General features: G+C 42.1%; 2 protein-coding genes across 4 annotated transcripts; one reads left to right on the forward strand and one right to left on the reverse strand.

Moving 5' to 3' along the window:
• Window positions 1–16,222: 16,222 nt before the first annotated feature.
• LOC306770348 (uncharacterized protein) lies at window positions 16,223–19,636 on the forward strand. 2 transcript variants are annotated; one of them, XM_079259207.1, is made up of 4 exons: window positions 16,223–16,452; window positions 16,576–16,737; window positions 17,729–17,832; window positions 18,456–19,636. In XM_079259207.1, exons 1-4 carry the CDS (start codon window positions 16,373–16,375, stop codon window positions 18,566–18,568), a joined length of 459 nt encoding a protein of 152 aa, XP_079115333.1. In that variant the 5' UTR covers window positions 16,223–16,372; the 3' UTR covers window positions 18,569–19,636. The 2 variants fall into 2 exon arrangements, with proteins under 2 accessions (XP_079115333.1, XP_079115334.1); XM_079259208.1 differs by having other exon boundaries at window positions 16,579–16,737.
• Window positions 19,637–30,125: 10,489 nt separating this feature from the next.
• Window positions 30,126–70,334, reverse strand: atp1a3a (ATPase Na+/K+ transporting subunit alpha 3a). 2 transcript variants are annotated; one of them, XM_079258319.1, is made up of 25 exons: window positions 70,301–70,334; window positions 63,741–63,899; window positions 63,353–63,520; window positions 45,607–45,720; window positions 44,155–44,214; window positions 43,798–44,001; window positions 42,569–42,682; window positions 42,001–42,135; window positions 41,731–41,848; window positions 40,755–40,843; window positions 40,320–40,499; window positions 38,121–38,319; window positions 36,382–36,626; window positions 36,106–36,298; window positions 35,856–36,031; window positions 35,385–35,521; window positions 35,140–35,290; window positions 34,878–35,046; window positions 34,634–34,788; window positions 34,088–34,211; window positions 33,010–33,155; window positions 32,795–32,925; window positions 32,446–32,547; window positions 31,553–31,644; window positions 30,126–31,450 (listed from the first exon to the last, which is right to left on the reverse strand). In XM_079258319.1, the coding sequence occupies exons 3-25, from the start codon at window positions 63,356–63,358 to the stop codon at window positions 31,422–31,424; spliced, it is 3,069 nt and encodes a 1,022-aa protein (XP_079114445.1). In that variant the 5' UTR covers window positions 63,359–63,520; window positions 63,741–63,899; window positions 70,301–70,334; the 3' UTR covers window positions 30,126–31,421. The 2 variants fall into 2 exon arrangements, with proteins under 2 accessions (XP_079114445.1, XP_079114446.1); XM_079258320.1 differs by lacking the exon at window positions 70,301–70,334 and adding an exon at window positions 64,086–64,175.
• Between the last annotated feature and the right edge of the window lie 37,166 nt (window positions 70,335–107,500).

Genomic DNA, 107,500 nt, shown 5'->3' on the forward strand with positions numbered 1-107,500 from the left:
CCTCAGTTTCATTGCCTGTACTGTGAAGGCGCTGCTGCTTTGACCTCTGACCTCGGCGCAGCTAATGGCCGTCAGTGCCGGTCAAGCAGAAATTTCAACCTCACATCCATTTCATGTTGCAATAACGCAGCCACCAAGCCTCCAGAGGGCCGAGCAGCTTGATTAAAAATCAGAAAAAGCGACGAATCAAAACCTCTTTTAAAGAAAAAATCCGGTTAAAACATCTTTTCTACTGAACTGTTTAAGCAGTAAAATTTCCACCCAGCTGCTAAAAGAGACTTATTTCAATTTTAAGCATAAAAACCTGAAATGTTCTTGCAGGATTTCAGGTTCCTTTGTGTCTTTTGATCACCCAGCCCGACCGTGGCCTTTTCATATTTCATGTTCTTGTCGGGTGGAACCTCATTCTGTGTCAAGGGTGCTGGTTCACTTTACATTATTCTCCTCTATTCTTCACTCTCTTTCTAGTTTTTTTCTTCGGGGAAGCAAAGGGAGATTATTTTGGGGGGTAATTCCATTGAAAGGGCTCTGAAATAACTTGACTTGGCATGTGCCTATACAAGGCTCCACAAAGGACCACGGGAATACTATTCAGTAATGGGCTAAAGCAGGAGAAGAATCAGGACAAAAAGCTTGTGTGTTTGAGTGTGTGTGCAGCTGAAACCAAGGCAGAAAAGAGAGAAGCAAATCACCTGTGAGAAAATAAGACAGCTACCGGGGAGAAAAAGGGCGAACGAGGAGAAAGAGAGGAGTGAAAAATCATCAGGTGGAGAAGAAACGCGCTTCATTTTCATTCACATTCAGGCAAAAATCTGCTTTATTCACAGAGTTTGGTTTTAGTTTTTGGCTGGCTGCTCCGTTGAAAACAAGTCTTCGCGTTCCCAGCAGGACCGAAGGGAAAAAAAAGAGTTGAGAAAACGAAGCAGGTCGCAGGAGAAGCGAGGAGAACGTGCAGGAAAGGAGGAGAAAATAGGAGTAGAGAGGAAAACCGAGCGGTCTGGTGATGAGAGCCGCAGAGGAGCGGAGGCAGGTTACCGCATTACAGCCGGAGGGTGGAGGGGGCAGGAGAGGGTGTGGTGGGGGCCTCCCACACACTCCGGATTAGGAAACATATGCAGTGAAGGAGCGAGGGATTAGACTGGGAACCAGAGCTGAAGGAGGGAAAAGAATGCTGTTGCAGGAGGGGTGCGTGGAGGAGGGACGGAAACACACAAGTACTCAGCCAGGCGGATTTCCACCCTGCTTTTATCCCCCCCCCCCCCCCCCCCCCCACCCCTGCTACTCACCTCCACCTCTGAAGCTCTGAGATGATTGGGATGATTGGTGTGCAGGGTGGCGGAGGGAGACGCAGGAGGAGACGCAGGAGGAGACGCAGCTTCGAGACGCTTTCTGCTGCAAATACGAGACAAACAGAGAAACTTGTGACTGATGCATGGAAAACGTCTTGAGAAGCTTCATGACTGGGAAACAAAGCGAGACACTGGAGCATCCTTTCAGGAGGAAAGGGAGGCGATCCGCTACCACGGCAACGGTTAAAGTGATGTTTTTTTCAGGTGTATCAACAGGAAGTTGTGTGAAGTACAAGAAGCAGGAGCAGCACGCGGTTACCAGACGTATGAGTGTTGTAAACAATAAAAAGAAAATAAAAAAAGTGTGTTTGGAGTGTGTCGACTGTGTTCATCGCCTCATTTTTATGTTTTTCTGCACATTGCAAATCTGAATTTCCCCGTAAACGTTAAAGATGCAGGAAAACACGAACGTTTGTGACTCATTTGTGTTAATTGTGAATAAAGATTTTGTATCTTAAATTACAGACTAAACAATTAAAGTCATAATTATTACGCAAAGTTGCTTAAAAATAATAATTTTGTGACAACAAACTCTTCCAGCGGAGTGTAACTGGTCAGATTCACATCTTATGGCGTTTTCTGGACGTAAAACATTTTCTAAACTGACTGCTGGTCTTTATTTCCAACTATTAACCTGTTCCAGCTGCACCAGCTGTGGACAGGACAGAAAATATTATTCCAATATTGTATTAAATAAAATAAAATAAAATAAAATAAAATAAAATAAAATATATTCCCGCGACTGAAATGGATTAAGAAAATGAATGAATGAATAAAACATTTATTTTCTGCAGTACTGGAACCTTTTTACCATAAAAACAGAAGAATTGTTCTACAAGTGAATAAAATAAAAGGCAAATAATGAAATAAATTAATGAATTAATAAACATATTGATTCATACAAATGTGACTTTTACATTTAAAGGGGTTAAAATACGTCTCAGGTTGTTTCTGCCCGTGATGCTTGTAACGTGTGTCGTTACGGCGTCGTTACGCCACCATTACGCCGCCGTCGTTACGGCTCCACGTGTTGCATCATAAGCGAACGCTCGCATCTAAATATGTCTGTCTCCTTTTAAAGCAGGATGCTTGACACGCCAGCATCTTATTGCATCATTTAATCACAACCAACGTGTAAATACGCGACAAAGAAAATTCCTGACGGAGTTTACGACGTTCGCTCAGACGAACTTTTCTGGAAACGTGTTTTTCAGACAGAAAACGACTTCAACACCTTCAGCACGACTCTGGAAAAAGAATAATCCGCCCTGAACTTTGAGTTTAACGTCTTCCAGATTTAATCTTATTATTTTGTAATGTTGTACCACACACACACACACACACACACACACACACACACACACACACACACACACACACACACACACACACACACACACACACACACACACACACACACAGTATAGATGATTGTGACATTTTTATCTGAATGAAAATGAAAGAATTTAATGTAAAACTGATATGAAAACAAACTTCAGATCATTAAGAGAGAAGAAAAACAGGAATCTGTTCCGGTTTAAATGTAAAAATCTATTTTCTTGTGTGTGACGGATGTAAACGGGAGAATCTGGGGTGTGTGTGGGGGTGTGTGTGGACCAGACTACTCCGTGATCGTCATGTTGGTTTTTTATGTTTTCCTGAATTATGTGTGAAACATTGTCGTGTTTGTGTTTTACGTTACATCTCCAGCACTTTTCTGTAAATAAACTAACATTCTGATACATTTGGAGAATTCTGCAGAAATAATTTAGTGTTTTTCCTCCTCAAACAGACCCAGAGATGAAGCAGAAAACGCACAAATCAGACGTTTGGACAGGCGACACGTCTCAGTTAAAACATCACGAAAACCTGACGACTAAAAATTCACCTAAACTCAATTTTCCTTCATGAATTTTCCTCCAACAGGATTCGATTAGGAGAGAAATCTGATCGTACGGCTGAATTAAAAAGTTAAATCATCAACGAGACGCTTTGACCTGAAATCTGTTTATTCTCTGCACGTCTAGAAAAATGTTTTCTGCTTCTTTACGGTTTAAAAGCAGCTTCGGAGGCGGATGTGGAGCGTTAAGTTTGACGCCGTTCATAACTGCAGCTTCTCACGACGTGTGTGTGTGTGTGTGTGTGTGTAACAAGCCAAGGTCAGGTGATAATTTGCGAGCAGCCAGATGAAGCGATGGAAGGACGGCGGGTCGAGCTGCACGTTGCAGTTTTAACCGTTTCCGGTCTGAAAGACGAACTTCAGGTGTTTTAAACGCTGGAAAAAAAAAAACATTTTCCGGTTCCACGTCAGATTTTCCTCCTTATTGGCCACATTTCTTCCTCACTAAACATCCTCCCTTTCCCTGCTTTCACACACACACACACACACACACTCCTGATCCGAGAGGTCGACCTTTGGTGGATGAGGTCAGCCGTCTGGGATGAAGTTGACCTTTTGACCTGTGGGGCTGGATCGGTCACTCGCCCTCCTAACCGGCTGGACAATAAGCAGCCTGTAAACATCAACCACCTCAGTGTGTGTGTGTGTGTGTGTGTGTGTGTGTGTGTGTGTGCATCCATACTGAGGGACTGGATTTACCTCCTCAGTGTCGCGGCGACGGGGTTGTGCTCCTCGTCACTGTCGCTGAATAACAAAACATTATTGATCAGGTTTGGGGAGGACGAGGGTGAGGGAGGGGGAGGGCAGAGTGTCACCCATCACCCAGTCCGGATCCTTTGGTCCGTCCTGAAAACGCTGATCGCTTCCTGTCGGGTTAATATCTCATTACCCGCTATTATCTTCACACCAGTCACCACGGCAACAGCCATCAGTACAAGGAGCTGGCGATGCCCCCGCATCCCGCGGATCAGACAAGCGGCGACCAGATTATTGGAAATCAATGCGGGGGGAGTTACTGTCTCCCTGACCTGCCGAGCTTCACTTCCACTATTTACTGAGGAGCGAGATGTCGATGGTTGGGAGGTTTACACAGATGTCAATACACGCCGTGATGACAGTCGATAGCACGCCGCCAGTGTGATGATGGTGGTTAAGCGTCCTGAGCGGCGCAGATCAAACAGGAGGAGGGAGAGGAGGAGGTCTGGACAGGGAGAGGAGGAGGTCTGGACAGGGAGAGGAGGAGGTCTGGACAGGGAGAGGAGGAGGTCTGGACAGGGAGGGGAGGAGGTCTGGACAGGGAGAGGAGGAGGACAGGACAGGGAGAGGAGGACAGGGAGAGGAGGAGGACAGGGAGAGGAGAGGAGGAGGACAGGGAGAGGAGAGGAGGACAGGGGGACAGGGAGAGGAGGAGGACAGGGAGAGGAGAGGAGGACAGGGGGACAGGGAGAGGAGGAGGACAGGGAGAGGAGGAGGACAGGGAGAGGAGAGGAGGACAGGGGGACAGGGAGAGGAGGAGGACAGGGAGAGGAGAGGAGGACAGGGGGACAGGGAGAGGAGGAGGACAGGGAGAGGAGAGGAGGACAGGGAGAGGAGGAGGACAGGGAGAGGAGGACAGGGAGAGGAGAGGAGGAGGACAGGGAGAGGAGGAGGACAGGGAGAGGAGGAGGACAGGGAGAGGAGAGGAGGACAGGGAGAGGAGAGGAGGAGGACAGGGAGAGGAGGAGGACAGGGAGAGGAGGACAGGGAGAGGAGGAGGACAGGGAGAGGAGGACAGGGAGAGGAGGAGGACAGGACAGGGAGAGGAGGACAGGGAGAGGAGGAGGACAGGGAGAGGAGAGGAGGACAGGGAGAGGAGAGGAGGAGGAGAGGAGAGGAGGACAGGGGGACAGGGAGAGGAGGAGGACAGGGAGAGGAGGAGGACAGGGAGAGGAGGAGGACAGGGAGAGGAGGAGGAGGACAGGACAGGGAGAGGAGGACAGGGAGAGGAGGAGGACAGGGAGAGGAGGGGGACAGGGAGAGGAGGAGGACAGAGAGAGGAGGAGGAGGATGACTGGACAGGGAGAGGAGGAGGAGGACAGGACAGGGAGAGGAGGACAAGGAGAGGAGGGGGACAGGGAGAGGAGGACTGGACAGGGAGAGGAGGAGGACAGGGAGAGGAGGACTGGACAGGGAGAGGAGGAGGACAGGGAGAGGAGGAGGACAGGGAGAGGAGGAGGACAGGGAGAGGAGGAGGAGGACAGGGAGAGGAGGACAGGGAGAGGAGGAGGACAGGGAGAGGAGGAGGTCTGGACAGGGAGGGGAGGAGGACTGGACAGGGAGAGGAGGAGGACAGGGAGAGGAGGAGGACAGGGAGAGGAGGAGGACAGGGAGAGGAGGAGGAGGACAGGGAGAGGAGGACAGGGAGAGGAGGAGGACAGGGAGAGGAGGAGGTCTGGACAGGGAGAGGAGGAGGTCTGGACAGGGAGAGGAGGAGGTCTGGACAGGGAGGGGAGGAGGACTGGACAGGGAGAGGAGGAGGACAGGGAGAGGAGGAGGTCTGGACAAGGAGAGGAGGAGGTCTGGACAGGGAGAGGAGGAGGTCTGGACAGGGAGAGGAGGAGGTCTGGACAGGGAGGGGAGGAGGTCTGGACAGGGAGAGGAGGAGGACTGGACAGGGAGAGGAGAGGAGGAGGACTGGACAGGGAGAGGAGGAGGACAGGGAGAGGAGGAGGTCTGGACAAGGAGAGGAGGAGGTCTGGACAGGGAGAGGAGGAGGTCTGGACAGGGAGGGGAGGAGGTCTGGACAGGGAGAGGAGGAGGTCTGGACAGGGAGGGGAGGAGGTCTGGACAGGGAGAGGAGGAGGTCTGGACAGGGAGAGGAGGAGGTCTGGACAGGGAGGGGAGGAGGTCTGGACAGGGAGAGGAGGAGGTCTGGACAGGGAGAGGAGGAGGTCTGGACAGGGAGGGGAGGAGGTCTGGACAGGGAGAGGAGGAGGTCTGGACAGGGAGGGGAGGAGGTCTGGACAGGGAGAGGAGGAGGACAGGGAGAGGAGGAGGACAGGACAGGGAGAGGAGGAGGACAGGACAGGGAGAGGAGGACAGGGAGAGGAGGAGGACAGGACAGGGAGAGGAGGACAGGGAGAGGAGGACAGGGAGAGGAGAGGAGGAGGACAGGGAGAGGAGAGGAGGACAGGGGGACAGGGAGAGGAGGAGGACAGGGAGAGGAGAGGAGGACAGGGGGACAGGGAGAGGAGGAGGACAGGGAGAGGAGGAGGACAGGGAGAGGAGAGGAGGAGGACAGGGAGAGGAGAGGAGGACAGGGGGACAGGGAGAGGAGGAGGACAGGGAGAGGAGAGGAGGACAGGGGGACAGGGAGAGGAGGAGGACAGGGAGAGGAGAGGAGGACAGGGGGACAGGGAGAGGAGGAGGACAGGGAGAGGAGAGGAGGACAGGGAGAGGAGAGGAGGAGGACAGGGAGAGGAGAGGAGGACAGGGAGAGGAGGAGGACAGGGAGAGGAGGACAGGGAGAGGAGGACAGGGAGAGGAGAGGAGGAGGACAGGGAGAGGAGGAGGACAGGGAGAGGAGAGGAGGACAGGGAGAGGAGGAGGACAGGGAGAGGAGGAGGACAGGGAGAGGAGGAGGACAGGGAGAGGAGGACAGGGAGAGGAGGAGGACAGGACAGGGAGAGGAGGACAGGGAGAGGAGGAGGACAGGGAGAGGAGAGGAGGACAGGGAGAGGAGAGGAGGACAGGGAGAGGAGGAGGAGAGGAGAGGAGGACAGGGAGAGGAGGAGGACAGGGAGAGGAGAGGAGGACAGGGAGAGGAGGAGGAGAGGAGAGGAGGACAGGGGGACAGGGAGAGGAGGAGGACAGGGAGAGGAGGAGGACAGGGAGAGGAGGAGGACAGGGAGAGGAGGACAGGGAGAGGAGGAGGACAGGGAGAGGAGGAGGACAGGGAGAGGAGGAGGAGGACAGGACAGGGAGAGGAGGACAGGGAGAGGAGGAGGACAGGGAGAGGAGGGGGACAGGGAGAGGAGGAGGACAGGGAGAGGAGGAGGACAGAGAGAGGAGGAGGAGGATGACTGGACAGGGAGAGGAGGAGGAGGACAGGACAGGGAGAGGAGGACAGGGAGAGGAGGGGGACAGGGAGAGGAGGACTGGACAGGGAGAGGAGGAGGACAGGGAGAGGAGGAGGACAGGGAGAGGAGGAGGAGGACAGGGAGAGGAGGAGGACAGGGAGAGGAGGACAGGGAGAGGAGGACAGGGAGAGGAGGAGGACAGGGAGAGGAGGAGGACAGGGAGAGGAGGAGGACAGGGAGAGGAGAGGAGGACAGGGAGAGGAGGAGGAGGACAGGGAGAGGAGGAGGACAGGGAGAGGAGGAGGACAGGGAGAGGAGGAGGACAGGGAGAGGAGGACAGGGAGAGGAGGAGGACAGGGAGAGGAGGGGGACAGGGAGAGGAGGGGGACAGGGAGAGGAGGAGGACAGGGAGAGGAGGACAGGGAGAGGAGGAGGAGGACAGGGAGAGGAGGAGGACAGGGAGAGGAGGACAGGGAGAGGAGGACAGGGAGAGGAGGAGGACAGGGAGAGGAGGGGGACAGGGAGAGGAGGGGGACAGGGAGAGGAGGAGGACAGGGAGAGGAGGACAGGGAGAGGAGGAGGACAGGGAGAGGAGGAGGAGGATGACTGGACAGGGAGAGGAGGAGGAGGACAGGGAGAGGAGGAGGACAGGGAGAGGAGGAGGACAGGGAGAGGAGGAGGAGGACAGGGAGAGGAGGAGGACAGGGAGAGGAGGAGGAGGACAGGGAGAGGAGGAGGACAGGGAGAGGAGGGGGACAGGGAGAGGAGGAGGACAGGGAGAGGAGGAGGACAGGGAGAGGAGAGGAGGACAGGGAGAGGAGGAGGACAGGGAGAGGAGGAGGAGGACAGGGAGAGGAGGAGGACAGGGAGAGGAGGAGGTCTGGACAGGGAGAGGAGGAGGACAGGGAGAGGAGGAGGACAAGGAGAGGAGGAGGACAGGGAGAGGAGGAGGAGGACAGGGAGAGGAGGAGGAGGACAGGGAGAGGAGGAGGACAGGGAGAGGAGGAGGAGGACAGGGAGAGGAGGAGGAGGACAGGGAGAGGAGGAGGACAGGGAGAGGAGGAGGAGGACAGGGAGAGGAGGAGGAGGACAGGGAGAGGAGGAGGACAGGGAGAGGAGGAGGACAGGGAGAAGAGGAGGACAGGGAGAGGAGGACAGGGAGAGGAGGAGGACAGGGAGAGGAGGGGGACAGGGAGAGGAGGGGGACAGGGAGAGGAGGAGGAGGACAGGGAGAGGAGGAGGAGGACAGGGAGAGGAGGAGGACAGGGAGAGGAGGAGGAGGACAGGGAGAGGAGGAGGACAGGGAGAGGAGGAGGAGGACAGGGAGAGGAGGAGGACAGGGAGAGGAGGAGGAGGACAGGGAGAGGAGGAGGACAGGGAGAGGAGGAGGAGGACAGGGAGAGGAGGACAGGGAGAGGAGGAGGACAGGGAGAGGAGGACAGGGAGAGGAGGAGGAGGACAGGGAGAGGAGGACAGGGAGAGGAGGAGGACAGGGAGAGGAGGACAGGGAGGGGAGGAGGACAGGGAGAGGAGGACAGGGAGAGGAGGAGGAGGACAGGGAGAGGAGGAGGACAGGGAGAGGAGGAGGACAGGGAGCGGTACTTCCTGTCTCATGTAAAGTAGAAAACATTAACAGACTGATGCTATCGCTTACTTTGAAATGAAGTCCTGCAGACGTGCGCGTGTCACGGGGAACCGTGGGGGGTAGAGTGGGCCTCCACGCGAGGGGCTTCTCTTTCTTATCAGTGTCTGAGCAGTCCTGATCCTTATTTTCCACGCCGCGACGAGGAAATATTATTGAACAGCCTGCAGTTAAAGCTGAGCTGACACACTGCCACGGGATTTCAACTTGTGCACAATGTTGGTGAAATTCCCCTTCCTGCTTTCAGGCTTTCATTTGCAGGTTTCCGTCATTTAAAAGGGACTATTTTGTGTGGAAGCATTGTAATAAATCAGAAGTTTGGTTCCTCACCAACACAAGAGCAGTTTGTTTGTCCAAACTGTGGATAAAAAGTAAAAATGAAACTGTGTTTCTGCGGAATGTGAGCAGCTTGGAGCTGATTTGCGTTATGAGGCTGTTTTCACGCAACATGACCGAATAACCTCCGTGTTTGTGACGTGAGAACGGTAAAAACTACATTTCTGGTTAGCTCTTAAAACAAGCAGGTGGGTGGTTATAAACTAGTTACCTGGATAGAAGTTAAAGCTCACCTTTCATGTCGCTTAGCAACGACTCTGCCATGGAACTATGCGGCCTAGCGCGGATGGATACCTTCTTGTTAATTAAGTGAAGCTCCATTAAAGACTTGGAGGGTTTCTGGAGGAGAAGCGGGTCTTCTGGACCATTTCAGGCCCCGCACGTCGCCTGAAGACCCGGGCCTGGCTCCCCACGCAGCTGACGGGGTGAGTTAGTGGTCGGCTGACCTTTAACCCCGAGGTCACCGCGGATCTGCTTCCGCGACAGACGCGTCCTGCAAAATGAGGAAAAGTCTGGAAAAAAAAGGAGAAAGCTGCAGTAAAATCTGCGTTTTTCTGTCTTTAAGCTGCAAATCAGGACACGATGAGAGAAAAGCATGTTTGTTTCCTTTAATCTGTGTTAAAAGAAGCATTTAGATTTCAGTAATGCATTTTTAACAAGATTTAGCCAATTATTCGTGTAATAAAATACTAAATAGTTCTCATAATTTGTGGATTAAAATTCTATAATTGTTGCATCAGCTGTTGGGAAAACCACGTGACAATCCAAATATAATTATTAATAAATTCTTAATTTGAATAAAAAAATCAAAACATTAAAAATTGGTAAAAAAAAAAAAAAAAAAATTATTTAAAATGTTTTATTTATTTAAAATTTTATTAAACAATTTATTTATTTTTAACCCAAATGATATTTTAAGGGCTGTGGGCCTATTGCATATTCTATTTATTATATGTGTATGTAATATGTAAAAATGATCCTGGAAATGAGTTATTATAATGAAAATATTTCTAACATGTAAAATGTCCTGTTTATTATTTTCCTTTGTTGTGAGATTATTTATTCACGTTATTAATTTCGTTTTGTTTACATTTTTTTAAATAAAAACGTATTTGATGTTTTAAACATTTTTGTGGCAGATAAATAAACTCTTTTAGATAAATTATGAACAACAAAACAAAACCAATACATCAATATAAATACATTAATAAACAAACTGAGATCTGTGCTCTCATTCAGCATTTTAATCACAATTTGAAACATTAAATATTTTTTCTCTCCTCGTTGCTGATTTGCATATAAAAAAATTAAATTTGCATTTGTGGCATAAAATAGAGCTTTTTGTTTTTGTTTATATTTGACAAAAAGAAACGATGTTTGCGCGTGAAAAACGGAAAATTTTTATATTTAAATCCGCGTTTTTCTGCTAATTTAAATATTCAAAGATTTTTATCTTGCAAGCTAAACACGCTGGATGTTTTATTTTTCTCTTATTTATCAGGTTATCAGGAGGAGAAAAAGTCGCATTAAATGCATTTTTTTATTTTACTGAATTAATAAAGACATTTTAAAAAAATCCCCTGATTTTACAGGAGTTTAAAGTTTATTTATTTAATCATATTTTTTATTGGACTTGATGCTTAATTTGACATTTTTATTTCAATAAACACGTGAATGTTTGGCGCTTCCAGCTGTGCAGAAACAGCTGGTGGAAATGCAGATGTTGCAGGTGAGCTGAGCGCGTGACACACAGGTTTGCTCAGAGGTGATCAACCTGAACAGATTATTGATCAGGAATCAGAAGGATCAGGGGATCCTGGAGCGCCGGGTCAGATCCCTTTGACCTGCGCACGCGCGCGTAGTGCGGGGATTTGCGTTGATGTGCGCGTGCAGGAGGAGCCTAGAAGATGAAGGAAGAATCTGCAGCTGATCAGGAGGAAAACGCAGCTCAGGTTGGCTTTTTGTGTTTCACTGAAGGAGGCCTTCACGTCCTCCTCTGTGTGTGTGTGTGTGTGTGTGTGTGTGTGTGTTTTCTCCCGCAGCACACACACACACACACACACACACACACCTCCTCTTTTTAATTGATTTGCCGTAATTAACTCGGTGAGCTCATCGATCCCTCTCCGCCTCCAGATCAGCCACCTCATTATTTCCACTTTAACCAGTATAATCCCAGTAAACACCCAGCACGTTCAATAACGATCAGGCAGCCAACAGTCCCGCTTGCAGGCCTGCTGGAAGAGGAGGAGCTGCACTTTAAATGTCTCCCTCCAGCACGCGCCGTTTGACCACATTAAACCCAGTTCAGCCAATCAAGAGGCGCGCGCGTGCACGTCAAGACACTTTGGCTGGAGGCTGCAGCATCTTCCTGTCAGCTTCATCAGAGGGGAGGAGGTGGAGGTCAAAGTAGCCTGCAGGCAGCAGTTCAGCACGACTCCTGCAGCCTTCCTGCACCTCCCTGAGCTGGAGGAGGAGGAGGAGGAGGAGGAGGAGGAGGACCATCATCTCCACTGTCCTCATGTGTTGGATAGATTGTAAAAACTTTAACCTGTTTTTCTCCATGATTGATGATCAAATTCACCAAATAAATCTGCTAAATGAGCCATCGGAGCCCTTCTGGCCCCCTGGACCCCCCCAGCACCACTGGATCATTTCATGCACTGTAAAAGTAGAAATTTACATCATTTTCCATCATTCTGGATGCCTTTTAGTTTGTTTTTTATTAATTTGATGATTAATTTGCACTTTTTCATGTAAAAATCAGCAGATGAGACGTTTAAACAAGTTAAATCAGTTTTAATAAGTTTAAATAAGAGAACATGAAACTTCATGACATGGTGGAAAAACTGAGTTTTTGTGTGTATTTTCATTTTTAGCACAATTATTTAATGATATATTTGTGCATTTTTCAATCTATTTATTTCATCTATCCATCAGAAATCAAGGTGTTTTGACATTTGAAGCTCAACTCATGGAAAGGTCATGGTGGTGTGGGGTCTCTGAGGCTTTGGTCAGCTTGTCTTAGTCTAAATAATCATACATGAAGCGTTTTATAAATAAATAAAAATACTGTAGATTTCAGTTTTCATCAGCTGTTTTAAAGTATTTATGATGCAGATTATTTTCTTCAGCTTTATAATAAAAAAAGAAACATTTTAGCATCAATCAACAGTTTTATGTGTAAATTTAGTCAGAATGGAGTCATTTGGAAACGACAGCTGAAGAGGAGACGATGAAGAGGAGGACGAGGCCACAGCCAGGATGGGAGGAAGACGTCGGAGGGGAGGGGAGGAAGGAGGGAGGAGGGCTGTTGGTCGCAGGGGGTTAAAAAGGAGGCGTTTAAAGCTTGTGAATTAAACGCTGTGAGGCCCCCGTGTCCTCGGCACGTGCACCGGGCCTGGAGAATAAAAGGAGCTGCGGCCCATCTGGCTTTTCAGAGGTGGGGGGAGGGGGGTTTGGGGGGGAGGAACAGCTCTGGGCTGCTCAATGGACGAACCACAGCGTTGCTGCAGCTACATGTTCAGGACATTTGATTCCAGCTGGGGGTCAAAATAGAGACTTCTATTGTAGCGAGCTGAAAGCGTCGTGTCAGAGCGACCAGGTGAAGCAGGAATTAGAAGAAGAAAAGGTTTCTACTTGTGTTGGAGGGGAAAACAGGAGGAAAGCATTCAGACCTCTGAAGGTGACAAATCAGGTTTGTGTATTCAGCAGCGCCAATAAAACACACCTTTAATCTATATGTGTCCTTCAGAGAGGTCCTTTCTCCAACTTCACATCCTGTACCTCCCCTGCACTCAGCATCTTAGCTGTTTCCATGGTGATGGAGTTGGGACTGCAACCTGAAAGGAGGTGGGGTGTTATGGGGGATGAAGTGTGTATGTGTGTCTTTGTGAGTGTGGACAGCAGCAGCAGGTGATGAGGCTCAGCTTATGGCAGCCAGTGAGCTTCAGCATCTGGGAAACTGATTTCTCTCCCAGCTAATAAAAGTTATATTAAGGTCATAGAAGAAGAAAAACACAGAGACATCATTAAAGGAGAAAACAGGCTCCAGCTGCAAGAAGAAGAAGAAGAAGAAGAAGAAAGACCTGAGTAGCAAGAAGTCAGAGCAAACACCGACTTTATCACAAACACATTTATTCTGTCTGCTGATAAATAAGAAAATGTCTAAAAGCAACACTTCATATGATTTTATCTCGTTTTCTGCTTCAAGTTTCTGAGTTTTTATTTATCTTTAAGTCTATTTAAATGAGATATGATGCCTTCATGAAGGCAGCATACAAGAAGAATGACATGCAACAAAGAGCCACAGCTGGAGGTGCACGTGACTGGCTGCAGCTTTAACCCCCCCCCCCATCACCTGCTGGAAGGCTTTATTTCCAACTTCATTTGCCCTGCTTCTTCTTCCAACAGTCAGAAGAAAAATAACTCTTTTCAAAACAACACATTTTGATTTAAAATGTCACTAAAACTCATATAAATTCATGTTTTTGTCCAGAAACTTAAAAAACATGATAAAAATGGTTTTCTGTATCATCATACCTGTGATAAATGGTTATTTTCTCCATCATGCTAATCTTAAAAACATAAGCAACACTTTCTGTATGGAGGAAAAAAAATTACAATTAAATCACACTTTGGGTGGACTTGAGTGAAAATATGAAAAATAAATGTTCCATAGAAAGTTGGATTCAGGATGATTTTACGAACCAAACAGCCTGTTGCTGAGGAGAAATCTGCACAAACGGCTTGAAATGTGCACATCTGTGGATAAGTTACAACACGTGAGGTCACATGGTTCGCCGTCTGTCCATTTCAATGGGTTCTGGCGGGAAGCACCACAAATACGTCAATTTTCCCTCAGTATTATCCAATAATGTGTATTAATTACATTACCGTCTATATAATTTATCAAAGCTTTATTTTAAGAAGCAGCAGAGACTAAATTTATCATAGTCAACAGAAACGAGATGGTAAACACACCAGTAAATACACAGATTTACAGATTTAGTGATTTTAAATATATATATATATATATTTATATATATATATATATATACACACATACATCTGATCAATGGATCCATCCCCAATGATGGAAATATGAGGAAAAAGGAGCATGAGAAACTGGAGAAGTACCAAGGCCTGAAGGAAGACCTGGAGAAGGCCTGGAGGGTGAAAGCAGCAGTGGTGCCCATAGTGATGGGAGCACTGGGGGCCGTGTCCCCCACACTGGAGAAGTGTCTCCAACAGATACCTGGTGAGACATCAGACATCTCCGTCCAGAAGAGATCAGTCCTAGGAACAGCGAAGATACTGCGAAGGACCTTCAAGCTCCCAGGACTCTGGTGGAGAACCCGAGCTGGAGATGAGCAGCCACCCGCTCTACCCTGGGGAGATGGGAGGGGTGGGTGAGGGAGGAGGTTTATTTTTAAGTTACTGCATCACCTGTAATGTGTCTTTTATTCTACAAGGTGAAACACAGTTAATGCCACACCTTATCCTGCTACAGTGTGTCGGAGTTAGCACCTGTTTGGTCTTACCTTCACATCTATACAAGAACTGAACCCATGTTGTTGTCTCTGGCCAGGATTTACCGTCTCCAAACGCTCCAGCAGTGGAAACCAGTCAGTCTGTCTGTTCTAACTGGTTTCAGATGGGAAATGAGCTGAATGGCAGAGACGATCTCAACAAATCATTTTAAAGATGTTTTGATGATTTGAAGGTCAAGTGGCTGCAGATGCTTTAAATGCTGATTTGGGATGAATGTATAATTTATTCTAATTAATGACTTGGGATTCATTTTGAGACAAATTATTCTTATTAATCTAATCTAATGAATTATAGAGAACACATTATTATGTCACTATATAATTCATATTTCACTTTTCATTATGTAAATTGAATAAATACACGTGTAACCCTGTTGTTTGTTGTTCTAACCAGAAAACTAATGTAAAATATTAACAAAAATATTAAATTAATCTGAAATATTTCTGGTTAATAACATTAAATCAGTTCATTGTGTCTTAAACAATCAATCTAATCAATCTAACAGAAAAAAAATAAAAGATTTTCATACAGTATAATTTTATTGTACAGTCTCACAGAGATGGAGAATGTGTGCAGACTGGATGAGAAGGTAATCACAGCAACGTGGAGCTGCTGGGGGGAACTGGGAAGCTTTCTGAGGATGTGACTGGTTGTACTGGAGCAGCAACACATTTATGTGTTTCATGTTGATGCAGAAGATGGAAAAGACTGGAAAACTGCAGCAGCTGCATCAGACAGAGGAAACCTGGAGGTTCACCAGGCTCTGACATCCGCTGAAAAACAGTAAATACACATTCATGCTGTCAAATTTATTTTTTAAACTCATAACATGCAGATTTATCCAGCAGGACCAGGGTGTCTCTGCATTAATGCTGCTGTTACTGAGACTTTGTCCCTCCATGGATGTAAAACTCCAACTAAATTAACCTCATTAGTCTTAGAAAAAAAAAAAAGTTATGTATGGAGTTTATATTATAATGTCCAGTTTACAACCAGGAATTAAAACCAGACAAACTAATACCTCCATCACCAAAGGATAGATCTAAAATCCAACAAAAACCTCTACATGGGAACAACTGATAACTGCAATAAATTTATGATGAAAAACAGATTTACTGGTGATGTCTAGAGTCTGGCGGCTCTTAGATAACCAGTTAGTGGTAATATTGTGGTTAATTACACAACTAATAAACTGAAACTGGCCCAATTAAATAACAAAGTTGTTGCAGAATATTTAGCTAATGACTCACAAAGCCAAAAACTGTCCTCATTTTAACCACTTACCTGAGAAAATGCTTCCAAAACACCGAAAATGAATGATGCTCAGTATTGAAACTATCTGCAGCTGCATAACCACGTGACTTCCGCGCTGTGCTGCGGATGAAGACACGTTAGATAGTTCCTCCTCCCACTTCAGCCCAGAAACTTCCTGCAACTTGGAGAAGACGGTAAAAAATCCTGGCCTCAGTGAGGAAACCAGATCCCGCAGGTCCACTGACACACCAGGCTCTGAGGAGCTGCGAGACGAGACCACATGGGGGACGTGGAGGTCTGCATGAACACGGAGGGAGCGTTAAAAGTCCAACATGACACACCAAGGAACGTTGTTTTCAGGTTAGTGAATGCATAAAACACATTAACATGAAAACAATGGAATATTAAAAACTTAATCTGGCTAAAAACTGTCGCCTGTTTGCAGTTTTAGTTCAAATAAACATTTAAAAATCACCTTTTCAGCAGGTTCCGGTTTAGTCCCTGGTGGTCAAACGGCCGACAGCAGCGCCTAGTGGCCAGACGGCTGAACTGCAGTCGGTACTGGCCAAACTGGCAGGACGTCTCACAAGACCCAGTCCGCTTTCAGGTCCTCTTCATCCTCATCCTCATCCTCTGTGTGATCAGGTAACACATCCAATTGTTTCGATCCTCTTTATTTTCCCCAGAATCAGCATTATTCGCAGTAATGTGGCTGTAAATAAGAAAATGCATCAATTTATGACACAGATGTCCCAAAGAGCTTCTAAAAATTATTTAAAACACAAGAAGTTAAAGAAAAACAAAAACTTTGACACAAAAAGTCAATGAAAAATTAAGCAGTTACCTGTTCATGCACAATATGTACCTGCATGAGAGAAGATGGGACATTTTTAATCACCCTCTCACCGGCTCATCAGTGAGTCATCCAACACCCCCAACTGACCCCCTCTGCGCAATAAATATGTTATCGGTACAAATAAATTCTCATGACCAGTAGAATTATGGAACTTTATTATAGAACTATTTCTGCAGAGAAGTTAAAAAAAAAAAAGCAACACTGTTCACGTCTTTAGTGAAAATATGGAGCACAGATTTTACAAAATCATGCTTGAAAGGGTTAAATAATTTTAACAAATCGGGTTTTGGCCTCTACTTATTCTCATTAATGCCTCTACATGCACTCAGAAAGGAAACATTTCAAGTTTTTCACGTAAATATTTTTATTTCACCTTTGTTTAACCAGGTAAAATCAGCTGAGAACAACGATGGAACTGTAAAAACTCTCAGTATGATAACGCTGTCCGTTAATGATTAGCCCAGAAAGAACGCCACAGTTTCCTGGTTTAAACTACACTCTTTCCAAATCAATAACAAAAAAAAGGAGAAAGACCGCACACATGCGCGCACACATGCACCAAACCCCTTCAGATTGAGGAGCTGATAAATTGTGGATTTATTTTCTGTCGATATCCTCATCCATGAATCAGCTGCTTGTTTCAGACGCACTGCGAGCACATTAATCACACCAAGGCAAACTTTGCTCCGTGCACAGAGTTCCCATCACCTTCCTCAGGCTGTTCCTGCCCATGTTTATTGAGAAATTCACCAAGTGGTTTGTTTCTTCTCTTCCCATCAGGATATTTTACGAACTATCTTTAACGCAAACTGTGGGAAAGCCTGGTGCTCTTCTGCTTTACATGTTGGACCAGGGATGGACGTTCGTCTTCTTACTCGTATTCAGTGAGTGAGACTATAACTTGTGTGTCTCTCCCCCCCTTCCCCCCCCCCCCCTAAAGTGAGCAAACAGCAGCAAAATGTTAAATCAGTCACGCATGTGGTCGTCCAAGCTGCACGAGGACAGTTTGATAACCCTGCAGTGGTGATGCAGGATGCAGGAGGGGTGGTGGTGGCGAGGAGGAGGGGGGGGGGTCTGCGGTGCTGAGAGATTGGCTTTGCACGGACGCCTTGTGACTTTAAGATCCTATTTGGTCCAGTGGCTTAAAATCTGAAAAAAAGGGGGATCTAAGGAACTAAGGTGCTTGAGACCAGATAAGTGGAGCTGGATGTGAATTAGTATTCTGAGCATCAGTCCAGCGACATTATCGCTTCTTTTTAACACTGAAGCTTCCCCCTCTTATGTTGGGCAGAATTCAGCTCAGTGGGGCTGAAAAGCTGTGGCTGTGGACAAAATGTCATTACCACCAGTGTAACCTAATCAAACGCAGCACCTCTGCCTTCAACTTTTACTTCTGATGGGGGAAAAACGGCCAAAAACCCTTCAAGCGTCCTGCGTTCTCTGCACATAGAAGCCGAATGCGGCTGGAAATCAGCAAAAGTTTGAGGGTTTTCTTTGTGTCCTGCAGCTGCCGTCTTCGTTGTCAGGCTGTTGATGAAGATCGAGAAGAGGATGACTGCTTCGTCACCGCCGTGGAAGGTGGAAGTGAAAACGGTGTCTGGTCTCATCCAGCACGTGTAATGAAACCATGTTCTGCTGTGGAACCAGCGGCAGAAAGCAGAAGTGACTGGATGCTCTCAGGCTGATACAGCAGATAAATATTCAGACCAAGTCTGCTCGGATTTGTGGGATTTGGAAAAGAGGTTCTTCAGCTTTTCTGACACTACAAAAATATTTAAATAACAAGAAAAACATTCAGATTTGTTCTCTTACATGAATATATTGTCAAAATATGAACAGAACCAAGTGAACCAGAGATTTTAACCCTTTAACAGCCTGCTGTGTCGGCTGGTTGGTAGAGCAAATTTTTAAAAAAATGTAATGAATTTTGTTAAATAAAAATAAATCAATATGATTTGAGTCGATTCCATAAAGTATTATGATGCTTCGCTATGTGTTAAATCCTCGTTTGTATTTATTTCTGCACACAAAGTCCCTTTCTATGCATAATTATTCCACAAATTATCTGAAGGTCCTGAATATGACAAACATAAAAAACATGTAACTTTAATTGTTCAACTGCAGGAAAATTAACAAACATTACGACTACAGATCACGTTATTTCTAATCGATTATGCAGAATTAACAACATCTGCGTTGCGGTGCATCATAGAAACGATTAAATTCAACACCTCCGGTGGAAATATTCAAACATTCATCTAATAAAAAGCCAAGATTTGTGCTTTTGCATGAATGTTATTTTACTTTAATACAATTTATAAAACCTTTTAATTCACTATGGTGGACACCCATTATAAAGCTTTTTTTGTATAATCATAAATGACCATGGTATATTTGTAAATGAACCACTTCAGTGGACATTACTGAATCATGCAATACACTGAAGAATAAATAAATATATAAATGAGCATGAATGCATACAGTGCATCCACACAAGTTTGCCTTGGTCATAAAAATAGAAAAAAAAATGATACAGCGATATTTTTATTAAATTTTTGACATAATTTATATATGATATATTTTATAGAATACATGAAAATGAATCAAATACAAAGTAAAGTATTACGAATAAACAAAGTATTCTATGTGACCGTGGAGGTAAAATACTGTTTTATTGATGCATGCATGACAGGGTTAAAAATTTGTTTACAATATTTATATAATAAATTTGTATAATAAATAAAGCTTTAAGATTTGTGTTCTTATATTTTAAGATACGTAAATAACAAAATAAACCTGCTTTTTAAAAATCCTTTAACCACTTGTTTACACGTCTGATCAATGTTTTTTTAACGACTGTAATTAATTTCATTCCATTTTGTGGGAACAAACCAGCCAGAACCGGATTGATCACATTGCTGGGGTGTGTTCAATGTTTATCAGTTAGGATTTCAGGTTCAGATCATTTAACTCTTAACTGTTATCGCCATCATTTGTTAAATAAAACATAGATTCATGTTATTATTGTCCACATGAAAATAAAAAATGTTAATTTAATTTATTAGTTTGATAGGAAAAGTGCGTAAATGAGACGGATTACAGCTAACAAGCTACTTGGCATCCACAGACAGGCAGATAAGAAAAGAATATAAAACATAGATTATTATTGTCCAAAGGAAAGTAATAAATGAAAAAAAACTGTTTTATCAAGTTTTTTCAATTCATTTCAATTAATTTAATTTCTTAGTTTGATAGGAAAGGTACGTAATGAGATGGATTACAGCTAACAAGCTAATTAGCATCTGCAGTTATGTAGGTAAAAAAAAAAATCTTCAAAGGAAAATTAAAAAAAAACTAAAAAAAAAGTTTTTATTTAGCTTTTTTTGTCTTTAACTTAATTTATTAGTTTGGTAGGGAAAGTTGTGTAAATGTGATGGATTTTGGCTAACAAGCTAATTAGCATCTAAAGACAGGCAGGTAAAAAAAGGCCAAAAAACAAAATTATTATTGTCCAAAGGAAAATAAAAAAGTTTAATCCTGCTTATTTTTTTTTTTCTAAATTTCATTTAATTTTATTTATTTATTTATTTTTATTTATTTAGTTGTATAGGGAAGGTGTCTAATGGATTACAGCTAGCAAGCTAATTAGCATCCGCAGGCAGGCAAAGAAAGAATATAAAACATAGATTCTTATTATTTTTTAAAGGAAAATAAAAAAATGGAAAAAAGGTTTTATCTTGATTTTTTTCCCTTCATTTCATTTCTTAGTTTGATAGGAAAGGTACGTCACGAGATGGATTAGGGCTAACAAGCTAATTAGCATCTGCAGTCATGAAGTTAAAAAAAATTTATCAGATTCAAAGGAAAATAAAAATGGTAAAAAAACGTTTTTATCAAGCTTTTTTTTTCATTTAATTATTAGCTTGATGTGTGGAAAGATGACGGATTACAGCTAACAAGCTAATTAGCACCCACAGTCAATCAGGTAAAAAAGAACATAAAACATGACAATGTTTTCTTTGCTTGAATTTTGAAGGGTTAAAAAAAAAAAAAACAAAACCAGTGAAGAGATGCAAAGAAACACTTCTGCAGCCTCATTATTTAGCTACAGGATTCTTTGATGTTTGTTTCAGAGATGGAGAACTGACAGAAATTCTCCAGTTTCTGTCTCCTGTTCTTTCTCAGGTGCGGACGGCTCGTCGGTGTTGTGCGCCCGAAGTGCTGCAAAATGGAAAGTTTTCTAAATAAAGCAGGCGCAGCTGATGTTGTGCTGCTTCGTATACGGCTGCGACAAACACAGAGACGCACAGATGGAGGCGAGAGAGAGAGAGAGAGAGAGCACATACAACACCATTCATTATTAACACACCCAATATAGCTGGACTGGACACCTCACCCCCCCAACTCTTCCTATTAACACAAACACACATACATACAGCGAGAGAACGCAAGCCCTCCAGGACCCTCCCCCTGACCCTGCGACCTCGACGCCATGGCAACCCTCTGACCCATCCTGCTGTTGCTGTGGTAACAACCTTGGAGCATGTCTGACCACTACCACCACCTCCAACACACACAAACACACTCACACACACACGCACACACTCCCCCTATAGCCCTACAGCCGCCCCCTCCTCCTGCTCCACGCCGAGCCGAGGCAAACCGATCGATATTCTATCACACAGAACAGTGGAGCGAGAGAGAGGAGGCCACGGGCCAGCCAGATTACTGGGAGGAGGATGGGGAGGGAGGGGGGCAGTGGTTGACAAAAAGAGAGCCTCCGTGTGTGTGTGTGTGTGTGTGTGTGTGTGTGTGTGAGTCAGAGGAAGCTAAAAAAGGTTTTAGGGAAGGTAGGGGATGTGTGTCGGGGAGGTGTGCAAAAAGGGGTTTTAGCGTGCGGGTGTAATCGGGTAGGAGATTGAGAGATGGTGTGTGTGTGTGTGTGTGTGTGTGATTTGGAGGAAAGAGGTGGAGGTAGTGGTGGGGGGGGGGGGGGGGGGGGTGAGAGAGTAAGTAGGTAGAAGATTGAGAGGGTGTGTGTGTGTGTGTGTGTGTGGTTATGGAGGATAAGAAAGGATGTGTGTGTGTGTGTGTCATGAGTGGAGTGGAGCTGCAGCGCTATGAGGCATCTCCTCTCCTTTATATTCTAACAGATGTTTGTCCGTGGGTTCCTGCCTCTGTGTGTGTGTGTGTGTGTGTGTTTGTATGAATAGATGCTCCTATTCAAGTGGCACACACACACACACACACACACACGAGGGTGTGCAGCTCCTGTGTGCGGCTGAAACCCAAACATGCAGAGGAAAGAGGAAACAAAGAGCAACCAGCCATGGATGCAAACTGGATGTGAAGCTGTAAGCGAGCCTGAGAGCTACAGGAGGGCCGGAGAAAGACACCGAGATGGGATCTACATTTATCTTCCATTTCCAACAGAGCAGGATGTCGGGAAGACGTTTTCAGCAGAACCTTAAGTCAAAGATCATTATCAGAAGGAAAGTTCACATCACACAGGTGACCTTGTGTCCTGCTCTGGATGGTAAATGTGCTTAATAAGACATCCATCCTTCCATTATCTCCACTCCCTCCTCCTTCAGAGGCTTGCTGAGCTGACATTGGGCCATGAGGAAGTGTAGTGAGGCATTTTTAAACTCAGTGTGACACTATTGTTGCTTTTAAGGAAGTTCATTCTGCTGCACAACAACAGATTTTTCCTGGTTAAGATGCTCATTAAAAGTTTTTTCATTTAAGTAAAATCATTGCTGCGGAGGAGTCTCTGAAGAGCAACACCTGAAGTCTTGCCGGTATTTTCCACTCAGAACTGTTGCTTTCTGCAGGTTTGGGAGTTACTTTTTGTTGCAGAAGAACTTGAATCAGATAAACTGGTCAACATGCTTGCTCAACAGAGCTGTTTTATTTAAACCAAGTGCTGGACTTTGGCCCCGAAGGACCAAAGTCCAGACTCAGAGGATGCAGGAGTGGATCCTGACCAAGGCCGGATTATCCAACGGGCATTATAGGCCCACGCCCATGAAGGGCCCACGTTGGGCAAACACCAGCAGTTTGGACATAAAACAAAATGTACATAAAAGCCAGATAGTTCCACCAGTGTCCAGTGCATTTCTACTGGTACCATTGGAGATGTTAGAAATGTTTCATAGTGTATCATTCACAACTTTCACAATGTTGTGCTGGGGATGGGGGCCCCTGGAACACTCTGGGCCCAGGGGATTTTTAATCCGGCCCTGATCCTGACTACTTCCTGGATGGAGCAGTGCAGCTGTTCTGCATGCACACCTGATGAAATGAAGCTAAGGAAGGCGTAGACAGTTCAGGTTATTCAGAGACATCCGTGTCCCATCGGACACGTCGGAGAGAGGACTCTGGGTCTGCAGGTCTTCATTTGAAGGACAGATACTTCGAAGTTTCCCCCCCAGATCACTGGGAGACACTGCGGGTCAACAGGTCATGTTAACTTCTTCATTTGTCATCACTCTGTCTGTCTCAGGAGGATATGAGGCTCCAGCTGAGGGCCAGAGGAAAGGTCTGGCCTGAACTCCAGCTGTAGCTCCTAATGGACGGGAAGAAGCTTGGGCCAGCATTGGGCTCAGCTGGAGAGGCTTCCCAGCTGCACACTTAAAGAGGAAAAAGTTGTAAAGTTGCCAGTTTGAGACCATAAGTTGTTTTTTTTTTTCTCGGCAAATACTGCAAAATGTGAAAGACAGATGAGATTTTAGAGGATTAATTACTCCAGGAGAAGAAAATAAGGTCTAAGAGTGACGGACGAGCAGCAGGAGATGGCATCGGAGGCCACGAAGCTCCTGAAAGCAAACAGAAATGAACGATACAAGCTATCAAAAAGAGGTGACCTATATCCCTGGGTTACAAGGGTGTGTGTGTCAAGTGGGCAGTGGCACTCATTTGCTCTGTGAGCCTTGTAATAGTATTCATGAAACACGAACAGCAGTGCACTCAGTCAAGTGTGCATGTGTACGGACACACATATAAAGGCTCATCCATTCACATGCACGAGTGTGGCATGAACGCCGGGCGCACGCTGGCTTTCCTCTCAGCTTCTCTGAATATCCATTTCTGCAGGTGATGCTCACATTCAGAGGATCATGAATAAGTTCACACAGAAAGGATGTAATATTTTATAGAAAGTGTTGAAATGGAGGAAAACAAACAAAGTGTCCAGTTCCTTCATTCTCTGGAAATTATAAAACGCATAGAACAGAGTGGAAATTAACACGTTTTCAGTGATTTTTACATAAACTCTAGAAACTAAATGTATTTGGGCATAAAATAACTTATCAGGGTGACCGGATTCCTGCTCTTTGGTACTTGTCAGGTTCTCTTTTTTAAAAAAATATATTTACTTGCCTTTTTGCACATTTCTGACATAAACGGACTTCTGTATGAATTTCATGACTTCACAAGCCACATTAAAGGTGTAAGAAAATTAAAGGTCAATGGCAGAAGAAATCAATACATCATTTACCCATAAATTAATAAAAAACAATGCAATTTTTTTTTTAAATACAGTATTTTACCTCTACAAACATATGCAATGATTCTTTTTTTGTTTACCTTTTTTTAAAAATCTATATTTAGAATTTATCATGACTTATGATTTATTTTAATGAATTCTATAAAATATTTATAAAATAAAATCACATTATGGAAATCCATAAAGTAAAGCCCTATAATTTTCTTTTCCTATTGATCGCAAAGCCAAACTTGCGTAATTACATTATGTTCAAATATATCAGATATTTATTTATTCTCCAGTGAGTGGAAACAGATGACTAACTAATATCCACTGAAGTGGTTTATTTACAAAAATACCATCCTCATTGATAAAGATGCAAGAAAAAAGCCTGTAAATAGGTGTCCACTATATGGCCACTGTGCATGGAAGGGTTAAGAGTCATTGACCATGACTCTGTTACGTTGCTGTAGTTAAGTGAGCTCATCCACTAGCAGTCAGTGCTGAGGTCAGAGTTCATTTCTCCGTTCTGACCAAGTGGCAATCTCCAGCAGTTTAAAGTGAAGCCTAAAACTGCAGTTCCCCCTTCATCCACTAGGGGCTCCAAAACAGCAAATCCCCATAGACTCCCATGTTAAAAAGACCAACTTCACAGCAGAAATAAACATGTTTACAGCAGAAATAAACATGTTTACAGCCTGGTACAAAAATCCATTTTAGGTTTAAAAGGTCAGATTTACCTTCATGACAACTGTAGGGTGGGAGTGAATTTTTTCTATCTCCTCTGTTTAGAAGTAATTTAATCTCAAATTCAGCATAATTAGGAGCGTGTTCTTTTGATTGACAGGTACCCGACCTCCCGCTGTAAGAAGGCAGAGTATAACACAACTGTGGTTTTTAGCTGATTAACAGCATGAATTAGTTTCAGCCTGCTTATGTAAAAGCCCTGATAAGGGAAGAATTTGTTATAAAATACACGGACACCAGCTTTCCTTGGCTCCTGCATGTATTTAACTGAAGCTAGGAAGCGGTGTGCCTCGCTTTACAGCTCAACAATCAATCTCCCCCTGCTGGCGTCCCCTGGTAACTGTTTTAATTCACTTTTGTATTAATTCAGAACAAAAAAAATTTAGAAACATCTTGTAAATTAAACTTCTAATTAACAGCTGAACTTAAAATGTGGCCTGATAAAGTTATTCAATGTCCAGTTGACATGTTCAGAAAATACATTCCTTCACACTTACCTCCGTTAGCTCATTAGCGTCACGTTAGCTCCAGGTTAGTTCTTAGCTACAAACCGGTTAGACATTTGCTAGATATCAATCATCAACCCCCAGACTCACAGCCCCCCTCTCAGCTCCACCTCTTTGCCCATCTTTGCGTGACGCGCCCATGATGGCGATGGTAGGAACCGCCCAATGAGCTCTTTAGAAAACTATGGGTGACGTCATGGAGGCTCCGCCCATCTTTTATATAAAGTCTATGATTCTGACATCCATTTCAGACAACAACTGGAAATGCACCGCTAGCTATAAAGTTGTTTGCAACTGCCAGACATGTTCACAGAGGCATGTCGCTTCAAACGCTCCAGTCGTCCTCGTCGTCTTATAGTTTTTCTTCTTATTCCTCTTTTCCAGCTTGTTCCTTTCATTGCTCGTGTGTCATCTATCCCACTCAGCACTTCTCCCGTTACTGCCGGTGGTATTCCTTCGTTTGCTGAGTCAAACGACGGATCTAAAAGGAAAAAAATATCCTGCGTATTCATCTGTGTATCCGTCTTCTGCATCAAGCATGAATAGGCCTTAAAACTGCAGTACTGGCTTTGTTTGATAGGAGCTGGAGGACTGTTTGGGATAAGAAAGAACAACAGAAGAAGACAGTGAGCACCTGAGTCTGCTGGATCCACTCAGTGATAAAACTCTGTTTATGTCTGGAAGAATTTTGGCCACTGACGGCCACTGTCCATTCACAACTGTGTTTGGTGTTTAAATTAATGTCTATACCCGTCTTTACCACTAGATGTCAGTCATTCCTGCACTGTTCCTATCAAACCGCTGAGTAGTATTTAGTCTGTTATTAATCCATATCAATTTATTTATTTGATCAACCTGACAGGCCGGCCACCAGATGCTCCCACTCCCAGGTCTGGCTCCAGAGGGGGCCCAGTTGACCTGCCTCTGGGCAAGGGAACATTTCCGCCAATGGCCGCACTTAGTCTGGTCCCTCCCCCAGACACCTGTTTGCCATGGATAACCCTACCAGGGGCATAAAGCCTCCGATAACATAGCTGCTAGGTTTGTGCTCGGGACACAAACCCCTCCACCACGATAAGGTGCCGACTCAAGGAACGATTTGCAGCTGAGTGTGAAGCGGCTGGGATGAGAATCAGCACCTCCAAATCTGAGACCATGGTCCTCAGCCGGAATAGGGTGGATTGCCCTCTCCGGGTCGGGGGTCAGGTCCTGCCTCAAATGGAGGAGTTTAAATATCTCGGGGTCTTGTTCACGAGTGAGGGAAGGATGGAGCGTGAGATCGAAAGACAGAGCAGTGCGGCGTCTGCAGTAATGCGGACTCTGCGCCGGTCTGTTGTGGTGAAGAAGGAGCTGAGCCAGAAGGTGAAGCTCTCGATTTACCAGTCGATCTACGTTCCTACCCTCACCTATGGTCATGAGCTGTGGGTCGTGACCGAAAGAACCAGATCTCGTATACAGGAGGCTGAAATGAGTTTCCTCTGCAGGGTGGCCGGGCTCTCCCTTAGAGATAGGGTGAGGAGCTCGGTCATCCAGGAGGAGATCAGAGTAGAGCCGCTGCTCCTCCGCATCGAGAGGAACCAGTTGAGGTGGCTCGGGCATCTGGTCAGGATGCCTCCTGGACCTCCCTGGTGAGGTGTTCCGTGGATGTCCCTCTGGGAGGAGACCCCGTGGAAGACCCAGGACACGCTGGACATCTCTCGGCTGGCCTGGGAACGCCTCGGGATCCCCCGCAGAGTTGGCAAATGTGGCTGGGGAGAGGGAAGTCTGGGCTTCCCTGCTTAGGCTGCTGCCCCCGCGACCCGACCCCGGATAAACGGTAGAAAATGGATGGATAGATGGATGGATGGGAGAAGTCGTCCACATCAGCCTTGTACAGCAGGAAGCTTCGTAAAATATGATTAGAAAGGACTAAAAGAAGAAAGACTGAAAACTAAATAAAAGCCTTAAAGTCATGAAGTTTCAATCTGATGTTTGTGGAAAGTAACTCCAATCTACACAGACATCCTGGTATTCAGCAGGTGCTCAGGATGTTATGACTAATGAGTGTTTTTTGTCTTTACTTAGACCATCAGTGGTCTCCAATTTAATTGCAGCTGATTTGTCTTTTTAATAATCAGGATTTCTTTTTTTTATTTTATGCTTTATTTTTTTTTACCTGTTAAAAGTCTTTAAAACCTGAATTTATAGAACTATAATGTTAAAAAAAAATGTATGTTCTGATTGTTTTTATATACTTCTATCTTCATATTAAAGCAATGATTAAACTTAACCTTACTGGTAATGCCAATTAGATACGCAGTCCATCTCATGAGAGCTTAGAAACTTTTCAGTGATATTTAAGACTTTTTTTCAAAATGTAGGTGTTTCCATAAGCGGTTTTTTTTAATTTTTTTATTGTGATATTAGTTTTTGGCCAATTCTAGGTTTAGTTGACTCACTAATCACTCATCTTCAAAACTCACCTCTTCTGATTGGACAGCCAAATGTAACCCAAATCAAGGATACGGTTTTGTTTAATAAACAGTTTGCCTGTACCGGTAATTAAAGGGATAGTGTGCAACATTTTCTGTCGTTTACAGGCCAAAATGTCTGTATTTACATGTGTGTTATCATTGGTTTATGACCTCTGCTAATAATCCAACACGTTCTTGTTCGCAAAGAATTTTAGATGTTTATACATGTCAGCAGATAAGAACAAGCCATGGAAGTCTGCCACCTTGAAACTACAGCCATCAGTAAGGGACAAATCGCACCAATGTGGAGTAAAAAGGCCTTTTCCCAAACACTGATCGAGACGGTGGCGGCGAAGATCCGTGAGCGAGGCGTTACTACCTCGCCAAGCTGGAATATCTGTTCAGGTACCATTTACAAAAATGCAGGAGCCATTCAACTGTACTGCCTAACTGAGCCTAAAACTAACTTGTTAGCATTACCCGTTACCGTGGTAATGTAACAGCAGCTTCTGCTGAAACACACCAACCTGGCTGGTACAGAAGTTGATGTTCATGTTACCAGCTTGTTGTTGCAGTAAATGGAGCTCAAACCGCCTTCGCATCGGCTTTCAGTCCGGATTTACCGTGACAATGTTTCATCAGTTTTTGTCACAAATCGGCTGCCACTGTTGTAATATGTGTTCAGGCGCTAGAATACACCATTTGTAGGAATGCGATACAAGATTTCAGCGTTAGATGAAAGTAATTCTTACATAAGGTCCTTTAAAACTAAAATTTTCAGTGTAGTGAAAGTCAAACACATCGATCTCCAGGAGGAAAATAGGTTCGCTCTTTAGTTTGGAAACGGTAGCTGTTTGTTTGTTAGTTTTGACAAATGTTTTGGACTTGCGATTTGTAGTTGTTTCCATTAATCAGTGTATAACGCATAAGTGCTAAAGACTGTTGGATGGAAACATGTTTCCATTACATTTTTTTGCAAAATAAAAGCGATATTTTTAATTTGACAAACAATTGTGCTTTGTAAACGTTTCCATTCAACAGTGTTAAGCGCTCAGTTCTCGCAAAATCTCATGAGATTTTACAAGAATTGTGGTTTATGCAAAGTAGCCACGTAGCGTTATTTTGGGGTATTGTACTTGCTGTGGACAATTTGCTACGACTTTTTGAAGCTTTTCTCCCCCTTTTTTTTTTAATTATTATTAAAACTCTGAAATTTAGTGTTGTTTGTTCATTGTGCCATTTGGTCATGACCCCCCATATCACGTCCAGGGACACGTAAATGCAAAAAAAAAAAAAAAAGTGTTTCCATTACACTTATATATATATATTTTTTATATATATATATATAAATTAATTATATATATTTATATATATTTTTATATATATTTTGTATATAATTATATATATTTCTATTTTGAAAGGTCTGAAAAATCACCTCATGAGAGCTTAAAAACTTTTAAACAATATTCTAGTCTTTTTTCTAAATGTAGTTGTTTCCATTAGCAGTTTTTTTTTTTTTTATTGTGATATTTAGTTTCTGAGCCATTCTAGGTGTAGTGGAAACGCACCTAGTGAGGCACTGTTTTCCTTGAACATCAAGTTCAGTTTGCTAACTATTACACAACTTTTCTTCATGTTTTCTTCTTCATGAAACTTTTTATCACATAGTTCTAGGTAGCTTCTAGCAATAAAAAAGTCTTACCAGTTTGAAGGAAAAACTCCTGCTACTGAACAAATCTTTGAAAAAAAAAAAAGTTCTTTAGATTTTTTAATTTCAACCTGACCTAAAAATCAACAACATATTTAAACCAGAAACTTAGTTTCTACCTGGTTTATCTTTTTTTCCTCACCTGCTGCGACAGATTACCAGAGATTAAATGAGTCAAACATTTCCATCAACAGATGGCTCGACAGGAAGAGCTGATCACAGAATTTATTTCCATTTTCCGACAAGAGTCGACACAAAAACAAAGTCGAGACCAAGCTGAAAAAGAGAGATCCTTCTGTTTTATTTCATTTTCTTGTTTTTTTTCCCCGCTGCTGTTTCACACGTTAAGGTACAGTGCCTTACTCCACATTTCCACAGAGTTAAATAATGAAACTGGAGAGAAATCTCTTTTTCCTAGGACACAGAAAGATTGTTTTTTTTTCCCAACAGGGGTGAGGTTGGGTGAGGGGGGAGGTAGATGGGAAGGGGAGGGCGGAAGGGTCGGAGGAGGAAGTGGGAGGTGAAACTGGGTGGAAGTTTTACAAAGACGGAGGGGTTTGCACGGTGTTCACAAACAGACGAACAGGGACAGATCGACAGGCAGGGTGAGGAGGCGGTGGGGGAGGCGAATCGGGAGGGGAGGGGGGGTGTTAAAGAGGCGAGGAGGAGACGAAGAATAAGGAGACGGTGTGCTTTCTCATGTCCGAATGAAAACAAGCAGCTCTTAGACCCACTCTGAACTTAAAAAAACAGAAACATAAAACTTTAACACACAATTTAGTTTTTTAAAAAACACCCAGTCGTCTAGAAAACAAGACAGAAAAACACGGGGGAGGAGGGGGGAGGGAGGGAGGGAGAGGAGGTGATCTTTTTCCACCCGGCTGAGGGCATCAGTGAGTGAGCGAACGGTTCAGTTTAAAGACTGGTTCTGAGGAAGAGGAGGAGCGGCAGTAGAAGATTGGCAGTGAGTAGATAGAAGGAGAAAGAGAGGGGGGGGGAGTAAAGTCATTGTGGGCGAATGACGGGAAATGGCAGTGATCACAGAGCTGGATCTGGGCGCGACCCAGCCGCTGCAGTGGCCTCGACGGGAGCTGCCGTGTTGGAACAGTCAGGTCGGCATCTTTATTCTCGGGATGGGATTCGGATCGGCTTCCTCGCAGACGAGAGATTTGAAAACGCGACGAGCGGCTGCAGCCGACGGAATCGGCACAAACAGTGTTACTGGCAGATTAGTGCTGTAGAGACTTTGGATAGAAAAGACAAGAAAGAGGACAGAAGGATGGAGAGGACAGGGGGGTTGTTTCCAAGCCTTTCCCACCCCACCCTCTCCTCCTCTGTCATTGGTCCTCTCGACGTCGTGGCGTTTGCTTTTTTTTTTTCTGTTTATTAGGAAATGAAGACGGTGGAATGGATGGATGAGGAGGGAGGAGAAGTAAACATAGCTTTCTTGTACATTTTGAGTGATGAGAGGAGAGAGAGATGGAGGGAATAGGGGAGAAAGAGAGAGGGAGATAGAGAAGGAAGGATGAGTTCAGGGAGGGATGGGGTAAGAAGAAAATGATGCTTTGATAATTTAATAGTATGTCTCTTTTTCCACCCAGCCTGCAGAGAAAGAAGAAGAAGAAGAAGAAGAAGACCAATCAGGTTTGGATGATGTCACAGGTCAGACACGACGACATCCCGCGTGTTTTTCTGCCATCTTACCTCCAGGGTTTCGGCGGAGGATGAGTTTTCGGATCTCATCGTAAACAAAGATGAGGAAGCTGTATGGGAACGCACAGAACCACCAGCTGGGCCTGGGAGACAATAAGTGGGAGGAACGGACAGCATGAGAGGCGAAGCGACCTCCACAATGGAAATCTGGAGAAGCAGGCAAACTGTGCTGCCAATCGCTGCGGTTACATGGTGGTTTTTAATTCGGGATTGACTTAATCTCCTACGAGTTGACGTGAAAATAGTTTCGAATGAAGGTTTACATAAAAACACATCCTTAATTCCTCTTCAGAGCGTCAGGTTGGGAAGGGTTCTGATTGGACAGAGGGCGACGTATACCGGAAATAAACAAAGTTGACTCCCTGCTTCTCGTCTTTTCAGTCGTAACTTGTAAAAACTACATAATAAGTTCCAGTTTCGCCGCTATTTTTATTATAAATGTGAAGTAGCAGCTCAACACCAGCATACTGCTTCACTTTTGGTGGGAACTGAGAAGAAGAATGATAGACCAGCGAACACGGGAGGTAAAACAACGCGTGTCATCGGGACAGGACACGGTAACGAGCATGCTCAGAACGACCAGAATTAACTTGGAGTGGAATGAAGGATTACATGACAGAGGAATTAAATTAAAACGCGAATAAACCAGCCGCTTACATCGGAATTAAGTTTAATTCTGAAGAGAAATTAGCATTAGGAATGAAGTGTTTACATGGTCGTTTTTCATCAGTTTAAAGCAGAATTAACTTTTATTCTGAATTAAAGAGGAATTAAAACTCCCATGTAAACATACAGATTGATTAACGATAAAAACCATCATAGTAGCAGGTATGCATGCTCCGTATTGGCTTTGTGATTTACATGGTGCGTGTGATGGTACGTACTTGAGTGGGTACATCCGTAATGCCACATCCATTCCAGGGCAGTAAGACAGGAACGCAGCCAGAGCCGTTTCCTCAAACAATCCAAAGATCAGAATCTTGTTCCTGCGATGAGACAAAGAGAGGAGATGCCAGGTGAGAAGGGCTTCAAATGAAGGACGGGAAGCAATCCGCATTCTTAGTGACACCCAGTGGACACAGCAGCTAACTGCGACACCCAAAGCTTTTCTCTCCTTATTAGTTCCATTCCTCAGCACATCCAGGTACGGAGGTCTCACCAGAACCATGCTGAGTATCAAAGTGCTACGCAGCTCTAACCTTCTCATGTCCTTTCAGGGAGATCTGTACTCACTTCATGCCCTGCTGGAACACAGAGTTACGTCTGGTCTTGCAGATGATGACATCTGCCCACTGCACCACCACGATGCTGACGAAGAAGGCCGTGTGGCAGGTGAACTCCACAATCTTACGTTGTTCGTATGTCTGCACAAAGACATGAGGAGAATGGAGGAGGTGCTTTCTGGTGCGTGGTATTTCACTCCTCCTTTCTACGGGACTGGGACATACCCATTGCTGTCCATAGCTGTCCTCCAGGTCATTGTTGGAGCGATCGTCCCAGTTCAGCCGGATGCCGACCAGCAGGGATGGCAGGAAGCCGTTTTCAGCCATGATGACAAAGTAGGCGAAGAAGCCGCCAAGAGCCTGAATCATGCCTGGAGAACAGCGGGGAGAGTTTTATCTGGCAACTTTAATCCAAGATTTACAGTAAAAAAATCAGTTTGACTGCAGCGTACGTTGTCCTGCTCTGTGATTCTACCATACTTCAGTTACTGTGCAGAGGTGTGGGGTAACATACTGTACCACCATTAAACCATTCGCTTTGTTGCAAAAAGAGCCGTGAGGATTATCAACAAAAAGTGGATAAAGAGCACAGAAATGATTAGTTTCTGACAAGCAGACAACTTAAATTTCAGGTTCTGGTTGATTTGAAATGTGAACTTGTCACGTGGAAAGCTAAACAGAGAATTTCATCTGATGCTCTTCAAAAACTTTTCACTCTCAGTTCACAGAAACTTTCTCACAGACAGAGAGAAGATTTTCAGACTTTGTTTGATTGAACGACACAGAAGCAGAGGTGTGTGTCTGTTTATGCAGATAAGTTATGGAACTCCTTAAACAAAAACTACAATGTTGCACAAGTGTTTTCATATTAAAAAAATGTACAAGGATGTAATTATGAGACTGTATGCACAATTGTAAGTTTATTGAATCTATCTACAGATACACAAGACAGATGTTTTTTTATTTTTTCTTTATTTATTTGTTGAATTAGTGTGTGGCGACCTGGTTAGGGTGGAGCTTAATCTCATTTATTTAGGTCAACTCAACTTATTATTATTATTGGAAAGGTGCTTTATAGGGCAGATTATACAAGATTTAATCTTCTATCTGTACCTATTTGTTCATGTATAACAATGTAAAGTTAAACTGAACATGAAATGAAATGAACAAATAAATAAAAAAAAGATGTGATTGAGCTCAGGATTCTGGGAATGTGGACACATTCTGGTGAGACTAACATTACTGGGACATCTCTATGTGGTTTGTGTAGGCAGGTATGGACTGATGTGGAAAATGTGCCCACCAATCTGTCCGTAGGCGATGCTGATGAGTCTCTCGTTGACCAGTTTGTCCCGCAGTGGGTTCCTGGGCTGGCGCTTCATGATGTCGCTCTCTGCGGCTTCGTAAGCGAGCGAAATGGCTGGAACCTGAGAGATGACAAAGAACTTTTATCCTGCTCGGGTTTATCTTGTACCTTTGTGGACGCACATCTGGTCTCGCACACGGAGAGAAGATCTTCTCTCCTCGGTCACAAAGTCAGTCAGTTCCTTTCAAAGCTGCACTGAGGCGGCTCACACAGCGTCATGCAGGGGAGGCTTCACCGCAGCTGAAACATGAACTGAGGCAGAGTGAAAGGTCTGCTGCTCCTGTGCTGCCACCTAGTGTCCATTCTGCACCAGGCGCTCCATGTGGGACTGAACTGAGACTTTGCTGCGAAATGAGCTCATTTTGAACATGAAAGTTTGTTTTTGAGACCATTTTAACTTCCCAGCACCGTGTGTGTCTGTCTGACACGGACGATGCAGCGTCAGGGTGTGGAAAATAAACATGAAGCTGTGTGTCTCCTCACCATGTCCGTTCCCAGGTCGATGCAGAGGATGGTGATGGTGCCCAGAGGCAGCGGGATGTTGACCATGATGAAGAACAGGAAGGGGGTGATCTCTGGGATGTTGCTGGTCAGAGTGTAAGCGATGGATTTCTTCAGGTTGTCAAAGATCAGACGGCCTGGAAGGACGCATTTAAACATTCATAAGTCAATCTGATGTTTCACACAGTTCTTCGTCTCCTGACTCCTCCTCCTCTTCATCGCTCACCTTCTTCTACTCCAGTGACGATGGATGCAAAGTTGTCGTCAAGCAGAATCATGTCTGCAGCTTGTTTGGACACATCTGAGCCGGAGATTCCCATGGCAACGCCGATGTCAGCCTTCTTCAAGGCGGGCGAGTCGTTCACGCCGTCGCCTGTCACAGCCACAATGGCGCCCTGACAGGAAGCAGCAGACAGACTCGCATCAGAGTCTCCAAATGTCAAAACGGCATTCACACCTGCTTACTGGTGTGCCTCTAGCAGACGTACCTGTCTCTGGCAGCCTTCGACAATGATCAGCTTCTGTTGTGGAGAGGTTCGAGCGAAGACTATCTCTGTGTGGTTCCGTAAAATATCGTCCATCTGGTCCTGAGTGAGGTCTTTCAGGTCGGTGCCGTGGATCACACAGGCTTTGGCGTCCCTGAAACCGACAGACGAGACAGATTCATTTCTTTTCCTGAATCTTTCTGTGATGACCTGAAAATATTCCTCGTGGCTTCAGCAACGCGTCTGACCTCGGGTTGACCTGGCTCACAGGAATGTTCAGGCGCGCTGCGATGTCTTCCACCGTCTCGTTGCCCTCGGAGATGATCCCCACACCTTTAGCGATGGCCTTGGCTGTGATTGGGTGGTCACCGGTCACCATGATAACCTGAAGAAGACAAGCGAGGTTGGCAAAGAAAATGAGTCAATCTACACCAGGGATCCCCAATCCTGGTCCTCAGGGACCGTAGTCCTGCAGGTTTTCCAAGTGTCCCTGCTCCAACACACTGATTTGAGTCAGGTATGTTCAGCAGACGTGTGCAGCAGGAACACTTGGAACACCTGCAGCACACCGGACCAGGTTTGGGGACCCTGATCTACACTCCCAGTCAGAAGTTTGGACACACTTTCCTCTTGGTTAGGAGGAAAAATGACAGATTTTAGTCAGACATTCTGTCATTAGAAGCATTTTTGATCATATAAAAATGAGGACTTGACGTCACCTTGATGCCGGCGGAGCGGCATTTGCCCACAGCGTCAGGCACGGCGGCGCGGGGAGGGTCGATCATGGACATGAGCCCCACAAAGCAGAGGTTGTCCGTCTGGAAGTTGACATCGTCTGTGTCGAAGGCGAAGCCTTTCGGGAACTTGTCCTCTGGCAGGAACAGGTGGCAGAAACCTGCAGGAACCAGGAAGACAGACATGAATCTCTGTAGTCTTACACGGTACAGTTTCAAGTGGAATCCATCTTACCCAGTACTCGCTCTCCCAGTCCACCCAGTTCCAGGTAGGCATTCTGGAAAGCTTCCTTCATCTCGTCGTCCATGGGCTGCTCTTTGCCCTGCAACATGATGGTGGAGCAGCGGTCCAGGATCCTCTCTGGGGCTCCCTTCATCACCAGCAGGTAGCGGTTGTCATTTTCATCCTCCGTTTCGTGAACTGAGAGCTGGAAGTGAGAAAGGTAAAACATCGTTAGTGGTCACCATGGTTACCACTTCGACTCCTCCGACGTTGCGTTTTTTCTCTCACCTGGTACTTGTTGGTGGAGTTGAACGGGATCTCGGCGACCTTCTTGTTCTTGTCCCTCATGGCCTTGACGCCGCCGGACGACAGTTCGATGCACTTCAGCAGGGCAGACTCGGAGGCGTCGCCGGCGACGTCCCGCTTCAGGATGGGCAGAGATTCCTGACCTGCCTTGAACACGGCGCGGTTGCACAGCGCAGCGATCCGGGCCAGAGATACCCAGGTGGTGGAGCTCTTGTCGAAGGAGGAACCTGAAGAGGAGAAAGTCACCAGTCTGAGCGCTCCATCCTGCATCTTTGTTTTCAGCTTTTTAGACATTTTCTCTCACTTCATGTTTAACGTCACTTCCTTGGTCTCATTTTAGTCTCTGAGCCTAATTCTAACATCCACACTTAATGTTTTTACAGGTTTCTATCAAAAATCCCAGAAACAGCTGCAAATGATCCAGAAAGCTGCTGCTCGTGTCCTCACGAGGAACACACAGTCGTCTTGTTTTCATATCCCCCCATTAAAGAAAATATCAGCCCGGGAAATAAGATGAAAAATAAAATGGAAATCATGACATTATCTTCAAATTCTGCTTCAGGAGAAATATGTTTTTAAAAAGCAAACAAATATGATGAAATTATTGAAGTTACATCAGTCATAAACTAATATTTAGTTTAACAATCTATGATATTTCCGCTCCAGTCAGGTGTTTTCTGTTCCTCCCAGTCAGACTTCTGCACCTGTTGACAGGTATTTTGTTACAGATAGATAGATAGATAGATAGATAGATAGATAGATGGATAGATGGCTGGATGGATGGATGGATGGATGGATAGATGGCTGGATGGATAGATAGATGGCTGGATGGATGGATGGATAGATAGATGGCTGGCTGGATGGATGGATAGATAGATGGCTGGATGGATAGATAGATAGATAGATAGATAGATAGATGGATAGATAGATAGAAGGATAGATAGATAGAAGGATAGAAGGATAGAAGGATAGATAGATAGATAGATAGATGGATGGATAGATGGATAGATGGATAGATGGATGGATGGATGGATAGATGGATGGATAGATGGATAGATAGATAGATAGATAGATGGATAGATGGATGGATAGATGGATGGACAGATGGATAGATGGATGGATAGATGGATGGACAGATGGATAGACAGATGGATAGATGGATGGATAGATGGATAGATGGATGGATAGATGGATGGACAGATGGATAGACAGATGGATAGATGGATAGATGGATGGATAGATGGATGGATAGATACTGATATGATGGAAGAAGCTACCAGAACACCTGAAGTCTGATCCAGGTTAATCAGATGCATGCTTTCTGTTGTCTGCTTCTATTTATTCTTTTAACTTTCTTTCAATTGGTCTGAGGATAAAATCTGCATTTAACGTAGAACTTATTCAGCTTCTAATTATTTAATATTTCATCGTGTTATTTTTCTGGCAGTGGTGCCTTTTACTGCTGGAAAGCTTTTCATGTTTTCACTTTGAGATGTCTTCTGCATGAGACGAGCTATAAAAACAAACCTGTCTTTCTGAAGTTGAGGTTTAGTTTGAAACCTTGTCTTTAGGTTTGAGGTTTAATTTGATGGCTGATTAAGGCTCAAAGCACAACGAAGAAATAAATATTACAAGCATTTAGTGGTTGTACATCCTAGCAGCTGCACAACACAAGCGCTACAATCTGGAGCGAAGATGTAGGCCATGAAGGTGATTCTCACCAGACTGGTCCTCAGTGGTGTCGGCTTCGTGGATCTGATTGTCGAACCACATGTGGGCCACGGTCATCCTGTTCTGGGTCAGGGTGCCAGTCTTGTCAGAACAGATGGTGGAGGTGGAGCCCAGCGTTTCCACAGCCTCCAGGTTCTTCACCAGGCAGTTCTTCCGAGCCATGCGCTTGGCCGTCAGCGTCAGACACACCTGGAGGTGGAGCGACGGGGGGAGACGGGACAGAAAGGAGGGAAGCAGAAATTAGAGGTTTATATGGTTAGTAGCGGCACAGATGAGCGTCTGCAGGTACTGAAACATCTGCTGCTGAGCAGAAACGTTGGTGTCACGCCTGGAGACGCTCATTCCTGTCAGAACGTTTAACTTTAACGTCTTCCTGCTCGTCAAAATGCACTGAACTCCTCTCAGGAGCCAAACAGCCCAACAAGCGATGCAGAGAGAAAATGAGGCATGAACGGATGCGATGAAGCAGAGCAGCGGTGCATTATGTCATCATGCCAAGTACGGCAAGACCAAGGGGCCAAACAGAAGGCTAAGCAGAAGAGGCCGAATTCAGCTCAGAGTTAATGAGACACTGGCCTAACGACATTACATTTGCTAGCTGTTGTCATTGCAGCGAGCACCACCACTGGCCTGGAAAAGAGAGGAGAGAGAGACACACACACAGAGAGGAAGATGAAGAGAGAAACACACACATGGAGCAGCTTAGGGAGACACATTTCTGACAACACACCAGCTTCACCACATAAACACAAACTGGCAACATGGAAGATGTTCAGAGGACAAACATACTACGATGCACATCAACGTACAGCAACATCAAACCAGACGGAAAACACTCGAGCAGACAGCATCAGCCAAACACACACACACACACACACACACACAAACCTGGGTCCAACTGCAAAAATCACCATCTGATTTAATAATGATTCCCAAATTCTGTTTTTTTCCATTTTTTCCACAATAAATTCTGTGTTTTTCTGCGGGACAACGTGCGCTGGATGTTTAATATATCACACACAGGGAGGGATATTCATGTTTGGTGGTAAATAGTTGACGCTACACTGATGTAATATCATGAACGTCAGACATTTAGGTGGAATCTTGTGATGATTTAATCATTTAAAAAGATTTATTGACACAATGGCTTATAACATTGGTGTGTGCACCACAACATGAAATATTTCAGGTTTTCTGGGATTAATCGTCATGTTGTCTGATAAGTTCTCCACGTGGAGTTGAGACAACGTCTGATCTCCTTTCCTCAGACTTTCTTTCATCACACAACATGCATTTCTGTCAGTCTTTGTGCGCAGCGTAGAATCATTTCAGCTCCTTAATGACACAGTTTCTGGGCCGGAAACAGGGTCAGAGGCAGCATGGCAGACCTGCAGAAACAGCATCCCGGCTGGGAATTGAACCGACGGCAGCTGCCTGGTGGAGCCGTCTGCTCCTCCAGTAGAGCTCAGATCCATAAACGTATTTTTCTTGTTGTTGTTTTAACTTGATTTTGACGATGGGAACACTGATGTTCTGCAGCTCTGAGGGAACGTTTCTCCTCGTCTGTAGCGGCTTTTCTTTCGTTCTACAGATGCTGACGGCAGCGTTTCTTCATTTCTGGCAATACTTTGGTGTTCCAGTTGCTCTCATATCCATCGCTTCAACAAAAACAGGAAGCTGCTGCAGTAAAACTACGTTGGTTTCTCGTCTTGTTCTCTTTCCTTCATTAGGCTCAGATGTTTTAGAAAACTAGACGAGCAGGAATAGCAGATCAAACTGCACAATATTCTGCCTTTTTCATTTCTGTTTTCTGCATCAGAAACGTCAGAAATCTGTTCTTACTGTGATGAACTTTACAACAGCACGACATGCTGCTGGAATAAAGGAAAAATAAAAGTCAGGAAATCTGAGCTGGGTTGTGGCTAAGTAGTAGTGATTGTGTTAAAAATAAAGACTAGAGCAGTTTAACTGATGGTGATGATCTGGTGAAAGAGAAAATCCTTTTCTCTGGTCTTGTTTCTGAAGCTACGGTTTGACCCCAGTCTGAACACATCACAGAAAACCAAAAAGAAAAGAAAAAATGTTTTTCTCTTCTCACAGCTGAAGTAACGTACATCCATCCAGAAACACACACACACACACACACACACACACACACACACACACACACACCGCCTCTGGAAACTCACAGTGACTGTGGCCAGCAGACCCTCAGGTACATTAGCCACAATGATACCGATGAGGAAGATGACAGCCTCCAGCCAGGAGTAACCCAGGATGATGGAGAGGATGAAGAAGGTCACGCCCAGAAAGACGGCCACACCAGTGATGATGTGGATGAAGTGTTCGATCTCCTTGGCGATGGGTGTCTGAAAAACAACATGGCTTCATGTCAACAGTCACTTCTTCATTAACTTGTTTTTTCTTTTTACATGATAAAACTTAAGCTTTCTTAAAGCTCATGCAAAGTCAGTCAACCCGTTTAATGGTTTATCGTTTAAACTTCCAGAATAAACACGTCTTGAAATGAAAAAGTAGTCCAAGTAGAGGAAATTAGTGAAGGGAATGTTAAATAAATATGTTTTTGTCAGCGAGCTCCACAGTAGTGATAATAAACATGTTACCTTGCCTGTCTCCAGGCCTGAGGTGAGGGTGGCAATGCGGCCCATCACCGTGCGATCGCCGGTACACACAACAATACCGCGCGCAGTTCCTGGAGAAACACAAGGAGAAGCAAGAAGTGACTTAAACCTTAAGAGAATATACTGATTAAAAGCTGCAGACGTACACAGGGACAAAAGTCAGAAGAAATAAAAGTATTTAATGGTCATATTTGGAGTCAGAATGCAGAACCTCATGGAACCACAAGAGGGCGCCACACATCATACTTTACTCTCTCTCTGGCTGTGAAACAGGAAGGGAACATGTGCATATTTATACTCCACCTTATTTCTAGTCAGTCAACATCCCTGAAGGCCACAGATGTCACTGAAGGCTCTGTGCAGCTGTCAGATACATCCAGCCAGGAGCTTCGTCGTGTGTGTGTATATTTTATACCACTACAGAGACGTTTTGCTGCTTCCATCAGTCGTGTCTGGTTTCAGACGAATGATGAAGGTTAAACTAAAGCAAACACCTGCTAAAGCGCTAACGTGGTAAATGCAGGGGTGGAAGATTCAGGAGGCTCGATTCCACGATTCACCTGACAACATGCCTAAGTGTCTCTGGGCAAGACCCTGCATTGCCCCCTGATGTACCTATAGGGGTGTGAGTGTGTGTGTGAATGGGTCTTCTTGCTTTATGGATGGAAATGACAGGTTGTGTGATGCATTGCCTGCCTCCATTTATGAACTCACTGTGTCGTATAATGACAGTGAATAAGTCGACTCTCTGCACACACAGCTTTAGTTATGATCACTGAGCGACCTTGTTGGCGAAAACAGACAAGAAAAATACTTCACTACAATAACAAAAAAACTTGTGAAAACTGAGATTCTAACCTGTAAATGAAGGAATAAATATGTCATAAATGTTATTGTAATAGATGGGATTAATTTAACTGGTTTTAGAGGAATTCTTGGATGATGGTGGTAAACTCACCCTCCACACAGTTGGTGGAGAAAAAAGCAATGTTTCGGGTTTCCAGGGGGTTGTCATGGGTACAGTCAGGTGACCTGGTCTGCGGTTCTGATTCGCCAGTCAGCGATGAATTATCCACCTGGACAGAGGAGGAGGAAACTCTCTGATTAGTGTGTGAGATCAGCTTTAAGTGACAGAGAAGGTGAAGATGTAGGAGTGAGTAGATTATAGTCATGAGGTGTGTGTGTGTGTGTGTGTGTGTGTGTGTGTGTGTGTGTGTGATCAGCTGACCTTGCAGCCATGGGAAGAGATGATGCGAAGGTCAGCAGGAATCCTGTCTCCTCCTTTCACCTCCACCAGGTCGCCTGCCACGACCTGCTCAGCGTTGATCTGCATCTTCTCCCCCTCTCGGATCACCAAGGCTTGCTGAGGAGAGAATTCAGCAACTTAACGACAGAAAACGTCACGAAAAGTCCTGAAAGTCCCCGTTTCACCAAATGTTGGGAAAGCGTGTGATGGTGGAAGACTCATGTAACACCAAGTGATTGGAGACTGCCGCTACTTCTACGTCTTATCATCGTTCTGAGATATTGGTCCTTCCATGAACGGATGCATTGATCGTTTTATGACCTCATTCTTTGAGTAAATCAGATTAATCAGTTAGACTAAACACTGCCTGGACTCCTCACATGCAAGTATACTTATGTAGAGGATCCAAAATCATTTAGAAAATTGTAAATTGTTCCAAGTTCAGAAAAAATATTCTCTTTTTAAGTCTCCTTGATGACTCTACTCTTCTGTTAAACCTTTCGCCAAAACGTTTATGAACCCGGCGTGCCCCCCCCCAGGTGTGCGGTACCTGAGGGACCATGTTCTTGAAGGATTCCATGATTTTGGAGCTCTTGGCCTCCTGGAAATAGGAGAAGCAGCCGGTGATGATGACGACAGCCGACAGCACGATACCCAGGTACAACTGCAGAGGCAGATACAAAGGAAACATCTGTGAAACGAAGCGATTCATCCAACATGGTGTTAGATGGCAGAAAAAACTGACTGGCAGAGATGCACAATGTGAAAAAAAGCCTGAGCGACTGATTCTGATATCTGCAGAAGTAAAGAGACTATTTCAGGAAACTGCAAAGGCTGAAATCTAGAAATAAATCATGTTTAAAGGCTTTTCATCCTGCAGCTGCCATGTGACAGCTGTCAGGATCTATTTGCTCTTTACACCGTTAGCTGTACGACAACTGTGCCGGTCTGTCTGTCGTCTCATGTTTTAATGGACCAACCATTAGAAGGTCTAAGTCCTGTCTTTACACCTAATCTCCCTGTAACATCTGAAGTGCAGCTGCTTGTCAGAGCGTGACATAATATTCCTGTGTATGATCCGGTCTGACTCAACCCTCTTGGTGTTTAATGGTCTTTCCAACCATTTGCTGTTTTTGATGCTGTGTGCGTCAGAACCGTTTAGCCTCAGCTTTCGGCTCTACGTTGTGCTCTGACCCGACATTAAACACTGCTGACCCCGTGAACACCCTTCATCCTGATGCTGCCATCACCGAGCAGGACTCACAGCTCCCTGTAGTGTCCCCAAAATGGATGCTAACAGGGTGGTGTGTGTCACTGAGAAGATGGTGTGGTTGGCATGACTTGGACAAACAGCTGACACAAGCGCCATCACTGACAGCTCGTCCCTCAGGACGCAGTAAACAGCTTTGTAAAGAGATGACAGAGAGCAACGCGCTCAGTCTGACCAATGTGCAAATCCTGCTTTAGGACAGTTCATCATTTCACACAAAACTTCGAAATTATGAGCCGATTCTTCGTTTAAAAAGATCATCTCTTTAAAGTATCTATAATAACCAGCTGTTTTGCCACAAATATTGAAATTATTGACTGAGGCTGCATGTTACGGCGTTCTTCATAATGCTCGCTAATGTTCCTTCCATCCTTTCTAAAATATTAGACATGAAGCTGCAAACCCACCAGAAAGATGTAAAACAGCAGGTTATAGAGATGGAAGTTTCTGTTTCATTTTACTGCAACAAGCCTTGCATGTATAGCGCTAAACGGCTGAGAAGTGATTACATTATCTCCAGCAGGCTCATCCTCCGTGGCAGCCTGGATGGCGTAGGCCAGGAAGCAGAGGATTGCACCGATCCACAGCAGAATGGAGAAGCCACCAAACAGCTGACGGCAGAACTTGACCCACTCTGGGGTGGTAGGGGGTGGAGTCAAGGCATTGAGGCCATCCCTGGCCAGGTACTCTGCTGCCTTGGCGTTGGTCAGACCCTGGTGGGGGAGAAGCGGGTGGGGTAACAGAGCGAGGGGGGATGCAGACAGAAAAAGTAAAGCAGGGAAATGAAATAATAAATCCGATCATGTTCACATCAAGTCAGGAACAAAACACTTTGAAAAGGGATTGAATCAAACTGAACGACTTACCTGCACAATATCCGTGTTGTATTTCCGGCAAACCTCCTCAACAGACATTTTGTGCTCCGTCTACGAAGATCAAACATGGACAGGTGATTATAGCCATGTTGTTTATAATTATATCTATTTAAAATCATTATTTAGCCAGAAATATGCAGAATTTACAGATTAAGTAAAAAAGGAAAAGAAAAGCAAAGAACGATCACACTGTTTCTCAAATGGGGGTACGCGTACCCCTGGGGGTACTTCAAGGCATCCCAGGGGGTACATGAAATTTTTTAAAACGTTTATCTTTTTATGTTTTCTTTCAAACATCCTTAAATAAAATAACATACAGTTGTGCTCATATTTATTCATCCCCTTTCATTAAAGAAGGATAAAAAACAGCTGCCTGTAAAATAAGCTGAAATGGACTAAAGTAATAATAAATAAAAATGTTATGAAAATCATTACATTATTTTCTAATTCTAATGCTCTAATTTGTCCAGGAAAAATTTGTTTGTTTTTTCATTTAATTGAGTTGAAGAAAGAAGAAAAAAACAAAGTGTCTTATATTACTAAATTATATTTTTGCAAATTTTTATTTATTGTTCCTTTTTTAAGTCTCCAGTTATTTGAGTGACTGTTGTAAATTCAGCCTTTTCTTTAATGAAAGGGGATGAATGCAGATGAGCACAACTGTAAATTTATTATATAAATATTTAATATATTCCAATAAATGTAAGTGTACATATTTATAAACTGACATTACATTTAGATTTACACCATTTCGTTCCTCCCAAAATCCCAAATTCCAACGTTAACTGAACCCCACTGTCACCTTGACAACACAAACAATGAGTCCTGGTTGAAGCGTATAGTAGAGATGTGCAAAACACAATCAAAGTTTAAAAGGCCAAACACAGATGATAAAATGCTGCATTTCATGTTTTTTCTGAACCAAAAGTACTTTGCAGTGGTTAGGGGGTACTTAGCTGAGAAATATTTTACAAGGGGTACTGTGTTGCAAAAAGGTTGAGAACCGCTGCTCTAGATCCCTGGCTGTTTGTTACATAAAGTTTTGTATCTGGATAAAAGCCAGTGGTTCTGGCTTTCTGCCACATAAAAAAGCAAATCCGTCGACAAAGGGATTAAAAGACTGTGGCACGTTACCACAAATACCACGTAGTATCATTACTGTACACCAGCTGCTACTAAACAGCACAAGTCTGTACGCCGGGAGATCAGGTCACGGTTGGATGGCACCGTTTAACGCTGGAGTGTGTCCAGAGTTTCTAATCTCACTTTTTTATTACTTTATTATTTATTTCTCACTTCTCCCTCACTTCTCCGCTGTCACTTTGTTAATTCTAACAGACTCCATAACATTCTGAGTTGTAATAAAAATAAATAGACGTGTTTGACAGAGAAGTGCTGCCACTATCAGTATCTCGCAGAGGAAGTGGGTGGTAACGGACGTACTATTGGAACTTCTTTCTTCAGGTCGTCCAGATCCTTGCCTCCCTTCTTCTTGGGAGACTCCTTCTCGTCATTGTCCTGCGTGGTGGCCACGCGGTAGCTGTCCGACCGTCCATACTGCAACACACAAAGACAAGATCCACAACTTTAGTACCATCACGATCGATGCTTAACATCCGACTAACGCAGAAACCTTTAATATTTCCTACAAACAACTCCACATCCACACATTCCCATTCATCACATTAAAACCAGTAAGAAAACCTCACAGCTTCATCTGAACCCGCTGAAACAAATGTTCAAGTCGTGTGTTGTGACTGTGAGAACATGCGTAACTGATTCAGTCAAAACATCCAGATGAAGATCCGACGTCCGACTCTCAGGTGTGAGATGAAGAAATCAACAAATCCTGCTTGATTCTATTTTGGCTTGAAGCTATTTTAGCTTAATGCTATTTTGGCTTAATGCTGGTTAAGCTTGATGCTATTTTGGCTAGATGCTAATTTAGCTTGAAGCTATTTTAGCCTGATGTTATTTTAGCTTGATGCTATTTTAGCTTAAAGATATTTTAGCTTGAAGCTATTATAGCTTGATATTTTTTTTTAGCTTGAAGCTATTTTAGCTTGATGATATTTTAGCCTGATGTTATTTTAGCTTGATGCTATTTTAGCTTGATGCTATTTTAGCTTGATGCTATTTTAGCTGTATGTTATTTTAGCTTGAAACTACTTTAGCCTGATGCCATTTTAGCTTGATACTATTTTAGCCTTGTTGCTATTCTAGCTTGATGCTATTTTAACTTGAAGCTATTTTAACCTGATGCTATTTTAGTTGAAGCTATTTTAGCTTTAAGCTATTTTAGCTTGAAATTAGTTTAGACTGATGCTATTTTAACTGGATGCTATTTTAGCCTGATGCTATTTTAGTTTAAGCTATTTTAGCTTTAAGCTATTATAGCTTGAAATTATTTTAGCCCGATTACATTTTAGCCTGATGCTATTTTAGCCTGATGCTATTTTAGCCTAATGCTATTCTGGCTGCTGTTGTTGGGACTGAGGCTGAATCTGAGAGGAGAAAAGAAAGAACATGGCAGAACTGTAACTGGTATCGTGGGATATTCACAATGCCCAGTGCCCTACATTACTTTGTAGAGATGTGTGTGTGTGTGTGTGTGTGTGTGTGTGTGTGTGTGTGGAGGCAAATGAATCATAAAGCTGCTAAAATAGAAACTTATTTTCTTTTCACACTTAATAAAATGTGTTTAGTTATATAAATATGAATTAATTAAAAAGGTAAAAAGGAATCCCTTGGCACGCTTAGCAAATGCATTTGGACAACTTCTTCATCATGAGTGATAACGGAAGATTTTAGACATTAAATGACTTTGTTACAACTACAACCTCTGAAATTATCAGTGAACATGTAGCTAAACAGGTTTAACTGTATCCTGAAGTGACTGAGAGGAGTAGGTCACAGCTGGGTTGGAATAGCTTCCGACACCCCAAGAAGAGCTGAAACCTGATCTGGTTTGCAGAAAATGGCTGGAGAAGTTTTAATGCAACTGACTTGCATGAGGAACCACGTTTAAATGTCTTGTTAACCAACTGTGCACATCTTATCCTTAAGGGATTTCTGTTTTACCATGGAGGAACAAAGGATGGACTTCCCGAGGGTTTCGACACAGAACGTAAACGTTGGTGAACTGAAACAGGAAAAGTGCTGGTAGAAAGGAGGACATAAAAACGTATTCAAATGTGTGTTTTAAACAACAGTGAAATTAAATTTACATTCCCACCAAGGTCCTGAGAGACGCTACAGGAAACAGATCCTACCAAGGAGACAGCACCAAAAACATAGCAATGGTCTCATGGTCTTAACCTGTTAGCTTTAGCTTTAACTTTCCACATCTTTATTCCTTCATTTAAAAGAAGATGCAACTGGGGGCAAAAATCTGTTGTCAATAGAAGAGAATGACAAGTTATTGCAGTAAATTAGTGAAAAAAGAAGCAACACAGTGTTATTGCTACAGGCTGACTACATCAAACCATGCGTTGGAAGTTTATATACTATAAATAACTTTGATCTTCAGCAGTTTAAGCGTGTAAATCTTTATGTTTTCTAATGAATCCGTCACATACCTCCAGGTGTGATCCTTTACTGATATAACATGTCAGACTTTCAGGACCTTGCATGGTTGATTGTTAGCATTGCTACTAATTGAAGCCATCTAGTAAATTAATTCCTTGTGATACAAGTCTTGCACAAGCCCAATAAAGATGCTGATGTGGTTTAAAGTCTAAGCTTTCACCTAAATGCTGTTTACGTTTCTTCTCCTCATTTATAAAGCTCTCCATGACCAAGCTCCATTGTACATAAAATATCTTATATTTCCATATATTCCAAACAGAGCACTTGGCTCTCAGACTGCAGGTTTACTGCTGGTTCCCAGAGTCGCAAAGAGTACTATGGGAGGAAGGGCCTTTAGCTATCAGGCTCCTCTCTGATGGAACCAGCTCCCACCGTGGGTTTGGGAGGCTGATTACCTCCAGACCTTTAAGATCGAGCTGAAAACCTTCTTTTTTCACGATTCTTATAGTTAGGATATGAGCATCTCCTGAGTTGGAGTCTGCATGTACGGGACCCAACTATCTAGGTTATGCTCATTGCTCTTATAGTTATGGGTAGTCCAGCCATCCATTACTTATGTAGCAATGTGGATGTTACCTGATGCACTGAGAAGTACCTCGCTCTATTTCTCTATTAATGTATAAATATATGACAACATTGCCATCTCCATCTTATTGCTCCTATTTTCCGCAGGTCTTCCTGAATAAGTGCAGTTGTACATGTTGATCTGTCTTTCCTGTCCTCTCCACCCCAACCAGTCGAGGCAGATGGCTGCCCTCCCTGAGCCGGGTTCTGCCGGAGGTTTTCTTCCTGTTAAAAGGGAGTTTTTTCCTTCCCACTGTCGCCTCGTGCAGCTCAGGATCAGGGATTGGATCGAATTCATGACTCGATGCAATCAGCTGGTTTCCTTTATAGGCTATGTATGAATTGGCTTGAAATGATGTATATGTAAAGTGTCCTGTGACAACATTGTTGTGAAGTGGCGCTATACAAATAAAGCTGAATTGAATTGAAATTTACAGCGACATCCTTTAATCACTGTCATTCACCATAAATTTGAAGTATTTCTTCAATCATCCCCAAAGTGGAAACTAATGATGCAAGCGTTCCGATACACAAGAGGAATCGTCCTGATTGGGCTACAAGCTGCTCCTTTGCCTGACCTCTGCTGGTCTTTACACTGGTTTAATCATATGTGGGAGAATAACTTTAGTGTCACAGCTTCTACATCAGCAGCTTTAAAGTGAAACTTCTTGCTTGTATGTTGCTGTTAAAAGCTAATATGTGTGTTTTGTTTAGTGTAACAGTTTCCTGATGTATGTCTGGTTCATGTAGATAGATAATATTCTGTTGTCTTTTTGTTGTGTGTACTTATTAAGTTACATAAGTTACATATATAAAACATTTTCTCATGACATATGCACAGTAATTTTTAATTAATTCTGCTTTTAATTATTTAAATATAATTTATGATTTTGTGATTTTGTTATTTGTATTTTCTTTTATGCTTTTTTTTCTGTAATGCTTTTAATGTTTCATGTAAAGCACTTTGAACTGTCTTGTACATGAAATAAACTTGCCCTGCCTTACACTGCTTACATACACAGTATTTTTGCATGCATGTGTGTTATCCTGTGCTTTCGGCCATCTGTCAGGAGGTGCACCGCTCCCTGGACAGTTGCGTCCAGCCGACAGCCAGATTACAGCTGTTTACTACACTGACAGATTAACCCACTGAACTATAATAATCCCTCTCAGCCTCTTTTCCTCAGCCAGCACTGTAATCTCACTCCTCACTCCTTTATAAACGCCAAAAAATGAACCAATCGTGAAATAAAACATCTCTCTCTTACACTTCACCTTTCTAAGATGGGAATGTTCTCATCTGTACCTTTTCAGCATCTGCTATAAATCAATACACTAAATGTTTTTAATCTTCGTTCAAAGATGAAGAAACTAAATATGAAAACAACTTCCATTAACATCTAAATCTACCAAAATGACAAAAGGAACCTGAGCTAGCAATGAAAGTTACTGTAAAAGCAGATAAAGTTTTTAAGTGAACTCAGAGTGAGATAACTACGCAGTTTGTCTGAGTCAAATCTGCTAAACTATGAAGGCAATCAATGACACTTTCTCAGGTGTTGCTCTCACAGTTAGCTCGGTCTGATTTCCACCCGATCAAAGGAAGGATTCACACTGCACCGTTGCAACTCTGACACAAACCTCTGAACAGATCTAATCACAAGGGAGAAAGATGCAGGTGATTAAACTGACCCTTCAGAGCACCTGGAGTGTAATTATAGTGCAGAGGCATTCAAGAGAAGCCTGAGAGCCAGGCTTCATGCTGGTTTCCTGGGTGCTACCTTTGTTTACGCTGGTCCTCGTCTTATGAGTCCATATTTTCCACAGCTTGAGACTACATACTTGCTATTTTAATGTCCCAGAGGGGACGTGTCACATTAATAAACATCTAACAACCTGAATATACAGATTGAAATTAAACCGTGGGATACAAGCTGATCCACGGTTTCCTATGAATTTCTCCTCCTCTGCTGAGCGATGCACTGCATGCTCTCTGTGAAGCTAGGCGCTGTAAAACCTGAGATTTCTAGGCCTGTTTGATGCAGAGTTGGTGCATGCAGGACATCCATAGTCTGCTAGTAAACTGCATCAGTCTGGGCTGCGGTGCCCTTTGCTGCAAGTCCGAGGAAGACTGGATAAGCCGTAGTTTAATCTGCTGGAATCGCTGGTCAGCAAGTCAGGGACATTTTATTTCTGCCTCCTTGTGAGTTAGGTTAGTAAACAGATCCTCAAATCAGAGTAAACAACCTGAAAACCAAACCACAACAGTGGATTAACTTCAAAGAGGGTGTTGATAATCAAGACGCATCTTTACCAGTTTTATATTTTAGTATTTATACGCAGCAAATGTAAATTTTAATATCATCTGCCACTGATTCATCCGGTATTTAACCATGTTTCATATGCGGTATTTAGCCCGTTTTTCTGCTAAATCTGATGACGTTCTAGTTGCATTTCTGGCTCTAATTTCTGAATTGAGGGTTTGACGTGTGCTGCCTGGAGTGGAGTAGTGCTCTGATTGTGCCACAGCCGGTGAATCGTTGTACTGCACACAAAGAAATGGATTATCAGACAGATCAGTGGGCTGACCGACCTAGAAAATACTGATGGACTGCCTGTCGCACAGGCATACACGCAACGCAGTTAAGAGGGGTCTTCCATCAACGGTGCCTCCCCTCACCCTCCCACGTTGTTTACATTCTCCTCCCTCCAGGCTGCCCATCTGCTTCTGGACTCTGCTCTACTCATCTGCCCTGAGGTTTAATCAGGGAGACGCTCTGGACTAAAACCACCGCTGGGTGTGTGACGATGATGTAACTTGTGTTAAACACATAATCTGTTACATTTTTACTGAGTGAAGACATGAAACTAGTGCCAATCTCAGTTCAGCGTGTTAGAAAATAACATGCCGCTGATGAAGACAGACAGATCGACTTCCAACGGGTTGATTCGTTGTTTCCTAGCAACATCCGATCTATTAGCACGTTGTCGTAACTGAGGTTAGGAATGACTGGAGCTTGAAACATGTTGCAACAGAAAAGGATAATTATGAAGAGAAACCTCATTCTGTAGCAGACAGTTAAATTATTCTTATTCACTGGTTGTTGTCACCACCAGGAAAGTCATGTGGTATTTTAGCTGTGGCAGGAATGATCTTCTGGGTTGTTTGTTGCAGTAGAGCTGAAGAAGCCTCTCACTGAACACACTTTGTTGTAGGGCTGTGACGATACACATTTGTCCCGATTCAATTAGATTCCGATTTTTTGGGTGCCGATTCAATTTAAATTGCGATTCTCACAATTCTTTGATATTGCTGATTTTAGTAGATTAAAAACAAAATAAATGTATAAAACTTATTCTTTTGCTCATAATATTTCTTGACTTCAATTAGAAAAAAACCACACAGTAGTCAGATCATCATTCTGCTGCTTTCACGCCCCAGAAGACAAGTAAAAAGATCAATAAAAATATCAAAATTTTTGTTCTGGATTATTTTTGTTTGAAAAAAAAAAAAAGATTTTCTAACAAAAAATAAACTTTAAAATTGTGAAGCAAAAAAATCCCGATTTTCGATTTTTTGATTCGATTTTCCCACCCCTACTTTGTTGTGTAGAGCTTGTGCCATGTTGTCCTTCCAGGCCTGCATTTCCAGCCCAGTCTGTTCAGGATATCCTCCACCTCCTCTCTGTGTTTGACTTCCTGGTCCTCCAAAAATCAACAATGACCTCAAATTAACATTCGATTCCCAGTCAGTCCTCATCCATCATCCCACGAAGAAGTGTCAGAGGATGTGTTACATCATACTGCTCTCACTCTCCCCTTCACATCTTAATAAAGATGTAAAGAATATGGAGACATAGTCACCCTACACAAGACCGGCACGCAGGAAGTGACATCACTCAGGAAATCATCGCTGCATTGACCAAAGAGGAGACTCAATTAGATTGGAGAACAGTGATCAGGAATGTGCAGCAGTCCAGATCAATATGATTTCTCCCCCCCCCCCCCCCCCCCCCCCCCCCCCCCCCCCCCCCACACACAGATGGAAAGTGGAGAGGCAAAACTGAGAGCCAGTATCAATGAAATATTGACCAACTTTAACAATTACACAACAAAGAGAACAACAAAGTGCAGCTATAATAAGATATGGCATTACAAACTGTGTTTGCTGAGGTCATTCTGCCACGGCTGCTTGGTGGTGACTACAATCCACAGATCAGAAACCATTACCCCATCATTTTCCAGACTCAGTGACATTCTCATTTGGCTTTTTTCTCCATAAAAACTGCCTTAAAAATCCACAAAACCTGCACGTAAACCATATAAACTAACATGCAGGACTAGTCCCAAAACCTGCATGTAAACCATATAAACTAACACGCAGGACCAGTCCCAAAACCTGCACGTAAGCCATGTAAACTAACATGCAGGACCAGTCCCAAAACCTGCACGTAAGCCATGTAAACTAACATGCAGGACCAGTCCCAAAACCTGCACGTAAGCCATGTAAACTAACCTGCAGGACCAGTGCCAAAACCTGCATGTAAACCATGTAAGCTAACATGCAGGACCAGTCCCAAAACCTGCATGTGAATCATGTAAAACTAACCTGCAGGACGAGTCCCAAAACCTGCATATAAACCATATGAACTAACATGCAGGACCATTCCCAAAACCTGCATGTAAACCATTTAAACTAACATGCAGGACCAGTCCCAAAACCTGCATGTAAACCATTTAAACTAACATGCAGGACCAGTCCCAAAACCTGCATGTAAACCATGTAAACTAACATGCAGGACCAGTCCCAAAACCTGCATGTAAATCATGTAAAACTAACCTGCAGGACCAGTCCCAAAACCTGCATGTAAACCATGTAAACTAACATGCAGGACCAGTCCCAAAACCTGCATGTAAATCATGTAAAACTAACCTGCAGGACCAGTCCCAAAACCTGCATGTAAACCATGTAAACTAACATGCAGGACCAGTCCCAAAACCTGCATGTAAATCATGTAAAACTAACCTGCAGGACCAGTCCCAAAACCTCCATATAAACCATATAAACTAACATGCAGGACCAGTCCCAAAACCTGCATATAAACCATATAAACTAACATGCAGGACCAGTCCCAAAACCTGCACGTAAAACATATAAACTAACCCGCAGGACCAGTCCCAAAATCTGCATGTAAACCATATAAACTAACATGCAGGACCAGTCCCAAAACCTGCATGTAAACCATGTAAACTAACCCGCAGGACCAGTCCCAAAACCTGCATATAAACTAACATGCAGGACCAGTCCCAAAACCTGCATGTAAACCATATAAACTAACATGCAGGACGAGTCCCAAAACCTGCATGTAAACCATGTAAACTAACATGCAGGACCAGTCCCAAAACCTGCATGTAAACCATATAAACTAACATGCAGGACCAGTCCCAAAACCTGCATGTAAACCATGTAAACTAACATGCAGGACCAGTCCCAAAACCTGCATGTAAACCATGTAAACTAACATGCAGGACCAGTCCCAAAACCTGCATGTAAATCATGTAAAACTAACCTGCAGGACCAGTCCCAAAACCTGCATGTAAATCATGTAAAACTAACCTGCAGGACCAGTCCCAAAACCTGCATATAAACCATATAAACTAACATGCAGGACCAGTCCCAAAACCTGCACGTAAAACATATAAACTAACCCGCAGGACCAGTCCCAAAATCTTCATGTAAACCATATAAACTAACATGCAGGACCAGTCCCAAAACCTGCATGTAAACCATGTAAACTAACCCGCAGGACCAGTCCCAAAACCTGCATATAAACTAACATGCAGGACCAGTCCCAAAACCTGCATGTAAACCATGTAAACTAACATGCAGGACCAGTCCCAAAACCTGCATATAAACCATATAAACTAACATGCAGGACCAGTCCCAAAACCTGCATGTAAACCATGTAAACTAACCCGCAGGACCAGTCCCAAAATCTGCATGTAAACCATGTAAACTAACATGCAGGACCAGTCCCAAAACCTGCATGTAAACCATATAAACTAACATGCAGGACCAGTCCCAAAACCTGCATATAAACCATATAAACTAACATGCAGGACCAGTCCCAAAACCTGCATGTAAACCATGTAAACTAACATGCAGGACCAGTCCCAAAACCTGCATGTAAACCATGTAAACTAACATGCAGGACCAGTCCCAAAACCTGCATGTAAATCATGTAAAACTAACCTGCAGGACCAGTCCCAAAACCTGCATGTAAATCATGTAAAACTAACCTGCAGGACCAGTCCCAAAACCTGCATATAAACCATATAAACTAACATGCAGGACCAGTCCCAAAACCTGCATGTAAACCATGTAAACTAACCCGCAGGACCAGTCCCAAAACCTGCATGTAAACCATGTAAACTAACATGCAGGACCAGTCCCAAAACCTGCACGTAAGGCATGTAAACTAACATGCAGGACCAGTTCCAAAACCTGCATATAAACCATATAAACTAACCCGCTGGACCAGTCCCAAAACCTGCATGTGAACCATGTAAACTAACATGCAGGACCAGTCCCAAAACCTGCACGTAAACCATGTAAACTAACATGCAGGACCAGTCCCAAAACCTGCACGTAAGGCATGTAAACTAACATGCAGGACCAGTCCCAAAACCTGCATGTAAACCATATAAACTAACATGCAGGACCAGTCCCAAAACCTGCATGTAAACCATGTAAACTAACATGCAGGACGAGTCCCAAAACCTGCATGTAAACCATATAAACTAACACGCAGGACCAGTCCCAAACCCTGCATGTAAACCATATAAACTAACCCGCTGGACCAGTCCCAAAACCTGCATGTAAACCATATAAACTAACATGCAGGACCAGTCCCAAAACCTGCACGTAAACCATATAAACTAACATGCAGGACCAGTCCCAAAACCTGCATATAAACCATATAAACTAACATGCAGGACCAGTCCCAAAACCTGCATGTAAACCATATAAACTAACATGCAGGACCAGTCCCAAAACCTGCACGTAAACCATATAAACTAACATGCAGGACAAGTCCCAAAACCTGCATATAAACCATATAAACTAACATGCAGGACCAGTCCCAAAACCTGCATGTAAACCATATAAACTAACATGCAGGACCAGTCCCAAAACCTGCACGTAAACCATATAAACTAACATGCAGGACCAGTCCCAAAACCTGCATATAAACCATATAAACTAACCCGCAGGACCAGTCCCAAAACCTGCACGTAAACCATGTAAACTAACATGCAGGACCAGTCCCAAAACCTGCACGTAAGGCATGTAAACTAACATGCAGGACCAGTCCCAAAATCTGCATGTAAACCATATAAACTAACATGCAGGACCAGTCCCAAAACCTGCATGTAAACCATATAAACTAACATGCAGGACCAGTCCCAAAATCTGCATGTAAACCATATAAACTAACATGCAGGACCAGTCCCAAAATCTGCATGTAAACCATATAAACTAAGCTGCAGGGCCAGTCCCAAAACCTGCATGTAAACCATGTAAACTAACATGCAGGACCAGTCCCAAAACCTGCACGTAAACCATATAAACTAACATGCAGGACCAGTCCCAAAATCTGCATGTAAACCATATAAACTAACATGCAGGACCAGTCCCAAAACCTGCATGTAAACCATATAAACTAACACGCAGGACCAGTCCCAAAATCTGCATGTAAACCATATAAACTAACCCGCAGGGCCAGTCCCAAAATCTGCATGTAAACCATATAAACTAACACGCAGGACCAGTCCCAAAACCTGCATGTAAACCATATAAACTAACATGCAGGACCAGTCCCAAAACCTGCATGTGAACCATATAAACTAACATGCAGGACCAGTCCCAAAACCTGCATGTAAACCATATAAACTAACATGCAGGACCAGTCCCAAAATCTGCATGTAAACCATATAAACTAACATGCAGGACCAGTCCCAAAATCTGCATGTAAACCATATAAACTAACATGCAGGACCAGTCCCAAAATCTGCATGTAAACCATGTAAACTAACATGCAGGACGACAAGGTTCAGGTCTTCACATCAAAGTTTAGTTTTTACTAAACTTAAACTTTTTCCTAACGTTGAACTCAGCTGTGTCTCTTCAAATGCGCTCCTGGGATTTTCTCTGCACATTTAATAAGAATGAGGTGGAAGCCATCAATAGGTTATGAATGGTTTCATGTTTTGTTGCATGTCAGTTCTTTTCCCCACCTTTCTGTATCAAAGTTAACCTCTTCCTTTTAAACAATAACATATAATACAAAATACCTTCTGCAAATACAGATTTAACATCCCATAAATGGTTGGTGATTTAAAACGAGCTGTACGTACAACCCCAGCCAGTGAGTTATGGGTTTGCCTGACTAAGCTGTGGCAATATAAAAATGTCAGCAAAATCAATCAGAGCAACCAGATAGAAACCCTACAGACATCTCTTCCAAACCACGGCGATGAAGCGTACGGTCACTCATGTCAATGCAAATGTTTGTTATTGATGTTATTTCTCAACTGCTATTTCTGTGTTTACATTTAATCTCTTACTATCTACATCTACCACTAATGAATAAGTGCCAGCAGGTGTTAAGATGAGCAGAAAGCTTGGTAAACACACCTGTAATTACCTGCATCTCGCATGCTTAGTCTGTTATGTAACTCTTGTTTCTCGGAGCAGGAAGCTGATATATGTTTACGTTCACTTGAACAGTTCATTTGACTTATTTTCTGCTGGAACGCCATGAGCCACAGACATTATGAAATATTTTCACAAGTTTCTCATGATGTCAAACTGCATGCTCACAGTTTGCTGTGAAGTGCTTGAAGTCACATAACCTCCAGCTGTTGCCTGGCAACCAGCTTGACTAACTTTGACACTTCTTTCTTTCTTTATCCAGTTTTGCTATTTTTTCTCCTAAGTCTTCTCTGTAACCCAGAAAGTTTGAAGGTCAGTTCAACTTTAATTTTATCTCAGACACCTTAGATAAGTGTTATATAACTCATATTTAACTTCATTTTGAAGCATATTGTTGGTGATAACACTGTCGGAGGGGGTGAGAGTTTCTTATCTTTTAAAGGTTCACAATCTGGTGAGCTTTGGTCCAAAAAGGTCAAATCGAATGTGATTATAGCTGAAATCAGGGAGATTCATTGGTCAGGCTGAGCTGACTGGATGTTCCAGAATAATCTCTGGTCTGTTTCTGAGCGTGGTCGATGGCTCCCTCGCCCCATCCACACCATTTTACAGTTCAGACCATAGACTGTTTATAAAAGATGGGCGGAGCCTATGTGACGTCACCCGTAGAGCTGAATTGAAGCTCATTTGGCGGTTCCTTGGCAAAATGAGCTTGGCAGCATCACGCGTGTCCCGGAAAATACAAAAATAGGCAAAGAGGTGGAGCTGAGAGGGGTGCTGTGAGCATGGGGGTGGATGACTGACATCTAACAAACTGTCTGTAGCTAAGAGCTAACCAGATCTAAGGGAAGCTAACAGGCTAACAGATTTAGGTGGGCTAAAACTTAGATAAGCTGTTAGCCAACTAAAAATCGCAGCTGTGCTACACTTTTCCTTCCTGCTGATGGGTATTGAATACCTGATTATGCCGAATTTTGAAATGAAATGACTTCTAAAGATTGAAATCTAACAAACTCTGCCTGTAGCTAAGAGCTATCTGAGCTAACAGGAGCTAACCAGCTAACGGTGGTAAGCGGGCTAAAGCTAAGTCCCGTTGTTAAATGGCTAAAAACCACGGCTGTTCTTTATTCCTCCTTGAAGCCGGACACCATGTACCTGTACATTATTGGGACACTCCCCTAATTATGCCAAACTCCGAGATGAAATAATTTCTAAACGTATGAGTTAGAAAAAAATGGCTCCCTCCACAGTTGTCATGATCGTAAACCTGACCTAATTAAACCTAAAATGTTTTTGTACCAGGCTGTAAATGTGTTTATTTCTGCTGTGAAGTTGTGTTTTTTTTTTTTTAAACATGGGAATCTATGAGGATTCATTCTGTTTTGCAGACCCTAGTGGATGAAGGGGATACTGTAGTTTTTTGGTCACTTCTGCATTAACTTTACTTTTAACCATCGAAAAGTAGCTGCTTGGTTAAGACTTCCATTATCCGTCGGTCGGTTACCAATGTTTAAGCAGGTTCTGCTCAGAAAGCGGCTCCACATAACAATCAGGAACAGTGAGCACATGAGTTATAAATATTTTAATTAACAATTTAAAAATGGCTGCTTATCGCCAATATATATTTATGTACACTTTTATGTACTTACACTACATAAATACTTTTCAATTATATCCAATATAATAATGATGATACTGAATGATGTGACACTTTTCCAGGCGTGCACATTCAACTCATTCATTCGCTCCACGTTTATATTCAGGTGGTGGAAGGTACACGAGTAGCCACACCAAACATTCGCTCTTATGAGCAACACTGGAGGCAAGATGGCTGAAGTCTCCTAAAGCATAAGACTCACTAGAAGTGGGATTTGAACCACCAACCTTTCAGTCAGCGGCAGACAACTAGCTTGAGCACCTGACCCTCTGCTGCTAGTTAGTTATAGTTTCTGACTCCATATTTTAGCACTGGTTTGCACCCTGACGGTGCCTCACAAAGTGACAGATGCTGTTTGTTTTCCTTGAATCTAGAAAACACATAATGAACCAGACCTGAGAAGCGGGTGTAGGTCATGTGACCTAAACTACCACCAGGACACAACGGTGGAAAACCAGCATGGCTTCTACTTCTACTGCTAATTTAAACTTTGCTTCTTCGATGATGGAAAACATTACAATCCTATACAGTAATATTAAAAAATAGTTTTCCAGTCTCGGTCCATCGTCCATCTGCTTGGTCTTTGCTACGAGGAGAGGTCTGTGGAGGCTTAGAAAACACTGAGGACACACAGACGCATCCTTGAAATTTCTTGAAAAGACAAAGTCCTCCGAAGGATCCTTGATTAGATTTTATGACGAGGAATCCTTGAACATAGCCACTAAAAAAACCTCCTTGCCTTTGAGAAGCACCTTCAGCCTGAAAACGACAACTTATAATATTTAATGTTGCACAATATACTTTTTCTCAAAAGGTATCACGATAAACTGTTACGTAACAGTTCTATTCCACGTTTTATCAGTGCCGACACATTCAGAATGACGTTTTATTAGAACTGTAATCCCACTTATTTAAGTTTGGATGCCAAAGTACGTGCGAGTACAGATTTGGTTCCATTTCCTGCAGATACAGGGGGAACGGCCTCTCCACAGGCTGTGGATAAGACAGACGGAAATGTAGTTTAACAGGGAGGAAAGCTAGAAAATGCTGCTCATCTTTAAAAATGCTTCAAGTTTAACAAACTGAGAGCAAAGCTAGGTAAAGGTCTAGTTAAAATGTGTTGTGTCAGCTTGTTATTGGTTTTATTGTAAGTTTCTGTCAGGTAAACAAATAACCCAGAATTAATTATGTGACCCTGCTGGGTGCAACATCCTCACACCTCCTATTTGCTCTTCTGAGCTTTTTTATACCTTAACTTAAGCTTAATTTGTTAATTAACTTCTGCATTGTCACAGCAAACAGCTGCTTTAAAGTGAAGATGGAGTGTTGCATTAGTGACTCGGCCGCCTGGAGTCTCTCAGTTGGCTGTTGCCATCTTGGGTTTTTGGAGCCAGAAGGGGGGTGCAGAGGATGGATGTGAATGAGAAAAGCATGAAAGTGTGCCGCATGCAGGCTGGTAGAAACCACTGGCCTCATATGAGCAGATAATAGAGTCATAATAACTTTGGGCATGGTGTAATGAAGCCAATAACCTTCTAGGAACCAGGTTTCGGTTTCGCTACATTCGCCCTCCAACCACAAAGGGGTTACTTTTTTATTTCATAAAAATAAAATGCTGACATGATCTTAAACAAGAGAAGGATCTTATATTTGGCCAACATTAAGCAGCCAGGTGAGCTAGTTTAGGACCGAGTTGCTCTGAACGTGGTGACTTGTCAATCAAATATTCTCAGCCAGTGATGCGAGTTGTGATTGTACTGGTTGGTCGAACTGGAGCCTAAAACCTGCGGCTGTGAAGCTTCAAGTGGTTCCTTGGATTTTCCAAAATGGCTCAATAAGACTGTCAACATAAATATATATACATAAAAAAACCCACAAATGGTTTTATTTGTAGATAAAATGAGAAATTTGTGTGTGTTTTTTTTTTAATGGAATAATTGCTTAAAGTTTCATCATGCCACTAATATCCATTTTTCCTACCATTAGGCTGGAAACTGTCAGCTTTCTAACAATGTCTATGTTCTATAGAATAAAATGAGAAAATTCTTTTTAACAAGTTTTTTTTTCTTTATTTTAGAACCAAAAACAAATAAAATTGCGAAAAAAAAAGCTAATATCCCACATTAAATATTTATGAAAAATGATAAATTGTCATTTTTCTCAAGATTATTTGCGTCTCTAAATAAACTTTTATGTTGGCCGAAGACAAACAACTGAATATAGAATAACTGCAACATTAATGTAACAATACATAAATAAAAAAAACAATTTCAGCAGTTTTTATGCAATTTGCTATTATGCATGACTACAATATTGTCGAGTTTTTAGATTATTTGCTGTCATAACTGGTTGTTACAGGTGATTTAAGTCTGATTTTAGTTCAGTTTATTCAGTAAAGTGTATCGATATGTACTTCCTGTACAGCTGTCATCAACTGGGGGAAAAAAATAGAATAAAAGGTTTATTTTTTTAACGATTCGTCTGACTTTTCCCACCACAACTGTGATGTCTTTGCAGAAAATAAAAAAGCAGGACTCTTAACGCCAAGAGATGCAGTTCACAGCCTCATCATGTATGGATGGCATGTCGTCAATGAGACTGGGTTTAGTTATAAAAGAGACGGAGCTGCCTGTCACACACACACACACACACACACAATCCAGCCCCGCAGCGATTGGTTTGCATCTTCAAGCTTCCGCACCAAGTGCATTCTGGGATACAGCGGATGCATTAATCAGTGCATCTCTCCTTTTTCTCGTCAGCGTTAGTCTCTCCCTTCCTCCTCCACCACCGTCGCACCATCCTCTGTGTCATCACTGCACGAGAGAAGCTTCCCAGCTCTTCCTCCATCTTTCCCAGTATTCACCCTTCTCAAGGTGACTCACCAGGAAGGCCTTTGAGCCCCCCCCTCCACCGTTTACCATCTCAGCAGTGTCTTGGTCAGTGGCTCTGCAGGATCTTTGTTTAATCCATCCTCCCCCCCTCCAACCCAATCGTTGCCTCCTACAGCATCGGTCCCTATCAATCGATTGGACCGGATCAAACGGCCATAGTTGCCTTGTAAACTGACCCTCCCCCTGATCTGCTCTGTCACCTCCCCCCCAATCACAGCCTATTTCACCCGCTTCTCTGCTTTCACTCCATCCCTTCAGCCAGAACGCGGGAGTTTCCACTCACCCACCCCATGCACCAACACCCCCCCCCTCTGTAGTCAGAGTGTGTACGGTGTCTCCCTCCGGCGATTTAATGGACAGAGTTACAAACCGTGACAGAGCGGCACCGTTCCACGAGTGGCCTGAGTGCACGCTCATCCCACCCCCCCACAAAGCCGGATGTGAAGCAGAGGAGAAACCATCATACCTAATGGGAAAGGATGGACACTGACGCCTTGATCAGAGGAAATGAAGCCAGAGTTTCCTGTGCTGCCAGTTGACTTCATAGATATCAGAGGACGTCTTTTACCAACAACACAGGAATGCAACGGTGATTTTCCAGCCAGAATGACATCATAAAGTCTAAATTTAGAGGGTGGAACAGGATGTCCTTCATGACCTGACATAACAGGCAGGTTCTGGGGAGTCTTCCAAGCTGGAGACGCCCCCCCACCTTGGGGATGGCAACTTCCTTTTAGGACCCATCACTATTTTTTTTCTTTGGGAGTGGGGGATTAGAAACAAGGCTGATCGATGCTGAGGAACCATTTTGACGCACTTGTCTGTACCCATTTGATACCCAGACCAAAGCTGCCTCTTCATCCTCACCATGCCCCGCATCACCAACCAAAGCAACACCACACACACACACACACCTTCATGTTACGCAATGTTTGTATGAGAATCCAGCAAATGGAGAAGAAATCCCAAATCCCTGCCAACACCCAGCTGGATTTTTACACCTGCATACTCCACATTATGTGGTGAAATCACCACCTCTTAGTCCTTTCTGCTTTATTAGCATCTGAATAGAGGTGCAGCTGTCTCTGGGTTCAGATGATGGGGGACTTTCTGCAGCCACGCAGGGAGGAATGCCGTGAAATTCCGCAGTCTGGGCTGCGGCTTTTAAACCATAACCGCGCAATTTGCAGCCATATTCTTCATCAATGTTTCTAAATTCTAAAAAATATGCGCATTTAGTTGCCTTGCAGATGCGGATTTGTGCTAAAACGGGCGCACATGAAACAGCGCAGTGTTCGTGACCAACCAGCTGAAGACATGTTAACCAGGCCTACTCCCTGCTTAGTTACTCGTTACATTACATACAGCGTTACAGGGCAGAGCTCCTCTGAATGGAGGGGGAAACCAAGCGTTTGTGTGTTAACTGATCCATCCTGTCTTTTATCCCTTAATCTGTGCAGTTATCATACAAGGCATGGATTTGGTGTTTATAAATGGCAGATTCCTAATGTGATGACTTTCTGGGGAGAAATTAGATCCGTTTGACTGGAGGTGGAAACACAACCTGAAGCAGCAGGAATACGGTTTACCAGCATCACACACACACACACACACATCCCACCGTGTTCAATGTCATTCTAACATCATGCATGTTAACCCTTTCCTCTGCGGATGCTCCCACTTACCTTTAACGATGCTGAATCTAGACCCTTAAACCTACATTTCAAAGCGGATTTGCAGCGTATTTCACATTTTTAAAAAAGCATCTCTTACCCCCATTTTGGCGTCGTCAGTCGGGTCTCCTCAGAAGATGAAACGCTTTTGGACTCGATTCAACCAGAAAAGGTGGGTTAAAGGCGTAGAAAGGGGGGGCGGAAAGGAACTATTTGTTTGTTAAATGAGACGAAAGCGTCCTCCCTCACTTGGCGCCGTTAACTATTGCTGTAATGACAAGAGAAAAAAAATATATAACTGGCTAAAAATAAAAAAATATCCTTAAATTGAATTTAAACGAGGAACGGTCATAAGGTGACTTCACAAGGCAACGTCTCACAGAGCACCTCGACAAACGTCACCCCGCTCAGAGGAAAAGGAAAGGGGTTTATTTTCTTCGGTGTAAAAGGTTAAAACAACACGCAGCCGTTGGTGACACTTCACCAACCTCCTCTCTGTGAGGCGCAAATGATGCCGGTGGAAAGTAGAGCCGGGCGACAGCCTTCTCCTTCGGATGCAGTCTCCCTCCGCGGCTGTGCGCAGGCCGCCGTGGCGCTGACACGTCCCATTGTTTGTATCACTCCGCGAACGACGTACTAAATAAGTCCTAAAGAGAGCAGTGCTCTATTAATATACAAACATATCAAATCAAAGTTGATTTGTATTGCACCTTTCATACAAGAAGCAAGTGTTTTACATACATTAAAACAAGTAAAACAAATAGGCACATCATCATTGGTTACGGAATTAAGAATTCGGAATTAAATAATTTGGAATTCACTTAATCTCTTACAAGTTTACATGAAGATGATAATTCTGAATGAACGTTTACATTAAACCACAGACTGTATATAAAGAAGGACGTAGCCTCCATGACGTCACCCGTAGGTTTCTGAAGAGCTGAATTGAAGCTCGGTGGGCGGTTCCTACCATCGCCATCTTGGCAGGGGCATGCAAGTCGTCTCACCAGGAAAGTACAAATATGTGCAAAGAGGTGGAGCTGAGAGGGGCTGGATGGTGGATTATTGACATCGAGCGAACTCCGAGCTACCTGTAGCTAAGAGCTAACCCGGAGATAACAGGAGCTAATCAGCTAATGGAGGTAAGCGGGCTAAAGCTAAGCCACAATGTTAACAGTCTAAAAATCGTGGTTATGTTCTTGCTTGAAGTGAGAGATCGGGTACCTGTCAATCAAAAGGACACACCCCTAAACATGCTGAACTACGATATTAAATTACTTTTAAACGGGCAAGTTAGAAAAAAATTTACTCACCCCACAGTTGTCATGAAGATAAACCTGATCTATTAAACCGAGAATGGACTTTTGCACCAGGCTGTAAACATGTTTATTTCTACTGTGAAGTTGGTCTTTTTAACATGGGAGTCTACGGGGATTTGCTCTGTTTTGCAGCCCCTAGTGGATGAAGGAGGAACTGCAGTTTCATGCACTTCCGCATAGGCTTCGCTTTTTACCACCGAAGGCTCCGTCCATCTTTCATATTCGGTCTAGAACAAAACATGTTCTTACTTAATTCCTCTTTTGAGCAGCAGGTTGGGAAGGGTTCTGATTGGACAGAGGGTGCACGTGACGTATGACGTATATTGGAAATAAACAAAGTTGGCTCCCTGCTTCTTGTCTTTTCAGTTGTAACTTGTAAAAACTACATACTAAGTACCAGTTTTGTCGCTATTTTTATTCTAAATGTGAAGTAGCAGCTCAACACGAGCATACTGCTTCACTTTCTGCAGCAACTGAGAAGGAGAAGATAGATAGACCACCGAACACGGGAGGCAAAACAACGTGCCTGATCGGGACAGGACAAGGTAACGAGCATGCTCAGAACGACTGGAATTAACTTAGAGCGGAATGAAGGTTTACATGACAGAGGAATTAAATAGTTCGGGATTAAAATGAGAATAAACCAGCTGTTTACATCAGAATGAAGTTTAATTCCGAATAAAAATTAGCATTAGGAATTAAGTGTTTACATGGTCGTTTTTCATCAGTTTAAAGCGGAATTAACTTTTATTCGGAATTAAACAGGAATTAAAACTCACATTTAAATGCGCAGACTCACACAACATACTGGCACACCCCCAATTCCACGTTGCATGATAAAGCCTATAAAATAATCTTCTGTCTCTTTAACAGAGAATAATAATAATAGTAAAAGAATAAAAATAAAAGATAACATCTGGCTTGGCAGACTGTTAGGAAACGATGTCCTGGGGATCCTTTCACACCAGGGGCCAGCCCACCCAAAACCAAAGGGCGCGTCACCACTGGCATGGCCCCGATACGTACTACAGCCAAGTGGCTGGAACGCAAGGGCCAAACTGTCAGAGGCGACCCCCATGGCAACGACCCGGTAAATTGAGTAGGCAAGGTCCTCAGCGTGGCGAATGCCCATGAGGAAAACACTGGATTAACAAAACTTAACAAGATCAAACTTAAGACCAACAAGGAAACAGCTAAGAGCACAAAATAAATAAATAAATAAATATATAATAAAAGTGAGCACAAGAATAAAATAGTTTAAAAATAAATAAAAAAAAATATATATATATATAAATAAAAATAAACGGGTAAAATAGGACAATAAGAACAACTATAAATAAATAATCCTTACATAGAGTAAAAACCGTATAAAAATATTTAAAATAAATAGAAGATCACAGTCATATTTTTTTTAAATGACTGATATACCCAGCACGATATGGACCATTATTAATATCTGATAATTCCTAAAATAAAATGTTTAATACTATAGTGTTATTTAATATATTAGTAATATGAAAATAAAAATGTAAAAAAAAAGATATAAGTAAATATAAACATTTTTATACACAAATTTAAAAAAAAGTTAAAAAGTTTAAAGAAAAAAAAGCAAACGCCTAATATCACAAATTGTCCTTTGCTGTGAGATACTACTATGAAAGTCTAAATAAATATAAACTAGTAGAGAAAGAATTTTTATGCTCACACAATGATTTTTGTTGTTTTGTGGTAAATCATAAAATCAACCTTTACATTAAAAAAGCCGCTATGTCGACACATTATAAAGCCATTTATAAACCATGAGATTGTTAATTTCTATATAGTTGCATATTATTTCTAAATTCTACACAGTCGCTGGCCAGCGGGAGGCTCAGACCTGATCCAGGCCATTCACCAGCAACTAATCACAGCAAGGAACAGTTATTTCATATGAAAAAAAACCTTTGTCCACGGCAGGGCGGCCTGTACATACAACAGGGTCTGCATCTTTAACCTCTGATGGATGAATTAAACACAATGCCACATTTTTTACATGCAATATTTCACATCTACAGACACTTTTCTTAGTCTTTGATTTTTTTACTTTTAATTTATTCTATAGAAATATCTATCCCATGTTTAGCGATAATTCTAATGCCAACTGGCTGCAACATAAAATAGTTCCTGTACTTAAGCGTATTTAGCAAGTTTTGTAAAACAGAAACATTTTTATAAAATGTTTACTGTGTGGGACCATGGTGTAGGCGGATGAAACAACTCAGATCTGTACATCAGACGGTCATGATGCACCACAGGGTGTCTAGAATATTGTCATATTTATATAATGAAATATTCTATAAACGTTTACTAGAATCTTTTTCCTGTCCTGTTCATCACTGAGGTAAAGTCAGTATTTACATGTACTTGTATATGTGAAATTTTTACACTGTATTTGTTTATTCTTCAGTGAGTGGAAGAGTTAGGTCACTCATAATGTCCATTAAAGAGGCAAACTTGCAAATATCCCATCCTGACATATAAATATAATAGAAAACAGCATTTAAATAGGAATGCATCAAAGGGTTGTAAACATTTATGTACTTTTTCTCCATCTCAATCAGCTGTTGAAATAAAACTATTCATTTAACCTGCATCAGCAAAAATGCAGAAGCAGCAAAAGTCTGCTTCGCTATTTTCTGTGTTAGCCGCACCCACCTCCTGCGGAACAAACGGTGAACTCTTTTCGGTGTGTGGCTGTGTCAAATACTGCAGATTTAAGGCACATTGACAAAACAAAGCATGGCTATCATTATTTCCCAGTAATTTCAGCATAATTTACATAATCTGGAGGTCAATGTTCTCATAAGGGATTCCTAAACCTACTCTGCAAATCAGTGAACATGGAAATGAACCAAAAGATGTCACATAATCACAGAGAGACGTAAACTGCATGGATGTTCATACGATCCAGATCCCAGGTTGTAGCGATGAGATAGACTCAGTCTGCAGAGGAGTTACATGTCAAATGAAGCACTGCAGCGGTAAAATGATGGATCACTTCAGCCTTTTGGAGCTGATAACTCCTCCGCCTGATGTGACGTGATGCACCTGCTTCGTGGATTTGGGGTTCGCAGGCAGCAGCTGTTCAGAGTGCAGCTCTTCTGTTGTTGTAAGCAGGACTAATGCTTCATGGTTAAAGTTCACATCTGCACCCTGAAAGGCATCAGGGGAAGGGAGGGCTGCCACATACAGCGTGTTCTCCAAACGCCGAATCCTGTTTGCATCGTAAACAGATGTGCAGCATAAAAAGCAAGTCATTTCTTCATGATCAAGCGGGAAATGAGGATTTACCGGGTAAAAATCACATCACACCACATGAGATGGAAAACTTGCCCGAAATACACATTTAAATGAAACAGCATGGAAACGTTGTGACGTTCAGAGTCAAGTGTCACAAACCTGCAGCTTCCAAAGTTTTATTTCTGGATGCACCACCTGCTGTGGAAGATTAGACAATTACATTGCTGTTTTTGGAGCCTCCAAGCAGAGCAGGAGGCTATGAGTTATGCAGCTGCCAAACACACACACACACACACACACACGCAGCCAGACTGAGGTGATTCAGCATCACAAAGTGAGTAAATGAAAGTGCTGCAGACAGTGATTAAACGTGTGTATGTGCATGTGCGCCTTGATGTGAATGTGTGCAGGCGTTGCTGTGTCCAGATGGGATCAATATTCCTTGTCTCCATCATATGAGGTGTGGCCTGGTTTCTGCACTGCTCGCTCATCAATCCAGGACCATAGCAACAAAGTTTTGGCTTTTTTTGTATCCAGAAAGTTCTGCCGTATTCTGCTTTATGGTGGCGATAAAGTATTTACTAGTAGGAAAGATGTAGGTGGAGCAGCATAGATCTATGCTGCAAATAATGATTGAAGCTCATGATTAGGGCTAAAAGTAATGATTTTAATAGTTGACTAATCTGTAAATAATTTTTTCGACGATTAAAACTTTGTTGGTCCTTACTCGGCTTCTTCCTACAGTCTGAAGACATGCATGTTCAGCTGATTTGGGTCTATATTCTTGCAGAGTCAGTGTGAGTTTGATTAATCATCTCTCCATTGATCACATTCACATCAGCCTTTTGATTAGAATCTGAATCCGTTTGCTCAGAAAGTCCGCTTTATTTGGGGAGCTGTGAATGTGCCAACCAGATTCGGATCAAAGAAGTGGTCTAAAAAAAAAAAAAAAAAAGGTCACTCCATGCATGTGGCGTAGTGTTGCATTGTGGGTAAATACATAGCGATGGCGTTAAGGGTCCTCTGCCTCGTCTGGTGTTCATACTGCGTCCATTGTTGCAGTGTATTTCTGCAGTATACTTGCATAAGACACAATAAAAACCCAAAACAGCCATAGTTTCATCTCCATGTTTAACTCACAGGTGGAGTTTTCTTTTTCATGCGGGTCTTGTCCTCTTTTTTGCTAAATAGTAGTTGGTTTGACCAAAGTGCAGCGTGAACACGATCTCTGTTCGCATGGATACACCCCCCTACAACAATCAGACCGAGTCTAGCGACTATCCTGATGAATGCACCCTAAGAACAACTGCAGCCTCCTCAAAACCCTGCATTTTAGTTATCTGTTATCTCGATAAAACAAAGTTATTTTCTCCAGATAATGAGATAATTGATCCAGTTTATTCATTCATTCATCATCCTAACCGCTCAGTCCGAAGGGTCGTGTGGAAGCTGGAGCCTATCCCAGTAGTCTTTGGGCGAAAGGCGGGGTACACAGCTCGCCAGTCCATCGCAGAGGGTGCCATTTATCACAATAAAACTGTGTTGGAAAAACATGAGCGCATGGCTGCTTGCAGCTTCTGAATATTAAAGCCAGACGTAAGAAAAACTGGCAAGAAGAGTCGACTTGTTTTATCTTAAGTCTATTTTTGACTCCAGCAAAATCTAATAAAAACGACTATTTATTTTCTCTGTTATAGGTAAACAAATATTTAATGTAGTCTTCAGCTCCCTGGTGTCCTGAAGAGGGTTAGGAGACCAGTATCAGCCTGTGTACAACATGGTTTAGAGCCAAGTTTCTACCATGAAGTGATGCAAAATGTCTCAGAAACTGTATGTAGGAGATGTAACACATTGGGCTTCATATAGTTTAGGTTATATATCATGCACAAAAGACTCTCTTCTTCTGCTGTGATAAAGACGACCTGATCTAATCGCTTTCTGAAAACATAACCTACTGATTTGGAAATACCTGGCTTCATTTGCTGGAGATGGATGATGTAATTTCAGTGTTTAAAAACCTAAAGGTTACTATGAGTCCTTGAGCAGATGGCATCGCAGGAAGACTTAAAACACTGTGCAGAGCAACTCGGCCATGTGCTTCTTGACATATTCAGCATGTCACTGGAGCAGATGAGGGTCCCCAAGCGGTGGAAGGAGTCCATCAGCGGTCCTGTAGCCAACTGTGGTTCTCTTAAACAGCTGAATGACCTCGACTAGAAGCCCTGACGTCTCTGCTGACGAAGTCCTGTGAGAAGCTGAAGTCAAACAGGTGCTTTTAGACCCCATGCAGTTTGTATAGAGCCGGAGGATGCTTGCATCACTTTACTTCACGTCTTGAGGGCCGTGGGACACATGCCAGACTTATTTGTGGACTCCTGGTCTGCTTTCGTGACCGCCCAACCAACTATTTTAACTCTGAAACTGCTGAATGAGTTTTAAATGAATATTACCTTGATTTTTCCTCCACTGGTTCTCCTCAGGATGTGTCCTGCCACCTCTGCCGTACATCCTGTTTACCAGCGATGGTAGGGGTCGTCATGACAACAGGCACTTCTTAAAGTTTGCAGATGATGCTGTGATTGTGACTCTGTTGCATGGCGATTAAGACAACCATGGACCAGTCGTGGTGGAGGACTTTGTCAAATGGTGTGAAGACGCCAACTTGCAGCTAAACACGGAAAAAACTCAAAGGAAGGTTATTAATTTCAGGAAGTCCTCTCACTCTCCATCACAGACCATTAGCAGGTAAGACACAGAGCAGGTTTAACAGTACAAATACCTTGATGTGGTTTTATGTAAGTATACCTATATATATATATTTATGTGTGTAGGTATATGTATGTGTGTATGCATGTATATGAATGTAGACGTATTTTGACCAGTCTGAAATAAATCTATAATCTAATCTAGACATGGTTTTATATGGTATGGTGAATTTACTGGACACACGTCTGTTTTACGAGTGGATAAAGACTTGAGGACATGTCTGTCAACACAGTTTCCTATAAGGGACCAGAACATTACATGAGCACTGCAGGTAAAATTGATTTAGGTTTTTTATCCAGAGGTCCTCTTCTTCTTTTGCACGTTTGTTTATTCAACTCAGCTTTATTTATAAAGCACCTTAACACAACGCCAGCTGCAACAAAGTGATGAACAAAGAAGTAACACATTAAAGGTGGAGTATGTAAAATTTTCAATATTTTCAAAATAAATTAACTAATAAAATAACTACAATCATAATTAGATAGTTTTTTTTAAAACATGTAGGTTCCAGTCTGTCCATATTTTATGTTATTAAATTACAAGTTTAATTCTTCTTAAATGTTTGCCTACCAGTAAAAAAAAAAAAAGTGCTTTTTGTCATTTGTCATAAATTAAACTTGTAATTTAATAACAAATATGGACAGACTGGAACCTACATGTTCAAAAAACTATTTAATTATGATTGTAGTTTTTTTTTGTTTTTTTTTTAAATATTGAAAATCTTACATACTCCACCTTTAAAAACACGTAAAGTGAGATCCGAATAATAGTAATCAAAGGAAGGAAAGATAAAACAATAAAAGCAATCAAAAAAGTAAAAGTAATAAAAACATGAAAATATTAAAAACAATAAGAAAAAATGAGAAACGGAGTCTCAAACTGGGTGCAATACCTGGTCATAAAAATATGTTTTGAGGTGGGTTTAAAAATCATCAGCGTTGTGGCTTCTCTAACCTGTAGCGGCAAAGAATTCCACAGTTTTGGAACAGCCAACGCTCCGTCCCCTCTGAGCTTCCGCTTAGACCTCGGTACCTCCAGGAGGAGCTGATCAGCTGATCTGAGGCACCAGGCTGGTGAGTAAGGAGTAAGCAACTCAAATAGGGACCTAAAAACAAATGAAAGAACATCGAAATGAACTCTGAAAATGTATGAGAAGCCAGTGAAGTATATATTAGTACATTATATATTAAATGCAACAACCATCAGACTCTGGTGTGAAAAGTGTTGACATCATGCAGTGTTTGTGTCCCGTACTATCTCATTTAGGACTCTGACATTTATGTTACTGATTCCCTCCGGCTTGCCAGATCCCCTGGTCAATCCTCAGTCCTGGTCCTGCTGGACCTGTCTGCTGCTTTTGACACAGTGAACCATCAGATTCTCCTCTCCACACTCTCTGAGCTCGGCATCTCTGGATCTGTCCTCTCCTGGTTCTCGTCCTACCTCTCAGGAAGATCCTTCAGAGTATCCTGGTGAGGAGAAGTGTCCAGCTCACATGAGTTGAAAACAGGGGTGCCCCAAGGGTCGGTGCTCGGCCCTCTTCTCTTCCCACTATACACCTCCTCACTTGGTGCAGTCATAAGCTCTCACGGCTTCTCCTATCACTGCTTTGCAAATGACACTCCGCTTTTCCTCTCCTTTCCTCCAGATGACACAACGTCTCAATGAGAATATCAGCTTGCCTTGCTGATATCTCGGCATTGATGAAAGCTTGCCACCTTCAGCTCAATCTGTCCAAGACAGAGCTCATTGTCTGTCCAGCCAATCCTTCTTTACATCTGGAATTAAATGTGAAGCTTGACTCTGTCACACTTGTTCCTACGTCTGCTGCCTGGAATCTGGGTGTCATGGGGGATGACCAGTTTACTTTTAAGGTCCATGTTGCCTCGGTTGCCCGTACCTGCCCATATGCTCTCTACAACATCAAGAGAATCAGATCATACCTGACAGAACATACAACTCAGCTTCTAGTTCAGGCTCTGGTCAACTCACGCATCAATTACTGCAATTCCCTACTGGCAGGTCTGTCTGCGTGCTCTGTTAAAACTCTGCTGATGATCCAGAACGCCGCAGCACGTCTGGTTTTCAACCAACCCAAACAAGCTTGTGTCACTCCGCTGCTAATCGCTCTTCACTGGCTTCCGGTCGCAGCACGCATCAAATTAAAAGCTTTGCTTCTGGCTTACAAAATAACTCCCATCTACCTTCACTCCCTAATCCAGGCCTACACTCCCCTCTCCACAGCTACGTTCCACCAGTGAAAGACGCCTTGTGTTACCACCACAACGCGGGACTAAATCACCAGCCAGACTTCTCCTCTGTTGTGCCACGATGGTGGAATGATCTCCCAAACTCTGTCCGCTCTGCAGAGTCCCTGTCTACTTTTAAGAGCAAGCTGAAGACTCAGCTCTTCAAGGAGCACTTCAACACTTCGTATAGCTACATTTGTTGGAAAGTTGAAGAACTTAGCCCAGTTCTTTGCAACAAACTTTATGGTATTAATTCTTTGTATTATAACATAGATAGTAGTATGGGGTGGGAAGGGAGTAAACAAAAAACAAAAAAAAAACAAACAAAAAAATTGATTTTGTGCTTGTGTTGTTCTCACTCATATGCAAGTCTCTTTGGATAAAAGCGTCTGACTGTAGAATAGAATATCACCTTAAAAATGCATCATAATTATTCAGACAGTGTTTGCTTTAAAAAAAGTATCAGATTAAGAGGCACATATGAAAGTTGGCTAACTCTGAAATTGAAAAAAAGATTTATATTGTTCAGACTGTCATTAAAAATTGATAAATAAAAAAAATCCTAAATGGGTCACAGACTGACAAAGAAAAACATTAGATTTGCCAGGTTAAGGTTAAATACACTAATATTTTCATATATTCTCAGCTCATAAATAAATAATATACATAAATAAATTGGTGTCCCTGGAAGGCTAGGAAATCAAAATGGGATTTTTTTTTTCCTTTATGAATTCATATTCTGTTCTACAGGAACTGAATGTTTCCCTGCTGCAACACATCTGATTAAAATAAAATGGATCTCCAACAGCTTGTTGTCAAGTTTCACAGAAGTTTGTTAATGAGCTGTTCATCTGACAATGAGATTAAAATTATATTTCGGCATTGGCCACTGTAGCGATATAACTAACAGATAAGAAGCAGGTGCTGGTAAAATGTTTTTACTGAGTGCACAAAGGAATTATAAATGTAATGAAATATAATCTACATTACCAGCGTTTTCAGATATCTGATAGCAGAAGTAGTTCATAACAAAAGGGTATTGTTATTGGCCAAAACAGTTGTAAAATATCGGCAGATCAGATATCGGTCAAAAAGCCAATAACTAGCATTGTTACTTAACGTACATGCCAAATGTTGGAACATTTCCAAAGCTCCCATTATGAGATCTAAGCTCAAGTTATCCAATGCATCTCTTCAGATCTGAACCCTTTATCTTTCACATCACAGAACTTCTAACAGACTGAATGCTTTACCTGAATCATGTGACTGCATGAATCTGTCTCATGCTACACTGTACATAGTCATGGTCACATTGCTGTTTGCAACAATAGAATATACTGAAGTCACTTTACCATGAATTATTTTTACTCTTTATATGCTGCATATACTTAATGCACATAAGTTATCATGTATATTGCATGTTTCTATTTTCCTGCTGCTCTTTGGGTCGCAACACTGGAATTTCCCGATTGTGGGACTAATAAAGGCTTATCTTATCTTAAATCAATAATGAGCTAATATTTCTATAAAATGCCGCTTAGTTACCATATCTACTGGACTACATTGAATAAAACCCGTATGTAAACTTGCCCTCCAACTATCACAGAGGACGTTTTCTTCAGTTTTCTTCCGCCAGACCCGCTGTTTGGTTTTTAATCCTGCATTTTTCCCTTATCAGCTTTATTTAGCTGTATGTCGCCAATTCATTACAAAGTCTTATAAAGGCATTTTACAGACATAATCAGCTCAGACCTACCCACTGTGATCCAATTAAAATAAATCCACATTAGTCCCATTCATAACAACTGCATTAATAAAAAATAATACCCTTTCTAAGGGAACGGAGGATTGCATAAACTCTTGAACATGATTAAATCCCTCATCTTGAGCATGCAGGGGCGGCGGATGCTGATGGAGGAAATAAACTCTCCTAACAGGAAGGTAAAAGCGCCTGTAGAACCCGGGTCAGGGCCATCTGCCTCCTCGACTGCTTGTAGTTGGGGATAGAGTATCCACCATATTATTCAGCCATCACTCATTTCCTTCTTTTTGTTCTTTCAGCACATTTGTTGTGGGTATTTAAGCAGGTGCTGCTGGAGAAGAACGAATAAAAAGGCCACCTGAAGTACTCTGTACATCCTCTCAAAGGTTAAACAACAAAGAGTTTATTTTAGGGTTGGAAAGAAAAGGCGTATACCTGGGAGAGAGGAAAGAACAGAAAGATTTGAGAGGTCCTGTCACCATAGCAACAATAGTCAGGTAACTGTGGCTCCTTCATCATCTGGCTGCCACAAAACAAAATAGAGGAAATTGGAAAGTGAATGAATCGTTGTCGGAGATGAAAGCAAAGCCAAATGAAAAGATGCAGAGCACTGAAGCTGCCGGAATTCTGCCTTTTTCCCAGAACTTTTGCTAAATTGTGTTTTTAATTATGTGTCACAGAACCGACTTAGCTCAGGGAACCTGCTTAGTCACTGCTGCATTTTATTCGTCGATTCCTCTGCAGAACCGAGTCCAGTATGTCAAGAAACAGGAGACGCACGCCCACTCAAAATCATCCAAGCACAACTGGCCATGCTGGGAAGGGAATATATTCACCTTCATGTGAATATAAGCAGAGCCAAAATTGAGAAATGTGAAAAAGTAATATTTTCTACTGATTCATGATTTTTTTTTTTTTTTTTTTTAAATTAAAAACATCTAAATAAACTCACATTGAAATTTCTTTATTTCCAGAATTCTGCAGCCAGAGTCCTGACCAGAACCAGCAGGAGAGATCATATTTCTCCAGTTTTAGCCTCTCTTCATTGGCTGCCTGCTGAATCTAGAATAGAATTTAAAATCCTTCTCCTTACATATAAAATCCTCCACAACCAGGCACCACTATATATCAAAGACTTCATAGTTCCTTATATACCAAGCAGAGTACTTCGTTCGCAGACTGCAGGCTTACTTGTGGTTCCTAGAGTCTCAAAGAGCCGAGCAGGAGGCAGAGCCTTTGGTTATCAGGCCCCTCTCTTATGGAATAAGCTCCCAGTTAGTGTTAGGGAAGCAGACACCCTCCCCACCTTTAAGACTAGGCTGAAGACTTATCTTTTTGATAAGTCCTATAGCTAGGGATGGTTAGCATCCCTTAGTTATGCTGCTATAGGTTTAGACTGCTGAGGGACATTTCCTGATACACTGAGCTTCTTTCTCTTTATCTCTCTCTTTTACCCCCCCCATAACAGTGTAGCATCATTAACATGTATGTCTCCTGTCTCAGCAGGTCTCCCTGGCCGGGAGTAGCAGTTCCTGTTGTCTGTTGTCTTTCTGTCCTCTTCCCCCCACACAGCAGAGGCAGATGGCTGCCTGTCCTGAGCCGGGTTCTGCCGGAGGTTTCCTTCCTGTTAAAAGGGAGTTTTTTCCTTCCCACTGTCGCCAGTGTGCTTGCTCAGGATGGGAGATTGAGTTGGACTAAACTCAATCTGTTGGTTTCCTTATATAGGCTGTTATGAATTGGCCTTCATTATGTTTTCCCCTCTGTCTGTAAAGCGTCTTGAGATGGCATTGCCGTGATTTGACGCTACATAAATAAAGTTGAATTGAATTCTGACTCCGCCCACCTTCTGTCTCTCCTGGTAGGCGGGCGTGGCATCGGGCTCTGCGTTGTTAAGCTCCGCCTCCACAGCGTCCAGCCACCGGTTGAGGTCGTCGTGGGCGCTGGCGAATCGCGTGGCCAGCTGCAGCGCCTGCTCCAGGGTGCGGAGAGCCTTGCTGCTGCCCGCCGTCATCTCGGCGTAGCGAGACTTGATCCCGTCCAGCTTCTCCTGGATGAGGAGAACCTCCTCCCCTGCAGGAGGCGACGCAGCTCAGGTTATAAACTGTACATTGGTGCGGCGACTGGCCTGGCTGACAGACGACCATCAGCCGGGGAGGATTTAGGACGAGGAGGATCACCTGTGGTCTGTTTGAGTAGAGCTTGTCCATTCTTGATGGCCTGGTCCACAGTTTTCTTCCTGCTTAAGATCTCTTCATTCAGAGCCTGAGGACGTAAAAAACCAGCATTAGCGTGTTCTTCCCAACATGTTAAAAACACGTCTACTGAAACAGAGCTACAGATCTTCTGAGGACAGCATCGGGTGTGGTGTGGGGAATCTCTCCGGTCGTACCAGGGTGTGTTTGTGCTGCTCGGCCAGCAGCTGGGGCCGGTAGCTCTGCAGCGAGACCTGAGCCAGCCTCTGAGCCAGGATGGGAGATTGAGTTGGACTCAACTCAATCTGTTGGTTTCCTTATATAGGCTGTTATGAATTGGCCTTCATTATGTTTTCCCCTCTGTCTGTAAAGCGTCTTGAGATGGCATTGCCGTGATTTGACGCTATATAAATAAAGTTGAATTGAATTGAATTGATCAAACCTCTTTTAAACCTTTTTTTAATCGATAAATAAAACAACTAAAGAACAGTCTGGATCCCATTTTCCCCATTATAAAGGGGGAGGTTATAAATGTTGATGAATATAAATCTGTTACACACCTTGCAGGTTGAATCTGCAGCTTATCACACAAAAACATATTTTAGTGTAAATAATCGTCTTTCCGAGAAAATGTGGGATATTTTAGCAAATAGCACGAAAAAAGACAAATCTTTAAATTTAAATTAAAAAGAGCTTTGTCAGCTTTTCATACAGGAATGAACAAAAAAGAAAACATTTAGAAAGGAAGCTGCTTGTCATAAAACTGCTATGACTACATGGTAAAAGTGCAAACCACAGATATTGGTCTTTACATAAAGCGTCAAGTCTGGGGTCTGTCACATGCCAACTCAACTTTATTTATAAAGCACTGTAAAACAACCAGAGTTCAAACAAAATGCTGTACACAATCAGCCAAAACAACAAGAGATGAAAACACATTTTACAGAAACCTGCAGATTTGTACGAATAGTCCAATGCATACCATGTTGTTGTAGTAAACATAACTTATTACTTTTAGGCCCTGAACAAAAGCTTTTTATTTAACAAGTCCAAAATTAACCAACAATGAGTTTAAAAGAGGAATATTTCACCATATGAACATAATTATGTGGTTAGGTGGGCACATACTGACTCAATATGGCCTACCTGCTCCACACACTTCTTACTGTAACACAGGGATCTCCAAATCTTGTCCTTGAGGGCCGGTGTCCTGAAGGTATCGGATGTTTCCCTGCAGGAACACACCTGATTCGAATGAATGGCTCATTACTAGACTTGTGCAAAACTTAATAAGCTTTTGGAGATCCAATTTATGTGAAAGTTTGTTCCAGCAGGAAACATTCAATACCTGAAGGACATCGGCCCTCGAGGACGGATTTAGAGATCCTTGCTATAATATTTCCGGCCAGCCGTTTTCTGCCGCTTATCCGGGGAGGGGTTGCCGGGGCAGCAGCCTAAGCAGGGAAGCCCAGACTTCCCTCTCCCCAGCCACATTTGCCAACTCTGTGTGGGGGATCCCGAGGCGTTCCCAGGCCAGCCGAGAGATATAATCATTTCAGCCGCCTGTATACGAGATCTTGTTCTTTCGGTCACGACCCACAGCTCATGACCATAGGTGAGGGTAGGAACGTAGATCGACTGGTAAATCGAAAGCTTCGCCTTCTGGCTCAGCTCCTTCTTCACCACGACAGACCGGCGCAGAGTCCGCATTACTGCAGACAGCGCACTGATCCGTCTGTCGATCTCGCGCTCCATCCTTCCCTCACTCGTAAACAAGACCCCGAGATATTTAAACTCCCTTACTTGGGGCAGGACCTGACTCCCGACCCAGAGAAGACAATCCACCCTATACCGGCTGAGGACAATGGCTTCAGATTTGGAGGTGCTGATTCCCATCCCGGTCGCCTTGCATTTGGCTGCGAATCGTTCAAGCAAGAGCTGGAGATCAGGACCAGATGACGCCAACAGGACCACGTCATCTGCAAAAAGCAGAGACCCAATCCCCTCCACACCTTGGCTGTGCCTAGAAATCCTGTCCATATAAGTTTTAAGTTATAAAAACTATTAAAATAACTACAATCACTATTAAATAAACTAATATACATTCTGCTTTATTAGGACAACAAACCTGTCTGGCAGAGGGCGAACCCAGTCTGAACCTAAAGAGATAGTCGTAAACTCATCAGCCAGGAACCACAAGCTGAGGTGGAAACCGGCTCCTACAGGCAGGACACGAGTCATGCACAATTCACCTTAATCTGAGAGAAGCAAGGACCTCAGACCATGGGAAGTGGAGAGTAGAAGACTGGAGTGAGCCCATCCTCCAGGAGTACGATTGCCAGCTTTGCCCAACACCCTAGTGGTTTTCTGGTTAGATGGAGACCTGCAGAGGCCTACAGCCCAGTGTTTCGTCCTGACTGGTAAATATAGACAAGGATCAGTGATGATTGGGGGTAGCCACATACAAGATTATCCTAGAATAACATTTACATCCTTATGCGAAGACTGTGTGCCCTAACTCGGCACATTATACAGGACAGACTTTCAGGATGGAGGATCAGCACATGACGAGCCTGTCATGGCCAGATCAATCTCCAGATCTAAACCCTGCCGAAAACCTCTGGAATGACATAGAAAATCGGATGGATGACAAGCCGAGCAAAGCTGATCATTGGAGAAAAAGTTGTGAGAAGTTCCACCAACCTGGTTTCATGAAACAATGGGATGAGCAGCGCTGCTGACTGGAGAGTACAGAATACAAACACTGTATTTATATGCAACTCTCACATTCAGCTCTGAGGAGCGGGAGCAGCCGTGCTAAGTGCCTTGCTCAGGGGCTCTCTATGGTACTCATCTATGCAGAGGAGGGTGTTTCTCGTTTCCGTTGCCAATACACGCTCGGTTCATCCAGAGATTCAGGTCACATGTTGTAACCTTTATTTGACATACTCTGTGAAATGCCACAGTGTGAGTGTTCTTGGTACCGGGTCATCAGACCATAAATGTATAAACATATAAACGTAAAATGCATAAAAGTTTCAACGTATATATGTGGTAAAAATCTGAAATGAGAAAGAACAAAAAATGTAAATTTGGTTATTTTTCCTCCAAAAGAACAACCAGAATAATACTGTAAGGACTGGCGTATACACATTCATGTCTGTATGTGTGCATGTGTGTGAGACAGCATCTGGAAATGGGCAGGATGCCATGCGTGGTCTGATGAACATTATCGCTGCATCACAGAACGCAGACATCCTGCCGAAACAAGAAGGAAAACACCAACACACACATGCATCTGAGAGGTAAGTGAGCAGACACACAGCCATGTGAAGGCTACAGGTGTGTGCAGCATGGCGAGATGGCAGCACACACTAAGATGTACAGGTACTTGTGGTGGCGTCATACTAACATCGAGCTACACACACAAACACACACACCCTCCTGTCTGTCCACAGATCCTCTGCTGTGTTATGCAAGACTCTTCCCATGTGAACAAAAGGGGACCAGTAGAGTTCCTCTACTGGGTTTATTTAATTCCCACATGTCACATGGGAAAAAAAAAGGTTGAAATTTGCTGAATGAATGGATCCAAATACAGACACCAGGATGGAGGAAAAGCTGTCTAAATTCCTGAAACTACACATTAAAAAGTTGCTGGGTTAAAATGTCATATTTAAGAAGGAAATGCGTATAAATATGGCTATTTCCACAAACTTATTGTATTTTTCATTTAAACAATGCTGCAGCTTTCATATTGCACAAAAGAAAGGTCCAAAAAATGTACATGAAACACTCTGAACCATTTATTAATCTGTGATCTTAAAATTGGCTAATAAAACCCTGTTGTGTTTGCTGCCATCAGCCCCCAAGTGTACAGCCCACCAGGTAGTTTGTCAGCCTGTTAGCTGCTTAATTTCCCCAACATGTGTGCTTCCATAATCATGACCAATTAGCTTATGCGCAAAACACTTTTCAATGGAAACACCTGCAAATCGCATTTGTTGTTTGACGATACTTAGAAATACCGCCTTTATTCTGCAAAAAAATGTAATGGAAACGTACTGACCGGATTTTTCTTGTAAACACATTCTGGTAAATAGTCATGAAACGATTCTTACATTGTATTTAAGACTGCACATGACATATTCAAGCTATTTTATCTTTGAACATCATTTTAGGATTTATTTGGTCATTTTAGGATGAATGGAAAAAAAGTGTTAAGTCTACCTTAAAAAACCGACAATAATTAATTTTGTTAAGCGATCGTCAGTCAGTTTCACAAGAAATGAGGAAATTCTAGGAACAATGGGAAGAAAATCTGGATTCTAAAATAAAGATTTCATATGCGATACATACAGTTTGAGACATTTTCATCCCTTCATGGCAAAAACTTTGCACAAAATCCTGTTGAACACATTCTTATTCCTGTTTTCTGCCCCTTAATAAAAACCACGAAGCAGACATTTACATAATATTGGCACATTACATGGTAAGAAATGTCAAACCTCCCCAAAAAATTGTACATTGTTTTGAGGGTAAATGTCTTACTAAAAAAAATTGGACTTTGCCATTTTATTTTATTTAAAAGTCTTGGGGTGTCTTTTTGCAGTGCTAGTCATTATGGGTATGCTGAAAGACTATGACACCCAGAGAAAATTACAGTCCAATTCAATGATCTCATCTGGAAGTAATAAAAACCTGGACTAGTTTCTCATTTTGGGACGGTAACTGTTGGTTTGTTTTTTTTTTTTTAAATGTGTTGCAGGTGGAAAAAGGCTGATGTAGAGACCCATTTATTATAAGATTTCAAGAACAATTCCTGGAAAAAAACAAACAAACTCCATAATTGTTTAAACGGTGGAGGCTGTGGAAATCCCATCCAGAGTTAGGGTGCATTCACATCAGGATAGTCCGCTGGACTCTGTCTAATTGGGGACTCGGCCCAGTTGTAGGGGGGTGTATCCACGCAGACTAAGATAGTGTTCACGCTGCACTTTGGTAAACGAGCCAAACCATTAGCATAATATATCCCCATTCTCACCAGAAGTGGCGCTGCACTAGTATTTAGCAAAAGAGAGGACAAGACCCGCGTGAAGAAGAAAACTGTTTTCTCCAACTGCGAGTTAAACATGGAGACAAAGCTATGTCTGTTTTGGGTTTTTATTGTGTCTTCTACAAGCATACTGCAGAAATACAATGCAACAATGGACACAGTATGAACACCAGACGAGGCAGAGGACCCTTAACGACATCGCTATGTATTTATCCACAATGCAACGCTACGCCACATGCAGGAAGTGAATTTTTTGTAGTCCGCTTTCTGTATTTGGTCCGCTTGAAATGTATAGAGACTGAGTCAGCTTCTTTGGTCCAAATCAGAATTTGTTTGGCGCATTCACAGCTCTCCAAACTAAGCGGACTATTTGAGCAAACAGACTAGTATTCAAATCAAAAAGGCTGATGGGAATGTGCCCTTAGTATAAAATCAGAGAGGGATTCGAAGATCTTAAGGCTCCAAAAAACCATTGGCCGCAGTATTGTTTGTTTTCATTAAAGCCGCCAAGACAAGCTTTAATAATAGACTGATTTCCAGAGGTTTTATAGACGAATGGAGGTGTATATCGCTCGTTTCAAAAGATGTTTACCAATAAAATCATATAACATGAGAGCATGGGCCCAAGCCAAGAACCCTGTGGTACGCCATAAATAACTCCAACTTGTGTGCCAGAAACTACACGTCCAAACTGAATAGGGCTGTGATGATATGTTTCATCGTGATTAGATTCAGATTTTTTGGTGCCAATTCGATTTAAATTGCGATTCTCACCATTCCCAGATATTACTGATTTTTGTAGACTTAAAGACGAATAAAAATGTACAAAACCTTTTTTACTTGACATTTTTCTTGATTTAAATTAGGAAAAAACAAGAGTAGCCAGACCATCATTCTGCTGCTATAATGCCCAAGAAGACAAGTAAAAAGATCAATAAAAAACAATGAAAATGACAAAATTTTTTACTATGGATTATTTTTATTCGGGAAAAAAAAAAAGATTTACCAAAAAAATTTAAATATTGTGAAGCAAAAAAAAAAAAATCACAATATTGAATTTTTTTTTAAATTAGATTTTCCCAACCCTACTGACAAGGAATCCAAAGTTCAAGGTATTATGTCCAAAAATGTCAAACAGTGTTTACAAAACCAGCAGCCATACAAGAGCATTGTCTGAGAAAATAAGCAAATAATTTATAAGTTAAAAACAACATGGTTTACATAAACAAATACTTTACAGAACAATAATCCAATAATCCACATTTATTCTACAGTCATTTGCAAGATGCTTTCATCCAAAGTGTCTTACATGTGATAAGTGATCAATCAACCATAGCAACTAACCTAATTAACCTCACAAGCATGTCTTGTGGGTGGGAGGAAGCCAGAGTACCCAGAAAGTACCCACGCAGGGAAAACATGCAAACTCCACACAGAAAAACCACTGTTCAAACTGTTCCAAGGCTGGAACCAGCGGCATTGGACACTGGAACAGCCACAGTGCTGACCACTATGCCACTGTTTTAGAAAGCAGATATTCTACTCTCACTTCAACCAGTGAGATTGCAGTGTGTCTTAGCATGAAGTAAGAACACCTCATCAACACACATAACTTGTACAATAATCATAATGATTCTGTCCTGGTGAGGCTTCCTCTGCACAAATTAAACAGAACCATTAAAAGCATTACAGCCATTTAGTAACATTTACTGAAGCAGCTCTAACAGAATATATAATATTTAATCCCTTTAAAAGCAGATATGATTATGTTGAAGCCGTTGCATTAAAGAAAAGATTAATCTGCGCTGAATCCACATGAAGACAATGATACTGCTGTGCGAAGTGAATGAAAAAGACACAAAAACAAACAGCTTGTCATGTAATGACCCAGGGACATTTACAGTAACCACAACCATGTTCAGTGGCCTCTTTCTTTCAACTTCCTCTCCTTTCTTGCACCTTATTTGCCTCCAGCTCTTTGATCCGTCTCTCCACTGTCTTGTCACGACTCCAGCCGCTCATGCATATGCCCCGCTATCACACTGTGTCAGAACAACAGAGGCAGCAGTTCTGGAGAGATTAATGACGGGTGTGTTTGAAGGATGAGAGATTTCAAAATGTTCCCTTCTTCCTTCCCTCTCCAGCTGTTACCCTCCAGATTATTTAATGACTTGTTAGAGCTGGAGGATATTTAATAATTGGGGACGCTATAGACATATTTTTAAAATCAGAATGCAATCATTTACTTATTGTTTATTTATTTTGAATTCATCATAACCTAATTACAATATTCATCACTTACTTTAGTAGTTTTTAAATATTGTCTTTATATAATTTTCTATCAAAAATGGGGTTTTAAAGATGTTGCTTTTGGGCATTTTGAGCAATGTGTTGGGCTTTGTAGGGTCATCTTTATCCCTCTGTCACCGCAAGGCTCGCCTCTCATTAGACATCAGGTTGTTGATTCTTGGAACAATCACTCCCCCCCTCCATCTTCATCTCTTAAACCAGCCACAAGCACGTTTCTCCTGATGGTGCACAGAGTACAGCACCTTTTCTAAGTGCTGCACAGCTAAATAAATAATTCACGCAAGCATACAGAGGGTTCCATTTGTGTATTTGTACGTGTGCACATATATATTTGTGTACACAGTGGCACAGGTTCAGCACCTCATGCTTCCACCCACGCTCGGTGCACTTCCAGTTGCAGTCAGTTCTCTAATCTTAAAATGGGAACACTGCAAGCTACAGCAAAAGGTCAGTTTACAGCAGGACATTTTTTAATGCACGGGGGCTGACGAGGGAGGCAGATACATATGAAGAGTACCAGATAGTGTATGTATAAAATAGTAAATGTCTTGACTTATTTCATTTCACACAATGTTTTTGTGACATTTTGAGATTTATAAATTCCATTTGTTCATTTTTTGCGTTCCAGACCTGCAACTCAGACAAATTTCACTCAAAACTTTGCTTTGCAGAAAAGCTGCATGTTAACCTTGTCCTGATCCCTAGAAGTGGCGTGGACTTCTCTGGGCTCGGACACATCTGGGACGGACAATCATACAGTGGAAACATAGACCAAGGGTCCGGCCAATCAGTACTTCAAATTTTTGTGGTAAGAAATGAAGCAAAGAAGGAAAACAGAAGGCTGCATCAAGTCCAAACGCCTGGTTCTGTGATGGTCTTGGGATGGATTAGAGTTCTTGGTGAAGCTCATTTACACTTCTGTGAAGGCTGCATTAATGCAGAAAAGACCACATCTTTACCATTTTATAGCAAAATGATGCAAAGCAACATCTGCAGACGTAGCAGCTGCATGGCTGAGGAAGAGGAGGGTGCAGGTACTGGACCTGTCCACAGTCCTCATGATAAAGAACACAAAAAGAGACTTCTGAATGCCACAGCAATAACTCAATACTAAAGAACACCTGAAGACATGAATCTCAAACTGCGGTCCTCGAGGTCCCCTATCATTCATGTTTTAAAGTGCCTCCGTGCTCCAACACAGTTTATACAAATTAAGCAGCTCCAACAGTATGTTGATTTCTGCTCAATGACCCATTAATATCAATGTCAGGTGTGCTTCAACTTGAAAGCACACTGACATTTATTATGTACTTTCCTGGAGCTGTTGTTGCCCTGCAGAGTCTTGAGGCTGAGAAACGACACTTTGCTAGTTTATGTTACAGCCCAGGGGGTCATGTGACAGCTGCATGAACTTATGGTACCACATCACACACCAGCAACCGCATAGCAACACACTGACCGCATTGAATCCACAGAAACACATCAGGACGTTACTGGAAAAACAGAAAAAGGGACCGAGCAAGAGATATGACAAGAGTCAACATCAGACTGACTTTTACTGGCTGGAGGGAGCTCAGAGAAGAGACAGGATGCAGGATGGATGCTGAATTAATCATCCTGAGGAAGCAACAGTGTGAAATTCTACCAGAAATGGGGCTTTTAAAGGACATTAAAAAGTAAAAGTTTTACTGCTGTCTCTTTGCAAAGTCATGTCATTTTCTGAACCACTTATTCCAGTTAATGGTCGTGAGGAAGCTGGAGACGATCCCAGCAATCATTTGGTAAGAGGCAGGATACACCATCGACAGGTCGCCAGCCCATCGCAAAGTGTTACCAGTAATTCAGAGGACAAAACAAGAAATAATCAAAGTTTATGTTTTTAGAAAAGAAATAAAACATTAATACTCGTTTTCATCTGTATTATTTGTTTTTTTCACAATTCATTCTGTCAAGCCTTCGTCTCTTTTGCTGTGTTGCAATTTTCCTTTTTTAATCACTTTGGACTTTCTTTGGATTTCCAATCTTTCCTCTAATTTACACAAAAACAAATTAAAAAAAAGTAAACTTTAACACAGAAACAGGGAATACAGAGAATATGACAAATAGGTGATATTACCAAAATATGCAGAGTAATTAGGTGCTACACCAATTAAGAACCTCTAAAATACCCAAATATGATAACATTTCAAACAGAAATACACAGTAATTCAATGGAAATTTGTTGCATATTTTACACAATTTAAGTACTTTCTGCAAGTTCATTCGGTGCAGGTTATTTAGAAAAGAAAAATGCTTCATGGTCTTCCACCTTTTTGGGTTTCCTACTGCTTCTGTCATTGTTTGGTCCTTAAAATAAAATGTTCATAAGTCTCCATGAAAGCTGCCGGGCATCATTCCACTCCTACATTTTCAGGTGCTCTGCTCAACAACCAACAAAGCGTGCAAGCTAATGGAACCGTGGCACGATATTCCCAGCTTTTTTATTCCTTTTCTGAGAAACACAGACAGTTTAAAATTAAACAAAAATATAAAAGTCTACAAAAAGTGCTTTCTGTAGTTTTAAATTCACTGTTTTAGTTGCTTTAAAGGAAAGACATAGTAGAAGGATGATGGTTTCACCAGCTCTACATAGCGTGTAGTCAGAGTAGTCACAGTGATAATGTAATTAGTGATCAATAACTACCGAGGGACAGGAAGCCACTCTGACCTTGCTCTTTATTCAGAGCAACAAACAGATCCTGCTACCTAAATGCTAGTTTAACTCCTCATAATTAATATTTTAGGAGGGTGAAAAGGCATTTTGGGAAAATCTGTTAGTGTGAGGCAGGAGTTGTCAAACACGACCATGCCTCCTCCAGCTGGTGCTTTGGCCTGGCAAAGATGGCTGCTGTCTAGCCCAAAAAAGAAACCCCTCTACGTTACTGTCTCTTTAAGGCTCTGTTCCGCTGTGACAGCCAATCACACGCCAGAAAATGTGGATAGACCGTCCTTGTCAACGACCTTGATAGAAGAGGATGTATGAGGAGACGTAGGAGAGGACAGGAGTGATGAATGAGGGAGAAAGACTGAGGAAAACGTTGAAGAAACGGTCTCTTCCACACTTCCTGTCCATTGCTCTCGTACACGCGCTCATCTCTCTCTCTCTTTGTCCATCCATGTACCACACCGCCTCACCCCATTCACGTATACCCACAGTCCTCCCCTCAGTACTCTCTCTCCTGACACTTCTGCAGAGTGTTGCATAATTCCCAACATGGGGGGATAGGATGGAGGTGAGGAAGGGCGAGAAAGGAAGCAGGGAGAATGACTCACAATGCAACATGCACCACCACGCCACACTGAGCTGAACCAATAAAAGCACACAGTTCATCACAACCGAGCTGGAATTTTACCCTCAAATACCACTGATACTTCTTCATGTTGCCCATCGTCTGTGTTTGTGCCGAGGAGAGAATTATTTTGCCCTCTTACTACTAATTCATAAATAAAATATGAAATTCTGATGTCACTGTGGTGTAAAAATAGTTTTCTTACATCAGAAATCGTTTAACACTCAGGAATGCAAATATAAAACATGGAAAATTTTTGTATTTCACAAAAAAAATTACGATTTTTGTCATTAGCTAATCATTTACATATGTAAATATCAAATATAAAGAAGCTGATATAAAAGTTAACAAGCTTTTAGCTTGTCAAACTGCAAGTGGATTTGGTTTTAAATATTTTTAACATCTTAAACCCAGCTTTAATCATGATGAATTATCTATCATTACCAGTTTTTATCCATCTCACATCTCCACGATGAAATATGCGGCTTTTCAAATAACAATGTCTTGAGTGTTTTCACTCAAGTTGGGCCTTTTTATTGGGACTGATTGATGAAAAATACTTTATCATTATACTTCGTACTTTATTAATCTGTTTATTATTGAAGAGTTAAATGATTTTTTTCGTCTTTACAGTTACAATATTTCAATAAGGCTTTAAAATGTGAATTTAAGTCCAATTTATTTACGCTCAATGCAAAAGAAAGATGAATTTGTTAGTGTAAAGTGTCCGTTTTTTGTATAATTCGGTCTGCTTTCAAGGTGCTTAGCTATCTCTCACGCTGCAAAAAAATGGAGCCATACCACCAGACATCGCAGGGGCAGTGTTGAGGTCTACAGCCCACACGCAACCAGCGAAAAGAACAAACCAGAGAAGAAGAAGAGAAACAGGTAAAAGATTATGTAGAAACTGCTAAGTATAAACCCCCGAAGAAAGGTACAGAAGTTAAACTGACTTAATAACTAGAGCAACGTAAAAGACGCATGAAGGCAGCGACGTGCAACAATGTTTAAAACATACGTCCCCATTTACGTATGTACAGGGGCAGAAATGGGTCTTAAAGATGCATGACGTAACTTTCTGACATAATTCCGCGTTCAGGACTTGTTCAATGACACAGCACTATCTATAATGTGCATTTCTGGATCCGTTGCTGTCCAGCAGCGTCCCGAGGCCGAGAAACAGACACTATACAACCTTTACATTCGGGACACTATGTGACGTTCATGTGAGAAAACAGACTGGTTGTTTTGAACATGCAACGTCGCTGATTCAGCAAAGAAACACAATAAGATTAATAATAAAGAGAAAAAAACTAAACGAGTCATTGTAAGATAATCTTTGCTGACTGGAGAGAGTTAACAGGTCAGGTAGGATGCAAGACGGATGCTAATTTAGCCGTTGATAGGGGGCGCGTGACGGGGAAAATGGCAAAAGTTCTGTAATGTGTCTTTAAGAATCATGAAATCAGTGGACTGACGTTGTATAAAGTTTGATCTTGAAAAACCAGCGCGAAGTAAGCATGTTTGGAAAAATAAGATCTGATGGACAGTGACACACACACAGTGACTTTTTAAAAAATTTGATCAACTTAGTATTTCACAGGATTTTCTCTTTTTTTTTTTTTTTTTTTTTTTAAAAAAACACCCCACATGGTGCCAGCAGGGAAAATGCATAAAGCTCAGTGGGAACATGTCTCCACAAGTAACTGAACCCTTTGTTTTGCTATCCATGACAGTACAGTTTGTAACTTATGCCTCTCACAGGTTTGTTAATCCTCTCATGTTATAAAGTACAAAATTCACCTCAGTAACATAACAATACGGCAAATTAGTGCATAGGTTTGAAAAGTTGGGGAGGATCAGAGCAGACTTAATCAGACTCAATGAATTGTTTAGATTATAGGGCTCCCTTGGAGTCGTGACTGAAATAATTTATTCTTCTTCATTAGCTTAATGTTTGAGTGACTCCCCTAATTTCTTATAGAGACTTTGTGAAAGTAATCATAAATAAACACAATTGCTGCATAATATGCACTGAATAAAAGCTTATTTGTTTAGCAGCCTCTTAATTTCAGTAGAGTCATCAGATTATGGTAATTTCTGCTGCTCTCGGCTGACAGCGAACGGAGCGCTGCAGCTCCAAGCTACCAATCGAGTCAATAACACTGTAATTCAGTGTAAACGGTCTACTTCAGAACAGCTTTCCTTAGAGGTGTTCATTTATGCACTGAACATCTCTTCTCAGAGGCTCAGCTAAACACAAAGACACAGATACACTCCCACACACTGCTGGCTGTTATCAGTCTTTGACATACCTGTTAGAAGACATAGTTGTTAGCAACCGAGCCATAAAGTTGACTTATTTACATGTGAAGGGATGACTACTGTAAAGGTACACAATGCTTCTTCAGTAGGGCCAGTGGTACTTCTGAAGGCTTCAGAATACCAGATTAAAAATACCTAAAAATATGTAATCTTAGGCCAGTTTTAGCTAGTCATTTTTACATTGATTTCAGACAATTTTTCCTCCTGATAAATGTGTTCCTTTTGTTCAACTTCTCATCTAGTTTCTGAATTAATTCTGTTAAGTTATTGTAAATTTGGCAAAGTAGAGAAAATTGTGTTTGTATTATTGTTATTTTAAGGATTGTGCAACACAAGCTGCATTTCCATTACCATTTGTTGCCAAATAAAAGTAAAATTTCAACAAATTAAAACTGAGATTTAAAAGGCGTTTATCCTGAACAGTGTTTAAAAAATTTGCCACCGTACTTGTAAAATCTTTTACAAGAATTGCGACCTATGCAAGATAGCCATGTAGCGTTTTTTTGTGGTTTCCTACTTGCCAAGGAGAATTTGCCACAGGTGGTCACATGACCCCGCCGACATCACTAATAAAGACACATTAATGCGAAAAAGCTTCCATTATATTTTTTGCAATATACTTCTATATGGAAATGTGCGAAAACCACCTGATAAAAACGTAAAGCGATTTGAGTTTTTTCTTTTTTTAAAGTAGGTGTTTCCTTTAGTGGGTTTTTATTACGATATTTAGGTTTTGCAAAATTCTGAGGTTAATGGAAACACATTAACCCCTGTGATATTCCCCTGTAATATTGCCCTGTAATATTCTCTTGTGGCTGTTTCCCTTGTTTGGAGCCTCTGGGTGGATTAAATGATTTCATTCTCCTACAGCAGAGGCCCATTGATGCTCTGTGCAGAAAATGGATATGCAGATGGAGTTCGCTCCCATTTTCTGCATCAAAGCAGTCGAGATTGTTTTCAAGGGGCTTAGCTATCGGTCACTTGACAAACAGCTATGGCAATGCAAATTATGCAGACAGTAACAGGAGGAAGACAATGCAGCAAACGCAACATAAAAAAACACCCAAAAAAGACGCAGCAGAAGTTGAGAACAGCAAAAATCTTTATTCTTGTACTTCTTCTGGCATATTCGGACAGTTGTAAACAACTTAATGGTACATTACGGCTACTAGCCGGTGTCAAAACCAAGCGGCAACTTCCAAAAAAAATTGCAGTTCTCTCCTTCATCCGCTAGGGGTTCCAATACAGGGCAAATCCCCACAGACTCCCATGTTGAAAAGACTGACTTCACAGCAGAAATAAACATGTTTCGGCCTGGTACAAAAAAATGTTTTAGCTTTAATGTGTCAGGTTTACCTTCATGACAACCATGGACGGAGCGAAGATTTATTTCTAACTTCTACGTTTAGAAGGGATTTAATCTTGAAGTTTGGCGTAATTAGGGACGTGTCCCAATAATGTACAGGTACCTGGTATCATGCTTCAAGGAGGAATAAAGAAAAACCGTGTTTTTTAGCCGGTTAACAACGTGACTTAGCTTTAGTCTGCTTACCACCGTTAGCTGGTTAGCTCCTGTTAGCTCAGATAGCTCTTAGCTACAGACAAAGTTTGCTTCCACCCCCACGCTCACAGCCCCCCTTCTCAGGTGAACCTCTTTCCCATTTTTGTATTTTCTGGGAGAGACGACACGTGTGACACTGCAAAGATGGGGACGGTAGGAACCGCCTACTGAGCTTCAATTCAGTTCTTCAGAAACCTATGGGTGACGTCACAGAGGCTCCATCCATCTTTTATATACAATCTATGGTCAAAACGCAGAAGTGAACTCTGAACTCAGCACTGCCTACTAGTGGACGAACTAACTTCACCACCATGGCAACATAAAAGATGCATGGAAGAAATAGAGCAACAATGCATAAAAATGAAACAGACATCTTATCTGGAAGCATAAATGTCTGATGGAGGAAGAGCGAATATTGTCCTTTTTTTTTTTATGACTGATTAGCTTTTACACTGTCAGGGACCTCAGAAGCATGTGAAAGATCAACACACAGCCACAACAGCTTGGTCCGCCTCCTCTTGCTGGTTACCAACAGGGACAGTTTGTCCAATCTGATTCCATAAGGGTTCAGCTGGGTTGAGGTCTGGACTCATGACAGGCCATCCATCATCTCACAAATTCTGGCTGTACTCTAATGATCCTGTCTCTATGAGGGAGAGTGTCACCATCCTGAAGAAGAAAGTTAGGTTCCAGATTCTGGACAAATCATTGGGTCCAGAATCATATTCTGATACGTCTGGTGGTCTTATCTGTGACTGATACATCTGGCAGCAGTTAAATCCCAAAACATGAGTAAACAGCAGCAGACAGTGAATATTGCAGGAGAATTTTAATCATTTTTGGGGAGAAAGATGCACCTGTTGAACTTAATATATATCACTGTAGGTGGCCAGATTTCCCAATAATATACAATGCAGCATTTAAAGTTATTAATGGTGAGAAATAATTTATCAAGATGATGTTTCTTTAGTTTTTGTGCCAGGTTTATTTTCCTTTTTTATTTTCCTCACTATATTATCCATTTATCTTTACCATAGTATTTCATTTCATACTTTGCAATTGATTAAATGGCTGTTTTGGGGATTTAGATATTTCATCAATCTTTCATCTGCATTTCATGTTTTCTCACTGCAAACTTTTAAGATATTTATTAATTAGCTGATGTTTCCAAAAATTCAGACAGAAGTTAGGGTTTTTCACACTTCTTACGACTTCAACTTTTTGTCTTTAAATTCTGCAGCAAATTAAGCTTTGTTCAGTTCATGTAGAAAGTCTGACAAATGTTATTTAATTGATTAAACTTAAGTTTTTGATGCAACTCGTTCTAGTACACATATTGGCAAGCGTATAATTCAATTAATTACCTACTTCTTTGTTTTTAGCAACAGGACACCACTTTCCTACATTAGAGAGCAGAATTTAGCTGGTATTTCTAGAAAGTACTGTGCCTTTGTCCTGTAAAGAGTCAGATCTCTGCAGATACTCACCAGAGAAATGAAACTACCCCTTTCATCCATCTTTCTCTTTCCTATTATCTTTTATAATGTCGATGTTTTATTTGGTCTGCAAACAAATGCCTCCTCGGCTTCCTGGGGAATCACACACTCTCTCGCGCTCACACACATACGGATGTTTAGAGGTGTCTGGATGACCTTGTAGAGGAAATCACTGGTCATTCATCATGTTATGTCTCCAGCGGTGCGAGAAGCAGCAGAATTGATAAGACCGTGAGATAAAAATCGGTTGATTTAGCCCTGATGGGCCTGAAGAAAGCTGTGGACATTAAACCAGTAATGTTCCACTCAGCTGGTTACACTTTGTCTAAAACATGAAGGTACATTTTGCATTTTTCAGAATATTTATGCTAAATCACATTATATAGCAATAAATCGTGTGTTTGCTGCACTTTATATTTTAGCAGAAGTGCACACTGAGCCAGCAAACTGTATAAAGCAGTTAACCTGCAGATAAATAATAATGGCAGGACTAAAAGGAGTAAAATAAATAGTTAAACAGGAGCTGACGTCAGTAGACGATACAACTATATGGATTAGAAACAAAAGCACTGTGATTTTTGTTCCACTCACATTTGTAGTAAAAGCATGGGTATGGTTTTTCTAGGAGTGCATTAAGAATTTATATTCACTTCACAGTTTGTGTCTTTATCAGCATTTTCTAACAGCTTTTTATGTGACTCAGCTAGTTAAAGCTGTTGAAAACAAGCCTTCTATAATTAAAAATATTAATCACTTAGAGTGGCCTAAATGCAAAATTAACATGTTAATTTTAAAGATTAATCTCTATACATTAATGTGCTACCTTTGACAGCCCTCATAAAAATCCCATATTTATATATGGTTATATAAATATATTTTTTTTATGTCGGATTGCCTGACAGATCATTGGCAGCTTGCTGTGGTTACTGTTTCCTAGTGGGAATGTCTTTTGGCTGTAATGTCTATAAGCCATCTGAGCAGGTTTACTAAGTCTGGTCCAAGAGAACCACAATCCAGCAGGTTTTCAATGTATTCCTGCTTCAACACACCTGAATCAGATCAAAACAAATCACAGAACTTATCAAACTCTGCACAATTACTCATTAATTTAGATGAGGTGTGCTGGAACCAAAGACTGTATGTAAAAAGATGGACCGAGTCTCTGTGACGTCATCCATAGGTTTCTGAAGAGCTGAATTGAAGCTCGGGGGGGGTGGGGGGGGTGGGGGGTTTCCTACCATCGCCATCTTGGCAGGTTCATGCAAGTTGTCTCGCTCGGAAAATACAAATATGAGCAAAGAGGTGGAGCTGAGAGGGGGGCTGTGAGCGTATCGTGGATGATTGACATTGAGCGAACTCTGAGCTGCCTTTAGATAAGACCTAACCCGGAGCTAACAGGAGCTAACAGGAACTTACCAGCTAAAGGCGCTAAGCGGGCTAAAGCTAAGTCAGACTGTTAACCTGCTACAAACAGTTGTTGTTCTACGATCTTCTTACTTGAAGCAGGAGATCAGGTACCTGTCAATCAAAATGACACACCCCTAAATATGACATATTTTGAGATTAAATTACTTTTAAATGGGCAAGTTAGAAAAAAATTCACTCCCCCCACAGTAGTCATGAAGGTAAACCTGACCTATTAAACCTAAAATCAATTTTTGTTCCAGGCTGAAAACATGTTTATTTCAGATGTGAAGTTGGCGTTTTTAACATGGGATTCTATGGGGATTTGGTTTGGAGCACCTAGTGGATAAGGGGGGAACTGCAGTTTTATGCACTTGACTGGAACTGAAAAATTTAGAATTATTTTAACACAATTTACAAATAAAAAAGTTAGTACACGTGCCATGTTAATCTAAAATCTGCATCCTCTGTGTTAAAGAAGAAGATTTGAGGTACTTATGTGCCTTGTGAGCCACTAAATACCATTTTATCCTCCTTAGTCATGGAGATTCTGGTAATTTTCCAGCCTACAGTTCCATTTTGCTTGATGCAGAACATGGATACTCTGACGGACATACAGCTCTGTCCATTAGTCGGTTAATTTGGTCCGGCTTAGCGATCACTCTCTTGATGCAGAAAACAGAGCAATACTACCGGAAAATGCTGGGGTGTTGTTGAGTTCTATAGCTGACATACAACCAGCGAAAGGAACAAACCAGAGAAGAAGAGGAATAAGCCAAATAAAAATACTGAAGAAGACACAAAAGAGAACTGAGAACAGAAACCAAAACCTTTTTGGGTTTTATTCTTTTTCTTCTAGTATTTGTTAATGGTTGCAAACAACTTTATAGCGCTGCATTAATGCTACAAACCGGTGTCAAAATGCACAAGTGAACTGAACTCAACTCTACCCACTAGTAACTGCCTTAACAACTCTGACAACGTAAAAGATGGCTTCACCTGACTTTGTGCTGAAGTGTCCTTGGGCAAGACACTAAACCCCAAGTTAGCCCCGGATATGCCTATCAGAGTGTGTATGCAAGTCGCTTTGGATAAAAGCGTCTGCTAAATGACTGTAGAATCAAAAAGAAAGACGCATTTGGCATACTGCAGTTAAGACGATGTTTGAAATGGAGCATAAATAAGCCTTTACATTTAGGGGATGCTTTAGGACTCATCTGATAAATCACATAATTAACCACTTGGGTGTTACATGGGGGTGGGGGGTCACAATGTGGTTCAAAACGTTCAAGAAGGAATGCTGTAGAAGGTAATGACGGCTATAACTCACAGGTTTTCAGACAGAAGTGGAATATGCTCCCCCCCCCCAGCAACCATCAGTGCGTTGTTAGCATGTAACACAGACTACAGTAAAACAACATTGAAATGGTTTATTGTTCTTAACCATTATATTACACAATGGATCTGTAGACCATAATATGGTACATGGTAAAGTGCAAACACTTATTTGAATCTTTAATGGCCTTGTCTTCCATTATGTGTGCGCTTTACACTCAACTAATACTATTTTCCATTAGTATCAACATAACTCACCTCAACTCATCTCAGCTTGGTCCTGTTTCTTTTCCATTTCAATTTAGTACCAGGTCTAAAAGGGTTTTTATGTGAAATCGTAGTGACGTCAGTGTGGTGCACGACAAGCTAACAAAACAGGACCTAGAGGGAATCTGCTACTTGGTCTGCGGCTCGCTGGTCGCTGACCATAAATCATTTCCATAGGTTGGAACCACTTCCAGTCTCGTCTGTTTGATCCACTCCGACCATTGTGGTCCTTGACCTGCCAATAGTCACTTTTGAGCTTTTCAACTTCTCTCGACACTACTGATAACACCGTTGCTAGCTGTAGCCATTGAGTCGGAAAACTCTTGATGGGTTTTTCCATTTCATGACGCTCCATCTAGTTCCCTCTGTATCCTTTCCTCAGCAACCAAGCAAAGAAATGTCTCCACCTCAGTGTTGGACCATGGAACACACTTTTGTTGCGCCATTGCTTGTAACGTAATGTAAACAACTTGTGAGTTGGAGTCGATCGTCCGGTAATGTCGCTCCCTGACCTCTGATTGGCCACGCCCCTGACCAATAGCGGCACATAATCTGACGATGTCACACACAACCCAACTCAACTCGCTTAGAACCTGGGCTGAAAAGTTACAAAAAAGTACCAGCAAACGGGCACAAAAGCCAAGTGGAAAACCCTACAAACCGAGTCGAAGGGAGTTAAGTTGAGACAAGCTGGTACTAATGGAAAAGGGTCATAACCTACCTGATTTCTGGCTGCATCTAATTTCTCATCTGAACTTCTGCAACTGCAACTTCATAATGTAACCTGGAAGTCTCAGTTTTAGATGGGTTGTTCTTTCTCTCTCTCCCTGCTTGGCTTTTCCAATCACCGACTCTCAGTATATCATCTCTCTCTGGCCTATTTTTCCTCATATCCATCAGTCACACTCATCTTTTGTCCCCACACATCTTTTCCTCCACCAAACAGCCTGTCACAGTGTCATCTTGCAGATTCCATCCATCCATTACCCAGACAGCTGTGGTTACACTCTGATGGGCTCTCCATTTTAGGCCCAGCTCCTTCACAGCACCATCTAAAATGGTTCCTCTTTGCAGGCCTCGTGGGACGTGAAAGCTGCAGGGTGATTTAACTTTTGGGTGAAGGCAGCCATGACAGCAGCGTTAATGCGAAAAGTCTATGATTTAGTGTTTTAAGGTTTGTGTCTTAGTCTGTTTTCTTTCTGCTGTACGACATACAGTATGCAGATGAGATCATGGATGGCATGTTAATGTACAAATTTACATGTTTTATATTAATGCACATGCACTCTGCTGTAAATGGAGGATGTATAAGGCTTATATAAAGTCGGTTATCTGTATCGATCGGATAATATCTCTGCTGGATCTTCCGTCTTCTCACTCCCACACTCCTCATGCATCCTTGTCATCAATCTCTCGCTCCTCTCCATTGCATCTATGAATGAATCTGCCAGGGAAAATTGAGTGAGTGAAGAAAAACGAAACAGCAAAAGAGAGAGAGAGAGAGAGAGATGGAGAGAAGGGGAAATGAAGAGTTTAATTTTAGACTCGACACGTAATTCCCCCTCTCTTTTTTTCCATGGTTACTATAAATAAACTCCGCTCTCACTCTCAGCCCCCTCACCCACGCAATCATTGTTTGATGGACTACATGGGAGGGTGGGGGTGTTGCTTAGCAACCGTATCCTGACTTGGCAAGTCATGTGATCGGGAAACGACTGCCACCAAATGTGGTAGTAACACACTTAAGCCTGGGAGCAGGCATAGTGACACACACACACACACACACACACACACACACACACACAAATAAGCTATTAAACATGGGAAACTCACATACAGATTCTCATAGAGGATCATGCATTTAAGACTGTTTGTAGGCTGTATTGATTATCTTTAAGAGGCAAAAAATCCCACAAGAACTTCATTGATAGTTTGGCCAGATGCAGCAGTCAACGGCCAGAGACAGGTCGTCCCCGTCTGACTGCCTGATGCTCCGAGTGCGGCGTGACTTTAGCATTACGCAACGGCCAGACTTCAGGCTTTTAGGTGCAGAGATAATGGCTGTGCGATTCCTTTAATGGACAACACGGAACGGTCCGTACAGTACCTGGTCCTTTTAACACATCACTTAATGTAAGATGACATTTAGAGGAATTTTGTTCCAGGGCTGCTTCTTTACTCACCCAAAAACATGGCAGGAAATCTGAAACAATCCAGGGGAAACATGACGACAAGCAATACAAATGGTGACATCATTTACCAAAATAATAACAAACCTATATATTTGTTCAGTTTAAATAAAAACAAAACTTAGTAAAAGCCAGGGAACTATCGTCAGCCTCATCATGGGACAATACCAAGCGGCAACCTCCAGTCTAAACTTTTTAGACATCCCGCTCCCATCAAACTCAAGATGTAGTAGTATTTTTTTAATACAGTAAAATGTATCATTGCATTTAATATATTTGAAATCTATGAGATTAACTAATCATCTGTTACCAATCCATTGAACACAACATCTCAACGTTTTATGAACTGGGGTTGTGAGGTAAGGGAAGTCATTTATTTTTTAATAAATGGTTTACTTGTTTGGTTAAGCTTAAAAATAGTCACTTAAAATCAGTCTCTGACAAGACAATGTGAACTTTTTAGCAACAGTAATGGCCGTATTGCAAGTGGAGGTAAACAAATACTTTAAGACAGAATAGCAGCATTTCATCTCATGACCGGTTTGGCTCTTTGTTCCGGCTTTATGTACTCAAGTGAGTAAATGTTGATTCAGTGTGTTTCTGTTTTCAATCCATTTAACAAAGCAGTTCCAGGGAAATCCAGAGGGTGTTTACTGTACAAGCAAATTAGAACCATACAGTGATTTGCCTGCAGAGATCTTACAGCTCAAGTAATGTGTTTATTAGACCTTGATAATGAGGCTCTCTTTCTTTTTTTTCCAATCTGAATGGTAGCATACATAAATCAGGGCCCCCGCAGGACAAAATTCAACGGCAGTTGTTAGTATCCACTCGGGTAACAGCGGACTAGATTTCATGAACACAAAGTTGAAGACACAGTTCTTGAATATTTTATGCAAAATTCCCTTGTCTTCTAATTTCCAATTTAAAAAATCAGCAGGAATGAAAGTTCCCCTGATGTTTTTCTCCTCACATCAGCATCATCCCAGAAGAGAGCAAGATAAGATCATAACTAGGATGGACAGTCTTTGCAGTGCAGAGGGCAGCAACAGTCTACACGTTGGGACTACATAGATTCGAAATGGTTAAAACAATGTCAGGTCATTATTAGGTCAATTCCAGCATCCAATATTGTTTTCACTGAGGCATGTATTTAGATATGTTTACATTACTCAAGTTTTAACATTATTAGGATCCGCCTGACAGGCCTGAAAAGGTTTGGATTGGGTCAGAACAAGCAGCAACCTCCGGCGGTTAAAAGTGAAGCCTATGCGGTGAGCATTAAACTGCAGTTCCGCCCTCATCCACTAGGGGCTCCATAACAGCGCAAATCCCCATAGACTCCCATGTTAAAAAGACCAACTTCACAACATAAAAACATGTTTTCAGCCTGGTACAAAAATCCATTTCAGGTTTAATTGGTCAGGTTTACCTTTGTGACAACTGTGGGGGGAGTGGATTTTTTTCTCAAGTAATTTAATCTCAAAATTAGGGGCGTGTCCTTCTGATTGACAGGTACCCGACTTTCTGCTTCAAGTCAGAAGAACACAGAACAACCGTGGTTTTTAGCCGGCTAACAACGTGACTTAGCTTTAGCCCGCTTACCTCCGTTATCTGGTTAGCTCCTGTTATCTCAGAGTTAGCTCGGTTAGCTCTTCGCTACAGGCAGCTCGGAACTGACTCTGTCAATCATCCACTATGCCTATATTTGTATTTTCCGGGTGAAATGACACGCATGACCCTGCCAAGATGGCGATGGTAAGAACCGCCCACCGAGCTTCAATTCAGCTCTTCAGAAATCTATGGGTGATGTCACGGAGGCTCCGCCCATCTTTTTATATACAGTTTATGGGTCAGAACCAATGGTGACATTTATAATATCAAACAAGGTCCTAAAATCCCTAATCGCCTTATTAAACACAAGGAATAAAAAATAAAAAGAACCTCCACATGGTCCCTTTCAATAAAACCTTGAGCAGTTTCTGCATTCTGTCAGATGTTTTCTCTGTTTGAGGCCAATGATTAACATATTTTCCTTCTTGCCAGCTAATCGGCAATCGCCTCCACAGTAATCATTCAATAGATGGCCCCTACCTACTTGTTGAGTTAAATCCAGGTAACGACTTTCAATTTGACCAGGCAGTGTACACTGAATATGTTTCACTGCCTGCACGACAACCACCAGCATTTTACAATCTAAAAGCTAAATGCTCCGTAGCTTGGTTATAAGACTTCAATCTTTATCTAATGTAACATTAGAAAATCCAAATTCAAAATACAAAAATTAAAAAAATCCCAAAAAATAGATCCAATGAAGGAATAAACTGCATGCTGACTTACAAAATATGTGATGCACAATAAACTGTCAACAGAACATATTACCACCACCAAGTTCACCCCACTTCCTCATCCATTCCTTCGTACCTTTCAAACTTTGTGACAGAATTACATACATGTGTGAACATACATACACCTACCACCAAGAAGCTGATGCTGAGCAACACCTGTGCTACTTCATTAACATTGAAATTATACCATTATAGCTCCTACAAGTCAGTCTAATTTTTTTCAGAATCCAAATACATAAGTAATGACATAAAGACAGAGAACAAGTTTTCTGTTTTGTTTTTCTGAAATCACATCATATTATACAGATGTCCTGGGCACTCCACACACACTACTCACAAAACATTTGGGATATTCAACTTTTATGTGAAATGTACAAATGTCAGAATCCTGCAGTTGTAATTTCAATGTCTCAATTTAAACAAAATATAAAAACAGTGAAGTATATACCCAAAACATAAAACGTCAATGTCTGAATAACTTGTCATGTTAGATGTCATCTTGGTTTGATATCCACAGTATGATAAAGAAGACTGTTTGGAAAGAAGCTGTCATTGAACCACATCATATACTGATAGATTGATGATTCAGACACTTTATTTAAAATCAGCTTGTTAGAGAGCAACATGTAATAAATACAAAAGACTGAATAGAGGAGGTCAAATCAAGTTCACCTGAAACATTCTGACATCTTCCAAACGTTTTGTCAGTAGTGTGAATTTTGTTTTTGAAAAGAATGATGTGTTTCCTGGAATGCAGTATAATTCTGTAAATGTGCATTGATGACTTAGATCTGTAAATCAGTGTAATACACAAACTGCATATAGAGAAAAATAAATAAATCTTCACTGAGATTTCTAAAATACACAATTCTTCCAAGCAAAAGCCATATGAAGCAATTATCCACAGATAGGTTACTACATGTCCCATAATCCTTTGAAGAGGACCTCCCCTTTACTCGACAGCAGTACCAGAAGACTAAATTGCTAAATTGTTTTCCAATTTGCCCTTTAACATCCCAACCCAAAAGGAGATTTAAATCAATAAGAATTTATATTTATTTAAAATCTGTCAGTTTCACTTTTAAGTTTCCCGTCAGAAAAGAAAAAAATTCACTTCTTTCAGAAATTAATCTTCATATAGAAATATTTCTCTTGGCCTCTCTTTGACTCGGAGATGCTGACATTGTCAGACTAACCAGGAAGTGAGCGCTCATGATCACGCCTCTCTGAGCATTCACCTTGACGGCCCACAAACCCCCGTACACCCCCTCTCCTGCCTCTCCTATTGGATGAGCGCCTGAGCGAGAGCCTGCTCTGATTGGTTGCCAGGACCCAGCCTGTTGCTGGGCTGTTTCCATGGAGATCACTATCGCCTTTTTGTCGCTTCTCTTCCAGATACAGACACAGAGAGAAGGGTGGAAAGTAGAGACAAGTGATGACTATGACAGCAGAGTGGATTAGTTTGAGAAATGAGGGTTAGATATGACAGATTTCCACTGGAGTGCTACTGAGGCTACTAACGGGGATGCAAAAAGAGTGAAGAAGGGGGACGTGGGGGGAATTAAATGTCAAGGAATTCTAGGAATACTGCAGTTAAGGCAGTAAACATTGCTAAAATGAAGCCTTCCCTACATCGTAATTCCCCCCCCCCTTACAGAAAATTCTCTCTCCTCTGTTAAATTGTACTCAGGAAGCTGTAGAAATGCTCATTACATGTTAGAAAGCAGAGGACTTCTGCTCTGTGACTACCACACCACTGCAGAGGGTTATTAGTATTCATAGAGCCTTGCAGAGCCACAGACATGAGCTAAACTGTTATACTCACATATATCAGATTAATAGGGGTCTAATGTAGTAATATTAGATGAGAGAGGAGTTAGCCCTAAAAGTCAATTTGGCAGAACATAAAAATGTCTCCATATGAAATAAAAAAGCAGTTTCTGTGAGAGATCTTCAGGCTTAAAGCAAAGAATGATCATAGCAACATTTTTCTCTCCATTTTTTTTTGCTGTCTTGGTCTCTGAATCCTTATTTTTGGGCATCTTAATACAGTCTGGCATGATTCATCTAAACACATGAAGCAGCACAGCTTGAAGGAACATGTAGCTCTATTAGCAAGACAAGAACAATATCACGGGAGGATTTTTAGCTCCCTTTTATGGCTGTTCAGATATAAATGATAAAAAGAGAGAGAGAAGGGTAAGACGTAACATATGGATGAATGGATCAGCAAGGGACAAAGAAATTTGTGACTAAGAGGAAAAGACAGCAAATTAACTGATCAGCAAAGCTCTGAGTTAGTGTCACTTGTTCGGGAAAAGGCTGGAATTAGAGTACAAATGAGCAAACCAGATCCCCTCAAATGATAGATTCATTATTTCCCAAAGAAAAAATGATTTAATTATCTGCTGGGAGCCAGCGGGGAAATTTTTCATCAGCATAAAAAGGTGAAGGGTTCGTGGACTGATGAAACATCTGTCGGCTCTCCTGCAGAGCCTGGCTCGCGGGCACCTTGTTGATGTTCTCTTTGTGCGAGAACACTTCTGGACACAGACTGTAGTCTGTCTGAACATACGTTACAGGCGCGAGATTGAAAGTATAAAGGAGTATTAGAGGTATGTGAGGGAAAGTGGTCACTGGACACCATAAAGTGAAAAAAGATGATTGAAAAGCAGATTTACTGCTTTAATTCGCTACAAACGGTCAGGTAAATGTCTGCTTAATCCAACAAAATCAATATTGCAAGACACCATGTCCCGTGTCAAAGCTAGAGAGCAAAATGATGGCTAGCTAAACTTTATATGTCATGCATGGTAAGCGGATATTTTTCTTCAAAATAAAGAAAATGTTGAAGCTTCTCTAGCAGGGTCATCTAGCCTGTCAGCTAGCTTGACAACAAAACATCAATTTGCTAATTCTCTGTGAACGTACGTAGACGATTAGCATAAAAAGTCAGCGTAAGGGTGAGTTCATTGTGCAGGCTCTCCGCCTGGCCAGGAGGAAGTGGGTTGAGTCATTTTTAATTGAGCCATGAAAAGCACAAAATGTCATCACACTAAAATCAAAAGGTACAACAAACTATATAAAGTTACAATATTAAAGATTATATAAAAAATAATAAAATAAACTGAAAATATATAAAAACTAATAAATAATGGTGAGTAATACGCATATTTAGATTGTTATTTAGTGACCAAGAGGGCATTTAAGGATAAAAATCTGAATTTCGGGTTACGCCGCGGTGCAGGAATGGAACTCGTTTGTAAACCAAAGACTGCCTGTATTTATTTTTATAGTCATGCAGTGTAAAGTTACCACAAAAATATTGTTTAAAAGCTACTTTTTACTTAGTCTTCTGATTTAGTTCTTTTTTTTTAACAATAGGATCATTTCACAACTGTTAATGTATTAAACGAAAAAAATCGAAATATTTGAAGACAAGCCGTAACTTTCATGTCCTTCATATTTCCATGACTGAAACTTGTTTAATTTGAGGTCTTCCAACAGGGAACACAGTGTCCATATAGAGCTGTGTACCATTATTCTGATATTATTCTGTGCATTCATTCACTCAAAGACTCTGAACTTTGACTTTCTGAAGAGCCGTTTTTGTGCTCAACTGTGGAGCGAATGAAACGAGCCGTTTATGCACCGCAGTAACAGATGTTTGTTGGAGAAATGAATAAATGCGCATTTGGAGAATATTAAAGGTCAACCTTCTGTCCTGTCAGCGCTGATCAATGAGACACTTTCTTGGGGATTACCAGAGAAACTGCAGCTGGCGTTTCGATGAGAAACACTATAACCAACATACTGTGTGCCTCAGTACAGTAATTCCCAAATTAGCCTTGTGCTTGCATCACTGTGAGATAAGTGTGCTGCATTGTGACTTCTGTCGTAAATGGAGCCATTATTTTGTGAGAAAGATGGTGGACTGCAGAATGCTTGATTTTTACAGTAAAGTTTGTATTTCTCTCAGTGACATTAAGACTCAAGTAGCTAATAAAGACTGTCAGCATCTCTGACATGACAGAAAGAGATGATAGAGGAGGAAAATCCACCTTGTCTTTCCTGGTTGTGGGTCTGTGACCTTCAGCTGTACCCAAGGAGATGTTTAAACTCAGACTGATGAGGTTCAAAGGAGTTCTACTCGCTTCCTCCTGACCTTTATTCTCTTCATCTTCATCCCTTCCTGATGCTCCTTCTCCATTTCCATCTCCTTCAGGGTATCAGCTCTGCAGCTGACTGCTCCCTCTGCTGGAAGGCTGCTGAAACAACACCTACGATGTCTCCACAAGGAAACCAACAAACCAGTAGAGATAGATTACCATGTTCATAAGGGTTAAGGGTGACATCTCATGATTTATGACTCTTTGATTTATGACTCTTTGATTTATGATTTAGGGCTCTTTGGTCATGACTGAAGGAGCTTTTATTTATTTCTACAAGTAAATTACAAAATACACCAATTTAAATAAGATACTTAACAAGTTTGTGAACAAATTTGATCCTATTTACATGAATAAAAAAATTTTGCTTATCATTGTGACAAATATAAAACATTTGCTAAGACTACTTTTATATCTAGTTACACAAGATCTATTGGTTATTTTTACATATAGTATATTACTTGTTTGACCTGGACAAATAAAGTAGTTTGTGAATATGTGTAATTACTGACTCCAACCAACCAGTGAACACCACCAAACCAGTAATATTTGATTAAAGCAACCACATCATATATTCCAGATGTGCTATGGCTTTGACTCATTTGATTGAACACGGACATTTATCATTGTTTTTGTGCCGGAAAACTGCACTTTACAACCTTTTTCTCCAGCCCAGAGCTCCACGTGACAGCTGCAATTTTCCTGGTGGCGCTGCTCTCTATTAGTGGTTTTTAGGTGGCAGATATGACAGATGAAAACGCCATCAGAAAACCTCAGGGTCTGATATTAAAATGAATGCTAAACAATATCCAGAAAAGCCAATCTATCGAGAAAATTACTGGCTAATTGAAGGAGATGGTGTATAAAAAGCTGTTATTTTACCAGACCATGATTATTTTCAGGAAACAGGAGACAAACTGGAGGAAAAGGGTTTTTTTTAGAGGGGAAATACTGGTCACACCTTCTTAATAGATCATTTTGGTCTATGGTGGTAATCGAGTGTTTCTCCAGTCAAGTTCCTGGAGTTCCACATCTCAGAGGACCTGACTTGGACCACCAAGACCTCCAGCTTTGTGAAGAAGACTCACCAGAGCCTCTTCTTCCTGAGGATACTGAAGAAACACCATCTATCTTCAGCCATCATGGTGAACTTTTATTGCTGTGTGACTGACAGTACCCTGACCAGCTGTGTCACCGTCTGGGATGGAAACTGCTCTATCTTACCGTCTGCAGGCACTGCAGCGGGTGGTGAAAACCCCCCAGTGCATCACAGGGACTCCACTTCAAGCCCTTGAGGAGGTCCAGAGGAAACGCTTTCTGCATCCTGAAAGACTCCTTCCACTCTGAACGTGGACCGTTTGCACTCTTGCCGTCTGGCAGGCGCTTCAGGAGCCTCAGGACAAAGACAAGCAGGCTGAGGAACAGCTTCTTCCCCAGGGGTGTCTCCCTGATGAACTCTGCCCCTATACCACCCTACATCCCATTACACCACCCCAACCTGACTGAATACTATGTACTGAATATTCCACCACCCCCTCTACTTCACCGTTTACCTAGTCTGCTGTTCATTATTGTTTACACAATTTAAAGTCCATTGCACCAGTGTTTAAGTTAATATAAGACCTGTAAATAACGTCTGTAAAGTATGTTCATAGCTTCAGCAAACACTGGATGAACATTTAATGCACATATCCATCTGTATTGTACGCTCATAGTACTTAAATCCGTGTACTGTGACAATCACTTTTATGCCGTAGCTGTAGAATAGACAATTGTACAAATTGTAGATAATATATACCTTGCACTTGTTGCACTCTGGTTAGATGCCAGCTGTGTTTTGTAGCATTGTACTTGTACATGTGTAATAACAATAAATTGAATCTAATCAAATCTATGAATATGTGTATAAAACATAATTTGGATAAACGTAGCCCTTCAACAGACAGTAGCTGTGTTTCCAATACAGTTTTTTGCACAATAAAAGCAAAATTTGGAAATTGATTTGCATGTATTTCTATTGAAACAGTGTTTAGCACACAAGCTGCAGTTCTCATGAAATTTCTTCCACCTTGGAAAATTTTTGGAGTATTGCTGCCGATGCAAGGGACCCACATAGCGATATTTTGGGGTTTTCTACTTGCTGCATAGAATTTGACAGCTTTTGGAAGCCTTCTCCCTTGTTTCTTTTTCTAATTCATTGGTAAACTCTGAAATTCACTATAGTTTGCTCCACACTGCACCATCTTTACGAGAAATTAACTGGTCACATGATGTTCTACGTCACATCCGGGGACGGGTAAAGGCGAATAAAGTTTTTACATTACACTTTTGCAATATAATTTATCAAAATGTCTGAAAAAAAAGAAGGAAAAAAAAGACTACATCGTGTGAGCGTACAACTTTTTAGCCATATTTGAAAGTAGGGCTGGGAGATGTGACCAAAATCTCATACCACAATATCGCTCATTTTATATCCCATAACGATATAAAATTGTTTGTGTAATTTTGTGTTAGTAGAGTTCATTTATGTGTTTTTGTTTTCCTTTATGAGAGATGGCTGTTATGGAAGTTAAATTATTTTTTGTATAATATTTTAGTATAATAACTTATATTACACTGAGATTTTTATTTAAAGTCTGTTATTAGCTTTTTGATGAGTGTGAGAACGGTGAGGGAAGACAGGTAATTTATGTCACATCCGGGGGTGGTGTTTTTTTTGTTGTTGGAAATCAGTGTCAGGTGGTGTGAGACAGGATGAAATGAATTTTTGGCCACTTTCAGGTGTTTTGTTGGTTTTGTTGTTGACTGGAACAAATATATAACAAATCCACCTTTGTTCTAGTTTTTTGTTTAAAGAAAAATAAATTATTTGTAATTTTTTAAATCCTTTCC

This window comes from Telmatherina bonti (genome assembly GCF_933228915.1).
Source record: "Telmatherina bonti genome assembly, chromosome: 19".
Lineage (NCBI taxonomy): Eukaryota > Metazoa > Chordata > Actinopteri > Atheriniformes > Telmatherinidae > Telmatherina > Telmatherina bonti.

Excerpts from the sequence above, each read along its gene's own strand:
- LOC306770348 (XM_079259207.1), top strand. The coding sequence starts at position 16,373 with ATGGGGGACGTGGAGGTCTGCATGAACACGGAGGGAGCGTTAAAAGTC. Across the intron at positions 16,453-16,575 it reads CCAAGGAACGTTGTTTTCAG|CAGGTTCCGGTTTAGTCCCT; the intron begins GTTAGTGAATGC and ends TCACCTTTTCAG. Across the intron at positions 16,738-17,728 it reads CTCATCCTCTGTGTGATCAG|GATATTTTACGAACTATCTT; the intron begins GTAACACATCCA and ends TCTTCCCATCAG.
- atp1a3a (XM_079258319.1), bottom strand. Across the intron at positions 38,320-40,319 it reads GTCTGCTGGCCACAGTCACT|GTGTGTCTGACGCTGACGGC; the intron begins GTGAGTTTCCAG and ends CTCCACCTCCAG. Across the intron at positions 34,789-34,877 it reads CGTCACTGGAGTAGAAGAAG|GCCGTCTGATCTTTGACAAC; the intron begins GTGAGCGATGAA and ends GCGTCCTTCCAG.